At 46.9% G+C, this 143,658-nt stretch overlaps 2 protein-coding genes, 1 long non-coding RNA gene and 1 other non-coding gene across 50 annotated transcripts; 1 reads left to right on the top strand and 3 right to left on the bottom strand.

Moving 5' to 3' along the window:
* Positions 1-4,862: 4,862 nt before the first annotated feature.
* Positions 4,863-17,173, bottom strand: YWHAH (tyrosine 3-monooxygenase/tryptophan 5-monooxygenase activation protein eta). The gene is made up of 2 exons (XM_001928076.5): positions 16,913-17,173; positions 4,863-6,315 (listed from the first exon to the last, which is right to left on the bottom strand). Exons 1-2 carry the CDS (start codon positions 16,997-16,999, stop codon positions 5,662-5,664), a joined length of 741 nt encoding a protein of 246 aa, XP_001928111.1. The 5' UTR covers positions 17,000-17,173; the 3' UTR covers positions 4,863-5,661.
* Positions 17,174-18,909: 1,736 nt separating this feature from the next.
* LOC146396652 (uncharacterized) lies at positions 18,910-25,453 on the top strand. Its single transcript, XR_014825977.1, has 2 exons — positions 18,910-25,263; positions 25,296-25,453. It is a non-coding gene; the product is annotated as an uncharacterized LOC146396652 (long non-coding RNA).
* A 12,424-nt stretch (positions 25,454-37,877) lies between these two features.
* DEPDC5 (DEP domain containing 5, GATOR1 subcomplex subunit) lies at positions 37,878-140,328 on the bottom strand. 47 transcript variants are annotated; one of them, XM_084993720.1, is made up of 43 exons: positions 140,287-140,328; positions 139,265-139,431; positions 134,341-134,428; positions 133,473-133,519; positions 131,029-131,114; positions 129,276-129,359; positions 127,707-127,756; positions 120,326-120,395; positions 117,840-117,918; positions 114,764-114,825; positions 110,180-110,249; positions 109,725-109,797; positions 106,986-107,089; positions 106,632-106,706; positions 104,783-104,917; positions 103,329-103,390; positions 103,113-103,186; positions 101,754-101,823; positions 99,655-99,691; positions 99,012-99,132; positions 95,154-95,374; positions 90,915-91,118; positions 88,704-88,839; positions 87,631-87,728; positions 78,114-78,179; positions 74,890-75,073; positions 74,580-74,740; positions 71,176-71,293; positions 70,432-70,599; positions 69,044-69,263; positions 68,564-68,697; positions 61,106-61,214; positions 57,956-58,021; positions 53,642-53,796; positions 50,703-50,780; positions 50,093-50,225; positions 49,690-49,798; positions 47,980-48,204; positions 45,603-45,772; positions 44,146-44,317; positions 40,992-41,052; positions 38,689-38,771; positions 37,878-38,579 (listed from the first exon to the last, which is right to left on the bottom strand). In XM_084993720.1, the coding sequence occupies exons 3-43, from the start codon at positions 134,412-134,414 to the stop codon at positions 38,287-38,289; spliced, it is 4,737 nt and encodes a 1,578-aa protein (XP_084849846.1). In that variant the 5' UTR covers positions 134,415-134,428; positions 139,265-139,431; positions 140,287-140,328; the 3' UTR covers positions 37,878-38,286. The 47 variants fall into 47 exon arrangements, with proteins under 47 accessions (XP_084849846.1, XP_084849847.1, XP_005670928.1 ...); XM_084993721.1 differs by having other exon boundaries at positions 74,890-75,046; XM_005670871.3 differs by having other exon boundaries at positions 139,308-139,431.
* On the bottom strand, positions 113,868-113,974 carry LOC146396651 (U6 spliceosomal RNA). Its single transcript, XR_014828512.1, has one exon. It is a non-coding gene; the product is annotated as a U6 spliceosomal RNA (small nuclear RNA).
* Positions 140,329-143,658: the final 3,330 nt, after the last annotated feature.

Genomic DNA, 143,658 nt, shown 5'->3' with positions numbered 1-143,658 from the left:
TCAGGGACCAAGAGCGCCGGGAACTCCAGATCTCAGGGACCAAGAGCCCTGCCTCAAGAAACCACACTGCTTTTATTGTGAGATCAAGTGAGGAGTGGCTATGGGTGGATCATACAGGGTTTACTATTATATAAGTTCTTTTACTATTTAAAAAGCCACTTAGGTGGTAAAGGGTTAAGCTCTTACTCTGACCTCTAGGCACATAACAGTTCTTAAGCTTAAGTCACTTATGCCTTTAGGTCTTTGCTCTTAAGCTTAAGTCATTTACCAGCACTGTGACTGTTTTTCCAAGAAGGAAGATGGGATAAAGTAAAGAAGGACAAGATGGAGTTTTCAAGGAAACATGTCTTGCAACAGGGAAGAGATTTCAATCAGTGATGCTTGGAGTTTCTGTTATGGTTCAGTGGCTTAAGAAGCCGACTAGTATCCATAAGGATGAGGGTTCAATCCCTGGCCACGTTTAGTGGGTTAAGGATCTGGCATTGCCATGGCTGTGGTGTAGGCCGGCAGCTGCAGCTCCCATTCGACCCCCAACCTGGGAACTTCTGTATGTCGTAGGTAGGGCCTAAAAACAAAACAAAACAAGAAATCAGTTGGTGATGCTTTGGTCCACCTCTTAAGTCATCCTGTAGGTGTTGCCCTACAGACACCTCCCCTTCTGGTGGTAAAAGGAGCTCCAAGCATTGTTGGGGAAAAGCATCAAGGTCCATGTCACTGGATATGCCTGAGGGTGGGGTGGGGCAGCAAATAAAAAAGACTGAGGTGACTGAAGAGGCAAATGTAAAAAGAGGTAACAGAGAAGTGGGCTGGAGGAAGGAAGAAGTCCCATTGAGGGAGACCTGGACTGTCAGGCTTTCAGCCTCTGCCTGAAGGTGACATGTTCATGACAAGAACAAGGGCCTTGGAGTCCCACACTCTCTGCTACTTCCAGCTGTGTGACCACGTGAAAGTAACTTTTCCTCTCAGAGCCTCTCTATTGGGGCTCAGCCTAGATCACAGGAATGTTAGCTTTGAATTAAAATGCATGTAAAGCCCACTTTGCAGGTGACCGCTGAGTCACCCTCAAAAGGCAATTGGCAAATGTCATTTTCCCTCTCCTTCCTGGTACAGCCTCTGCCATTCAGAACAGCATAGGAGCTGGACTTTGGGAAAATGAACTTGCCAGTGGATTCCTGTGTCTTTAGTTCACTCACCCTTTTGCTTTGCTTGGTGCCATAGGGGCCCATGGTCCAGTGAAGGTGGAAGAGAGAGGTGCTGGATAACTTGGAATGATAACGTAAAGACTGACCCACAACCATCGGGTGGGAGGCTTCAATCAGATCAGAGGTTTCATAAATAGACGCCTTCAATAGACCTTGAAGAAATGATGTGATTTGGGTAGGATCAGAGATTGGAAAGGACAGAGACCAGAGAAGCAGAGGGGCTAGCTATTTTTATAACTTTTCTAGAACTCCTTTTCTCCATGGTGTGATGGGAAAAACCTTGAGGTAGGACTGGCCCAGTTTTATCTCCATGTTATCTCTTACCAGCTATGTATCTCATACCACATGATACCTCATTTTCTCATCTGTTAAAAATATTTTCAGGGAGTTCCCGTCGTGGCTCAGTGGAAAGGAATCTGACTAGGAACCATGAGGTTGCGGGTTTGATCCCTGGCCTCACTCAGTGGGTTAAGGATCTGGCGTTGCTGTGAGCTGTGGTGTAGTTTACAGACATGGCTCCGATCTGGTGTTGCTGTGACTATGGAGTAGGCCAGCGGCTACAGCTTGTTCAACCCCTAGTCTGGAAACTTCCGTGTGCTGCAGGTGCGTCCCTAAAAAGACATAAAAAAAAAAAAAAAAAAAATTCATTCCTACTTTCCAGGGTCACTGAAAAGACTCAGAGACCATGCACCTAAGAGTGCCCAGAACACAAAAGGTGTTATTTTCACAGTTATTTTCATCAGCCTAACTGCAAGGTTTTGTAATGAAATATGTTAAGTCCACTCAGCAGTGATTCAGTGCTCATGCCTGCCCCACAGTTGGAGGGGCTTCTCGGCCTCTGAATGGCAGGCCCTGACAGCAGAACGCAGCCTGTTCTATAGAACCCAGAGGCATCCTGGGCTCCCCAATCCCAGGAGAGTACAGATGGCCAAGTATTTACCCGACAAAAGCTCCATTATCAAGCATCATACCCTGTCCTCCAACTCAAACAAATGGACCTTTGAGTAGGGTTTGAGGAGTTATTGAAAATCTGAGCATCAGCATCAATACATCTAAATATCCCTTTCCAAGTATAATTCATTCAACTCTAAGTGAAAATATTAAAAGCACTGAAAGCATCCCCAGAATGGGATGTGTCACATCCATTTTCCAGTCTTAATCCTAGGACCGTGGCCCAGTGAAAAGAACCATTTAGGGGATATGGATGCTCGCCTAGGTTGTCACTAACTTCACAGTGTGATGCTGAGAAAGGAATTTCATTTCTCTGTTCTTGTTTCCCTTGCAGTAACACTGAGATGACCCCATCTCATTTCAGAAATTGATCTTAATACATTTTAAAACATCAACATATATAGAACTGGAAGGAAAGCTTTGAGATACATGGTTGAGAAGTCTTCAGCTTTACAGGTGTAATTTCAGGTCCTCTCAGAGAACCCCGTGTATCACTTACGGGGCTAAGTGGAATTATGTGTCCATGCTTCTCCACACCCACCCGGGACCCAGGGATGCCTCACAAAGGCTACTTTATTGTATTTCAAATCCTATTAAAAAATGAGGAAGCTGGGAATTCCTGTTATGGCACAGCAGAAACAAATCCACCTAGTATCCATGAGGATGTGGGTTCTATCCTTGGCCTTGCTCAGCAGGTCGGGGATCCGGCACTGCTTTGAGTTGTGGTATATATCACAGATAAGGCTCAGATCCTGAATTGATCTAGCTGCGGTATAGGCCCGAAGATCTAGCTCCAATTCAACCCATAGCCTGGGAACTTCCATATGCCTCGGGTATGGCCCTAAAAAGCAAAACAAAAAAAATGAGGGACCTTAGCCTCAAAGGTTGTCAGCCACCTGGAACCCCCCAGGGGGCAGTTAGGATTGAATTAAGAGTTCGTGGAGTTCCCGTCGTGGCGCAGTGGTTAACGAATCCGACTAGGAACCATGAGGTTGCGGGTTCGGTCCCTGCACTTGCTCAGTGGGTTAAGGATCTGGCGTTGCCGTGAGCTGTGGTGTAGGTTGCAGACGCGGCTCGGATCTCGCGTTGCTGTGGTTCTGGCGTAGGCCGGTGGCTACAGCTCCGATTGGACCCCTAGCCTGGGAACCTCCATATGCCGCAGGAGCGGCCCAAGAAATAGCAAAAAAACAAAAAAACAAAAAAAAAAAAAAAACAAACAAACAAAAAAAAGAGTTCGTGGGCAGAGGCCATCCTCTGTGGCCCCAGTGATTCCAGTCTACCACTTCTGCACCTTGATTTCCTCATCTGGAAAGTGGGGACAGAACCTTTCACACAAGACAGTTGTGAAGTGAAAATGTGAGTGCTTTTTCTAAAGCCCTTCCTGTGAAGGACATTCCAAATATAGGAAGTTCCAAATATAAGAAGTTTTAATGTCTACATATATTTATCAAAGCTGAGAGCTTTAGCCACATAAAGCTTGTAGCTTGAAAATACCTGACCTACTAATTGAAGCAAAGCTCAGTAAAGATCTTTGTTAGCAATCAGGTCAACTTGAAATAGGCTTCCTGAGGACTACTAGCATGTGGGTCATAGCTCTACTTCAGGATGAAAAAATAGGTTAAATGACCATGCTTGTCCACAATGTAGGTTCAAGGACAGAGACCAGGTCATGGCCATTTTCACTGGTCCTGTTAAGCTTCAGTCAAGAATATGGTGCTTAGGGAGTTCCCATTGTGGCTCAGCAGTAAGAAATCCGACTAGTATCCATTAGGACGCTCGTTCAATCCCTGACTTCGATCAGTAGGTTGAGGATTTGGCATTGCTGTGAGCTGTGGTGTAGGTCGCAGACGCGGCTCGGATCTGGTGTTGCTATGGTTCTTGCATAGGCCAGCAGCTACAGCTCCAAATGGACCCCTAGCCTGGGAACCTTCATATGTCATGGGTGCGGCCCTAAAAAGACAAAAAAAAAAAAAAAAAGAAAAGACAAAGAATATGGTGTTTAGTACCTTTGTGTAATTGAACCAAATGTTGAAAACACATTCAACCCCCACACTATGCTAGAGGTGACAGAAATTGTGAGAGGCTGGAGTCCACGCCACCCAGCAACAGAAGAGTCCAGCTGGTATCTCAAGAGCAGCCTGGGGTAGAGGTATACAGGGAGAGTGCTCAAGAGGCCAGGCCTTTCTTTCTTAAACTTAGAGGGAGGTCTGTTGTCCCATTTTAAAAAATACTCGAAGCTTTCTTGATAATGATTACTAAAATTTATTTCAGGATCCAAGTTGTGTCCCTAATAAGCATTTAATTCCATCTAGGGAAGAAAGGACATTACTGAGGACATGTACCTACTCTTGAGTGCTAAATAGGAATCAATGTTCCAGTAGGATGGATGGGGCTACACCTCTCAAGTCATACAGGGATCCACCTTCTAGAAGTGCTGTACCTTGGAAGGCAGCATTTGGGTCTGCTTGGCTCACCTATAAACACCAGCAACAGAAAGATGGGATCAGAGAGGTTATGTTGGCTGAGTTCACAGAACACTATTTAAAATTAATGGCTCTTACATGTATACTGGAAAATGCGTGATAGAATTGGGGGCATGAACACTATTCTCAAAACGCTTCAGAGTTTAAGATATCAAAGCAGGATTCAAAGTGGTTAGCCAGGCATAGCTCCTTGAGAGCGGGGAAAAAGGAAGAGCACACACAGAGGTAATATCCCCAAAGCAGCATTTATTTACCCACTGAATTCCAAAACATTTAATTTAGAAGTCTGGCATTTCATAATTACCCATCTTGATTGACATGGGCTGACACACATGGTGCTGTCAGGATACACAAGGACAACAGCCAAAGAGTTACAAAAAATAAATCCATGATTCTTAAACAATCGCAACCAAAAAAAAAAAAAGGTACAGGTATCAAAACTTTAGATGCATTGCATTGAAAAGAAGGTTGTGCACGTCATAATTTAAAGAGGCAAAACAAGGCGCTACTGAAACCTCACATTAAACAGTTTATTACCAAGCGGATGGAAAGGAGCAAGTGGTCTCTTCATCTCAGCTTCCCCTAAGTTTTCCATTAGCTGAAGAAAGAGGTGGGAGGGGCGAATTCATTTTTGCATGCACAGATGTACTGCTTAACAAAACACTATCAGCTTGTTTTAAATGGACCATTTAAATACCAACTGTGGCCTGTTAAAGGCTGAGTCTCCTTTCTAGTTTCTAACTTCCCCACTGCTTTTACCTGCAATTCACCTAGACTGCAGGCATGGTGAAATGCCTCCTTCAGAACGCACCTGTCTGCTCAATTCGAAAAGGGAGCTCCCGTGGTCTCAAAGCAATCATCAGTCCAGCAATGCCCATAAATTTATCTGGAACTGCTTCCCAGGGGCGGAGAGCAGATCTGAGTAGCTGTGCTGTCATACACATAGGTTTAGCACTGGATACTGAGTGACTGTGGCGAGGAAGGACCGGTGGTGATGGGGCGGGGGCGGGGCAGGTCAGGGAGCCTCAGTTGCCTTCTCCGGCTTCTTCGTCCTGCTGGTCGCTGGTCCAGAGGGTGAGGTTATCTCGCAGCAGCTGCATGATGAGCGTGGAGTCCTTATAGGAATCCTCATTTAGTGTGTCCAGCTCGGCTATGGCGTCGTCAAAGGCCTGTTTGGCTAAGAGACAGGCCTGCTCCGGTGCGTTCTGGATCTCATAGTAGAACACGGAGAAGTTGAGGGCCAGGCCCAGCCGGATGGGGTGTGTCGGCTGCATGTGCTCTTTGCTAATTTCAAAGGCTTCCTTGTAGGCAGCCTCTGAAGCTTCAACCACGCTGTTTTTCTTCTCCCCAGAAGCCACCTCGGCCAGGTAGCGGTAGTAATCGCCCTTCATCTTCAGGTAGAAGACCTTGCTCTCGTACTGGAAATCATTGCAGTTCTTGATGAGGAACTTGTCTAGCAAAGCCAGCACATCATTGCACACCGTCTCCAGCTCCTTCTCTATCTTCTCCCGGTAAGCCTTAACCTTCTCCAACTTCTTCTCGTTCCCGTCGGCCATGGTTTTCTGCTCAATGCTGCTGATGACCCTCCAGGAAGACCGCCGGGCACCGACCACATTCTTGTAGGCCACAGAGAGGAGGTTTCGGTCCTCATTGGAGAGAGGTTCATTGAGCTCTGTCACCTGCAACATCCGGAAAAGAAACACACTGAGACCCAAGTCCAGAAGCCCTGGAGAGAAATCTTCCCTTCAACCGAATCAACAACCCTCATCAAAAACAGGATTATGGACAAGCCACTTGAGAAAACTACACAAGAATTCTATCTGAAAGGAAGACTGCAGTCTAACAGTAGAGGTAAGTATCAATTCAAAATGTTGAGTGATAAGGATTAATTCAGGCCTTCTGAGGTGCTGCAAGGTGGTGACACAAAACAGTTAGAGGAAAGCCCAAGGTTCAGCCATTCTGCATAAGACAGTCTCACACTCAAATCATACAATTCCTTTGTCAAATGTTCAAAGATGATTACAGATTAGAAGTCTGTTCTAGACTCTACCTCCAGTTTTATATTCTAGAAAAAAACAGTCACACCTCTATCAAATACTTAATAGATGAGAGCTTCCAAGATGAGTCAAACACCACACAGATTTAGTGACCAGAGTTTGGCTACAATGGATCTCCACTGGTATACCCAGCCCTCCCCAACCCAAAATGTATGCATCAATGACAGAACATCATCCCCAACCTCTGCTGAAAGAACAGCTATTCAGGAGCAAGCTTTACTCTGACCTACTTGACAGGAAACTGTGACTGCCCTTCAAGGATGGAACCACCAATTATTTTGAGTGGAAATGCTAAATTTCACGAGTTCTCCATGATGCCAACTGCAAGCAGGCCAGCTCTATGGTAAGCAGAAGGAGCATTGAACTTTGTTGTATTATTGAACTGTGCCACCAAAAAGTTATGTTGAAGTCCTCACCCCTGGTACCCATGAGCGTGACCTTATTTGGAAACAGGGTCTTTGCAAATATAATCAAGATGAAATCATACTACATTAGGGTGGTTCCTAAATCCAATGACTAGTGTCCTTACAAGGAAAGACAGATTTGGAGAAGAAGCCACTCCCATGCAATGATGAAGGCAAACTTTGGAATGATGTGTCTACAACAGCCAGCAAACTACAAGGATCCAGGAGCCACAAGTGAGGCAAGGCAGGAAAGGATTTTCCCTCAAGCCTTCAGAGGAGCACAGCCCTGCCAACTCCTGGACCTCAGATTCAAGCCTTCCAAACTGTTAGCGATAAGACACACTTCTCTCATTTGAAGCCATTCAGTCTGTGGTGGGTTTTTTTTTTTGTTTTGTTTTTTTGGTCTTTTTAGGTCCTCACCCACGGTACATGGAGGTTCCCAGGCTAGGGGTCCAGTCGGAGCTATAGCTGCCGGCCTACGCCAGAGCCACAGCAATGCAGGATCCGAGCCTCGTCTGCGACCTACACCACAGCTTATGGCAACGCTGGATCCTTAACCCACTGAGCGAGGCCAGGGATCGAACCCGCAACCTCTTGGTTCCTAGTTGGATTCGTTTCCGCTGTGCCACGACAGGAACTCCTTGGTGGCTTTTATTGGCAGTCCCAGGAAGCTAATACAGAAAAACCTCAGTCTGGGCCCCAGCAAAGACGCTAACTTGCTAAAATGGCCGGCATCTTCTACAGAGTGGGCAGATTCGTTAGGTATATGACCTACTAAGAAAGATCTTTCATTTAAAAAAAGAAAAAGAAAGAAGAGCACTTTAAAAAAACATTTAAAAAGATGGTAGATTTGAAAAATTAGTTCAAGAACATAAGCAACAAATGTAATCATTACTATGTGTAAAATTAGAAAATGTGTGCCAAGTTCTTAAAAAGTAAAACAAACAATTGTCAATCACCACTCCCCTCAACGAATCCCTGACAAAATAAAAATACCAGCTCCCTCTTCTAATTTCCTTCTCTGTCCCCAGTATGCTTACTCTTCTGCTGCAAATCCTGAGCCAGGGATAGTCCCTCCCCCTTCGCCCAGTCCATTAACCCAACCCCACTTCTTTCTTCACTGTGTCTTTGACTACAGCAGCCCCTGACATTTCACAGGAGGGCTGCCTGCAGGCCGGGTTCCTCATTCCCCAACATATAGATGGGAATGGTCTCCATACAGCTCTCTCACCTGTCCAGTCTGGGGCAGTCCTTCTCTCTGCTAATCCACAATCCAGATTCCCTTCAAGACCTCTAACCACACTAGCTTTCTCCTCTAGGGAGTGCCTTTAGACACTCACATACTCACATGTGTTTACTAAAAATATAAAGAGACTTTGTAGATTTTTTTTGATAATTTGGCCTTTTAAGGAAGCACCTCTTATTAATCAAAATTCTATCTCAAATCCTGTGACAAACCTCAGAATGCTTGAATTCTTTAGAATGACACTTTTCTAGGGCAATATTCAATAAAACATGAAGCAAAAACAGAATTGGGAAAGCTCCCTAGATCTTCCAGTAAAATGCAAATGATACCCAGAAGGAGCCACTATATATTTCATCCTGTGGCCAATAAAGCTGTTTTGGTTGGACTACTGCAAGGACACACCAAGGTATGTCCCCAGAGTAGATCATTAAAATTAAGTGAATACCCGAAATATTTATGTATCACACAGAATGTACAAGGGACAGTATCATTACTAAAAAAAAAAAAATCTCAAGACAGCTGGAGTTTATTTAATGTTTTTTTTGGGGGGGGTGTTTAGGGCTGCCCCTGGAGCATATGGAAGCTCCCAGACTAGAGGTCAAATGAGGGCTACAGCTGATGGCCTATACCACAGGCATAGTAACACGGGATCCAAGCCATGTCTGTGACCTACACCACAGCTAGAGGCAACACTAGATCCTTCACTCACTGAGCGAGGCCAGGGGTCGAACTGGCATCCTTATGGATACTAGTCAGATTTGTTTCCATTGCTCCACAACAGGAACTCCTGACATCTGGAGTTCAGCCTGAAGATTGCTGTATGACCTTCAAAGAACACAACTTCTCTAGGCATCAGAAGTAAAACAAGGGGGACCAGCACAAACAGTCTCAAAGGACTTCAGCTCTAAAATTCTAGGATTCCACTTTGTTCAGCAACAATAAAAGATATGGGAAGGCATGGGGTCAGTACTATTAACATAAATGAAATATGAGGATAGCTGAGGGTTTCAGAAATTCATGTACCCCTTCTCCATCAGTAATCAACTGCCCAAAAAGGCTGGGCGATATTTATGATGACACCTTCATAAGAAAAATCATCTACTAGGAGCACTGGTGTTTACGTAACCACCATCTGGTTGCCTGCCAGCGGGAATGAATCACTATCGGCATCAGCTGAGCGTGACTAATGGCTAAGCAAGCATTGTTCTTAGATCCCCAGCCAGCGCCTAACTAGGAAATAACTGGATACATTTAAATAGAGTATCTTTTAATAATTCTGGGTCACAACTCAGTTAACAAAGGGAAACTTACGGGATAAAGACAGTTTTATTACTAGATCAGATAATTAAAGAAAACTGGGAGTCTTCCCCAGATTGGAAAATTATAGACTGAAGTGAGGTCAGACAGCTATTAAAACCAGATTTACCGCCAGTCTTGACCGGTGATACTTATCGCAAATGCCCTTCGTTAATGTTAGTTAGCACAAGTCCCCCATGCTTCAAATTCCAAAATCCTGGAGCCAAGAGTTGTAAAGAGAAGTCTGGTCAGCCACTAAGAGAAGCAGACACTGGAGTTCCTGTACTGGCCCAGTTAACGAATCCGACTAGGAACCATGAGGTTGCAGGTTGGATCCCTGGCCTCACTCAGTGGGTTAAGGATCCGGCGTTGCCATGAGCTGTGGTGTAGGTCGCAGACAAGGTTCAGATCTGGCATTGCTGTGGCTCTGGCGTAGGCTGGCAGCTGTAGCTCCGATTAGACCCCTAGCCTGGGAACCTCCACATGCTGAGTGTGCAGCCCTAGAAAAAGGCAAAAAGACCCCCCCACCCACCCCCAACCCCCAAAAAAGAGAGAGCTGCAGACACTGAGAAGGCGTCAGTGTAATGGAAAGGAGGGCAGCCCTACTGGTCCCGGGCATCCTGATACTAAATCTGTGGAACATCACCTGCAGCTTCTATATGATTTAGTGCATCTCAACAGTCACAAGTTTCCAAACGGTTTCTATTAGGAACATAAGGACTAGACATGGAATATTCCAAATGGAGGAGACCTCGGCAAAGGTTCTCAATCTTTCTCCTCCAGTGTCTCAACATTCTCGTTTCCACCACAGGAGCTGTGCATGGTGCAGCCACTCCAGACACTGTCTTCACATGGCTGCACCAGCTCTGAGGGGCTCCCCCACCTCCACCCACACTCCTCTGCGTTCTTGTTCTCCTGCCCACCCCATGTAATCCTACTCACAAGCTTCCTGAAAACCTTCAACTGGAGGACCCTTCCCATGAAGAAAGGCTCTCCCCTTCATTTCTTTTGAGGACTGGACCCCCTGCCAGCCATTCTACTGCTGCATGTCCTCACCATGCAGCCTCTGACACAAAAACTCCCTTCACCCAGCTTCTCTGCTCTGGACCACACAGCATTCCTGGCCCTCACTAATAACCTGGTCAGCTACTAATGCATTTTTCTTCCTATGACACCATTTGCCTAACTCAAAAATCCGTAAGGGCCTCCTCCCACTAACTCACAAGGCAATAAACTATGTGTTTGTGAGTATAAATAGACCTGTTGCCAAAAATAGCACAGGGACTATTTGGGAAAACTTAAGTTTTCAATCTGGGAAACATCCAACCTCAAAAGTAATACTGAGCAAACAAAAAAACCCACCCTTGAGCTGCCAGATCCACTGCCAAAGCTGGGGTTGTAGCTGCTCCCTAACAACTCACCTATCCTTCACAGCTAAACACAGCAACCATCCCAAACTTTAGTTATCCACATGCTACCAATGAGCTTGGTATGAAACCTTGTAACAGAAGAAAAACAATCCTCAAGAACAATCAGGTAGGAGTTCCCGACGTGGCTCAGTGGTTAACAAATCTGACTAGGAACCAGGAGGTCTCGGGTTGGATCCCTGGCCTCCCCCAGTGGGTTAAGGATCCAGCATTGCCGTGAGCTGTGGTGTAGGTCGCAGACGCGGCTTGGATCTGGCGTTGCTGTGGCTCTGGCATAGGCTGGCAGCTACAGCTCCAATTAGACCCCTAGCCTGGGAACCTCCATATGCTGCGGGTGTGGCCCTAGAAAAGACAAAAAAAAAAAAAAAAAAGTTTAATATCAGTCAAAATCGCTAATCTTATATTGTTAACAAACAACCTTTGTCCTGCTCCTGACATAACTGAACATTTTCACAGGCACTGACTGGCACACATTAAATACAATCCCACCTGAATGACCTTACTGCAGCTACTGTCCCTCAAGGCACCAGGCCTGAAGGCTTCAGAAACTATGCCAGGCTCCAATCACAGGGAAGTGCCAACATCCACCACTAAAGAGCGGAAGGCCACTGCAGAGATGAGGAGCAGGAGGGACAGAAAACAGGCACCTCAACCTGGACACTAGGGGAACTCTTACCAACAACCTAGACACTGAAACTTGGGGGCCTCCAGGCTTTACAAAATACACTACAGGCAACGTGGAGAAACAGTCTCTTAAAGGCCACAAGTATATACAGTCCTGCACTTAATTCATAGTAGGAACTCAAATTCAATTAATACTTTGCTTCTTAAACTAAAAAAACTCAACTCCTGGTCTTCAAGAGAACAAGCACAGTCCAGATGCATGAGTTCACCTTTCCTGCTCCCCAGTTTTGCTAAGAGCCATAAGTGGGTAGATTCTGTTTTTAATCAAACTTGGCAAAAACGACTTTCATCTAATAGAGGGAATTATTTGTTCAGTAAGCCCACTTATGTTAATGGCTTGGAACTTAGTCACCAATGATGACACTGGCTAATAAACCAGAAAGTATATGAGAAATAAATATAATGCCTTAGCCTCAGGGGGCATTTATCACAGTGGTTAAAGTCAGAGCTCTAAATTTGAGTTCAAATCTTCACTTTACAACTCGACCTCCAGAAGATTAATCTCTTCAAATCTCATTTGTAAAATGGAGTTAATAACAGGATCCATCCAGAGTGGTTCTCAAGATTAAATGAGAATGTAAACATGGAATAAAAGGTACATTTGCTCAGAGTTCCCGTCATGGTGCAGTGGTTAACGAATCTGACTAGGAACCATGAGGTTGCAGGTTCGATCCCTGGCCTTGCTCAGTGGGTTAAGGATCTGGCATTGCCGTGAGCTGTGGTGTAGGTCGCAGACGCAGCTCGGATCCCGCGTTGCTGTGGCTGTGGTGTAGGCCGGTGGCTACATCTCTGATTAGACCCCTAGCCTGGGAACCTCCATATGCCATGGGAGCGGCCCTAGAAAACGCAAGACAAAAAAAAAAAAAAAGGTACATTTGCTGAGTGCCTAAGAGGTAAAATGATAAACTTCATAAACTTGATGAACTTTGTAACATGGAAAACATATGTATTCCCCTCCCAAACCATATTTCTGGAAAAGTATGACACTGCAGTCTACTATTAATATTAAATTCCAAACAAAAATAAGAACATACATTTTTGGTTTCTTTAAAGGAGTAGTGGGGTCCTTGACTGTGGGATCTTTTCTGGGGACAACTGAGGAACCCCAAATCCAGATGGGGACCACAACTCCCACTTCCATGCAACAAGGCTATGCAAACTGTTCACCAATGGAAGTGCCTTTTTTTTTTTTTTTTCGGTCTTTTTGCTATTTCTTGGGCCGCTCCCACGGCATATGGAGGTTCCCAGGCTAGGGGTTGAATCAGAGCTGTAGCCACCGGCCTGCACCAGAGCCACAGCAACGCGGGATCCGAGCCACGTCTGCAACCTACACCACAGCTCACGGCAACGCCGGATCCTTAACCCACTGAGCAAGGCCAGGGACCGAACCCGCAACCTCATGGTTCCTAGACGGATTCGTTAACCACTGCGCCACGATGGGAACTCCGGAAGTGCTTTTTAATTGAGAATATTGCAAGGATAATGCAGAGCCTCGAACATAAATTTCAAACAGTAGTACCAATGTGGCTTTCAGATGTCACACTAACCACAATTCAGGTACACCTCAAAAATCAACCTTAGTTTCAGTATCTGCAACATGGGGTAGGTCACACCCTGGGCCACTAAGCCATGCTCTCTTCTTACAAACCACCTGCTTATTTCTCCACTTCCCCTAATCTCACAGCTGTTGGAGTAACAGCCTCTTCCCCTCTGACCCATCTCCTTAAGCTGCAGCTTTGTTTCCTGCATTTAAGATTTCTACAGATATTCTTCAAGTCCTTCAGACATTATTTTTCCCTTTGTCAACTTTGTAATCAACTATGTATCAATGGTAAAATACACCATGACATCCCAAATAATTTTCAGTTTATAACTTCATGATTACCACTCATGTTTTAGTTTGGGGTTTCTCTTGGCCTTGCCCATGACATGTATAAGTTCCTGGGCCAAGGACTGAACACACGCACATCAGTGACTCACACCACAGCAGTGACAATGCTCGATCCTGAGCTACCAGGGAGCTCGACCACGTCTTAATATAAAAGATGACTAAGAAATGAGACATGACTGAATTATGTCTATCCATGAATATTCACTAGAAATCTGGTTATTTACCTCTTTCCTTAAGTCACTTAGTGTTATGAACATTTTAATCCCACTTTATACATTTATCTCATAGTTCTCATGATACTCTACCCATTTTACAGAGGTTATGAAGTGTATAAGGTCATTCCACACCTGGTCTAGAAAGGAATTGGGTTCTAGAATGTTTCACAATGTTTCTTTCCACTAGTCCACTCTATGTAAGCTGCTCAATATGAAATAAGAACCTGAAGACACACCTTTACTTCACTTCAAAAACATTTTTGCCCCTTCGAAGTATAGAGTGAGGCAGGGAATTGCAGCTCTCAAGGATGTGAGGCAACCCACTGTTTCCAACCTGCATGGTTTTTTTAAACCTTACCGACATGGTCCTCCAGGTGACGCTGACAGCATAAGGAACATGAGCCAGTACAGGCAGGCAATGTTATTAGGTAACATTTAAATTATAAAGGAAACAGAAAACAAGTTAGAAGGATGAAGACTGAAAACTCACTTGACAGTAACACCAACATTACTAGTTTTACATGTCAGAGGATCAGAAGAGATGTGAGCTTCAAGGTCACAGAGTGGTGGCAGCAGAACATCCCCTCACCCAGGTGTGGCAGAGCAAGCAGTCTACTTACCTGTCCTGAGAAACCCACATAAACCCAAAGAGTTACCCAGAATTCTCTTTCCAAAAGCTATACTTTAGGCCTATGATATTAATGAAATGGGGACTGAGTCTTCTCCATAACATTAAGAATTTAACATACAAAAAAACAACAGGTAGAAATGTGAGAAACTGTTTTCCACTGACCCCTGTCAAGTCCTTTCCAATAAATGTAGTCCATTAGGATGAAAAAAATTTCCTTAATAGGAGAAACAGGCAAAGTGACCCCCCAAATTCTTATTATTTAATAGGAGGTACCTTGAGGAAATGGTTTATCGAAATTCTGAGATAACAGAGTTTGGATTGAATATTTAATGGCTTATCCAACCCATCAATCATTTCAGATGCAGATATTACATATTCCCAATACACAAAAGGGACCATCTGTTTGCAAAATCCTACCTTAACATCTCAGAGAAAAATCTGTGGACACAAGTAGGTAGCTGCAGGAAAGCGTTTTTTTCAAGATTGCTTATAAAGACCAGAAAATCAATTATTTTCTCTCCACAAACTGTTTCATTCTGGTTAGATCTCTGCATTCTTCCTTTCCCATTTCAAGTTGCCTATAGCTCCAGAACTACCTTCCAGTCATCTTCCCTTAACCTGCATCAACGTTGATTCCAGCCCCATTCCTGCTTTATTCCCCAAAAGCCTCCTAACACTGTGGCCTTCAAGTCCCACTCCAGGATAAGTAAGGGCCTCACTAAAATGTCCAAAGAGCGGCCTCAACCAGTATAATCCCAGTGGCACTCAGTTACTGGGGAAAAGTCATACTTAAGTGTGACTTGCTGGGTGGACAAAAGTGGCTTTATTCTGAAGATTAAGCTTAGAACCCCTTCCAAGGAAATGCACTCACACAGTAAGTCCAGATTCTGTAAAATTTGCTATATTACTGTATCTTACACTTGTTTTTCTTATAAGACCCCCAGAATTACATAGACATCAGGTCCTAAACCTAAATCATCCCTGTTCTGGATGAAAAGCTCCCACCTAGCCCATGACACCAAGCAAGGGCTCAAACTGGGATCACCAATGAATCAACAAATGCGAGGTGGCGGCAGCAGTGGTGGTTTCCAAACATCTGGTTCAATGTGTGACAAGGACAACATGGAAGAGATAACTCTTCAAGTACACTTCTTACCTGGATAAGCCCAAATATTGACCTCAACAACATACTTCACATATTACTATTGAAAGCTTTAAAAGGAGCTTTTTATATGACTCTGACATTTTAGGAAGCCTCTGTATTTGTGGGTTTTTTCCTCTAAGAAATCCCCTCCCAAGGCTCGAAAAAGGGCAAATGAGCTGTAGAATCCAGGGCAGTCTAAAAAAAAAAAAAAAGAATCCAGGGCAGTAATTGCTGAACTTAAACCTACTAACACTTGCCACTTGAGGGCTGGTTCAAGTGCAGCTGAGCTCCACCCCCAGGGTTTCTGAGTCTTTAGGTCTAGGGTGGGGCCCCAGGAGATCCTTTCAGGTCTCAGGAGGTGGAACACTGGGTGAACATGGCAGGTTGGTGGCCGCAGCTGTGGCTATACCCGTGTGACCTTGACGCAGAGGGAAGTAATGTTCATTTGGAGAAAACGTGAAATAATGCGCGGAGACGAGGTTAGCGAGGAGTTCGCCACAACCCTAAGTCTCAGGCACGCAGGTGGTATCTAATCCAGGGCATTTGCCAGGGTGTGGTCGGCAAAGGCTCCTTCCCCGGAAATCGAGCTGCAGACAGGTCTCTGAGGGTCTCGGCAAGGCAAAGGTACACGGGCTCGGCCCGCCCAGGAGTCACGACCCGTTTTAGTCTCCAAGCAGATGGGTGCCGCATCCAACCTGGAAGGAGCCACACGCCCGCCACCCTCCCGCCGGCTTGCGGGGGGGAGGGGGGGGGTCTCCGCACACAATGCGGACCCCGGGCGTGGGAGGATGGAACCAGAACGATTCCAGCGAGCGGAGCAAAAACGGATCGGAATTACACCGACTGCAGGTAGTGGCAGCGGAAACCATGAGAGACAGGGCGCCACTCACTAGGTGATTCTTTATTACAAGTTGGGGTGTGGAGAAAAGAGGGGGTGCCCCAGCCCGACAGAAATATCCAGAAGGAGAAATGTGACTCCCTCACCTTCCCACGGGCACCCTCCCTCACCTGTGGTCCGAGCTGGGATATGGCGACCCCCGACCACCAGATGGCCCGCCCGCGGGGTCACCGCCGCACCCCCTCCCTAGAAACCCCACCAGGGCCCGGCCGCAGGAAATGGCGGGGCGCGCGGCGGGCGCGGGAAGCGCGGTGTGCGGGCGGGTGGCCGCGCCCAGCGGGGCGGCGGGGTCGCCCCAGGCCTGGAGGGAGCAGCCGCCTGGTTGCCCACCCTTCCCCTGCGTCGGGCCCCCGGCCGGCCGCCCGGGCGTCCGGCGCGCTCACCGCCTTCATGGCGGAGGCCATGTCGTCGTAGCGCTCCGCCTGCTCGGCCAGCCGCGCCCGCTGCAGCAGCTGTTCGCGGTCCCCCATGTCGCTATGGCTCGGCCTCGCCTCGCGCCCAGCTCCACTCGCTTGCTAGCCCGCGCGTCCGCTCCCGGTCGCCGCGGAGGCCGCCGCCGCGCACGCGCACTGGCTCGCCGGCCCGCCTAGGCTACAAGCAGCAGGCAGCACCGATCGACCTCTCGCTGGCTCGCCTCGCGCGCTGTGGCTCGCACCGCGGACGCCGCCGAGAGAGGACAGGCGGTCACGCGGGGGGATGGGCGGATGGGAGGACGCCTGCGCAGTGGGAGGGGCAGGGCCGGGCGGCGCGGAGCGGCGCAAGTGGGAGGGGGGAAGGGCGGGCCGGCCCTAACGGTCTATTTCAAGGTGACGTCAGCTACTATAAATAGCTGCGACCACCGCCCCGCCCCAAAGCCGCGCAGGCGCCGTGCGAGTGCTGCATTTTACCACCGCAGAGGTGGAGGTGAAGAGGGGACCGCTGGGGTGGGGACTGCAGAGATCGGGGAAGGGGCCGGGAGATGGCTGCTCCGCTGGCAGCGCACTGTCACGGCCCCACCCGGAAAGGTGCTTCTGAACCCATGTTAGAGCACTAGATTGAGAAGGGACTCCAAAGCAAATAAAACTAGCGCTTGGGGAAGCCAGGAGGCCGCATGCCCGACGGGCGGTCTGGACCCGCCCCCGCCCAGTCTAACCGTTCGGCTTCGCAGGGCCACACCCAGCACTTGGGTCTGCGCTGGCAGATTAGAGTCGGTCCCGCCTAACGTCCCCCCCACCCCCACCCCACAACACATTCATTCACTGCGCCTCCACCCTAGGGAGTGGCCTTGTGCAGACTGTGCCTTTACGCGGGAGGAGGGACTGACCGGCCCGGCTGAGGCGGATAACCTTCGTGACACACCTGCTAGGAGCTGGCCCAGTGCTAGGCCTTTCCAGGCACGATCGTATCTGATGCTCACAACTCAGGCCAGTGGGTACAGCTGGCCTCTTTTTTCAAAGCCAGACCAGTGTGAGTTGCTCAAGGTTACTGTTGGCCTGTAAAGTGGCAAAGAGGAGAGTGGACCCGCTGGTCACTGAGCCAGTCCTGGCGTTCCACGCTGAGGAACCCTGGTGCCAGGCCCAGGGCTGGGCCTCGGACAAGAGAGGAAAATCCCAATAACTAAAGCATGACCAGACCTAGTATACCATGCGAAGGGCAGTGCAGGAGAAGGGGCCTGAGGTTCTCTGAGAATTTTATTGAGCACCTACTGCATGCTCAACACTGGGGGAAAGAGTAGGTGCAGAATGAGTAGGACACTCAGTTCTCTCTGTGGCTCAATGAGGTCATCTTGGGAGGGCTGGAATGCAGGTTTAATCCCCAGCCTGGTACAGTGGCTTAAGGATCTAGCACTGGATCCCTGGCCCAGGAATTCCGTATGCCCAGGGGAGGACAAAAAAGAAAAAAAAGAAAAGAAAAAAAAAGAGTTAAGACGCAGCCCCTGTCTCGGAGAAGCAGATGTCTGAATACCCCAAAGGAGGTAAGCTGGTCCAGATAATGTCAGGGAAAAGGTGGGAGAGAGTGGGGTCTGCAAAGACAAAGCCTTGGCAGTGAAGATAAAAACAAAATGGTGAGAAAGGTCGGGCAGTGGGACATGAGGTGAGGTAAAAAACAAGACTGTGGAGTGTTTTCAATGCCAGGCTGAAGATCTGAAGCATCCCTAGGTAGTTGGGAACCACCAGAGGCATGGAAGCCACATTTCAGGCCAGGAGTCTTACTTTGGAGAGTCAGATGCATTAGAAAGGAGAGAGAGGAGGAGTTCCCGTCCTGGCACAGTGGTTAACGAATCCGACTAGGAACCATGAGGTTGCAGGTTCGGTCCCTGCCCTTGCTCAGTGGGTTAATGATCCGGCGATGCCGCGAGCTGTGGTGTAGGATCCCGAGTTGCTGTGGCTGTGGTTTAGGCTGGCAGCTACAGCTCCGATTAGACCCCTAGCCTGGGAACCTCCATATGCCTCGGAAGCGGTCCAAGAAATGGCAAAAAGATGAAAAACAAAACAAAACAAAAAAACAAAGGAGAGAGGAACTGGAGAGTGGGCCTTTTCTGAACCTCTGTTTTACAATCTGGGAAAATTGGACTTGAAAGACTGTTTAAGGCACTGTAGAAGAGAAGAAATCCTGGAATGTCAGAGCTGGCAGGACCCTTAGACTCACCACTGTCCAACCCCTTATCCCAAGTAAGGGGAAGCTGAGGTCTGGGGAGGAGGAGAGGCTGGCTGCAGTTTGCATGGCCAGTGAGCAGAGCTGGGTCTCCCATACCAGGTCTCCTGCCTCCGGGGCCACTATCTCTCTGCTGCTACAGTGAGGACTCAGGACCCATGACACAGCATTTGTGTGTCTGGGAAGAAGTCCCCACCTCAGGCTTTGAAGAGTTACCTTTGTTAACTACACATGGATGGAATTGAGGTTAGCAAACCAGGCTGATTTTTCCCTTAGTGAATATCTTTAAGGGGTGTGAGAGATAGTAACATTATCCACTGTGGGCTCCATGAGGATGGGTTCTGTGAGATGTGGGCAGCCGGCCAGCACTGGGGGCACCTCCACAGTTTCTTCCAGCCCTGAGAGGAGTTAGAGCCCTTCTAGCTTCTGATCATGTTGGACAGAGATTGATTTCAGAGCAGTAAAAATCAGGTAGACTAGAGCATTCTAAATAACTGATTTGGACATTCATGAATGTCAAATGGGAGACACTTCGGTTCTCCCATAAAGCTTTTCTTTCCTTTTCACCAACTACACTGTCCCTACTTCCTCACCTCCCACCCACCCCTCAGCCCAATGTACTCTGGCTGTACCCCACTCCTCCAACCTACGGAACCCTCACTGTGGCCACCAATCCAATGTCACTGCACAGTCCTCACCTTCCCGGCCCTCTTGGCTGCACTGGGCACAACTGCTCTCCCTTCCTTGACAGGCTCTTAGCTCCCATGACCCTGCACTAGCCTGACTTCTCTCTGCTGCCCTGGCTGCTCCTCTTTTGTCTCCTGTGTGAGTTGGTCTTCTCAGCCTACCCTGAAACATGGGGGTTCCTCAGAACTCTGCCCCACCCCTCTGCCCTATCCTGGGCAACCTCATCCACACCTGCTCTTGAAGGGAACCCAACCACATTGCCAGCACCGGGCCAGGTACCTTACAGAGACTGGCATATTTCTTCCCCCCAGATACCTCTGTAAATTAGGTAGGGCTTCCACTCCCATCTTACAGATGAGACTGGCCTTGAAGATGCACCGTGACTTGTATCAAGATCACTCAACTAGTAATCAGCAGAGCCAGGATTCAAGCTCAAATCTGTCAGATTCCTGGGCTTGGTGGCCCCACACTGTCTTGAGGTGTGAACTAAGAAGGGATCAAAGTGTGACTCTCCTTTTGGGGTCATTCAGATTGTAAAAAACCACACATAATCTTCCCACTTGTAGCCTACACACCAGCAGCCATATCCTTCACCATTGAGAGATAGCTGCAAACTCCCCAAAGCCTCACAAATAAAGACTAGGACGACCGCCTGGGACAGGTCACCTTGTCCCAGGGCTCTAAGTCCCACCAAGCAATGCAGCTTTTGAACAGTTTCCAAAAGGACCTTTGAACCAGGGAAAGAGCTGATGATTATGTCAAACACACATTGCCTGGAGCTTGAGCAGGGTTGCAGCACCTTTACCTGGTACATGGTCTCACTCGGGGAACAGAGCAGCACTCTCTGCCCACCCCACCCCCAGCTACCCAAGAACACATGTGTGGTGGCTTGAAGAGAAGGATCTGGACTTGGGTTCAAATCCAAGTTCTACCCACTACCAGCTGAGTACCCTTGGGAAGCCACTTATAAATGGGGCTGACCACCCTGTTTCTTAGGGTCAGGGATCCACAAAAGCACATTCATACCATGTCTGTCCCCACCTCACAGCTGGATAAGCGTCCTTGCTGCACCCCACCTTGGGCCAGTGGTGACGATTGGTCCTCACATGGGACTGGATTTCCAAAGCATCACTGGAACACTCCACCAGAATAGGTGACCCAGAAAAGGCACGTCCTGCTTTTTTCCTCAGGTGTATGGGGACACTCTGTGCTCCCTGCAAAATCTGGACACCAAAGGACATGTGACAGAAGCCCTGGTATTGTTCTGGAGAGACGGTGTTCATTCACACTGTCGGCATGGTTACCAGCTGGAGCGGGAGAGGCCGCCTACCCACAGATTCATGTCACCCAGAAAGGATTTTCATTTTTTTTAATTTTCTAAACGCAAGCCTCCCACTGCCCTGATAACCTGGCTGATCCCTAGCCAATGACAATACCACCACCTCTGGGAGCAGCAGCAGCAGCTCTTGCTGTTAATCTCTGGCTCTCTGCCTGGTTTGGGGGTAAACACTTTACCTCCATCTATCATCTCCCCAGATCCTCACAACTCTGGGAAGGAGGCTGCTATCGCCATCATATGGATGAAGATAAGGAGACCTAGAACGGTCTGGTGCTTGCTCAGTGTTCAAGGCGGCCACCCACAGTCTCCCCACTCATGCCCACTCAGGTTGCTCTGGCCCCTGTGTCCTTGGCGGCACCAGCTCCCATCCCCTTTGCCTGAGATCAGCCTGAGCACACAGGTTTCAGACTTATCCAGGGCCTCCTGCCACTCTTTGAAAGCCCACTTTGGGAGCAGATCGGCTTCCACGGCAGCTTTTGGCATTAAAATTTTGAAAATGTCCTGGCAGCCACAATCTGTGAGCTGGCAGGGCTCAGAGCCCCATGCTCAGTGCCCGATCTCCTCCCCCTAACCACCCCCCACCCCAAGCTTGTTCAGAGGAGCTCAGTTCTGGGGGGAGAAGGCGAACCGAAGCTGTCACCTATGGAATCACTGTTAAAATGAGGGTGAAAAAGGCTCTTGCTTCAGTTCTGCAGATGGTCAAGGAGCTTGGGTTTCTTAGCCAAAATTTTCTCATTCCTTTGGCTGGAACCATCTGGATGATGCCTCAAGTTTCTGTGTGGTTCTCACTAGGTGGGCCCAGGTGGGAGGGGCTGTGGTGTTCCAGGGAGGTCGGGGTCTTAGAGTGCAACGATGATTTCCCCTCTTTAGGTCTTGGATTTCCTGACTGGGAAACAGGAGGCTGCACTGGTACATGGCAGAGTCTTGCCTTTTTTCCAGCTCTGCAGGTCTAGGGTGTCCCACTGGAAGTTCAGCAGATGACAGGGCAGAGGCCCGGTGTCTGGACCACATCCATACATGGATTGGAAGAGGGAAGGAGGACCCACTCCACAGCAGGCTACAGGCAACAGGTAGCCAGTGCGCTCCCACTTGGTCAAGGCAAGATCAGTATTATTGTTCTGTTTTTACAGAAGCTGAGGTCCAGGGAGGTTAAGTGTCTTGCCCGACTGCAGCAGAGAGAGCAGGGGGTGGGAACTGGGGTCCAGACCCACTCCACCATCACCATCTTCCCATGCCTGCCCCTGATCTTTGGAGCTCCTGAAGACATTCTTTTGGTTGTTGAGCTGTGCATGTAACTGTCATCAGTTGCTGCTTAAACCATAACCTTGGAAGTCGGGGAAAGGGTCACTGAGTTTCCACCAAGGTTCCCTGCCCAGCAACTATGCTAAAAAAAACAGCTTTTCCTCCCCAGTATGTTTGTAGGAGGCAAGCAGGTTGCTCCAGCCTTCTGTCTTCTTCCAGACAACAGTGGCAGCCTGGCCCCAATGCAGGAGACAAAGGGATCTGGTGTCACCAAAGCCCGAGGTGAAGGCTGACTCCAGGGGCTGGTCTCTGCAGACACAGCATTGAGCTGCTGCTGGGGTCATGGGAAGGACCTTTCCCCCTTGAAAGATACAAGCTCCTCCGCTTGGCCCTTCATGACCTGTCCTGACCTACCTTTCCAAGCTCTCTACCCACTCCCTGGGCATCCTAGGGCCACCAGGTTCCCAGACCCTGCCCACAGATTTCGACCACCTTTCCTGTTCTCCCACCTCTTACTCTGTCTTGAATACCCTCTCCCCTTCTGCCTACTCCCACTGTTACTCCATTATCTGCCACTCTCACTGTGACTCCAGCAGCAGCCAGGGTAGTATTTCCTGGCCAGCTACTCAGCATCAAGCCCTGTGCTGTGCAACCGAATCTAATCCGTGATCTCGTTTAATCCTCTTGATAGCCGTGAGGTGGGGATTCATCTTGCACCTATTTATTTTTATTTTTTTTTCACTTTTTTTTTTTTTCCCCACTGTACAGCAAGGGGGTCAGGTCATCCTTAGATGTATACATTGCAGTTACAGTTTTTTCCCCCACCCTTTCTTCTGTTGCGACATGAGTATCTAGACATAGTTCTCAATGCTATTCAGCAGGATCTCCTTATAAATCTATTCTAGGTTGTGTCTGATAAGCCCAAGCTCCCGATCCCTCCCACTCCCTCCCCCTCCCATCAGGCAACCACAAGTCTCTTCTCCAAGTCCATGATTTTCTTTTCTGAGGAGATGTTCATTTGTGCTGGATATTAGATTCCAGTTATAAGTGATATCATATGGTATTTGTCTTTGTCTTTCTGGCTCATTTCACTCAGGATGAGATTCTCCAGTTCCATCCATGTTGCTGCAAATGGCATTATGTCATCCTTTTTATGGCTGAGTAGTATTCCATTGTGTATATATACCACATCTTCCGAATCCAATCATCTCTCGATGGACATTTGGATTGTTTCCATGTCCTGGCTATTGTGAATAGGGCTGCAATGAACATGCGGGTGCACGTGTCTCTTTTAAGTAGAGCTTTGTCCGGATAGATGCCCAAGAGTGGGATTGCGGGGTCATATGAAAGTTCTATGTATAGATTTCTAAGGTATCTCCAAACTGTTCTCCATAGTGGCTGTACCAGTTTACATTCCCACCAGCAGTGCAGGAGGGTTCCCTTTTCTCCACAGCCCCTCCAGCACTTGTTATTTGTGGATTTATTAATGATGGCCATTCTGACTGGTGTGAGGTGGTATCTCATGGTAGTTTTGATTTGCATTTCTCTTATAATCAGCGATGTTGAGCATTTTTTCATGTGTTTGTTGGCCATCTGTATATCTTCCTTGGAGAAATGTCTATTCAGGTCTTTTGCCCATTTTTCCATTGATTGATTGGTTTTTTTGCTGTCTTGCACCTATTTAAACAGATGTGCTGGGAAGCACCCAAGGTCATGGAGCTAATAGGGGCAGAGTGAGGAAGGGAACCCAGGCCTTTATGAGTATAAAGTTCACACTCTTTGTCACTTATATCACCTGCTGCCCACTTCCTAAGGAGTTGGCATTTCCCTTGTAAAACATAAATGCTGGAGGACAGGGCCTGCATTTCATTCATCATCTGGGGCCAAAGGCTGCCCCTCTTCTTGAATGCTGCATCAGATCTGCTCACACCTTGTCGCTGTTTTGGAAATTCCACCCTGTTTGTGAGTGGCCAAGGTCTTTCAGGAGGGGAATGCTTTCAGCTGACTGACAGCCTAGTGGAAGATAAGACAGGGAAGGGAGCTGGGAGAGGGAGGCAAGATTGTAGGGGCTATGAGGCAGCTGATAGGAGCAAGGCTCCTGGTTGAATTTGGCCACCTTGCAGTTACTTGAAGGATAAGATCTGGAGTTGCCAGCCCAGGCCTCAAATCCCAGCTCTTCCATAGTAGCTGGGGAACCCTGGGCAAGTCATTGCCTGTCCCAGTGTCCTTGGTGTAAAGTGGGTTTGTTGCTCACGCTGGACCCCTGGGGCTGATGCCGGGAGGAACAAGGTTGTGGATGAGGGTGAGAGTGGGTGCTGTGAGACAGGCACTTGTGACAAGGCAGTTACTTCCTTTATTTGGGACAGTTGGCGGTCCAGCCCAACCTGAAAGGCCCTCCCTGCAAAATCATTGGACCCCGAAGGCATGCAGGCAGCAGGGAACTCACAGAATCACAGACTCATAGTAAGGATCTTGGAGACAACTCAGGTTGACTTGTTTACTCTGAGAGACAACACAAGGCAGTGGGCTGGCCAGGCTTGGCTCCAGATCCAGCCCCCATTTGCTATGTGGCCTTGTGTGTGTCCCTTTGCCCCTCATCTTTAATATGGAATTTAACATAATTCCTCTAGGTGTTCCTTGGTGGTCTAGTGATTAGGATTTGGCATTTTCGCTGCTGCGATTGGGTTCAATCCCTGGTCTGAGAACTCAGATCCCACATCAAGCTGCTGCACGCTGCACCCAAATAAATAAATTATTTAAATTAAATTTAAAAATAGGGAGTTCCCTTTGGCTCAGCAGAACCAAATCTGACTAGTATCCATGAGGATTCAGGTGTGATCCCTGGCCTCACTGAGTGAGGCCAGGGATCCGGCACTGCCATGAGCTGTGCTGTAGGCCACAGACATGGCTTAGATCCCATGTTGCTATGGCTATGGTGTAAGCCGGCAGCCATAGCTCTGATTTGACCCCTAGCATAGGAACTTCCATATGCCACTGGTACGGCCCTAAAAAACAAAATAAATTAATTAATTAAAGTAAAAAATAACAATTCCTCTGCCATAGCACTGTTGGGAGGATCAGAGACTCGGGCAATGACAGCTGGTATTAGTATCAACTATGAGGAACTGAGGCTCAGTGAGGGAAGGAAATTCACTCAGAGTCACACAGCAGATTAGCAGGAGGACACAGTCTATACCCAGGCTCCTCAAAGCCAAGGCCTGGGGCAGTGCCTGGACAGTGGCAGCCTTACCTCAAAGAAGGCCGGGATGGGTCTTAGAAATGCAACCAGGGAATTCACACTGGAATCGCTGGTGAGGTTCTATGCCTCTCTGAGCCGAGACCACTTCTTGGATCACTATGGCTAGAGAATGTCAAAAAGCCAGCATCAAAGCCTGAGGTCGTGTGTCCAGCCTGGCATGTGATGTCAGCCCTCTAAGCCTCAGTTTCTCTGCTTACAGAATCAGGGTAAGGAATACTGGCAGGGTGAGGAATTCTGTGAAGATACAGAGCTATTTTCCTGACAGTTCCCCCTGTGCTCTCACCCTGCATCAAGTCCTGTACCATCACTCACCCACTTGCCGATAAATGGCCAGGAAGGTGGAGAGCCAGGGTCTGAGCTCTCACACTTCCTCTTCCCAAACCTAGCTCGGCCTCCTTCTTCAGATTCAGCACAAGCCTGGCTTTCTCTGGAAGGATCCCTCAGCTGTAGGCTGGGGCCAGCGCCTGCTCCGGCCCATGGTGCCAGGTCTGCCCTTCTGTGTTGAGACTATTTCTCCCTCTCCTCTCACAGGGAGACCCATGATGTGGGGACCTTGTCATGCTCATGGCTGTATCCCCAGTGCCTAGAACTGTGCTTGGCATACAGCATATGCTCAATAGATGCTTGCTGAATGACAGAAACCATCATGCAGCATCAGGATGCTCCCAGGTTTCCTCAGGGGCTGGGGGGATGGGAGGAAAGCTCCTGGACTGCTGCCATGCCTTACATTAGCAGCATCTTCCCAGTCGCCAGCCAGCCCCCTGGGACGCCACTTGAGCCAGCTGAATTCCGGGCACTGCCTCACCTTGGAAAGGCAGCCACGGCCCTCATCCAACAGCCCAGTAATTGACATTGCAATGGTGCCAGGAGCTGCCCTGTTAATATTTAATGTGGCCTTCACTGCAGCAGACCTGTGGCTAGAAGAGCCGAGGGGCCGAGATGGTTTCCATGGGGTCATGCGGAGGGCATGGATGGGAAAGGGCTTCCCAAGCCAGAAAGGCCGGTCCGATGAGCATTACCCCCACCCATTTTAGTCCCTGGCTTAACTCAGAAAGATCCAGGGCAGCATGTGCCTGCCATGGGACAAGGATACTGCTGACGGAGCCCCAGCGATAAATACATGGGGGATTAGGGGCTTCCGGGGATGTTTCCTGGAGAGAGTGGGTGGGAAGAGCCCTGGCGCCAGCCAGACCTGGACTCCACCCCAAGTTTGCATTGTGAGGCTCTGTGACCTGGGCAGCAGCTGCATCTCTGAGCCTCAGTTCTCTGATCCATGCAACGGGCAGATTGATACCCTCCCCAAGAGGCTCTTGTGAGAATTAACTGGGGCAAGTCATGTAGAGGACCCAGCTCAGCACACAGTAGGGCCTCAGAAGATGCTTCTCCCAAATCAGGTGTGGGACCTGGGGTAGAGACAGGAGATGCAGGGGTGCCTTCACCCATTCATCAACTGGTGTGATGTCGAAGTGGGGTGGCTGGCACAAGCTCCTGCCTTCGGCATTATCCAAAAATCAGTGCCCTTGGGAGGGCAGGAGGGCAGGCCAGGTGGCTGGGCTCTGTTTTAGGGGCAGGAGCTTCAGGGAGCCTGAGCTGAGCAGGAAAGAAGTCTTCCCAAACGTGCATGTTCAGTGGGCTCAAATTCAGAGCAAGGAGGTCACTGGGTTTTCTCTCTTCCGAGTCTATTGCCAAGTACCAGACACCCAGCCTCATCCCCCTGAAGGGTCGAAAAGCTGATGAACTAGGCAGTGGGAGACAGCGCTGGGGGCATGGGATCACTCTTTAGGGGCTGAGGATTTCTAAGTCCCTAACACAGAGCAGATCCTCTGAGCCGGTTTTTTCCAGCACCAAAAAATAGGTCCAGACACTACTGAGGGAAAAATGCACACCCAAGAGTAAAAGGATATGCTCTCCAACACCTCTTCCTGCTACCAATCTGCATCCTGAGGTGGGGGATTGGTGGGGGCGGGCACAGAGAGCCCACCATCACACTGTTTAACCCAGGCTGCTTTCAAGTCAGGTGGCCTCCTGTTGCAGTTGCGGACACACTGCTATGTGACCTTGGCATGTGGCCTGACCTTCTCCAGTGCCAGTCTCTGCATCTGGAAATGGTGGACAGTGCAAAAGAACCAAGGCTGTGATGAGGAGTCAGGGATCAGGCAGGCCCTTAGCACAACTGCAGGCCCAGGGTAACATTAAACTGATTGTAGCTAAATTTACCTCGTCACGTAGTGGGGTGGACAACAAGGTTTGCAGTGAAACAAAGACCCTTCCTGGGGATGGGAGTCACATTTTGGAGGTGCCTGGCAGGGACTGGGGTTATAATGTGAAACCCTTGGTCCACATTGGAGACATTGGAATGCCCGATTCTACTCAGCACTGTTCTCTAAATCGATAAGAGGACCCCTCGGAGCAGCCCTTGAACCCTCCTGGGGGCCCCCTGGTATGGATCAGGCAGTGGTTTGAGGTAGAGTCTTGACAAGGATTCAGGAGACCTGGGTAGGGAACCTAGCTCTGGCATAAATATGCTGTGTGACATGGAACAAATCACTTGTCCTCTCTGGGCTCTGGTGTCCTCATCTAAAAAATGGGTCATTCCTTCCTGACTACCAATCTCACAGAGTTGTTAGGAGGATCAGGGAGGAGACTGTTGGGCAAAGCATTAGCTGTTTGATGAAATAAAGGGGAATTGCTGTTAAAACTGAAAGGACTGTGGGAAATCTCTGTATTCTGTTCTGTGCCTTTGCTATGAACCTAAAGTGCTCTAAAAAAATATCTATTAAAAAAAAAATAAAAGACCACTAGGTTTCCCATCAAGAACCCTCTAAAGCCTTTAAATCAGTCAATATAATGGGAGTTCGTGTTCTAGCTTGTAACTTGCTTGAATTTGGGCAAATGAGTTAACCACTGGCACTGCCAGAGATTTGGTTTTCCTTCCGCAGAGACTGTACCCCTGGGGCAAGAGAAAGGCTGGGAAGATGTTGAAAGATACAGGATAGATGAAATGAGGAAGAAAAGCCCAGTAGCTCCCCAAAACCCTGGGCAACCAAGGAGGAGGGTACCCCACCTGACTGCAAGCTGAGGTGGGGGCCACCTGTTCCAATTTGCATCCCCTGTGAGAAGCCTACTGGATCTCAGCCCCACCCCAGGTACATGGTGACTCAAGTTGTTCTGCAGAGATTGGTCCCTCTGCCCCTGTTGCCATGGTGCTGCAGCACAGCCTGACCAATCAGGAGGGAGACACATATCTGAGCCTCTGTTGCTAAAGCCAGAGCAGGACGCCCAGCCAATGGGAAGGGCGGCAGCGTGGAGCCACCATGGAAACCTCAGCCCCGAAGTTCCAACCAGGTTTTTGTCTCCATGTCTTGTTTGCAGGGGTAGGCTGGGTTTTCTGCATTCCCTTTTTTTTTTTTTTTTTTTTTTTTTTTTTGCAAAGAGCATCTTGCAGCTCCTGGAGGACATCCAGGAGTCACAGCAGGGGTGCATGACAAGGGACATCTTCAAGGAGTCAGAAAGGACCCCAGCTTCAGATGTCTCCATCCTTCCTCCCCTAGATCCTCAGCATCACCTGTGTCTATGACCTTAGCCCATCCCCACAGCCTAGCCCCATCTGTCCAAAGAAATGATGGTACACTGCAGAAAAAACCCCACCCCCAAAGTAAGAAGTGGAATGTGGGGCTCACCCCCAAATGGCGCCCTTCTGCCCTGGATCTTTGTGTGCTGCACAAACTGCTTTTCCTCTTCTCCTATGTGCAGGGCAGGGCAGGAGGAGCGAGATAAGGACCAGACACTCGTGCAGCCCCTCTGTAAAATTAGAGGGGCAAGTGGGATCAGTAATTCCTTTCAGAGTTCCCATTCTAGACTTGATGCTCTTTTAGCCTTCAGACTTTGGGTAAAATGGATCTTCAAGGAATAACTTTCCAAAGGCAAGCAGACACAACACCAGTGAATAATGGCAGTGGACACAATAAGACTCAGGTGCTTTGTGCCCTTAAAATGCCCAACCAGCAGGGCTATCACTTTTACAGCTGAGGCCCATAGGAATGAAACTGCCCCCTCAAGGTCACACAGCTACCTGGCTGCAGAGCCAAGACTGGAAGTCTAGCTCCCAGGCCAAGCTCTTCAGCCTGCAGCATGCAACCTCTTCACCCCTGGGCAGACATTCAAGGAGCTGTGCACACCCACACTCCCAACAACCTTATTTTGCAAACATGGACATAATAACAACAGCAAGGGAAAGTGTGTCTCATCCCTTCCCCACCATCTCCTGGCTTTCACTCTGTTGCCTGGCAACAGTTCTATCCAGAAAACCTAGGTGTCATCCTAGGCGACTCCCTCACCCTCATCTCTCCCACCAAACCCATTGCCCAATCATGTCCTTTTATCTCAGTGGCCCTGGAGTCACCCATTCCTCCCCTCTCCCACCCCATCCCAATCCAAGGTTCTATCACAGATTTCCTGGACAATTACACCGGCTTTTCACAGGTCTCCTGCTTTTACACCTACACATCCCATCACCTGCTTCCGTTTTCTATAACCACAGCCAGACAGTCTTCAAAAAATACAAAAATCTAGAGTTCCCGTCGTGGTGCAGTGGTTAACGAATCCGACTAGGAACCATGAGGTTTCGGGTTCAATCCCTGCCCTTGCTCAGTGGGTTAACGATTCGGCATTGCCCTGAGCTGTGGTGTAGGTCGCAGACACAGCTCAGATCCCATGTTGCTGTGGCTCCGGCGTAGGCTGGTGGCTACAGTTCCAATTCGACCCCTAGCCTCGGAACCTCCATATGCCGCAGGAGCGGCCCTAGAAAAGGCAAAAAGACAAAAAAAAAAAAAAAAAATCTGATCACATCATCTGATCAGCTTAGAACCTCTAAGGGTAAAAATGGAAAATCTTTAACATGCCCAAGAGGCCCTGCATCACTGGGCTGACACCGCCCCCACACTTCATCTTGCCCTGGCCTGTTCTCTGGCCTCTCTGCCTGGAACATCCCCATCCTCAACACATTTTCAGTTCTTTTTTTTTTTTTTTTTTTTTTTTAAGGGCCACTCCTGCAGTATATGGAGGTTCCCAGGCTAGGAGTTGAATCAGAGATGTAACCACTGGCCTACACCACAGCCACAGAGATGCCAGATCCAAGCCATGTCTGAGACCTACATCACTACTCACAGCAATGCCAGCTCCTTAACCCACTGAGTGAGGCCAGGGATTGAACCCACATCCTCATGGATCCCAGTTGGTTTTGTTAACCACTGAGCCATGATGGGAACTCCCCAATTTTTCTTTTTGCCTCTTTCTGGCTCAGCCTGGGGTGGGGGGTGACTGGCTCAGGGCTGGAGCCTGTGAGGACAACCGCCCCAACCAATTAAAGGAAACACCATCAGCCAGGAAAACCAGAAGGGAGCACTGGGCCATCAGGACCCGAGTCACCCTGTTTCAAGAGGGAAGGAAGAGCTGAATGTCTGGCAGTGAGGCAGCTGGACTCAGGAAGCCAGACAGACTTCCCCACCACGTTGTGGCTTCACGTCCAGTTTCTATCTCGGCTGCACCATGTAAGGGCTCTCCCAACTCCTGTCAGTCTGTGGGCACTGCATGAAAGAAGGCAGCACACGAGCTGGGGCTGCCAAGGCCATGTGGCAAGCAAGTGAAACCTACTGGAAGGCAGGAGGGCTGTTTGGGCTCTATGGCCCAGTGAGAAAGGCCAGTTGGTTCTGCAAAGACAGCAGATTTTCTCCTGGGGCAGTTGTGTGCTTGCTCCACAGGGCTACCCTCCAACCCGAAGGCCTTCACCCCACTCCTTCACTTAATATTTATTGAACACCTACTACATGAAAACACTGTGAGCACAAAGGTGAACAAGGAGTGACTTGGTCTCTGTTCTCGTGGAGCTTAGGGTCTTGTGGGACAGGCACGGATCTATTGATCCAGGGAAGGACCGAGAGCACCCTCACGGCTCTGATAGGGGCTGCAGTGTGGGCTTGAGGTAAGGCGTGGCAAGAGGCTGATGGCCTTGACCATGCTGAGGTCACTGGCAAAGGAGTATGCATCAAGCAGGGGAAGGAAGAGGGCAGGTAATTCCAGGCAGAGGGCCTGGCATGGGACGACTGTTAACCTCACAAAGAGCTGACTTGAGGCTGGTGTGACTCCAGGGGGTTGGGCAAGGGGGAAAGATGTGCAAGGAGAGGTTGGAGTCATGGGTAGGGCTCCCAGGCTACTTCTAGGGGTTTGGTCTTTTCCCAAGTAAAATAGGAAGCCACAAGGGTACTGAGCAGGCAGAGTGGCACACATGTCATTACTTGAAGGCAGAGAGGAAACAACAGTTGTCTTCTCTGGGAGCCAACTGGTGATTACAGTGGTGACAATAGCCATAGAAGATGCACTGCTTTAAGCCTCTTCCTGCATTAATTTAACCTATGGGGGGGCACTGTTATTATCCCCACTTTACAGCTGACAAAACCGAGGCACAGAGAGACTCAGTAACTTGTTCAAGGTCACACAGCTTGTAGGTGGTAGAGCAGACAGGTAAGTGAGCAGCCTCTGGGCACTTATAGAAATTACTTTTGGAGTTCCCCTCATGGCTCAGCAATTAATGAACCCGACTAGGAACCATGAAGTTATGGGTTTGATCCCTGGCCTTGCTCAGTGGGTTAAGGATCCGGCGTTGCTGTGGTGTAGGTCGCAGATATGGCTCAGATCCTGCATTGCTGTGGCTCTGGCGTAGGCTGGCGGCTAGGGCTCTGATTAGACCCCTAGGCTGGGAAGCTCCATATGCCGCAGGTGAGGCCCTAAAAAGACCAGAAAAAAAAAATTACTGTCAAAGAAATCATAAGACACAGGAGTGCTGTCCTACAGGAGAGTCCAGGGCAGCAACCAGGATGATCCTGATTTATAACAGGCCCTTTTAGTTGGCTCTGCGAACAAGCACCCATTGACCCCCCCCACTGCATGCCAAGCACACTGTTGTAAATATTGAGGGTGTAGCAGAGGCAAAAAGCAGTCCTCAAACTTACGTTCCAGTGAGGAGGAAAGACAATGCTCAAGTGGGCAGATGGTTTCGGGTGATGATATGGGCTCTGAGGGGGAGATGACAGGGGTGTGTGACTGGCAGTGGTGGGCAGAGGGGTGGGCTTCTCTAGACAGGGTAGTCAGGGAGGGTGACAACTGTCACCAGCAATGCAGAAGCAACAGAGCCATGATCCTGGGAGGATTCCAAGGAGAGGAGAGTCGTGCAAAGGCCATGCGGCTGGGGCAGCCAAAAGGCAACCACAGAACAGAAAGAGGACACACTGCATTGTTCTGAGTGAGGAAGAGGAGGTGAAAACAGAGGCTTCCAGAAGCCCATTCCCCACAGGACCTTGTGGGTCATGGCAAGGAGCTGGGATTTCATCCCAAATTGATAGGTAGTCACCAGAGTGTTCTCAAACAGGGGAATGATGCAACCTGTTCTGTGTTTGAAAGGCAGCATATTGGTTGCTATAAGAAGAAATTCTTCAAGGCGAAGGAGGATGCAGGAGAACCAGTTCAGTCACTGCTACATCAGATAAAGATGGACATGGGGTAAAGGGTCGGATTACAACATATTGTTAATGGATTAGATGTGGGGTTGAGAGAAGGAAATACAGGACGACTCCCAGGCTTTCCGCCTGAAAAACTGGGGAGATGATGGTACAGTGACTAAACTGGGGAAGACCATGGGAGGGGATCAGGTTTGGGTGGGAGCCAAGAGGGTGCAGCCAAATCAAGAGCTGTGTTTTGCCACATCCAGGTCTCTAGGGAGCAGCCAAGAAGGTGGCTGGACAGACAGGTCGGAGTTCAGAGGTCTCAGGAGCAGACTCACAGCTTTGTAGATGGTAATCAGAATTACAGGACTGGGTCACCCAGGGATGAGATGCAGACAGGAGGTCCAGAGGCTCCAATGTGCTGAGACTGGACAGAGGCCCAAAGGCCAGCACAGGAGGTCACGGAGGACACTCAAGGAAAGCCCACATGGCTTGGCTCTGCACTGACAGACCCAGTAATCCCAGGCAAGCTGCTCTCCACCTCCAGACCTCGGCTTCCTCCCTGTAAACCAGAAAGGTGGCCCCACCCGTGGCTGAGGTGGCTCCAGCTTATGACAATCCCATGGCCCCTTGCCAGATGCAGAAACCAGAGAGAGTTCAGGTTTGCCCACGTTGTTTCCAGACCTCCTACAATCAGCTCGGACTGGATGAAATACGAAAATATAGCAAAAGACAGCCCAAAGGGCCGCCTCCAAGGGAGAGAGGGCAGGGCAAGGTCACAGTGGCCTGGAGTGGAATCCAGTCAGCTAGGCAACCCCACCCCCAGTTACTCTTCTATAAAAGTGGCTGTGATACCCAGGATGAAGGGTCATTGCCAGAACAAAGCCAGTTAGCAAGCAGAGCACCCTGCCTGGCTCCAGGTGTGCATGGTGTCAGGGCCGGCCCCATTCTCCTTGAGGGAGATTCCTTCTGTGAATCAGAAGAGGGATTCCAGAGAGCCTCTGCCCTTACAGAATAATGCATTCCTGCTGCCGATCAACCCCGGGGCTGGCGGCTTTGAGTCATTCTTGCCCTCACCTGTAGGCATGGTGCTGCCATCTTGGGAATCAGGAGTCTGCAAAGACTAGCTAGCCATCTGCCAAGCCTGGGGTGCCGCAGGGGCTGGAGGCAGGGGAGGAGACATCAGCTTCTAGCGCTGGCCATGGCTGTGGACTGGAGCCTCTTCCCAGCTTGGCAATGGGCAGTGATATAACAGCAGGGAAATGCATCAGCAGAAAGCAAATTGGAGCTTGGGCCAATGTGTCTAGCCCCATGACAGCTCCCATCTCCGTGTCTTCTAGAAGCAGCCTGCCTTGGAAGGGGGTGTGGTGGGGGGAAGGCAGGAACCACAGCAGCAGCCACTGGAGAGAGAGCCAGGCTGGAGCCTGCATTCCCTGGATTCCTGGCCTGGCTCGGTCACAATTAGACTAATGGCTTCACTTAAGAGGCACCTGCACCATGCCAGAGCTTTACATAAGGGCTCTTCAACAACTCTGCAAGCAGGCAAGTATGTTCTTACTGAAAAGATGAGGAGGAATTCCCTGGTGGCTCAGTGGGTTAAGGATCTGGCCAAAAAAGAGATGAGGAAACTGAGGAAGAAAAAAGAGAAAGGCTTACCTGAGGTCCACCAGCCTTTGACTCGCCTCTTGAGGATGCATCAAATAGGCGGAACTCTTGAGTAGCCTGCAAGGCCCTACGTGATCCAGTCTTGGCTTCCTTCTGTAGTGGCACTGCCCCCCTTTCTCCTTCTCAGGGTCTTCCAGCCCAGGAGCGCCCTGTCCCCATATCTTCCCTTTGCATGCCCTGCCATCCATCAGGTCTCCATGAAAATGCCCTGGAGTCTGAGCCACAGACTTGGCAAGGGACCTGTCAAACCTCCCGCAGTAGCCTCTCCATGGTCTTTGGAGCCCTTTTCAAAATTATTCCTTTTTTTCTTCTTACAGCCGCACCTGTAGCATATGGAAGCTTCTGAACTAGGGGTTGAATCAGAGCTGCAGCTACAGGTCTACGCCACAGCCATGGCAATGCTGGATCCCAGCTGCATCTCCAACCTGTACCACAGCTTAAGGTAACACCAGATCCTTACCCCACTGACCAAGGCCAGGGATCGAACCCATATACTCACAGGTCCTTAACCTGCTGAGCCAAAATGGGAACTCTTTCTATCTCACAACATAACAATAGTTATTTGTGTGGCATTCTGTTCATGCCCGTCTCCCTCCTGTATCCACACAATGCCTGGGACATGGATGGTTCTTAACATATTAGTAGATGGGAGAGTGGAGATTGTGTGAACAGTGAATGAACAGATAACCACAAATGACCTTCCCTCGTGCAGACTCTGCCTAAATCACAAATCTCAGTGTCTTCCAATCACAGGAATGTGATGTTTGTGGTGGGGGAGGTGGGCCCCAGCTGTGTGGATCACCAGAGCAGCCCAGCTTCTTTTTGTTATTCCCCCAGTGTCAGCCCCCAGTGGTGGCAGCCAGGCTCCTGGCTCCAGCAAGAGATGGTAGCAAGCGGGGGGTTGGACTTGCCTCTGGTCTTGCAAGGGGAAGTGTGCCCCATCTCACTTCTGCTTTGAGGCAAAACACATCCTGTGTGTCAGACCACCTCAGAGTGATCCTATTGTCTGAGTGCCAGCCACCAATGGTGGCCGGTGTGGTAGACACGGCCCTGTCCCTGTGCAGAGTCTAGCCCCAAGCCCTGGTCTCCCTGCTTCCCAGACATGACTGCCCCAACCTGAAAGCTGCTCTTGGTGGGCTGCTTTCTCCCACATCCCATTTCTCTTCCTCCTGTTTTTTTTCTCTTTCAGCTGCACCTGTGGTACCCATACCCATGGAAGTTCCCAGACCAGGGATTGAATTTGACCAGGAGCTACAACCTACATCATAGCTATAGCAACACTGGGGCCTAACCCACTGAGTTGGGCCAGGGATGGCACTGGCATCTTCCACAGAGACAAGCTAAATCATTAACCTACTGTACCACAGCAGGAATTCCCACCCTTCTTTCTCTAAGAGCCATGAGGTGGAGAATCCCTGAGTCCAACCCTTCCTCTGCTATCGATGTGCTCAGTAACCCCCAAGGAAGTCCCTCTGCTTCCCTGAGAAGCAGGGGAACCACCACCCAGCAGCCTCTCCCGGGGCTGTCCTCCAGCTCCAGAACTAGGACAATGGATACACACTTGCTTGGGGGTTCAATATTACCTTTCCTCTGCTTGCTTGCCCTCCCTTCCCAAGCTTTGATCAGCTGGTGGTGTACCAGGATCTTGGTGGACCTTCAGGCACATTCAAATCAGAACATTTGGATGGCCTCAACACCTCTTTCTCCAGTCTTCCCCAGCAACCTTTGCAAAATTAAGCGCCCTCCTCTATTGCTGTAGTGCTTTACAAGTCTGTTTCCCTCCACAAAGAGAGCAGGGATGCCTCCGTTCAACTTGGCATAAATGTTGGCTGAATGAATGAGTTCAACCCCCATCCTAAGTGAGCACCCGTGTGGGATGGGCCATCAAAGCAGAGGATACACAATAAACAAGAGGCACTCTCTGTCCTCAAGGAGCTTAGAGACAGGCTGGAGAGGCAAGCCACATGCTCAAAGAAGAGAAACACAAGGGCCACACTGCAGCACATGGGCACTAGATATGACCAGAATTCTGATCCTGGGGCTGTCCATAACCTTCCGTGTCTCTCAGGTACCTAGGTCTTGGAACAGAGTGCTGCCATTGAAAAAGGATTCAGAGCCTTCCCTCCTTGAAGGACTATGTGCTGATTCACTGAGAAACAGATGAATCTTGCTACAGCCAGAGAACTAGGTGGAGGTCAAATCTAAAGGCTGGTGGAATTCCCTTCATGGCTTAGCAGTTAATGAACCCAACTAGGATCCATGAGGATGCGGGTTCCATTCCTGGCCTCACTCAGCGGGTTAATGATCCGGCATTGCCAAGAGTTGTGGTGTAGGTCACAGACCCGAGGAACTTCCATACGCCATGGATGTGGCCCTAAAAAGCAAAAAAAAAAAAAAAAAAAAAAAAAAAGGCTATTGGAACTGAGTTCTCAGTACCTGCTTTGCCCCCACAGCCCGCACATTCCAGGCCCACTTGGGGCCAGTGTGAAGGCCAGGAGATGCCCTGGAGCACTTGCATGCGGGCTGAAGTCAGGCTCTGCGGAAGGGGAGGAGCCCGGGGGGAAAGACCCTGCCCCTTCCCACCCAAGCCTTAGGCCATGCCCACATCTGCACCCTAGGAGGACTGCACCACAGCTGAAAGGGACGGAAGGGCCCCCCAGGACAGAGCAGAGTGCAATGCCTCACTGTCCCCGCTCCATCCAGAGGGGAGGGGGGACAGCACAGCACAGGCGGCTGCACTCTGGGGCCCCACAGACCTGATTCCAGCCACTGTCCACTGTGTGGCCTTGGCCTCCACCGCCTAGGGCTCCTACCCTATATCTGGTATCACGGCTGTTGATAAGATTACAAAATGAAAAGGCGTGTAAAGTATGCTACGCTGTCCAGAATACAGGAAAACACCCAAGAAATGGGGCAACCATCATTATTTCACACATCTGAAATGTTCTGGGTAATAGAGGAGGCCTTGTCTTCTATTCAGCCTTCTTTGCCTGCCCAGCAGAGGACAAGACTACTAGCAACCAGGCTGGGGACAGAGAAGCGGCACGTGGCACTTTATTCCTGCTTCTGATCTGTACAGGTATATACAGTCTGTGTGAGCCTATGGTACATTATTTCACAAAATTATCATACATCCTGTACGTGCTTCTTGTCGGGGAGAAGTGGCAGATTCCACTCTGAAGAGCCCACAGACGGATGAACAGTCGGTGGAGGAAGGGATGCTCCTAGGAGCCACCCCGTCTCGAGGACACTCATGGGGGCTCCCCGCCCCCTTCCCCAGTACCGTCGCCCTCCCGGCGTGCTGGTGGCTCTCTCCAGTCATGGGTGGGCAATGGCAGGGGACGAGCTGCAGCAACGCAGCAAAGGCACCCTCACTGCCCAGAGCTTGACTGACCCCACTGAGGGGCAGCAGCAAGCCTGTTCCCGACCTCAACGTCATGGAGCACTGGCATGCATCTTCTCCAGGCAGCTTGTCCAGAAGGCCACCAGCCGGTTGTCACGGTTGATGCAGAAGTCCGTGAAGTCCTTCAGCAGCCGGTCAGCAAACCGGTCATCGCCGGTGGCGCTGGAGCGCCATGTCTTGGTCAGCATAGTGTTGTAGGCCCAGTTGTAGCCCACCCGCTCCTCACAGAACAGGCTCTGGCTGGTGGAGCTGGTGGAGTTGCGGCGCCGCCGTGGCTGCCCCGAGAACTTGCGCTTGGAGTAGGGCAGCTGCAGGAAAACCGTCCCTGCGGGGAGAGGGGGTTTGTAGTGTCCAAGGAGGGAGGGGGAAGGGAAGGCGCCCGCCTGCACACCTCTGGCCCTTGCTCACGCAGAGCATGGAGCAGAGCGCCTTACCTGTAACGTGGATGTACTGAGGTTTGTTCTCAGCAGGGAAGTTAAAAGCAGAGGCAGAATATTTATCTTGGACAAAACCAAACCTAAGGGAAGGACAGGGAGACACGCTGATTAGAGCCTCAGGGAAATTATGGCTGTCATGACACTGATGGCAGGGGAGAAGGGGCCAGCCTAGGGTGGTCTCCTTCCCATGGGCCCTTCAGGCTGCTCCTTCACAGCCTCACTGCTTCCCATCTGCCACCCCTCATTGGCTCACTCTCTCCCCTCTGCCTGGCCCCTTTCCCCCCTCACCCTCCCTGATCTCCCTCATCAGGGCTTCATCTCCACCCAACATCCCTTCCCAATGTATCAACTCCCCTGCACTGTGCCCACCCCTACACCAGAGACTGCCAGCCCCTCCAGGGATCTCGATTCTGCTGAGCCAGCCCTCTCCCCGCAGCCCCTCTGTTCTCCCACACTAGCTGCCCAGTAGGTTCTCAGGAAAGGAACTGTAATGAAGTATCTTCACTGAAACCCTTTCTTTAAGGTGAGGAACACTATCTGGGACTCTGCTTGGCTGTGTCCTAGAAATAGGCAGGAAGGGCCACTCTTCATCCACAGTGTGTCCTGTTTCTGGCTCTTCTATTTCTGCAATGTGTGTTCCCTTCAGCGCTACCTGCTAAGGGCTGTAAAAGACATGCTGACAGATGGGGCTCCTGCACTGAGTCTGAGGGGTTGATGTGATGAGGCAGGACTACAGCAGGTCAAATCCTGTCTCCTGCCCTGCACTGAGCTCTGGGCAGGCACTGTTCTGCATCCTCTATGGAAGCTGCTGCCTTTCCACTAGCACTTGATAATTATTTACTGAAGAACACATGAAGTAACACACAGAAAATTAAAGGGATCTGCTGATGTATACTGAAGCTTGTCACTGATGGCTGGTTCTCTGACAGCAGGAGTGGCTCAAGAGTTTGTCTTTCTTCCTCTCTACTCTCCAATCAAGGCTATTTATTTGTTTGGCATGGCTGGGCCTGACCCCTAATAGGCTCATGAGCTGGCTGGGGTTTTCCTAGTGATAACTGCCGTCTCCTGAGGGCTTATTAAGGCCAGGACATCAGGGGACCCTCTCAAGAGCCCTGTGAGGGGTGAGAACTCACAGGAAAAGCAGTGCCAGGACTTGCCCATGGTGCCTCAACCAGATGCCAGTGGAGGAGGCAGAGGTGAACCAGGCCTGTCTGCTCCCCACATCAAAGCCCTCAGCCACCAACGTCTGCATGCTACTGTCCCAAATCGTACCCCCTCCTCCTGAAGGGAGAAAGTCAGATGCCCTGGCATTCATTTCACAGCCTTTACTAAGTATCGAAGAAGAGAACAGAGAAGAAAAGGGCAGAGTAATGTCTAAAGTGAGCCTGGGCCCACTTGGGTTGGGGAGGCTGAAGAGCCTGGACTTCTTACTGTGGTTGTGGTAGTGTGTGTACAGCGAAGCCTGGAGAGGGGGTGGAACGTCTGAAGGCACCTGAACAATATGATAAGATACTGAACCTGGAACAGAGGCTTTGTTTTTGCCATAATTAACATGAAGCAGCAACTGGACACTGAGTTAGCAATGTTCTAACTCGATGCTCTGGAGGATAGACAGCTAAGCCTAGGAAAGTCTTTCTCTGCTACACATATTAGACATCAATAAATATCTACCAAACTTGGAGTTCCTGGCATGGTGCAGCGGAAACGAATCTAACTAGGAACCATGAGGTTTCGGGTTTGATCCCTGGCCTCGCTCAGTGGGTTAAGGATCCGGCATTGCCTTGAGCTGTGGTATAGGTCACAGACGCGGCTCGGATCCCGAGTTGCTGTGGCTGTGGTGTAGGCTGGCAGCAGTAGCTCCAATTCGATCCCTAGCCTGGGAACCTCCATATGCCATGGGTTCGGCCCTAAAAAGCATATGTATATATATACCAAACTTATCTACTGCTTTTTAACCATTCATTATTTCTTTGACATGTGCCAAGGGGCTCTTAACAAATTTTACAGTTTTTCATCTCATGGCAGTCTTGGCTCAGGGTCTTGTTGGAGACTAAGGAGAGAGATCTCTGCATCCAACTAGAAGAATAGGGGCTGAAAAATTTCAGCTACAGGAACTGAAGAGGCAGTGCTCATCTTTGAAACCAAGGCAGAGGGGTCTGTCGGAGATAAGCAGCAAATCTCTTGGTGGTGGACTGGGTCCATCTCTCCAGAAAGCACATGGACTGGGTTTCGCTATGGTAACTACCACTTAAAACAAACACGGATGCCTCTCCATGCTTCCCTCTTGCTAAGGGACAAACCTGTGTGCAATGGCTTCCTGGAAAAGGTGCATTCGATCCCAGTATGTTTCTGGTTCAAAGTCTGAAAAGAAAAAAAGGAATAAATGCCGAGTTGTGATTCCAAGGTTAGTTCTCCCTGGGTATGGCCTTCAGTATCTTTCACTACAATTCTCTCCCCCTGAGCCTGAGCTTGGCTTTTCCATACCACCTGCTTTCAGAAGCACCAGCCTCTACTCCAAGGAGGGACATCCTAGAGAGAGTGACAGTCCCCAAGCTCCAGCAGGGTCTAGAAAAGGGAATATTATGGGCCCTCAGCCACCAGTATGAGCTACCAGTATTCAACATGAGACTTGTTCTAATAACCACCTATGCGAAAAGCAGAAAGGAGCAGGATGTTAACACGCAACCAAAGGATAAGCTGTAAATGCACACCATTCACTTCTAAGGGAAAAAAAATTAACAGTCTTTCATTTTAGAGGTTGGGGAAATGAAGAAAATAAACATAAAGATGAATTTTTGGATAAGTGATCAGCTGGGGAAGGGTGGGGAGCAGGGCAGACAAGTGCCCGCCTCCACCACCAGCTTACTGCTCCAGCCTGGCTCCTGCAGGCTGGTGTGAAGACAGGAGCAGAGCAAGGAGGTGGTGGTATGGGGCAGTTGTCACACAGCAGAGACAATGGGCAAGGGCTGCTCTGGGGATTGAGGTGCTGAGGGTTGGAGCAGCAACCACACAAGACCTTGTCCCAGGGACCAGGGGTGCCTGCAGGGGCTTTACTGCTTTCTGTATTTGGAATTTTATATATAGGATTGATTTGAAGGCTCTGGGTAACCAAAGAGCACAAGAAGCAAAAAAAAAAAAAGACTTTGGCTTTAATAAGAAAAAACAGACACAGCAAACTCTTGTCAGGTTTTTTGTTTTTGTTTTTTTTTTTGTCTTTCTGCCATTTCTTGGGCTGCCCCTGTGGCATATGGAGGTTCCCAGGCTAGGGGTCGAATCGGAGCTATAGCCACAGGCCTACACCACAGCTACAGCAACGAGGAATCTAAGCTGCCTCTGTAAACTACACCACAGCTCACAGCAATGCCGGATCCTTAACCCACTAAGCAAGGCCAGGGATCAAACCCTCAACCTCATGGTTCCTAGTCGGATTCATTAACCACTGAGCCACAACAGGAACTCCCTCTTGTCAGATCTTTAAGATTTTGCATTCCCTATTATCAGAAAGGGAGATAACAAGAAGAGAAGTGGCACAAAAGTAAGAAAATCGATTTTTAGATTCAGGTCCTTATTCCTTTAAATCAGGACTCCTTTCTCTCAGCTGTAACCATGGCAACCAACAGAGGATGCTGGTCTTGAAGAGTGGGTTATAACTGGCAGGGAAAACCATCAGCTCACATGAAAATGTCCTCTAGTGTCAGCCCTGCAAGCACCCTGTGCAAAAGTGGAAAACCCCAGAAAAGGGTCTTTCTTTGGATGGTATCGGTTGTAGGGGGGAGACCTCTCCATCCCCTCAACATATTAGAAACAGCAATAAGAGGTGGTGCCTGTGAAGTTCCCAGTGTGGCTCAATGGTAACAAACCTGACTAGTATCATGAGGGTATGGCTTAAATCCCTGGCATCTCTCAGTGGGCTAAGGATCCAGTGTTGCAGTGAGCTGCAGTGTAGGTCGCAGACGTGGCTTGGATCTGGCATTGCTGTGGCTGTGGTGTAAGCTGGCAGCTGCAGTTCCAATGTGACCCCTAGCCTGGGAACCGCCATATGCTGCAGGTGCGGCCCTAAAAAGACACACACAAACACACACAAAGAGAGGCAGTGCCTGGCTTAAAGATGTGAGGTATGAACAAACGAAATCATCTGGCATTGCAGGACTGCAAAAAACGGTCCCCTCTTGGACACACCTCAAGAGGAAAGGAAAATATGTGTGAGTGTGGGGAGTGCTTTGTAAACCCTAAGGATCAGGGGATCTACAGCCTCCAGGGCTGTGAAGCTTACCTGGAACCCCCCCAACTATAACTTAAAGCCTTGTGTCTATACAAAGATGTTTTCCAAGATGTAAAAAACATACACTTGGGCCTTTAAAACAAAAGCTGTTTGCACCTAGGGGGCCAGTTCTCTGTCACCAAGCACAGCAGACTCACAAGAACCTGGGAAGAGGGCCTCTCCTTTGCGTCAGTTTTTTCTTCCACATTGATCATTTCCATACCTGAAAAGCCAAAGTGCTCTGACACACCAGCAGCAACTCTAGGTTTTCGTTATAAAAGGATCATCTGTGAGCTCATGGGAAGCTTTGTAGGAACCAATTACATGCTCATTGCAATGAGCACTTGGAATGAGCTTGTGCTGTGTGATGGTGGCTTGTCCCCAGACCTGTCCCTCCACCTGCTCTTGGAGTCCAGTGGAAGATGGTTGGGGCAGGGGTGGTAGTGGGTGTCTGTGGGCTCCGTTCAAGGGTAGGGCTCTGAATGAGTCCTCCTACTCTGCCATCTTTGAGAGATGGGCCTCCTAGTGCTGACACCTGCACCCTGTCTCCTGTTTTGCTTTCAATGTCCCCATTTCAGCCTTTTTTCATGGAACAGCAGATCCAAGCCTCCTGTGAGGTTCAGATTCCCGCAGCCCCAACCAGTCAAGCTGGAGCAGAGAGAATTTTGGAAATTCTCCCCACTTGGGAGGGGTGGGGAGCAGGGCAGACGAGTGCCTGCCTCCACCACCAGCTTACTGCTCCAGCCTGGCTCCTGCAGGCTGGTGTGAAGACAGGAGCAGAGCAAGGAGGTGGTGGTATGAGGCAGTTGTCACACAGCAGAGGCAATGGGCAAGGGCTGCTCTGGGATAGAGGTGCTAAGGTCTGGAGAATCCCAGTCAGCTCCCCATTTACAGCACAGTGCCCCCTCCCGCCCACCACCCCTTCCAGGTCTCAGGAGGGTCTTCCTGAGCTGGAACGGCAGCTTTGGCCGCCCTCGTTTTAGGAATAAGGCATCTGAGGTTCAGAGACACCGAATGACTTGATCACGGTTGCCCAGCCACTAAGGGAAGAACCAGGATTAAAACTCCAGCCCCTCGTCCAAAGGTTCCACCTTTTCCTTAGCCTCCAGGCACTTAGAGGAGGCAACCTCGGGGGAGGGGTCTGCTTGCAGAGACAGGCCCTCTGGGGGGGGGGGAGTGGGGGCGTGTCTTACTGTCAAACAGGTGCTCACTGCCCTCCTTGAGCAGACAGCTGATGTTGAGCGGGATGAAGAGCTGGGCCCGGAGTGGGTCGCCATACAGATAACTGGGCAGTGCAAAGGGACCCTCCAGCACCGGCACCAACAGAAAGCCACAGGAGGTGGCCTTGCGGTGCCAACCTTGGACCTGGCGGAAAACACAGAGACACATAGTGTCACCTCCAAATTCCCTCTGACAAGAGAAAGTACTTTCAAGGAGGGTGCTGCCTGGGGGCAGCCTGCACATTGACTAACATGTTCACTTATCAATGTCCACTGGTTGCAGACCCGTCCCAGGAGGAAGAAGCACAGTATAACCTCCTGACAAATACCTGAAGGACCATGAGGTGAGCACACAGCTCCTCTTCAGGCCCAAGCTTCTGCAACCTTGGGGGTTCTTTTGGAGGAAAGACCAGGGAGAACTATTTTCTGCCTCTTCTTGGTCAATGGATGTTGGGGGAAGGTCCTGAGATATTGGTTAAGTCCTTCTAATTTTGTCCTTTATCAAAAATTTACTAAGTCCAAAATATCAAATAGGAAAACTGTCCACTCAGGCTGGCCAAGAGGGACATGACACAGGCAGCAAGACAACCATTGTAGACTCTGGCCAAAAGTGACAAGCGCTGACCTGGCAGAAGGAGAGCTGTTCTCTGCAAACTCCTAAATGCTGTCTGTCCAATGAACGACCAGGAACAAAAGTTACTGGGGCATCAAGACCAACCTCCCCAGCAGGCACTTTCTTGGGGAACAGTGGCAATTTTCTAAGTCTTAAGATACTTTTTTTTTTTTTGGCTTTGCCCACAGCATGTGGAAGTTCCTGAGCCAGGGATCGAACCTATGCCACAGCAGCGACCCAAGCCACTGGAGTGACAATGCTGGATCCTTAACCCTCTGCTTCACAAGGGAACTCTGCTAACTGTAGGATCTTAATTACATAAAAATGGATCTTTAGTTGTGCAGATAGACAAATGGGAGCTGGAAGGACATGTCAAACTGTAAAATGCTTGTGATTATGGATGACTTCGATTTTTGCTTCTTGTGATTTTCATTTTCCTATGACTTATTTCCTATTAACTACATGTTAACTTTTAAGAAACAAATGTTATTTTAATAACCTGAAAAGATGACGCAAAACAAAAACAACAAGGCTTACTTATTTATACTGATACAGAAGATATGTAGGTAATACTAATACAACAAGAATAAATAGTATGTATTCTGAGCTACTATGTCTGTTTAAAAAAAAAAAAAAAATAGGACCTCTATACACCCAGACTCTCTGCAAGGACCAGCAAGGTGTCAGGGCAGCTGGAAGGTAAGAGGAGTCTGAATTAAAACAACTTTTAAAGTGACATAATTATGATTCTCTACCGAGCACCTGCTCGTCTGCCTTTCAGGTGAGCCAAGGCCCACCACATGCAAGGGGGTCTTACCATCTCAAAGAGCACTGCGGCAGTTACTGCCATCCAGTGTAGCTTGATCTCGAAGGCCGCATTCAGCGAGAAGTTACCGTGGTAATAACAGCTGCACCACTCCAGTCGGTCCGTGCGGTTGTTCACATCCACATCTAGGGTCACGGTCCTCTGCTCCGGGACAGTGGCAGCTATGTCAGCATGTGGGAGGGCCCCAAGAGATGGAAGGGAAGGAGCAGGATAAGGGGGAAAAGTAAACAATTGAGCATCTAGACATGAAACTGCTGGACCACCTAACAGAACATCAGACTTGAGAGGCTCCTTGAGGAACATGGACATTTCTGGGCCAGGGATTGAACCTGAGCCACAGCAGTGATGATGCCTCCTCCTTAACCCAGTGAGCCATCAGGGAACTCCAAGTATCAGGGTTTGGACCGAGTGCCCTACAGTCCCCAGAGCCTGAGGTCTGGTGGGCTGTCAAGAGAAGGCTGAGAAGCACAAGGCACGTGAGCTGCCCAAGGGACTCAGGGCTGCTTTTTCCAGGGTCTCGGATGCCCCTGAGCGCCAAGCTCAGTGACACCAGATGACAGGGGAGGGGAAGTGGGAGCTAGTAAGGGCCAAGCCAGACAGGACCAGGCATTTCAAAACACCTTTCTGCAGCTAACTTCCAACTGAGAACTAGAAATGTCTAAAAAGGAACACAACGAAATGAATGAACAAAAAAAAGGAGCAGGTCATAAAGGATACAAATCCCTTCTTCCCTATAAATCATATTCATTTTTTTCTGAGAAAAAGACTCAACACAACTGATCTTCCTCACATAAAAAAATGACACTGTTAAAGTCTATATTCTAACCAGAAAAAAAAAAAAAAAGTGCTGCGAAGAAGGATCGCGGATCATAACACAAAGGTGAGGAGATGTTACTGGAGAGAAGCAGCTGTGATCATGCTGTGTCGGGTATAAAAGGAACAAGAAACCCACTTCCCGTGGGAGGGCTGGTGAGAAAGGAAGCTGATGGAGTAAAACTCTACTATGACCATCATGGGAGCCTATGAAAAGTTAACATGAGGATGTTTTCCCAGCAAATACTCGCATATGAAAGATGCTGCCCAGCTACAGGATTACTGCCCCCCTGGTGCCCGCAGCCCCAGGTTATAAACTCCCTGCTGCAGACATTCATCTTCTCTTCATCCCACCCTTCTGATTTTTTGGACATGTTTTTCCATAGAGTGTTCCTTTTTAACCACAATTTTTTTTTTTTTTTTTTTTTTTTTTTTTTTTTTTTTTTTAAGGCCACACACAGCATATGGAAGTTCCCAGGGTAGGGGTCAATTTGGAGCTATAGCTGCTGGCCTACACCACAGCCACAGCAATTCGGGATCTGAGCCACATCTGTGACCTACACTACAGCTCAGACCAATGCCGGATCTTTAACCCACTGAGTGAGGCCAAGGATTGAACTTGCATCCTCATGGATACTAGTCAGATTCATTTCCACTGGGCCACAACAGGAACTCCTAACCACAATTTTTTGAAGAAACTAAGAACCAAAGCTAAACTGAATGACTGGAATCTCATCCTGAGCTTCAGACCATGTTTTAGAAAACTGTTTTGCCAAACAGATCTGTTAGATTTTGGCTTTTTTTTTTTTTTTTTTTTTTTTAAGGTAGGGAGGGTAATTATTAAGTTATTTAGAAAACTTCCTTTTCTTTGCTTTCTTTTTAGGGCTACACCTGGGGCATATGGAAGTTCCCAGGCTAGGGACAGAATCAGAGCTGTAGCCACCAGCCTACGCCATAGCTACAGCAACTAGGAATCTGAACCATATCTGTGACCCACATCCAGCTCATGGCAACGCCGGATCCTTAACCCACTGAGTGAAGTCAGGGATCAAATCTGCATCTCAGGAATACTCGTCAGGTTCTTAACCTGCTGAGCCACAATGGCAACTCCTGAAAAAACTTCCTTTTCTTGAAAGTGAAAGGGCTTATTCTGATGAAAGGGCTTATTCTGATATGGATCTTGCAGGGCCTGCAAAACCTCACAGCAGGGTTTCTTAGCCATGGCGCTATAAGTATTTTGGACCAGAACTTCTTTGCTGTGGGGGACTGACTGTCTTGTGTGCTGCAGCAAGCTCAGCACCAGCCCACACAGCCTCTCCTATCCACAGGTTTATTGTCCTGCCCTGATTCGAGAGAACCGTTGAGCCCTGTTTGTTGGCTGGGACAATACTGAGCCAGGCCCACTGGGCCAATAGAAGCCAGCACAGGAGCCCACAGTACTGATAGCTGTGGTGGCTGTAACCCTGGCCCCTGAGGCATTGCTCCCCTGTCTGGCAGCCACTCAGCTTCAGCCACCTGCTAGCGCATCCCAGGCCCCATCTGCTCGGGCACCTACCTAAAAGTGCAGCTGCCTGGCTGCGCCCCCCAAAGCTGCGGCTGAAGGAGCTGTGTCTGCTAGCGTAGGAGGCCGGCCGGCTGGGCAGCCAGGGCAGCAGGAAGGCAGGGATCTCGGAGTGCAAGAGCTCCTCAGCCACAAAGGCCACCTCGAACCACTTGCGCTGGAAGCTGGCGAAGTCATCCATGGCTGTCGTGTGCCAGGTGGTAGGCTGCTGCATGGCCACTGGAAGGGCAGGGGGGGAAGGAGGAGCCCTCAGCATAAGCACTCATGTTCTCCCCAATTTGTGCACAACAGCGATGACTCTGAAAACATGGTGCTGAGAAGCTCGTCATGAAAGGCTGTGGGGTGCATGAGGTCACTGGGTGAAATGTCCAGAACAGGCCAATCTTCTTTTCCTGCTTTTATAGGGCTACATGTTGGCATATGGAAGGTCCCAGGCTAGGGGTTGAATTGGAGCTACAGAGTTGGTGACCGTACACCACAGCTCTTGGCAACACTGGATCCCTAACACACTGAGGGAGGCCAGGGATCAAACCCGTGTCCTTGTGGATACTAGTCAGGTTCATAACTGCTGAGCCACAACGGGAGCTCTCCAATCTTTTTTTTTTTTTTTTTTTTTTGGTTGCACCTGTGGTATGTGGAAGTTCCTGGGGACTGAACCCTTGCCACAGCAGTGACTATTCCAGGTCCTTAAACGCTAAACCACCAGGGAACTCCAGACCAGGCCAATCTTTGGAGACAGAAAGCAGACTGGTGGTGGCCAGGGGCTGGGTGAGGAGACGTTTAGGAGGGACTGCTAATGAGTAGGGGGCTTCCTTTCAGGGCAATGGAAATGGCCTGGAACTGAATAGACGTGGTGGCTGTACAACGCTGTCAATATTAAATGCCACTGAATTATTCCCTTTAAAATGGTTAGTTTTATGTCATGTGAACTTTATTTTTTGGCCTTTTTGCCTTTTCTAGGGCCGCTTCCCGTGGCACATGGAGGTTCCTAGGCCAGGGGTCCAATTGGAGCTATACCTGCCAGCCTATGCCAGAGCCACAGCAACTCAGGATCTGAGCTACGTCTGCGACCTACATCACAGCTCATGGAAACGCCAGATCCCCAACCCACTCAGCAAGGCCAGGGATCGAACCCGCAACCGCATGGTTCCTAGTCAGATTCGTCAACCACTGTGCCATGGCAGGAACTCCTTTTTTTTTTTTTTTTTTTTTTTTTTGGCTTTTCAGGGCTAAACTTGCGGCACATGGAGGTTCCCAGGCTAGGGGTAGAATCAGAGTTGCAGCTGCCATCCTATACCACAACTACAGCAACACCATATCCAAGCCATGTCTGTGACCTACTCTGCAGCTCACGACAACTACAGATCCTTAACCCACTGAGCAAGGTCAGGGATTGAACCCGCATCCTCATAGACACTATGTTGTATTTTTAACCCGCCAGGCCACAACGGGAACTCCCTCGCCATTTCCCTTGGCCTCTTTTAGGTTTATCTTCCATCCACGCTGTGCTCACTAAGAATGTACTGTGGCTTTAGGAAACCCTTGTCACTCTGGTGATGCCCCAAACAAGGACAAACGCTCAAGAAGAAGGACAGATCGTCAACTTAGGGGACAGAGTCACACAAGGAGCCCAAGAAGCACCATCATCTGAAAGGGCATGTCGCCAGGAAACACCTGCCCCCATGGGCAACAGCGTTCACTCACCTCGCTCAGGCTCTCTGTCCATCACTATCTTGTAGAAATAGAAGCCATAGATGAAGGTCCTCCAGACTTCACCAGAGGCATGTGTGATGAGCTGCTCTTCCAGCATTTTCTGGAAGGAGAGACAATGAAACTGAAATTCCTGCAGAGTGACACCTTAGGGGTACAAACCTCAGACCTCACTTTCCAGCCCCTTTAGCCATGACAACTGCAAGGTGTTAACTGCTGTGCCTGGTGTAAATTATATTATAAAATGCAAACACCTGATATAGATTCTGCCCAACGTTGAAGTCAAGGTAGAGTTGTGTCTTTCAAACCAAGACCTGCTCTATGATTGGTCAGTTCCAGACAAGCTTTACACTCACTGAAAACAGATCCTCACCCTGAGCTGCCAATCCTGTCTCACCTGCATGATGTCGACGGCCATGGCCTGTGTCTGCACCCCCTCCACGTTGTTCACCAGCCAGTGCACCACCTCTGCACTGATGAAGCAGCACGGTGACAGGCCCTTCTGCTCAGGCAGCAGCTGAACTCCTGTCCTGAGTTCCAAGTTCAAGCAGAAGAAGATGAAAAAGAAGGGACCCCCCACTAAGGCAATTAATATTTGAAGTGAGGATCCCCACAGCACAATTTTCCCACAATACTCCTAGACACAGAGAAACTTCTGACAGGACTAAAGAAGGTGTTACAGGGGAAAGGGGAAAAGGGGGAGGAAAAAGGACCTGAACTTCAGAGAATCCCTATGCTTGCCAGGTATTCTCTGAGTTCCACTGGGTGATTGATGTAATTATTTCACTTAGTCCTCACACCGATCCCATGACCTGACCACTATAATCCCATTTGACAAACAAGGTAATGGAGGCTCAGAGAAGTCAAGTAACTCGCCCAAGGTCTCACAGCTGCTGGGCAAAGGTCAGGTGTAAATCCACCAAACCAGGCTGCCTGAGCACCACCCTGGCTCAGGCCACAGGCTTCTCTGCCCCACAGTGAACTCACTTGTGTGGCAAGCCACTTACGTGGGGTGCTTCATGGCCTCTAGGATCTCCACCAGGGTGGAGGATGATGTCAAGGAGCTCGCCACCAGCTGCTGAGAGCTGTAACACAGCAAAGAAAGAGGGTCAGTGAGGCTCTTGGGAGCTTCATTGACTTGTCACTAAGCTGAAAACCAGGACCATACAGACATGGAAGGTGTTTAAGCAAATTCTGGACAGCTACATCCTGGGACCTCTCATGAGGGTTTCCTGCTTCCAAAGTGTGTATGTTTAAAAAAAAAAAGAAGGGAATTCCCGTTATGGCTCAGCAGATTATGAACTCAACTAGTATTCATGAGGATACAGGTTCGATCCCTGGCCTCGATCAGTGGGTTAAAGATCCGGCGCTGCTGTAAGCTGTAATGTAGGTCACAGACATGGCTTGTATCCTGTGTTGCTAAGGCTGTGGTGTAGGCTGGCAGCTGCAGCTCTGATTGGACCCCAGCCTGGGAACCTCCATATGCTGCAGATGTGGCTCTAAAAAGCAATAAATAAATAAATAGGATTCAAAGTGGTTCTGTGCCCAAACTTGCTTCCTTTAATGAGCATCTCTCCTTTCAGCAATCTGTGTCAGGCCCAACCACATCTAAGAAATCTCCCTGGAAGAATGCTCTGGGCTGTTTACATGTTGCATCATTTAATCTCACCAGAGAGTAGCAAGTTGCATGGTCAGAACCCTGGTATCTGCACCACCAGCCTCAGGTTTTTCTTGACTTCAGCTTCCCTGTCTAAAAACCCAGGATGCTACCAGTCCCACCTCCCAGGGCTGCTATGAGGTCAGCGTGTGTAAAATATTGAGCAGGGAAGTAACACCCACAAAGTCTGAAACAGTAAACGATGCTACACATGGAACAGGCAGATGTAGGAGCTGGTGAAGGTCAAAAGCTGGGAAGTGTCAAAAGCTGGGAAGTGTCAGCATCAGGGTCCACATCTGAATCCTGGTCTGCCTGCTCCAGAGCCCAGATTTTTCTGTCACCTGCTGTCCGAGTTCTTCCTCAATGGTGCATCAGTCCCTTAAACATGCTTAATACTTAGCAACTAAGCCCAGACCACTGGGCATGGGACATACACGGACACCTGTTACGCCAAATTTGTGGCTTCTCAGGAACCTCCTTAAAACTCTCCATCCTTCAGTCCCAGCCTCTTCTTCCTACTTGGAAGGTCCAGGACCCACTGGAGCATTTAAGGATCTCGGTGTTAAAAAAGGCTTTAGGAGTTCCCATCGTGGCTCAGTGGTTAATGAATCCAACTAGGAACCATGAGGTTGAGGGTTCGATCCCTGGCCTTGATCAGTGGGTTAAGAAGCCAGCGTTGCCATGAGCTGTGGTGTAGGTTGCAGACGCGGCTCAGATCCCGCATTGCTGTGGCTCTGGTGTAGGCGGGCGGCTACAGCTCTGATTCGACCCCTAGACTGGGAACCTCCATATGCCAAGGGAGCGGCCCAAGAAATGGCAAAAAGACAAAAAAACAAAAAACAAAAAACCTTTAAAGACCCTGGAAATGAACTTCCTTCTAATGTCTGGATCCCTCAACAAGGCCACTTCATTGTGTGACCATCTGCAATGGCAGGGAGCTGGGTGCCCTGTGGCAGGACCATCTGCTGGTGAGCTCTTTATCATGAGATGAGGTGTATTCTCTGTAATCAAGTCACTGGTCCTGATTCATGTCATTTTTGGCCTTCTCATCTCCAGCCTAAACATTCCTAGTTCCTCTTTTCTTCCAAAAGCAGAAGAGAACCTGACACTCTACCCGTGTAAGCAATGAGGAAGCAGAGAAGCACCCTGGGCAGCCCCTGCAATCTCCTCCATGTCCAGAGCCTGAGTCCACCAGGCTTGGCAGGGAGGTGGGCCTGGAGAGACAGCAGAGGCCAGACAAGCCCAGGCCTGCTGCCACCTCTGAATGGACCACTTCTACCAGCCAGAGTGGAAGAGATGCAAGTAAAACCAGCACAGGGTGTGTGACATGCAAAGGAAACTGAGTGGCTGCCGACAGGGCTGACCAGGTAAGCCACCGCAGACAAACTTCTGCGCTCAGGTGAAGGATCCAAAAGTCATGTTTTTGTTTTTGGTGTCTTCTTATTTGTTTGTTTGTCTTTTTTCCTTTTCTAGGGCCATTTCCTGCGGCATATGGAGGTTCCTAGGTTAGGGTCGAATGGGAGCTGTTGCTGCTGTGCTCCACCACAGACACAGCCACAGCCACAGACACGGCAGATCAGAGCCGCGTCTGCAACCTACACCACAGCTCACGGCAACGCCAGATCCTTAACCCACTGAGCAAGGCTAAGGATTGAACCCACAACCTCATGGTTCCTAGTCGGATTCGTTAACCACTGTGCCAAAACAGGAACTCCCAAAGTCACATTGCTTAGACCAATGGACCAAGGGCTGCTCGGTCAGTGCAGTGAGGGACGAGAATAGACTGGGCAGAATTGTGATAAAGCGAATGCAGCTGGGAAGGAAATAAGAGGGAGGTTTCACTGGCATTAAAAGCTTTCCTCTAGCAAATAAGGTCCAAGCAGCTTCTTTTTCCCCTAGATACTCAGGAATAAGAAAAGAGCCACTTTTGAGCACAAGTATCGACCCATTCACTATTTGTTCATTTCCTCTGATGTTTATGTTGACACAGGCAAAATGACCACGTGGGGCAGGAGGGGTTTGGTCTGGGCCCCCTTCCCGAAGCCTCCTGCCTACTCCTGACACTCTTCTGTGTCTGCGAGAACTCTTAGCTCTCCTGTAAAGGAGGCAGGGCACTGATCATTAGCTCTGTCCAGAGGTGCTGGTAAGAACTGCCTGCTCTTGGGTCCCCGGTATAACTCACCGCTGAGTCAGAACTTAGACCTGGGATTCGGACCCCCAGCTTCTGCAGCCTTTGAGGTCAGACCATCCACCGCCCCAGAGTGCAAGCTCTGGCCTTCTGCATCTCACCTGCTGTCACTGGAGTTTGCAGAGGGGAAGCCCTGTTCCCCTGAGCTCTGGGAGTTCCCAAAGGTCTGGCTGTTGCCTCTGTCAATGGACTGGCCTGCGCTCACCCCCAGGCTGGTGCCATCCAACACTGGGGCGGCCGTCTGGTCCAGAGACACCTGGAGGAGATTTAAAAAAAATCCATAAGGCTAGTCGCATGCACAGTCCTTCCTATTCCTCTCATTCCCAGTCCCCAGTGATCCCTGGTGGACGAGCTAAAGGAGTCCAGGGCCCCGCTCTGCCCCCGTCTGGCATGCACCCCCTTCCATTAGAGCAGGAGGAATTCCCATGGCCCAAATCAAGGCTGGCAGAAGGCCATCATGCACAGTGAACCCCCCAGGATCAGTATATGACTCAAACCACAGGATTTACACTTGAGAAAACCCCCGATAGAAGTGGTGAGCTCAGTGTCATTCCTCGTGGCTAGAGGAGGGAGAGAGAGACAAGAGGCTCCCCCCGCCTCCCTGGTCCTCCTCGCCCATGTCTGTCATGGCTTCAGTCTTTCAATTTGCCCAGGTTTACATCTCAGGTGCTTCTGAAGCTCCCTTCCCCAGCTTCACCCCTGAAGAAAGGCCTTATCCTGTGCATCTCCTCCACTGACTCCCATGACCTCCCACCTGCTCCACCACCTGGCTCCAGCCCCTCTCCTGACACCCCACCTGTGAACATCTTCATCTTCCTAAAGGACAGTTCCAATTCCATCACTCCCTTACTCTGAAATCTTTCAGTCTCCTCACAGGCTACGGAACTGCCCCACGAGTTTAAACCTGTCTGTGCCTGCCATCCTAGGAAGCCCTTCCCCACCAGCATAGGCTGCAAACCTTGCATTTCAAATGCTGCTCCCTTCATGAACCATCCCCTGACTCACTCCCCCCCATTCCCCACCCCCAGTCCTTAAACGGAAACTAGCTCTCTCTGCTTCTCTGAGCCTCACCTGGTGGCTGCCAGGTTTTGCTTCATGTAATGGTTTTCTACCTGTCTCATGCTCGTTAAATAGCCTAGAGGCCAGGACTACGATCTGCCCAGCTGGAGTGGCTGCACCTCACAGGGAACTCTGGAGAGGACAGCAAGCTTTCCAGAGCACTTCTGGAAAAGGGCATGTCAACCACGGCACTACTGCCATTAAGGGTAGTGAGTAAGTCTTTGGTGCAGAGGGTGGGAGGGTCCTGTAGTGTAGTGGGTACAGAGCAGCATCCCCAGCTCACCAGATGCCAGTAACAACCCCTGAGCATCTCCTGCTACTCAGGTGTAACAAATACACATGTCTCCAGGTGTTACCGAGTGTCTCCTAGGAGACAGAAATCACCCCTTGGTTCTGAAAGAACCAATTTGCTCTCCTACATCAGGCTACATCAGAATTGCCAAAAAAAAAAAAGAAAGAAGAAAGGAAAAAAAGAGCATATAATCTTTGCCAGCACCATAAATACATGGAGAAATGCAGAGAGAGGCAGCTTGTAATTGCCAACCACCATCTGCCCTCCACCAGCAAGCCTTAGGAATGGTGCTACACTATAAAATTAAATTACAGCAGCTAACTGAGGCACAAAAGCTCCCGGGTGCTGCCTTCTAGGCCTTTCTAGTGGGGTTACCTCTCATCTACTGCCCTGAGAACCAGCCTAAACCAGGACGTGGTTAAGAGTTATCCTCAAAATCAGAAACTGGCAAACATTTTCCGTCAAGGACCAGTTAGTAATTATTTTAGGCTTTGTGGGCTACATGGTCTATTGAAACTGCTCAACACTTTGTGGAAAAGCACAAAAACAGCCACAGGTGATGTAAATGAGCGGTTTGGCTCTGTTCTGATAAAACTTTATTGACAAAAGCAGATGCTGGGCCAGATTTGCCCCATAGTTTCCTGACCTCTGCTCCATTTCACACACATCCATTTTCAAGACGCTGCACAGAAAGGCATTCTGCTCAGATTGTAATAACGGGAAAAGTTATGCTTCCCCCCAAACAAGTGGTTTGTCTTTATCTCACGAACACTCTGAATCCTAGAACAGATGTTTTCCCACTTTGGCTACCAGGAAGTGCAGGGCCGAATTTCACAGGAAATTCTAAGTACTTTATGAGACCTCATATGATGTTCTCTCTTTTCTTTTCCTGAATTTCCCCATCTAGTCAGGGACCTGGAAACAGGGGCTGTCTAGTCATTCATGTCTCTGAAGAGAGAAAACAGAACAAAATGCAGAAAATCCACTCTTGGTCACATCGCCTCTGACTCCTGAGAAGACTCTCCGTGATCCCTAAACATGCTGAAAACTGCTGCCTCAAGTAACTGGGACAGAGTAAAACAACTGTCATAGATACCACTTACATGTGGAATCGAAAAAAATGATACAGGAGTTCCCATTGTGGCTCAGCAGTAACAAACTCGACTAGTATCCATGAAGATGCGGATTCAATCCCTGGGTTAAGGATCCCACGTTGCTGTGGCTGTAGCTGTGGCTGTGGCATAGGCCAGCAACTGTCGCTCCAATGTGACCCCCAGACTGGGAACTTCCATGTGCCTCCCATGCAGCCCTAAAAGGAAAAAATAAAAAATTAAATTAAATTTAAAAATGACACCAAGGAGGGAGGTGGTGGAGGGACGAAAGGATTGGGAGTTTGGGATGGCTTATGCCCACTATGGTGTATGGAATTGATGGCCAACAGGGACCTGCTGTATAGCACAGGGAAATTTACTCAATATTCTGTGATAACCTAGTTGCGAACGGATGTGTATATATGTATAACTGAATCACTTCACTGGACAACAGAAATTAACACTGTAAATCAACTATACTTCAATAAAATTAAAACGCACACAAAGAAAGAAACCTGCAGCTCTAACAGCTACGGCCTGTAAGCATATCCTGCAGAACCTGGGGTCTTTGGGAGTGTGTCTGGGGACACCAGGGGTGCAGGTGCCTGGGGCTGTGAGCCTCCTTTGGCCCCACACTTTGGCCTGAAAGATTCAAAGTTGACTGGATTATAGGTTAGGGTTAGGTATAAATTAGCAATGGGGAAAAAAGGGTTCCACTGTGTAAACAGGTTTTTTACAACTGTTTCCCTTATGGCCTCTCTGAGGCCGCATTTGCTGTGCACATCCTGGGTGCCAGGCTGGGTGCTGAGAACTGATGGCTGCAGCCCTCTCAGAGCCCAGTCTCATGAGGAAGACAGGCATTCATTCGTCCCAGTCACACGGACCCCAAAGAGGGCCGTAGAGATGCTGGCTGGGGGCACTGGTGCTGAAAAAGTCCACAGTGGCAGTGGCGGGTGGGGGGGTAGCTAGATGAGTCTATGCTAAGCATGTGACAGGAAGCCTGAGGCCTACAGTCTGGAGAAAGCCCTGTCCCCGGAGAGCAAGAGTGAGGAGGAGGGCCCAGGGCTACAGTCACACTGGACCTTTCCATCATGAGGACTTTGGCCTTTATTCTAAAGGAAAGAAAGCCATGTGTTGCGACCCCAATAAAGGGCAGGAGCCCAGGTTCTCTTCACAGAGATCTGTCAGAACAGCAATGACCAATGCTAATTATGGGGGAGGGGGCAGGGGGCAGGAATCAAGCCCAATGGTCCTAATTTAAATCCCAGCTCAACCTCACACTGTGTGAAGCAGAACTTCTCCATCCCTTGGTTTTTCCATCTGTGGAACTTCAGTAAAACCTCTGCTTAACTCATAGGCTATGCTGTGATGAAGTGAAATAAAACTGTGGGTGTGATGTGTATGTAGTAACTGAAAAGTTTTAAGGCTTGGAAGGCCCTTGAGATCCGGTCCAAACCCTTTATGCAACACAGGAGTTAAGGGCAGCCCAGAGGTGCCGTGGGTGGCACACACTCAGCCTGTGACAAAGCACACGCCTGTTAATAAATGTTTGCTCTGTTTCTTACCACTTCCTGCCGCACTGTTATAAATTTATCTGGGAGGAATTTATATGGGAGGAAATAAAATAAGAGTTCAGCCCTTAAGCTAGCATATGCCATGCTGCTCATGTCACGTGAACAAAAACACCTAAGAGGGAAGGTGCTTCCATGTGGCCGAGAGTCAGTGGCAACCCTGTGTAAGAGACAGATGGGAACACGTCGGCCACATGTGCCATAGTTGGTTCTCTCACATTAACCTCTTCAATCCCCTTTGTCACCACAAACTCTGAGGAAAGAAATGCACCTCTGAGACCAAATTCGATTTCAACTGCCCCTCAAACTTGACTTCAGCCCAAGGCCCCATGTTCAGAGCTGAACTGAAGGCTGGATGGCAACTTCTGCTGACAGGCAGGCATGCGTGGGGGTTGGACTGACCTGTGGGTAGAAGGCAGATGACGCTGTGCGAGGGCTGCGGACAAACTCCATAAAGAAGGCCCCGTCCTGGATCAGAGCGGCAGGAAGCGACGAGGCGGCAAGTGCGAGGCGGCGGAGGGACGGGATGCGGCCCAGAGCAAACAGGGGAAGGAGCGGGTGAGAGGCAAAAACAAAAACAAGGCAGGAAGGAGAGAAACAAGGGCACATGAGGGGAATGGGAAAAAAAAGAAAGAGAGAGAAAGATCCACCCAGGAAGAAAATACCCAAATGCAAAGCATTAGCAGAAACCCACACCTTCCTGGGCAGAAAATCCCATCCTTGTGGGAGTCAGCACCTGGGTAAGAAGTTGTGTCCAAGCCCCTCAGGTCTCATCAGAGCCTGGCTGGGATGCCTGTGCACCCCTACCCCCCATAGCTCCGAACATCCTTCAGACCTATGCCAAGGGGAGAAGGCTGCAGGGCAGCTTGGTTGGGGGAGGGGTTGCACCAGGAAGGGTTCAATGGCAGCTTCCTGGCCTCCCGCCCAGCTGGGTGACCAGCAGGCCTCCTGGAGAGACGCACAGGGGCCTGTTACTAAACATGGCAGCCAGAAGGGAGAAGAGGATTCAAGGCAGGAAAAGTGCTTGCTTAATTTTCTGAGGACACCAGAAGCAGCAATACCTCCTCCGCCGGTTGTGTAACAAAATCACCAAGACTCTGAGACATACATAGTGTCAGACATGCATGCACTCACCAGGAGGGGTTCCTGAAGCTGCCTTGCCTTCCCCACTCTATTCTTGGGCAGTCCAAGTTTACTTGAAGTATAAATGACAGAGAGAACTTTCCCAAAGACCCCTTCTCCCTCTTTCTTAAGGTCAAGTGTTCCCTTGTCCCCTCAAACTCTTACTTTTTATGCTTATTCTCACTGAAATGCAGAAATGGCACTTATACAACTGAAGGTCCCTGCTCTCCTACAACTTTTCTTTAATTCTAAAAATAGAATCGGTGAAATATTTCCGTGTCCATTTAAGCAGTCCTGCTGCCATGTCCCATCAGTCATAAGGAGCTCAAGTAACGAGCCTTGGATATGTGTCTGTGAGATGCACATTCGGGACCCTTCCACACCCTAACACTGGGTGCTGCCCAGAGACAGAGTCGGGCCATCTCCTAACACCTTTGCTTCTTCTTGACCACTTGGGGACCCACATCGGGCAGACTGATGGCCAGCTACGTGGATGTGAGTGTCCAGCTGGAAGATGAGGAGAGTGTTCTAGACAGCAATCTCCTGTTTGGTCACTGGTGCAATTTAACCGTAATGCCTGTGGCCCCATAATTTCTGCATGTCTCAGGACTGTCCTTGGTGCTGTATCTAATCCTCAAAGATGACAGTGGATGGAGGTAACAGTTAGTAGACAGCACACCATACTTACATACTCTCACATTCTATCCCTTCTTTGCCAGAATGTACAGAGCAGCGGTGCTAACACTGCTGAGGAACGTACACATGAGTGAGGACAGGTGAGAGGTCCTCCTTCACCAAAAGGTCATTTTTATGTCCAGACTATCCTTGGCACTGAACCTAGAACTACTGCCTCATAGCTGCATTTGCTGAAACAATAGCCTGCAGCCAAATCCGGTCACCTAGTTATTCTAGCCTGTGAGCTGAGAACCATCAAAATCTGAAATGGTTATAGAAGAACCCGCACAATAGCCTTGATCTTGCCTCTTGGCCCACAAAGCCTAAAATATTTATTGAAGTTTGCCCACTCTGGTCTATGCCTTCTACAGGCTGCCTGCAGCCTCGCCTGACACTTTTCCTCAGATTTTAATCCTTCCCTCCTAGTGATCTAATTCTAGTAACATATCCTGAAGAAACAATCAGAGATGTGGCCAAATAATTATGCACAAGGATGTCTGCAGTATTATTTATAATTGGGATATGCTGCAGAATCATTATAAAAACTTATGGAATAATTATCAAAAATTGTTTTTAAAAATCAGAAACAATCTATTTTTTTAAACAAAAACTGCTATAAATGAAGGCCTATCCATATGATGAAATATATAGTTAATTTTTAAAATCATGCTTTGGACAATACTAAGTCAACCATAATTTTTTAAAAAGAGGGAAAAAATAAGAAAAAATTTTTAAAAAATCATGCTTTGGAGGAGTCCCCTGGTGGTGCAGCAGGTTAAGGATCTGGCATTATTGTTGCTGTGGCTCAGGTTGCTAAGGAACTTCTGCATGCTGCAAGTGCAGCATTTTGGAGAAATAATGACATGTTTAGGATATGAAAGCAAAATAAATAAATACGCAGGTAGATATACAAGGCATATGGAAGTTTCCAGGGTAGAGGTCGAATCAGAGCTGCAGCTGCCAACCTATGGCACAGGCACAGCAATGCCAGATCTGAGCTGCGTCTGCATCCTATACCACAGCTCAAAGCAACACCGGATCCTTAACCTACTGAGTGAGGCCAGGGATCGAACCTGAGTCCTCATGAATACTAGTCAGGTTCATTACCACTGAGCCACAATAGGACCTCCTTGACCACAATTCTGAAAAATAAAAAATATCCACTGAATCTCCCTCCTCTCCTAACGAGAGACCAGGTAAGAGAACATACAGCCAGCTCACCCTGCCACATCAGGACGTGAGCCTCAGACTCTGAATTTCCCAGAAAGGGATGACAGAGTCATGTTTAGTGGTTTTAAAGGCTACAAAAAGCCTGACCTGTGGAGTTTTTGGCCCCTCTACTGTACTGGCTACTCCGTAGGGAGGCCAAAGCCTGAGGTTTTGGTGTCTGTCTACTGGGATGCCCCTGTTGGACGACTTCGCAGGAGTTTAAGCAAATGAATGGGAATTTCACTCATGGAGGAGTGAGCTCCCCTGGAAGCTGCTTCAGTCATTTTCTACACCCCCCCATCCCCAGGAGAGCAGAAGATGGGGCTGAAGGAAGACCAGATGGCTAGTGTCACTGCTGAAACCGGATCTCAGGCCTCAACCAGTAGAGTCTGGTTTGACTGACCTACACCTGCTTCCGTCTAGCTGTCAGCTTCCTTCTGACTGTGAGCAGACGAGTTCCTCTACAAGAAGAGCAATGCGGCCAGGGGTTAATCAAATCCTCAGCACACTCAGTCCCGGACTGCATGTCCCCTCCACATCCCTTACCTTTCGTGGGCTGTCCACATAGGTGGGCGTCATGGCAACGCCACTGCTCTCGGCCGGCTGGGCAGAGCTCTTGCTCCCGTGCACTGCTGCCTGCTGTTCTCCTAGGCACCTGAATGGGGAAACACAGGTAGGTTGCTTGCACGTGGGCAAGGATCCACATTAGCCACGATGAGATGAAGATAACTCTGCTGCCGTCATCTTCCTTTTTGTTTCTCCTCAGGCCCAAATGACACCTTAATTTCATTCCCTGTCCTGAATGATCACTAGCTGCCATGGTAGATCAGAAAACAGCCCAATTTTAAAAGCATCTTGGCAGTACCTGGTACTTATGTAGTGCTTTGAAAAGGCAAATGACATGTTTTGAGCAACTCCATCCATGAACACCATTTCTTAAATTCTTTAGGAAAGGCTCTTCCTCAGTTTTTATTTAAATATATACAACAGAAGAACATTCTGAAAATTAGGGCTGCATTAACGTTCAGCATTAACATTAACAGGGAGAAATATGCTGCCTCTATACAATTCTGCAGGATTACATATTGATCTTGTAAATGCACACTTCCATCCCTTCTCATCCCTCAAAAAATGCAGACCCCACAGACATTATCTCGCAACACAAGACAACTACAATTTTCTTATGACACCTCCTCCCATCTTGGGTCTGATGAACGTAAAAGCCTACATTCACATTTATTTTCCTAATTTTTTTCTCTACTAAAAACTAACTATGCACCATTGTGACTTAAACGGTCCCCTAAATGAGGCTGTTTTACTACACCATTGAATTTTTCTTTGGTACGTTCCAGGACGCTCCCATTGTCACCTTACACGTTTTGTTATCATTATAATATGCACTTCTTGTGGGAGACACTGTTAGGCACTGCCCAGGTCAGCCTGCCCTGGCCCTGCTGCCATAGTAGCTGGGTGTGTTTTCGGCAGCTTAGCAGCCAGCCCCTCCAGGGACAGCCCCAGCTGCAGAGCCCTTGTCCACACCCCAGGCTGGCTGCAGTGAACCCTCACCACCTGGCCATGCTGGTCTGACCCCACTCATCTCTGAAGGCTGCTCTACCTCCAGAGCTCAAGGGAGGTGCCCAAGGCCATCACTGGGCTTTCCCAAATTCCAGCTTCTCCCTTCATCCCCTCCAGCTTCATCCCCTCCCTCCCACAGGGCTGAGTCCAAGACTAAACCCCAGGAAGCCAACCTGTGCCATTTCTCTGTCTTAAATTCTGACCCATCTGTTACTACTGACAGTGAAGTAATCTCACACCAGAGATTCAAAGTCAGTTTCCACAGTAACCTGTTACAGCCTCTCTCTCTCTCTCTCCCTCTCTCTCTCTCTCTTTTTTTTTTTTTTTTTTTTTTGTCTTTTTAGGGCCTCACTCCCAGCATATGGAGGTTCAAAGGCCAGGGGTCAAATCGGAGCTGTGGCTGCTGGCCTACGCCATAACTACAGCAATGTGGGATCTGAGTCATGTCTGCAACCTACACCACAGCTCGCAGCAATGCCAGATCCTTAACCCACTGAGTGATGCCCGGGATCTAATCTGTGTCCTCGTGTGGTTCGTTAACCACTGAGCCATGATGGGAACTCCAAAGTCTTTTTTTTGTGTTTTTTAGGGCTGCACCCACAGCTTATGAGAGTTCTCGGGCTAAGGGATGAATCAGAGTTATAGCTGCCGGCCTACACCATAGCCACCACAGCAACGTAGGGTCTGAGCCACGTCTGTGTGCTATATCACAGCTCACAGCAATGCCGGATCCTTAACCTAGTGAGCAAAGCCAGGGATCAAACCAGCATCCTCATGGATACTAGCTGGATTCGTTTCCATTGCACCACAAAGGGAACTCCTTTTTTTGGTTTTTATAATGGAAAACTTTCAAATATATACAAAAATAAAGAGGATAATTTATTCTACCTGGACCCCAGAATTATTTATTTTCAGAGCCAATCTTGTTTCATCTATACCTATCCATCCTGATAACTTGGAAGCAAACTCACACATGAAAATATTCCACTCTGGAGTTCCTGTTGTGGCACAGTAGAAACGAATTTGACTAGGAACCATGAGGTTGCGGGTTTGATCCCTGACCTTACTCAGTGGGTTAAGGATCTGGCATTGCCATGAGCTGTGGTGTAGGTCGCAGATGCGGCTCGGATCTGACGTTGCTGTGGCTGTGGCTGTGGCATAGGCCGGTGGCAACTGCTCCAATTAGACCCCACCCTGGAAACCTCCATGTGCTGCAGGTGTGGCCCTAAAAAGGGCAAAAGACCAAAAAAAAAAGAAAGAAAGAAGGAAAGAAAATATAAACACCCATAAACACTTCTTCTGTACATACTGTATCTCTAAAAGAATATAACTTTAAAAAGATCCCAATTCTGGAGTTCCCATTGTGGCGCAGTGGTTAACGAATCCAACTAGGAACCATGAGGTTTCAGGTTCGATCCCTGGCCTTGCTTAGTGGGTTAAGGATCCAGCGTTGCCGTGAGCTGTGGTGTAGGTCACAGATGTGGCTCGGATCCCATGTTGCTGTGGCTTTGGCATAGGCCAGCGGCTATAGCTCCGATTACACCCCTAGCCTGAGAACCTCCATATGCCTCGGGAGCAGCCCTAGAAAAGGCAAAAAGACCAAAAAAAAAAAAAAAAAAAAAAAAAAAAATCCCAATTCCACCAACACACTTAAAATTTTTTAAAATCTTCTAATATCAAATATTTTTCTAGTTGTCTCCAAAAAACCTTTTTTTACAGTTTGTTTAAAACAGAATTCCATTAATGTCCCTACACTGCAGTCAATTATGTCTCTCAAGTCTCTTTTCATCCAGAAGCTCCTTCATCCCTCTACATCCCTGCAGTTTACATGGAAGAAAGCAGCTCTTGTAAATTTATGGTCTGAATGTGCTAATCACATCCCTTTATGGTACATCAAGGTTCTCTGTGCCCTGTGCTTCCTGAGAACTTGAGATTGTGTCTAAAGGCCTGAGCACATTTAGGTTCAACATGGGGCAGGAATTCCTCCTTGGTGTGATGTGTGCCTCTCTCTGGAGACCCATGGTGTCTGGCCATGTGAGCTGCCACTGGTGGTCTCTGCTAGGTCCATCAGTGCGGCAGAGACCACGAGTGGTGACATCCCAGCCCTCCTTCTGGACCCGCCAGCTGGAATAGCAGAAAGAAACATTTCCCCACTTGGTTGATCACTGGACTGGCCTGAGCTGTAGTTTGTACAAGGAAAGCAGACTAAGAGCTTGACTCTGGGAGTTCTTGTTGTGGCGCAGTGGTTAACGAATCCAACTAGGAACCATGAGGTTGCGGGTTCGATCCCTGGCCTTGCTCAGTGGGTTAAGGATCCGGAGTTGCCATGAGCTGTGGTGTAGGTTGTAGACGTGGCTCGGATCCTGCGTTGCTGTGGCTTTGGTGTAGGCTGGTGGCTACAGCTCCGATTCGACCCCTAGTCTGGGAAACTCCATATGCCATGGGAGCGGCCCAAGAAATGGCAAAAAGACCAAAAAAAAAAAAAAAAAAAAAAAAAAAAAAGAGCTTGACTCTGCCTGGCCCACCTCCTCCTCTGCCCTGTCTCTAGGTGCCCTACCCAGGCATGTTCCTCTGGGCCTCATCCACATATACACACACACCGCAAGGGTCTTCTGTGCTTCCCAGGGCTGCAGCCCAGGGCCGTGACTAGGATGGCAGGGCCCCCTCAGATGTAAGGTCTGATGCACGGGACAGCCTCCAATACTGAGCTGCCGCCCCCGTGCTGACCCGTGCACTAGGAGCCAGGCATTCAGAGGTGGGCAGGACCCCTCCTTGCCCTTGGAGGCTCCTTGTTGCAAAGTTCAGGGGAGGAGCTGCCACAGAAGGCCCAGCCACACTGTGCATGCCCGCACATGAGGACGCACATGGGGCACACTGCCTCCTTTTCAGAGGTGGGGGCACACTCCCTCCTTCTCAGAGGCAGGGACAACTGCCATGTGGGGTCTCTCTCTACTCTGACTCCCAGACATCAGTTCATCCCCCTCTAACAGGAGCCGCCACCCACAGCCAGGACCCTGGGCTCTGCCCCCCACCTCCCGCCTGACTCCACACCCTCCAGGCAAACATTCCAGGGAAGTGGAGGAAACAGACAGGATGGTAAGAGGGAGGGGCTATAGGTGAGAGGCTCCTGAAACTCCTTTTCATGTTTCCATAACATGATTTTCCAGAATAAAATTGGATCTGCTTGGTGCAGCAAAAAATAAAGAAAAACATCAAGTAAAAAATGCTGTGTGAGCAAATGTTACATAAAGGTCTGGATCCCTCTGCTGGGGTCCCTGGCACTGAGAACACGTACCATGACACCTAGGGGCGGTCATCTGTAGGGAGAATAAACCTTGGGGCCCCAATTGTGCCTCCTGCTGCAAGGTCAGCTGAGCACCCCCACCAGGGGACACTACCACGCCAGGTTGTCCCTCCTCTTCCAGTCTGAGCAGAAAGAGGCTCCTGGGAGCATACTGAACGCTGACTCACTGGCAAATTAAAATAAGATCCCCCACCCCCAGCTTCGCACCCCTCCCAGCAGCATATGTTCCTTGTTCTTTTTTCCAGCAGGAAGATCGTGTGATTAGCTGCAGGGACAACCTGCCAGGCAGAGTTCTGGGGTCTTTCCTTGGTCAGCTGAAGATATTTCCTGAGGAGGCCCCAGCACCCTCAGGAATGAGCCCAACGTACCCCAGCTCTCCTCTTACCTGCCCCCAGTCACCCCGGCGATGCTGTTCCCTTCTCTCCCCAAATCCCTTCCTTTCCATCCTATCATCCCCTTCCAGCCTCTGCTGCCTCCCGCCTGGACCAGTGAGACCTCTGCCTCCTGGGCTTACCCACCAGGCCTTCCTACATAGACACATCTCTGAAAACACAAAACACCACCTCTGCCAAAGATGCTGAATGGATAGTTCATGATATTAAGGAACTGCCGTGGCTTTTTAGGTAAATTATGGTGTTATGGTTTAGTTTTCTTTTGAGAGTTCTTATCTTTCAGAGGCACATATTAAAATATTAGACGAAGGGAGGTGATGTCTGGGACTTGGTAGGAAATAAAAAGGAAGAGAAAAGCAAGTGGGATATAAATGAAACAAGATTGGCTGTGAGTTGATAATCATTGAAGCTGGGTGATGGGTAAACAGGGATTTATTACATGGATCTACTTTTTTTTATATACATTTGAAATTTTCCATTGAAGTGAAGAAATGTTCAGAGGGTCCCTCTTGCTATGAGAATGTGTAAGAACAGCCTGGAGTCTGACTTCCCATGCTGTCTTTGCAGCTGCATCTCCTACTGGGCTTCGAGTGCACTCGTTATCTTCTGAAAGCCTAAAGGATGTGGGCTCCTGCTGGGCACGGCACACATGCTCTCACCAGACAGACCCTGGTAAGTATGAAGGGGGACCAGGTCTGGCCAGAAGGATGGAGGAGGCAGGGAGGGCCCCCCAAAGCAGGTCCCACCTGCTGGTGGCAATGTTTTCTCCTGTTCCCCAAGCCCCACCTTCTCCTGTATAAATGCACCCAAATGCACCCCTTCCTAGAAGGACATGGTAAATCCTACCTCCTGTGATGCCTTCCCCACTCTCCAAAAGCCAGATATGGTCCCACCGGGGGCCCGAGAGCTGAAGGATCTACTGTTACAAAGGGACCACATACTTAAACCACCTAGAGAAGCTGGTCAGGTGGCATGACTAAGGGGTCAAGGCAAGTCCAAGACCAGAGGGTGGGCTAGTTCTCCAGTAAACCAGGGGGCACGAGCCTAACCTAAAGTGCTAGCCCACCATGGCGGGTGTGAACATAGACCCAGTGTTAACCAAGCCTCCACTATTTCAAGCAAAGGCTGGATTTCATATATTATCTATAATATAATTTTGTATTGCATTATCTATAATATATTGTTTTATATAATATCACCATGACTCATGTACTTTTTCATATAAGAATTCATTTTGTAAAAATCCAGACTTTTATATGAAATCATCAAACTAAAAATATTTGGCTCAAATAGTTTTAAAATATTTTGTGGTTTTTTTTTTTTTTTTTTTTGTCTTTTTGTCTTTTGTTGTTGTTGTTGTTGTTGCTATTTCTTGGGCCGCTCCCGCGGCACATGGAGGTTCCCAGGCTAGGGGTCCAATCGGAGCTGTAGCCACCGGCCTACGCCAGAGCCACAGCAACGCGGGATCTGAGCCGCGTCTGCAACCTACACCACAGCTCACCGCAACGCCGGATAGTTAACCCACTGAGCAAGGCCAGGGACCGAACCCGCAACCTCATGGTTCCTAGTCGGATTCGTTAACCACTGCGCCACGACAGGAACTCCCCAAATATTTTGTGTTTTGAGGGCAGTGAAACTACTCAGTAGTGGTGGCTACATATCATAAGTTTGTCTAAACTCACAGAATGTGCAAGACCAAGAGTGAACCCTGCTGTAAATAAACCATGCACTCTGGGTGATCATGATGTGTGAATACAGGTCCATCGATTGTCCCAAATGTACCACTTAGTGAGGGATGTGGATAATGGGTGGGGACAGGGTGTATATGGGAAATCTCTGTACCTACCACTCAGCTTTGCCTTGAACCTAAAATTCCTCAAAAAAGAATGTCTAATTAAAATAAATAAATATTATATATATATATAACTGAATCGCTGCGCTGTATTCCTAAAGCTAACACATTACAATTCAACTCTACTTCAATAAAAAAAAATTAAAAGAAAAACCAACCAACCAACAAAAAAACACTTTCTGGGCTTGATCAAATGTATCTGTATTTCAAATCAAGCCCCAGATTGCAAGTTTATCACTTTTGGCCTATTTCATGATATTTGACACTTACCAGGTATTAACCCAGTGCTTTTGTTTGTTCTTTGTTTTGTTTTGTTTTTTTCACCAAACTGAGTGTTTATTTAAACATTAGTGATGGTCTTTCCTCATGCATGGCCTCTTTCTACCTTCAGAAAGGTTTCTGGAACTTTAGAAAAATGGAAAAGTTTTTTTCCAATAATTGGCTGAATGGCTTTAAGGATCTCAACTGCTCTTCCATATTTCTGGATTTGTAATCAATTACATCATCTGCCCCAAGCCTTTTTTTTTTTTTTTTTAACGGCCACACCTGCAGCATATGGAAGTTCCCAGACTAGGGGTTGAATTGGAGCTGCAGCTGCTTCCAGCGTACACCACAGCCATAGCGACACAGGATCGGAACCATGTCTGTGAACTACACCACAGCTCATGGCAACACCGGATCCTTAATCCACTGAGCAAGGCCAGGGATCTAACCTGCATCCTCACAGAGACTACCTTGAACTCTTAACCCACTGAGCCACACAGGAACTCCAACCCAGCGTTCTTTCTCGTATGTGTCTTTTTATAAATTATGGGCCCCTCTCACATTTCACCCTCTCAGGGCCTGCAGGGTGGGCCAGGACTTTCCAGCCAGGTACTTACTTCTGAGTGGCCTCCATCTCCAGCAGGGCAGACAGAGCTGAGGTCCCCTTCTTCCCAACTGGGGGGCCGGTTGACTCGAGGGAGTGTGTGGGAATGGGCCCAGCCATCTGCAAGCCTTTCATGGAGGTCCCTTTCTAGAGCAAAGAGAAGGAGACGAGTCCATCAGATGCTGCTGCCCATCAACACAGTTGGGGAAGCCGGGACTTCAGTATTCAGTCAATGCCAGGAAACTGCCTTTCACTTGGACGAAGGTCTCAAATAGCTGCTGGACTCAGAACAAACTGCTCCCTTGAGGTGGTTTACACACCTCATCTCATTTTACTCTCATCACAGCTTGGGGAAATAAATCATGTTACAGCTTAAGACAGATACTGGACAGCTGTGGTGAAAGTAAACTGGCCCGTGAGTGGCCCCACTGCAGCAAGAGTGGCACTGACAGCTCAGACCCAGCACAGCCCCCAGGGGCCCACGGAGCCTCACCCGCATCACTCGGTCGGAGCGGTGCCGCCTTCGGATGCGGTTCAAGCCCTCCACAAAGCGGATAAAGCCATCCAGGAGCTGCCACTCCTCCTCGTCCGCCCGGGGCCTGTCCCCATAGATGTCACAGTGGGCCTCCCCCTCCGTGATGCGCTTGGTGGCAGTGACACAGGCTGGCAGCAGCAGGAAGCGGGTCCTCCAGAACTTCAGAGACTCAATTAAGCTACAGAGGCCAAAGTGGCAGAGGGTGGTGGTGAGGAAAAGCAGAGAATAAAAGCACTGCCAGTGGACACCCCACCTTAAGGCCACTGGAGACGGGTGGGGGAGTAAGTCTGCATCTCCTCAGAGACACGTGTTCCTCTGGTGCTGAATTTAACACAGGCTCAGAAGGAAGAACGTCAAGGCTGCTTTCACATTCTTTTTTTTGGCTGTGCCCATGGCATACAAAAGTTTCTAGGCTAGCGATCGAACCCGAGCCACAGCAGCAACCTGAGCCAGAGTAGCGACAACACTGGATCCCTAACCTGATGAGCCATCAGGGAATTCCTTGTTTTCACTTTCTATCCAGATGGTGGAATGCTTCTGTGCACCCAGGCTCAGGGGTGCTGTGTTCTTTCATCCTCACAATTATAAATCACATGTAAAAATTAAAAAACAAGCCATCACAGGACTTCCCTGGTTGCCTAGTGGTTAAGGATCTGGCATTGCCACTGCTGCCACTTGGGTTCAATCCCTGGCCTGGGAACTTCTGAATGCCATGGGCACAGCCAAAAAAACCCCATGACATCACAAGCAGTTAGGAAAATGTTACGAACACTGACGTGCCATCAAGGAGCACCTCTTCACTGAGTTTTCTGTTGTTGTTTTATGTGGCAAAATGTACACAATAAAGTACACCACTTTAGAGATCTGTACATTCACTCTGGTGTGCAACCACCACCACCCATCTCAACGCGGATATGCTTTTGCTCTCCACTTTTTTCTTTCTTTCTTTCTTCTTCTTCTTTTTTTTTTTTAATCTTTTGTCTTTCTAGAGCCACACCTGCAGCATATGGAGCTTCTCAGGCTAGGGGTCAAATTGGTGCTGCAGCCACCAGCCTACACCACAGCCACAGCAACTTGGGATCCAAGCCATGTCTGCAACCTACACCACAGCTCATGGCAACACCAGATCCTTAACCCACTGAACAAGTCCAGGGATTGAACCTGTGTCCTCATGGATACTAGGCAGGTTCATTATCCACTGAGACATGACGGGAACTCTGCTCTCCACTCTTTTCTAAAACAGTCATCATGCTGTGATCAGGAGAAAGGACAGAGGCGTTGAAGTACAGACCCACGCAAGACAGCAGCGAGGCAAGGAAAGGGAGGGCCAAAGCGGGCTCTCTGACCTGAAGTCCTCGGAACCTGCAGAGCAGATGTACTGATCTAGGTAATTCCACTTGTATTCCTCCAGCCGCTCGTGGGAGAACTCCACCCAGCAGGAGACGAACTCTGAGTCTGAGTGGGAGGGGCAGAGGCTATAGGTGTAGTGGGTCTGGGCAGATTCATAGGGGTACCTGGAAAACAAAGGGTGTGCCCTGCAGTCCAAACAAGACTTCCCCACTCATCTCTTCTGTACCTTTGCTCCCAATACATTCAGTACCATTCTTGGCATTCAAACCTCAAACACAGTAACCCATCCCAGAGGACTGGTAACAGAGATTTTTCAGTTTTTTGTTTGTTTGTTTGTTGGCCACGCCCAGGGCTTGTGGGAGTTCCCAGGCCAGGGATCAAACCTGCACCACAGCAGCAACCAGAGCCACAGTAGGGACAATGCTGGATCCTTAACCCACTGGCACAAGGGAATTCCAAATTCTCTTAAACTTTCTCACTTGGCTTGTTAAGACTCAGGCTAAACGAGATAAGCTGAGTCCAATCCCTTTTGGAAGTAGGTGAGCTCCAACCATAAAATAAAATCCTAGAAAGCAAAATGGTAACTCCAAAAGAAAAACCAATCATTCAGCCTGCACTGTTTGGATTATGGGTTATATACATAATTCAATATGTGGACAGTACATGTTACAAGCAGTATTATAAGTAGGTGGATGTAGTTCAGGACCAAAGCTGAAAATCTCAAATATCCCAGGACTCACTTGGGAAGGTATCGTGTCACTGTAATCATCTTGTCCTTCAGTGTGACTTTGTGGAAAGTTCTGCCCATACTCAGCCAGTACTGGTCTTCCTCCTCAGGGCGGTTTCGGGACACAAGGCCTAATAGGGAAAAAAATAATAATCATTTCCTCCATTTCCTCCATCTGTTTGAGGGTCATTCCTTTAACAGACAACTGCTTCTCTTCCATATGATCCAGAAAAGGAGAAACAGAAGAGGCAGTACTTTCTTTCAAGGGGCAGTTTCATGGAAAAGAAATATTCTTGGTTTAAAAAAAAAAAAGTTGGAGTTGCTATCATGGCTCAGTGGTAATGAACCTGACTAGTATCCATGAAAATGCAGGTTCGATCCCTGACCCCACTCAGTGGGTCATGGATTTGGTATTGCCGTGAGCTGTGGTGTAGGTTGCAGATGTATCTCAGATCGGGCATTACTGTGGCTGTGGTGTAGGCCGGCAGCTGCAGCTCTCATTAGACCCCTAGCCTGGGAACTACCATATGCCACAGAAGTGGCCCTGAAAAAAATAGTCCTGAAGTTGGCAGATTTTCCTGTTGCTGAGCTAGCCAGTGGTGGTGCTGACAACACCCAGGTGACACACTCAAGGCTGAAGAATCTGGTGCCTCATCCTCTGGAGGGAAAGTTCTGGAGCAGATGTTAATGCACTAAACTGGAACCCCACTCCCTGCAGGTACAAGCTGCCACCTGATAACTGAGGCCCTCAACTACAGGGCAGCCAACCCTGTTTTCAGGTCTCCGCCCCCATGACGCCTGCCCCACTATACCACTTTCCATCCTTAAAGAACCACTTATTTATTTGCTCTGATTTCCTTCTGTAAACATCTGCTCTTCTTCCATATGCTAACTGTGTGATCCTGCGCACGAGATCTCTCTGAGCCTTGCTTTTTATAACTAGAAAGAGGACCTGGGAGTTCCCGTCATGGAGCAGAGGAAATGAATCCGATTAGGACCCATAAAGTTGCAGGTTTGATCCCTGGCCTTGCTCAGTGGGTTAAGGATCCAGCATTGCCATGAGCTGTGGTGAGGGTCGCAGACGCGGCTCGGATCTGGCATTGCTGTGGCTGTGGCGTAGGCCGGCGGCAACAGCTCTGATTAGACCCCTAGCATTGGGGACCTCCATATGCCGCACGCATCCCTAAAAAGCCAAAAAAGAAAAAAAAAAAAAAAAAGAGGACCTGGCACCCTTCCTCATGTGACAACACCCTGCCAGGGGTCAGGAAGCCAGTGTCCTGGGTGCTTGCAGTCCAAGAGTGTCCAGCACAAGGGCACCGGTAGCCCATTCTACGTTAGGTGTACTGTAGTTTTTCCTGTTTTCACCCTGCAGGGCCCTCTTCACAATCTGTAACCAAATATGTGAGTTGTGGGTTATTGGTTGAATGCCTGTCTTCCCAGCACACTGTAAACTCTGAGGACAGGGCCAAGAACAGCGGTTCTGTTCACAGCTGGAACAGGGTCCCTCTTGGTGTTTAGGCAATCTGCCAGCAGTGAGCAGCAGAGGCTCACTAAGAATGGCTGCTTTCCAAGTAATTATAATAACAATGGTACCATTTCTATAACTGTAGAAATAAAAGGGATCAAACTTATCAAAGGAGAAAAATAGCTAGAAAGGGTGCGGTCAGGCAAGCAGCCCTAGACAACTAGCCATGAGCAGGCCTGGACGCTAGAGGAATTATGGACCACTAGGGAACATCAATAAGCTATTTTAGAGACAAGCAAGTAGGCTGCTTGGATGGTCTGGGATAACAAAATCATCCATGTGATCCTATGTGACCTGGGTTTCCTGATATCTCTGGCCACATCTCTGGCTAACTCCCAGAGCTCCCCCACACCAGTCTTCTTTGGGTGCCCACTGTCTCCTACCACAGGGCCTTGCACATACTAACCCTTCTGCCTGGCATGCTCTTCTTGTCTGCTTCTGCCTTCCACTCCTCTCTCGATAATACCTCCTGCATGTACTTCAGGTCTCAGCTAAACATTACCTCCTCAAGGAAGCATCTCCTGACTCTCCAGACCAGATCAGACCCCCTCACAGCCCTTTGATCTTCCCCTCACAGTCTTTATTGAAACATGGAATTGTATTTCATAGTTTGAATCATGTTATTTTTCCCCACAGAGCAAGAGCTTTGAAAATACTACAGAATGGGAGTTCCTAGGTGGCCCAGTGGTTAAGGATTTGGCATTGTCCTGGCTATGACTTGGGTTTAATCCCTGGCCTGGGAACTTCCGCCTGCCATGGGCAAATAAATAAATAAACAAATAAATTAAAAAATTTTTAAAAGGGTACTTCTTAGTTACAATTAAAAAAATTTTTTTAGTTAAAAAAATACCACTGAATGAATGAAGCCATATATTTATTGATCCATGTTACTGTGCTCCAGGTGCAGTGGTTTCCATGGTGAAGGATAAAGATAAGCTAAAATCACCCTGGCACTCAGAAAGGTTACTATTCAGTAGAGTCTAGACTATTTGAAGAGGGCATCGCATAATAAATATTACAAGGGGCTTCTAGAGAAAATCCAGAGAGAATCCAAAGCTTCATCGTGAACAGCAAGGCCTAGGCCAGATGACTACTAAGCTCCTGCTAATAGCTCCACGCTTCTCTGAACCTCTGGCCCAAGGAGCTTTAATGGAGCCAAAGATGTTCTGAGGTTTGAAGCTGGGTGGTTAGAGAGTGCGGTACTCATTAGCTACAAGGAAGAAATGGAGAGTAGCGGATGCTCGCTGATCCTTCCAGGAAGTGATCACTGCCATCGGGTTCCAGGCTTCCATCTGTCACTTGCTGCCTGACAAATTCCAGAAGAGCCCTCCAGAGCCTGGCTCCAACTCAAATGGCCCCACTGAGCCTCTGTCCCTTACTAGCCCCTGCCACTCACAGGCAACCCAATCCTGCTTCAAGTCCCTGACCTTCAGTGACTAACCAGAGAGAATGAATCCAGAATGGGGAAAAAAAAAAAAAGAACAAGTATAAACTTCAGGTTCAGGTGACATGGGGAGAACCGGCTGTGTCACACACTGTGCAAGAAACGAATACCAGCTTCTGGTCCTGGAATATTCACCCTGTACTTTGATGGCTCAGCCCCCCTCAACTGTCTGCAACCCTGAGATGCTGCCTGAGCCGCGGTGGAATACTCCTGAACTTGACCCTATCTTCCTCCTTAGAAGGAGAGTTGAAGATTAAAGACAGTTTTAAGATAAATCTGAACCCAGGGGAGACTTGACTTCTTGTGTCGAATAAAATTTAGAAAGACAAATTTTGTGTTAAGAAATAACCATGCCTGAATGTATATATTCTTCACTATCTTAGGAATCTGCTGGGACAAATTTCATAGAAAAGAAAAAAAAAATATGAATCCAAAGAGGAACACTCACCCCGGCTGTAGAGGGGACTGCTGCTGAGCGGGGGTGGGACGGCGGGGCTGGCTTTCTGTGCTTTGGGCTGCACGATGATCTGGTAGCCCTGCATGAGCCGCTGGCAGATGAACTCCTCGAACACCTGTTGGGCCGTCATCTGTACACCCTCCTCATCCCTCCTGAAAAGGCAGGTGACTGTTTGCAGGACATGCTTGGCCTGGGGCCGAATGACACTCGGAGTCCCCAGTCCCAGCCTCTCTGCTGTTCCATCTGACAGCTGTGCCACAGTGGTGCATGAAACTAACAATGCCTTTCCTCTGCCACCGACCTGTCAATGTCAGCCTCCGGAAGGAGGTCATAGCAGCCCTCCGTGTAGTCGTTCTGCAGGCCCTGGCGGTCCGGGAAGTAGTCAGTGGTGAGGGGTAGGCACGCAGGAGTGGTGAGAGACTTCCAGTCCACGCCAACTGTGCAACAGAAACCTGGCACTACAGGGGGAGCAGACAGGGTCAGAACTGCCTCGTGGGAATGGGAGAAGGTGCGTGCGGTCACCAGGCAGATATGGGACAGGAAGGGGGATGGGGGAGAAGAGAGGGAAGAGGAAAGGGGAGAAAAAGTTGGTGGTGACAGGTGGTAAAGTTGCCAGGTAAGGGAGGGAAGGAGAGAAAGGGGGCGGGGGAGGGAGAAAGAGAGAAACAGAGGCTGTTAGACAATGCAGTGCTTCCCCAATCCCATCATGCAAATGGGATTCACAGGCCACATTTTTCATTTTCTGCTGTTGATCAGGAGCTACAGCCGAGATGCCAGTGAGGTTACCGCAGGGCAAGCCAGCCAGAGTTACACACTGAAGCCAATTAACGTTCTGAGAGCGGAAGAGAGGCTCGAGCCAGGAGCCTCCCCCAAGGCCAGCAGAGGGGCTGGGTGAGGAAAGGAGGCGAGCTCAGCCCGGATTTGGGAGCTTTGGGAGCAAATAGCACACAGGAGCAGAATTCAGGAACACTTCCAAGATTGCAAAAACAAGTCACAGATTCAAAAGGGCAAGAGGAGAAGTCCAGAAAGGATGTCTGGGAAAGTTACAAGGCTGGAACTTCAGGAGACAGAGTTCAACAATCTAGACACAAAAGCAGTCAGGGCAGAGCAGCAAAACCACAGGATCTGTGCAAAATCAACTGCTCTGGGAGTTCTCATCATGGCTCAGTGGTAATGAACCCAACTAGTGTTCACGAGGATTTGGGTTCAATCCTTGGCCCTGCTCAGTGGGTTAAGGATCCAGTGTTGCCATGAGCTGTGGTGTAGGTCACAGACGCGGCTTGGATCTGGCATTGCTGTGGCTGCTGTGGTATAGGCTGGCGGCTGCATCTCCCATTTGACCCCTAGCCTGGGTACTTCCATGTGCCATGGGAGTGGCCCTAAAAAGACAAAAAAAAAAAAAAAAAAAAAAAATCGCCTGGTTTTGGGTGAAAGCAGGGTTTCTCCCCCTTGGGGCAGGATGGATTTGCTAAAGCAGATATTTTTTTGTTGTGGGGGCTGCCCTGAGCCTTGCAGGGTGTGAGCAGCATCCCTGGACCCCGATCACTAGATCCCAGTGGCATCTCCCATCGTGAAGATCCAAAAATGCCTGCAGACTTTTCTGCTATGTCTGGTGAGCAAAATACTCCCTGGTTGAGAACCACCAAGTTAAAAGTAATAGTCAGTTAACTTTTTCAGTCATTTAAGTGAAGATCAATCTAGAATTTCTTCATCTCACAGAACTAAAGGCTTAGGCCCATTTATTAGCAACCTCCCACTCCTACCTCCCGCAGGCCCCTGGCAGCCATCATTCCACACTCTGAGTCTATCAGTTTGATGATATCCAGATCTTGTTAACTCACTAATCCTTCAGGATCTCAAAACAGAGCCCCCAAGAGCCTAGCTACACCCCAACATCTCCATATGGCAGAAGAGGGATGACCCTGTTTGTGCTTCCTGGCTGCAACCAACAACAAAGCGGGCCCCAGACACAACCCCTTGCCCATCCTCCATGGGGTGGCCAGAAACAGAAGATGCTCTATCTTTGCCCACTTACATCGTTCTGGCCTTCATCGGCTTCCTGACCCTCTAGATTACAAAAACCTTTTAGACACGGTGACTGCGGGCACCACTGAGATACAGAGAATTCAAATGCCTGGTCCAAAACCCTGCATGAGAAAGGCTCCCAGTTGTTAGCTTGATGATGTTCCTGCCCTGGGTAAAGAGTATGTGGCCTCTTGTCTACCTCTCATATCTGCAGGAGTTCCCGTCATTGCGCAGTGGTTAACGAATCTGACTAGGAACCATGAGGTTGCAGGTTCGATCCCTGGCCTTGCTCAGTGGGTTAAGGATCTGGCGTTGCCGTGAGCTGTGGTGTAGGTCTCAGACACGGCTCGGATCCCATGTTGCTGTGGCTGTGGCGTAGGCTGGCGGCTACAGCTCTGATTCAACCCCTGGCCTGGGAACCTCCATATGCCACGGGAGCGGCCCTAGAAGAGGCAAAAAGACCAAAAAAAAAAAAAAAACCAAAAAACAAAAAACAAAACAAAACAAAAAAAAAGCAGATTGCAAAATCCAGTGCTGAGGTTGGAGAGAAGAAACAGGCTCTTCTATTCAGGGCTGGCAGCTTTCTAGAAAATGATCAATCTACCAACTATTCTTTGGAATATATAATAAAGATCTGAACCAAGAGAAAAAAATACACCCACTGCACCATGCACTACATTTGCATTATATGCTAAAAAACCAGAAATCACACAAATGGCCGCTAGTAAGAAATGACTATCCACACTACAATATAGTAATGTTTTTGATATTGCTGTGAAAAAATGACTAATATGTTGGACCCAGAGAAGCAGTGAAATGATTATTAAGTTCATTAAAAGTGTGGATATGGAGTTTCCTGGTGGCTCAGTGGGTTGAGGATCCAGCGTTGTCACTGCTGTGGCTCGGGTCACTGCTGTGGCATGAGTTTGATCTGTGGCCCAGGAACTTCCACAAGCCGTGATTATGGCAAAAAACAAAAGAAAAGAAAAAAAAGCGGGGACAAAAAGACTCAGTGATGTATATCTATCACGGTGGATCAAGCAGTAGATAAGCAGATGTTCAGCTACTTCAATATACGAGGATGATCAAAGCAAACGCAACCCAGGTAAACATTCCCAACTGCAGAGATGTAAACAGCTCCAGGTCTTACTACTCCTTTTTCACTTTTCCCCTGAACCATCACTGGGCATCTGAGGGCTAAGGCAGCCCTGGACTGGCATGAAGGCCTTTTGGGAATTCCATTACCCTTCCCATTTGGCCCAGAATCACATTCTACAACAGGACATCTGGCCTCCCCACCACTCACTTTCCATCTGAGAGGCTGCAGTCTTCCCTCGCCACATCGCCTTCCCATAGCCTGGGGATGTGTGATCTTCCAGACCATTCTCTTTCCACAGGGCTCCCTCCAGCTCCCCAGTGCCCTGCCTACCCACCCACACCTCCCTGCTACTTTCCCACCATCACCTCCCTGCCACCTCCCCGGCAGCCACTCCCTCTTACTTGGGTCTGGAGAGGTAGAAACACTGTCCTCTAGAGAATCCCTATTCTGGGTCCTAGGATTCATGCCTATGGAAAGATGAAAAGAATTTGTTTCAGTGAGGCTCATTCTGCAAAAAAAAAGTTCTGACCAGTTAATGGATTAAAAAAATAAGCCCCAAACTATAGCTAAAGATAAAAACCAAGTGCAAATTCTGTGCTGAGTATCTCCAACAGCACAAAAGAATCAATCAAAGAAAAATAAGCAATCTGTAATTTGGGAAAGAGCCAGAACTTTACTCTGAGGTTATCAATTCTTTGCTCATTGAGACCCTTAAGCGCACACATATTCAAATGCAAACAGCAACCTGCCACTCACAATCTGACAAGGGATGTATTTCAAAGTCATTGAAACTAATTGGAGCAAACTTTAGTGAATATAAGAATGACCTACTTATATTTAATCCACTCAGCAGTCATCCTCTAGAGTTTTTTTCCCCAAATCATGGCTTTCTGGAATAGGACATAGGACATCAAAACTCACTACTGCAAGAGAAAGACAATAATTTTACCTGAAACTGGGCTGAAAGGAAAAAAAGCGTCTTTGAAATGCAACTTACTGACTGAAAAGTAATAGAACTAATGTTAATACACAGGTCAATTATTTAAATGACCCTTCAGAGCAGAAAATTAGGGAAGGATTGGGAAGATCCTCACCAAACCACCAAGGGTGGCGACCTCCAGGAAGAAAGTGGGAGAATGTGTGGGAGGGAAAGGACATGTTGGGCTTTTTACTCTAAATACATTTGTGTCAGCTGAATCTTTTATAACAAGGACAAATATTTATAAATCGCTTGTGAAATCTTTGAAAAGACAAGCTACAACGTGGGAGAAAACATTTGCAAATCACATCTCTGGAAGAAGATGTGTATCCAGAACATAGAAAGAAGTCTCAAAACTCCAGAGCAGGACATCCTGATGAGAAAATGGCAAAAGATCCAGATGACACACACAGAAGCCCTATGAAAAGATGCTCAACGTCATTAGTCATCAGGGAAATGGCAAGTTAGAAGTTCCATGAGATACCTCGACACCTTTCCAAGCAGCTAGGAGGACTGGTCATGCCAAGCGCTGACAACAAAAACCCTTATCAACTGAGGCAAGAATGCAAAATGGTGCACTGCTCAGGAGAACAGGTTCACAGTTTCTTTAAAAGTGAAATGTATATTGACCCAGCAAGCCCACTCCTACGAATTTACCTAAGAGAAATGAAAATGGGTTTAGTCACAGTTGCCAAAACCTGGAAACAACCCAAATGTCTTCCATCTGGTGAAGGGATAAACTAGTACATCCATACGATGGAATATGATACAGCAATAGAAAGAATTAAAGGAGTTCCTGTCATAGCTCTGGTTAATGAACCCAACTAGTACCCATGAGGATGCAGGTTCGATTCCTGGCCTTGCTCAGTGGGTTAAAGATTCAGTGTTGCCGTGAGCTGTGGTGTAGGTTGCAGACGCGGCTCGGATCCCGTGTTGCTGTGGTTGTGCTGTAGGCCAGCGGCTACAGCTCCAATTCGACCCCTAGCCTGGGAACCTCCATATGCCATGGGTGTGGCCCTAAAAAGACAACAACAACAAAAAGAAAGTATTGAACATGAATACTGATGCAGGCAATAACTTGGACAAATCTTAAATTATGCTCAGTGTAAGAAGCCAGACTACATATCGTTACAATTCCACATGTGAGACTTGCCTGGAGAGGCAAAACTAAAGGGACAGAGAACACATTCATGGTTGCCGGGGGATTGGAGGGGGGAACTGGGTACAAAGAAGCAGCACATAGGAATCTGCCAGGTAAAGGAAATGTTCTGCATCTTGCTATCTTTGTTGGTGCTTATGACTTCATCTGTCAAAACTCATAAAACTGTACACTAAAAAGAGTAAATTTTATGGTAATAAATTCAAAAGTCAATAATTTTTTAAATCCAAAATGATGATGTAACTTGGCCAAAACAATTTTAGCACTTCTTTTTCAGAGCAGCCTTCAGCAGTTTCTTAAAAATTACTAGTCATAGAGTTCCCGTCATGGCTCAGTGGTTAACAAACCTGACTAGCATCCATGAGGACACAGGTTCAATCCCTGACCTCACTCAGCTCGGGTCCTGTGTTGCTGTGGCTGTGGTGTAGGCGGGCAGATGCAGCTCTGATTAGACTCCTAGCCTGGGAACCTCCATATGCCACAGGTGCAGCTCTAAAAAGACAAAAAAGAAAAAAGAAAAAAAAAATTACTAGTCATTATAAGATACAATTTATTAAGTCAGAAAAATAACAGTGTTTCATTTTATTCAGAGCCACACTATGAGGCAGATGTGTCTATGTCCCTGTCCACAGAAAAAGAAACTTGAGGCACAGAGAAGTTAAGTAACTAGCTGAAGATCACACAGTAAGAAGGTGAAGCCTGCATTTAGACTATTCCTGCTCATCTCTATGGATGCTCTATTTCCTGACTACCCAACTGGAGCACCAGTTTTCAGCTATTGAAAATGTCATCTGTTCCTTGTCAACAGCCAAAAGCCATTTGGAGCGAAATTTCCTGAAAAACTTAGCTTGGCTGACAACGTCCTTTTTCAAGCAAACACAAAGCATGACTATGAAGAAGGAATGAGGTGGATTTTCCTGTCTGGCCTGAGAACTGGTAATGAAGGTAATTACAAACTGGCATTCTCAGAGCATTCCGAGCAATAGGAGAATTATGAATACACCACCTCGCGGGTTTGGATTCTAAGTTTCATCATTACAGCACTGTTTTTTGTTTTAACCCAGTCCAGGGAGTTCCCGTCATGGCATCAGCGGAAATGAATCTGACTAGGAACCATGAGGTTGCAGGTTTGATCCCTGGCCTCACCCAGTGGGTTAAGAATCCAGCATTGCCATGAGCTATGGTGTAGGTCATAGATGTGGCTTGGATATGATGTTGCTGTGGCTGTGGCATAAGCCGGCAGCTGCAGCTCTGATTAGACCTGTAGCCTGGGAACCTCCATATGCCACGGGTGCAGCCCTAAAAAGCACCCACACAAAAAAACCAACCCAGACTTGGTTTGTAAGAACTGAAAATCTTGGGAGTTCCCTGGTAGCTCAGTGGGCTAAGGATCTGGCACTGGCACTGCTGTGACTCAAGTTCAATCCCTGGCCCAGGAACTTCTACATGCCATGAGTGCAGCCAAAAAAACCCCCAAACTGAAAATCTTACACTCATAAAGAAACAGTTCAACTAAGAATTGTGCCAGCAATAGGAGGAAGTGGGATGGTTTGGGAGCTTGGGGTTTACAGATACAAACTATTACCTTTGGAATGGATTAGCAATGAGATCCTGCTGTGTAGAACTGGGAACTATGTCTAGTCACTTATGATGGAGCATGATAATATGAGAAAATAGAATGTGTACGTGTATGTGTAACTGGGTCACCATGATGTACAGTAGAAAAAAAATTGTATTGGGAAAATAACTATTAAAAATAATAATAACAATAATAAAAAATAAAAAATGATTAGTAGGTAAAATAATAATAATAATAATAATTGTGTCAGCAATTATTTGGATTCAAAGGGGCAACCCAACCCATCAAAGGGTTCTCAGAGCAGTTTGGCTCTGAGGCCCAGACAGACCTGCCCACTTCTAAGTGATAAAACATGTTCAGCCTCTGGTGTCTCCCCTGCCAGCTCCCCAACCACATTTTACTCAAAAGAAATAGCAATGAATGGAGTTCCCGTCGTGGCGCAGTGGTTAACAATTCTGACTAGGAACCATGAGGTTGCAGGTTCGGTCCCTGGCCTTGCTCAGTGGGTTAACGATCCGGCGTTGCCGTGAGCTGTGGTGTAGGTTGTAGACGCGGCTCAGATCCCGCGTTGCTGTGGCTCTGGTGTAGGTCGGCGGCTACAGCTCTAATTGGACCCCTAGCTTGGGAACATCCATATGCCGCAGGAGTGGCCCTAGAAATAGCAAAAAGACAAAAAAATTAAAAATAAAATAAAATAACAGAATGTCATTAAAAAAAAAAGAAATAGCAATGAAAATAATTTGAAGAAATAAATATTTTAAGGGCTTCTCTGAAGTACTTTCACAACTTTCTTGCAGTTCAAGCCCCATGCACTGCCTCTCCCTCCAGCTCCGCCTTCAAGGCTCAGCTTCAGCCCCTCAGACTCACGGCTGGCCTGTGAAGAACTCAGCCACCTGGAAGGGCGGCCTCCTGCATGGGCAGCTCTGCTCCAACCCAATACCTGGGAATGAACCTCATATTCAAGGTTCAAAGCCAGAGATGCACCACTAGGGGAGACAATGCTCAGAAGGGCCAACTCAGCTCTTTGGACAGCTATTCAGAGTCAAGAAGTGTGAACATTTTGTCTAGTCACTAATGTTTGGCCAAAAAGGATAATTCATGTGGAGCCTTTAGGGTAGGTACCAGGGGACATCTACAGGCCTGTGTCTAGGGCAAGTCACTTCTTCTCTCCAGGCTACAGAGGTGGCACTGCCCCACGAGCACCCACCCTGGCTTGGAGGAGTGACCTTGAGCTCGGACCTATTTTGTACGATAGCTCTCAGGCCAACTCTGCCATATGAACCTAATACTCAAGACAAACACTGAGTTGCAGATTCTGAGTCCAGGCACTAAAGAGAAAGAAAACATGGAACCCACTGATTTTCTTTCTCTCTTTTTGGCTCTTTTAGGGCCGCATCTGAGGCATATGAAATCTCCCAGACTAGGGGTCAAATCGGAGCTATACCTGATGGCCTACACCACAGCTACAGCAATGTGGGATCCAAGCCATGTCTGCAACCTATACCACAGTTCACAGCAACGTTGGATCCTTAACCCAATAAGCCAGGCCAGGGACCAAACCCACATCCTCATGGATACTAGTCAGATTCATTACTGCTGAGCCACGACAGGAACTCCACCCACTGGTTTTCTTTATCAAAATTACCCAGTGCACCCTCCCCCATCAGAGGCATGACACCTAATAAGTCATAGACATGGGTGCCCAGGTAAAGAAACAGAAGGATAAATGCTACCTGCCTAGTCCTACCATTGGGCAGCCCGGGGCCAGGAGGGATGCACACAAAGACACCAGTCTGTGAATCTCTTCCCAACGCAGGAGCAAATCTGAGTCATGCCTGTACACCTGCAGATGGTGCAAACCGCCAAGCCCAGGAGATAGAGGTGGGGTCACAGATGAGTTCTCCTGTTTCTCTTCCACTTTTAATGACTGAAATGTGAACCGGTTGTTTGTTTAGATGCCCACTTTGCCCCAAAACAAGGACCCAATGTGACAACTGTGCCCTTAAGGAACCTGATCTACTTGTGAACCTTTAACAACTCTGTGAGGCAGGCGGCTAAGTGAAGATCTTTATGCGCATTTCATGATCTAACTTTTGTTTTCCAAGGGTTACTCTGAATTGCTGTCCTAAAATAAATTTTATGGAAGGGCAAAGTGAGAAGGCTGAGAGCTCAGTTCGCAGGCCACTGTGACAATCCAGGAGAAAGATGCCATCCCAAGGGCAGGGCCAGGATGAGGGGGAGGTGACGGGCTGTGGTCGGATTCTGGGTCAATCCTGAAGGTAGAGCTGATGGTAATGGGTCACAGCACATGGTAATAAGAATGAGAATGACTTCATCTATCTTCTTTCTGTAACCAGCTGACATAATTGATCATGAGAGCAAGGGCGAGAGCTCATTTCCACATGAGCCGGGGCTACAGACTACCTCCCTATGACCTCAGGCCCTCAGAAAACACACTCCTGGTCACAGAGAGACTGGGTGAGGCTAAGGATGACCCTGTTTAACTGCATCACCCTGACTAGAGAAAGAACCCAAGAAGCCAACCCCTCCCCTAAGAAGCCAGCACTGTAGGAATGCTTATGTAACTGAACGCTCACGTGCCAGTTAAACAGAATAACCTGGGGGCTGTTCAAAAGCTTCTCATAAAAACATGCTAAACACGGTGAGGAGAAGATGAAGTGAGAGGAGCTCTTTCATTCTGGGTAGAGACAGACATGGAAACAACCATGGGACTGGTATGTTCCAAGTGGGCAACTGGGCAACGCATATGGAGCTTGGGGGAAACACACGTGACACCCCCCTAGGAGGGCCTGGGGAAGAGCACGGCCACCAGGGAGGGCTGCAAGGAGGAGGTAGTGTTGGTGCTGATCCATGAAGACTGAGTGGCCGTTTGCCAGGCAGAACCAGGGGTGAAACTAAAGGAAAAAGCATATTCTATACAGAGGGATTCGTCTACACGGAGAAATAACCGGTCAAGGATCTTCTGAGAAGCCGTAACAATGCCTGAAATATAAACTATGTTCGTCCAGTAATCATAACGACAACAGGCCTTTTTTTTTTTTTTTTTTTTTGGTCTTTTTGCTATTTCTTGGTCTTGGGCCGCTCCCGCGGCATATGGAGATTCCCAGGATAGGGGTCCAATCGGAGCTGTAGCCACCGGCCTACACCAGAGCCACAGCAACGCGGGATCCGAGCTGCGTCTGCAACCTACACCACAGCTCATGGCAACGCCGGATCGTTAACCCACTGAGCAAGGGCAGGGATCGAACCCGCAACCTCATGGTTCCTAGTCGGATTCGTTAACCACTGTGCCACGACGGAAACTCCGACAACAGGTCTTGTCTGCTGAGTGCTCACCGTGCATACCAGACACTGTCCTTAGCATTTTAAGTGAATTATCATCACATTTAACAACCCTCCTCTTGGATGAAGAAACCAAGGTATGCAGTGATTAAGTGACTGGCCGAGGGCCTCATCTTCCTTAGAGGTGGAGTCAGGACTCACATCCTGAGATTCTGAAGCACTCTTCACATGCGCAGGGCTCTGTGGAAGTGGAGGCAGATGAAGACGCAAAGGCAGGCAGGGGCCAGGTGGGGACTAGCATTACAAACTGGAAAGAACCACTTACAGGCTCCATCTGTGGGCCAGGGTGGGTGATCAGGTTTGCATTTGGAAAAGTCTCATTGGTGATAGTGAAGAAGATGGAGCAGAGAGGACAGGAACAGAGCAGGAAGATGATGTGAAGGCTACTGTGATAATTCTGACCAGAAATGGCATGGATCTGAACCAAAGTGATGGCAGTGAGAATGGAGACAACGGTCCAGAGTCAGAGAGGAAGGGTGGTGGCATCAGGGGTGGGGACGATAGCAAGACCTGAGCTCAGCCGTCAGTGATGAAGGATGTCCAAGCAGACAGGCCCATCTGGTCAATGGATCTATGGCTCATGGGCCCAACACAGAGGAGGCCCAGCCAGCGGCCCAGGTGACAGTGTACCCTTTCCCAGTACGTGTGCACCAGGGAGCCTCTTGCTCAGAGGCCTCCATGATGATGTCATCTGAGGATTTTCCACAACCGTCTCTGAATAAGGATTCTCTGAAACGTCCCTTTTTTCCCCAAAGTAGATTTTAAAATTCCAAAACTCATCTTCTCTGGAATCATCTGGTCTACCTGAGCTAACTACCCCAGGCCCGGAACTACTCCACAACAACTCAGGACAGATCCTGGTGCTGGTACCATCTAAAGGCATAATTCCCCTGCCTCAGGTCACGAGGAAACTTGCTCAAAGTGTGGTCCTCTGAGCCCCCGAGCAGCCCTCCTTGGTACAACTATCCCAAACAGCCAGGAAGCTCAAACTCTGGATTCCTATGAAATGGCTCCTTCTTTTAGCAAAACAACAGAAACACTGCCTTTATAATATCCTGAAAGCACTTTAAAAGAGCCCAGCAGCTGAGTAACATTTTTAGCCTCCTGAGTGCAGGGACCCAAAATGTATTACTCATCCTCAAACTTTCATTCAATGTGTTTTCTCATTTAAAATGAATGACAGAGGAGTTCCCACCATGGTGCAGTGGAAACAAATCCGACTAGGAACCATGAGGTTGTGGGTTCATTCCCTGGTCTTGCTCAGTGGGTTAAGGATCTGGTGTTGCCATGAGCTGTGGTGTAGGGAGGTTGCAGACGAGGCTCAGATCTGGCTTGCTGTGGTTCTGGCATAGGCTGGTGGCTACAGCTCCAATTGGACTTCTAGTCTGGGAATCTCCATATGCCATGGGTGCAGCCCTAAAAAGGACAAAAGACAAAAAAAAAAAAAAAAAAAAAAAGGAAAAATTAAAAAAAATAAAATGAGTGACAGAAAGACAGAAGAGGAGTTCCCATCGTGGCTCAGTGGAAACAAATCTGACTAGCATCCATGAGGACACAGGTTCGATCCCTGGCCTTGCTCAGTGGGTCAAAGGATCCAGCATTGCTGTGAGCTGTGGTGTAGGTCACAGACATGGCTTGGATCTGGCGTGGCTGTGGCTGTGGCTGTGGCGGTAGTGCAGGCCAGTGGCTACAGCTCCTGATTTAACCCCTAGCCTGGAACCTCCATATGCCTCGGCTGCAGCCCTAAAAAGACAAAAAAAAAAAAAAAAAGAAAAGAAAGAAAGAAAGAAAAAAAGAAGAGAAATAAGGAAATAATTTTACTCTTTTAGGAATTCTCTCACTGCCAGTCCAGCTTCCAAGCCTCAACTATAGGCCTCTAGAAACATCAATGGATGAATCCACCCAGGGATGGAGGAAAATCTCATTAACCAATTTTACACAACTTCACTTTCACTACACCTTCTTTAAGCCATGTTTCAGAAGTGCAAGTTAGCTTATAGAAAACTAAGACATGAAATAGAAGCTCCATTTTCTTCTTTCAGTTCTAATGCTTTTTACACGCATGTCTGTCCTTCGAGGCTTTCTAAAATCTTCCCCCCATCCATCTAAACCCACATTCCCCTACCTCTGTAGAGGCCCTCTGAGCATTTCTGAGCCACGATGCGTGGCTACTGGCTTGAGAGATTAGTCTAATATCTCCGATTCTCCAGGCATTAAGTTGCCTCATATGTAAAATACACTTAACAACGCATTCCCTACTGGGATGATTGGATGAGATAACATATAAATGTATCCAAAAAGCATAAAACCCATATTAATAAAAGTTCCTACTTTCCCTCCACTTAGAATCCCTCTCCTTCTAACTCTCCATGTCAAGGGGCCAAATTCTACCCCTTCACATTGGAGGCCAAGTGCCCACTTCTGTAGACAGTCATGCCCCGTCTCTTTTCTGATGTCACGGCTGGCACCGCACTGTTCCCTCTGTGTCTCTCCTGATTGTTTCTATGGGCGTGGGCTTGCCCCCCACCACACATGGGACTTAAAGCTCTGGACCCTGGTGTTGCCCTCAACACCCATCTCCTAAGCAGCCCTCAATCATGATTCTCTGACAGACCAATGATAAATGTGCCTTGACCAATACGTTCTTGGCTAAAAACGAAATGTGCAGCCCATTTATAATTCCGTGTATTATAGAGCACTGCTTCTAAATAGGTCACCCAAAAAATGTGGCTGGAATGATCCCAAAATAGACGTGGCCCTGATTTTCTGGCCCCATGCTGTTTCTAGGGGTGAGCCTGCTCTGAACATCCCAGCTCTGTTCCCTCCTGGGTCAGTTACCTGAACCACTGTTGCTAAGCAGGCTGACGGAGAGCTCTTCTGTTCCACTGAAGTTCAAGAAGGACATGCCATCGCCAGGCTGGCGGGAAGCGCTGTGCCTGCAGAGAACAGAGCCCGGCACCTGGCTTAATGTGGATCATCACCTCTTTTATCTTGCTCACCTGTCTCCCAGGGGTTTTCAGCAAAAACAGGCCTGAATATTTGGACATGCAGGCTGGCAACATCTGGGATCCATATCACGGCTACCGGGCTGTGGGACTTGGGGTGTGTGCCGAGCTCTGGCCTCCTTTCCTGGCACCCCGGCTACCTCCCTCACACCCCACCGGACTGCCTGCCCTCTCTGCCCTAAAACACCCCCTGCCAGCACTGACAGAAGGAGTGTTGAATAGGTCCCAAGTTAATCTGGTAAAAAGAGTGATGCCCTACCTGGATCCCTCACTCATCCCACGGGATATAAGAGTGCTGAAAAAGGGGCAAATGATTGCTCTTTGCAAAGCATTTCCTAAAGCATCACAGGAACAGCAGGTTCAAGGGTAACCCAGGCTCATGCTTGTCAAGGCTTAAATGACTTTCTTCCTACACTGACTCTCTTTGGATGCCATGTGACACATTCAGAACTGGTTCAAAAAGACCTGTTCTATAAACTCAGGCCTTGGTTTCCATTGCTTTTAGCATTAACTTCTAAACCCAACAGGGGAATTTCTCAATGACAAAAATGACACAAGTCATAGACTGACTGCCCCAAAATATATAGCATGAGCCACCTGCCCCAGAACTCATTTGAGCCCTTGACTGAGGATTAGCGGGAACTCATGTTTGAGGTTTACAAAGCATGTTTTGGATTAAAGTGGAAGCTAAAGCACAGTTTAGGAAACAGCTCTGAAAAACATGAGGCTGTTTGCTTCACATTCAGCCCAGTGATGGGGGAAACACCAGCAAAAGAAGGGCCTGGATGCAGGCTGTCTCTTGGCATCTTATAAACGTGCGATTTCAGCAGCAGTCTGCTCTGCTCATCATCCTGGTGTCCGGGAGCTTCCTCCTGGCACCTCCCAGGGCCCTGTGCCCAGCCTCACCTCCCGGCGGCTTCGTGGTACGCTAACTCCAGCAGCTCTGCAGAGGAGTGGGTCGGGTCTCTCTGCCCGCTGCCCTGCAGCTCCGCCATATTCTGTCGGGTCTGGTGATGGATCTGGATGGCCTCTCCGGATGGTCCTACCCAGACAGAGATCCACTGAGCATCATTCCCCCGACAGCCAAGGCCCTGCACTTCCTCAACCTCCTCCTTCCCGCTACTGGGACACGGGTATAGGAGAGCCAGAGCGGCAACCCCGCCCACGGAGCTCCCAGAAGGGATGTTGCCTCTTCCAAGCAGGACTTATGCTCCTGTGAGCCCTCAGGGTTGTCATCCTGCTCAGCCTAAGCATATTTTGGGAGCCTCTGTGTCACACATATCACCTGAGATACGGTAAAGAAAGATCACAGTATAAGAGGCAGGGTGCACCTCCCAGGAGGGTTAACACAGCGAAACAAGAAGTAACACATGAGTGAGACACGGATAACTCTGTTAATACCCGAGACGGTAACAGTTCTGACTTCAACAGCAGAGGACGCACAAGTGCAAAATAGATGTGGAGTAGGAGATTAAGTCAGAATTTCATGGAAAAAAATGCCTCCTGGAGGATGAGACATTTCAGAACTGAGTGTTAAACCAGAGTAGCAGGTATTGAAGAAGGGGGTATCTGGGTGAAACCCCAAATGTGGAGGAGGCAAAATATGGGCAGGAGACCACCACTTTGCCCAGTAAAGAGAACCTCTGAGGATGGGGGTCGGGGGGCTTCTTAGAGGGCCAGGTGGGCAGAATATTTAGTAAATATATTTAGTTTTAGTAAAGTATGTGTGATGGGTGGGAGGAGGAAAAGCACAGAAGCGAGAAGAGCTGATGGCCACAGAAGAAACCCCCATAGTTGTCATAAGAGAACTCAAAGGGAACCAGTGGGAATGAATGATGACATGGGGAGATGGGGAGAAAGATGCCAGAAAGAAACAAGTCACCTGACTGATTAGGACACAGATGGGGAGGGTAGACCTCCAATTACAGCCAAAAGAACCAAATTCACTGCTCACCTATTAAACCTTTAACACCAAAAGCAAATATAAAAGAAAATATCTAGATACTTGCAGGCATTCAGGAGGATAGCTCCAGGATAAAACCCTGGCATTTAACATATCTGTTTCTCCGAAGCTCAGTAAGAGCCCATTAAGATGAAGTTTAATTTTAGTCACAGCTTTATAAAACCTCACTGTCATCTTCTTTAGGACAGAATGTAGATCAAAAAGGATGAGCCAGAAGAAATAATAAATTTGGAAAAATTTTTTTTTCTTTTTTAGTTTTGATGGGTTTTGAACTTTACGTAAATGAAATCATACAGAAAGTTCATACTCTTTTTAACTGGCCTTCTTTCACTGTTTGTCAATTTAAACATAGTTTGGGATGTGGTTGTAGTTTGTCTTTATGTCTGTAAAGCATCCTATTATAAAAAGGAAAACCCATTTATTTTACGTTTTTCCTCCCAATTTATTTAAACTAAACTAAAAGAAAAAAAAGCCCACAGTTCTCCATTTCTCAAAAAAAAATTTCTTTTTTTTCTTTTCAGGGCCACACCCATGCCACATGGAAGCTCCTGGACTAGGGGTAGAAGCAGAGCTACAGCTGCCGGCCTACACCACAGCCACAGCAATGGGGGATCTGAGCCAAGTCTTCAACCTACAGCTCATGGCAACACCAGATTCTTAACCCCCTGAGCAAGACCAAAGACCAAAACTGCATCCTCATGAATACTAGTTGGTTTCATAACCCACTGAGGCACAACTGGAACTCCCCCCCCAGATTTTCTTTTCAGCTGTCAGAGACCTTGAGAGAAAACAAAGTAACATAACTTGGTGTAACCAAGACAGTTAACATCAATATCCAGAGAGAAAGAGGGGAGGAAGGAGTGAGCAATGAGGCACCTTGGTCTCAAGAAAAGAAAGCAAGTGGCAAAGCACAATCCCATTCAAACAGAAAAAAGGAGCTGCTGGGTCTACACAGACAGCTAGACAAAGCCCACTCCCAAGCTGTCCTCAAGGAGCCTTGCAGGAGCCCCAGCAAAAAAGTGGGAGTGGTCACCCTACCTCCAGGGTGGGGATGGGGCTCCATGGGTGCAAACAAGATGAGATCTTTGAACATGGTCATGGGTGACCAGTGCTGGAGCTCCCAGGCTGGACTCTTTTCCAAGGACCCAACTTACCCACAGGAAAAGTGTGCATCCAGCGCCTCCTGTTGGACGTGAGCTTCATGGGCATCCGAGAGGGTGCAAAGGGGTTAATCAGTGCCCGCTGGGGCGTGTATCCCCCAGGTCGAACATGCAGCATGGACTCTGCACTGCCCACGTGGAACCTCCCTGGTGCGCTGGAGTCCCGCTGTGGTGGCTCCATCATGTTCTCCAGGACGTCTGCAGGGTATTGCCAAGGGAGGCACAGAGAGAAAGCACAGGGTCACAGTGAAAGCAGAGCTAGGCAGCATCAACCAAGGCTGATAAGGTTCTCAGAGAGCGTATGTGTTAGGGAATGAGGGAAATGAGCAAAATCACCAAATGATAAAGGAATGAAATACTGGGTTTACTTTTCAAGAACTTGGGAGAAGGGTTCTGGTTCCTAAATCTGATGGGGAGGCCCACAGATTGCCTGGAGACTCTGGACACGGAGCTGCATGCAATGGCTCAATGCTGGGGACTTGAGCTGTCTCCCTCTGGGATGGGGTAGGAGTATTCTGTACATTGGAGGAACAAGACAAATAGATAGATGATGGCCAGAAGGGCTGATCCTAGCAGGGACAACCAATGTGCTCACTAGACATGTTTGAGTTTCCTCTGAGGCACACAAGGAAACTGTAGTTTCCAGCCCCTCTTCACTGCGCCAAATAACTGAGTTCCAGCCAACAGAACACAAGAGGAAGGGACATGCTCCAACTGAAGTCCTGGCCCACAAATATCTCCATGCCTGATCTCCACTCTCTTCTTTCCTGCTGTAACAACTCTGGAAACAGTGTTGATGACCATGGCATCCCAGGCTGGAAGGACCCTGGGGCCCTGAGTGACTGAGTGGATCAGAACACCCTCCCATCGATGCAGTAGCCTGGAACATGATTAAGTAATCAAATGTTATTGTGTTAAAAATAAACAAATTATTGCGAGAAAAGACTGAACCAATGGATGCATCCTTGACCAGGCCAAGAAGATGGCATGATATTTAGACTCAGCCTGTCCCATCCAATGGCACACAGGTCCAAACTGCTGAAAGCCACAACCAACTCCCTTGGTGAGTGTCCCACATTCACAAAGCAATCACCCAGGTTAGAAAGTGGGTCCAGTAGATGAAAATTCCATGGCATCAAAGAATCTGTCTTGTGCACCATTATCTACTCAATGCCAACCAAAGAACCTGATATATTGTAATATTTAGCTCCTCAAGCCAGCATGCATGCAAGAGGAGAACATTCAAATCTCCATGAAAGCTGTATTTCTCATTGTAAATTAGCGAACTGATGTTCCAATGTACCAAATAAAGAATATAATCTAATTAGTTATCATGGAAATAAAAGGAGCAAACTCATTTAAAAAAAGATGAATACAGAGTTCCCACTGTGGCTCAGTGGAAATGAATCTGACTAGCATCCATGAGGACACAGGTTTGATCCCTGGCTTTCCTCAGTGGGTTAAGGATCCAGTATTGCCGTGAGCTGTGGTGTAGGTCATAGACATGGCTTGGATCCTGAGTTGCTGTGGCTGTGTTGTAGGTTGGCAGCTACAGCTCTGATTCAACCCCTAGCCTGGGAACCTTCACAAAGACAAAAAAACAAAAAACAAACAAAAAAAGATGAGTACATGCTTTGAAAAGGATAAGATATAGGACTAAAGGATGAAGTGGGTCAAAAATACAGGTAGAGGAAAAGGGAAATGTTTCCTATGTTAGGCTGGGTGGGCAGATGGTTACAATCTCTAAATGTAACAGAAAAACTTGAAACAAAAGGCATGTAGACGGTATTGCTGTATATTGTTCTAGTGGATTGCTTTTTGGCTTTTCCAATAAACTCCCACATAGCATTAAAGGATGCTGAAGTCAATTCTACTATTCAGATAATTTTTAGGAAAACTGTTTTCAAAACTACTTGCATTAAGAACAACTTTATTAGGAGTTCCCGTCGTAGCTCAGTGGTTAACGAATCCAACTAGGAACCATGAGGTTGCAAGTTCGGTCCCTGGTCTCACTCAGTGGGTTAAGGATCCAGTGTTGCCATGAGCTGTGGTGTAGGTTGCAGATGTGGCTTGGATCCTGCGTGGCTGTGGCTCTGGCGTAGGCTGGCAGCTACAGCTCCGATTAGACCCCAGCCTGGGAACCTCCACATGCCGAGGGAGTGGCCCAAGAAATGGCAAAAAGACCAAAAAAAAAGAGAACAACTTTATCGGAGTTCCATGGTGGGTCATCACAGTGTTGTCACTGCTGTGACATGACTTTGATCCCTGGCCCAGGAACTTCCACATGCCACAGGCTTGGCAAAACAAACAAACAAACAAAAAACACCAATGTTATCTTCTCAGAGATCTGGCTATTAGAATAAAGGTTTTTAAAGGACTAATGTTTAGCAGAATTTAACTCTTACTACAGACCCATCTAAGAATACGCTCAGCAAAATGGGAGTATAATTGCCAGGCAAACTTAGAATTTTCAGGTGGGAAAAAGCTAACCTAGAAATCTTCAAAAGCACTAAAAATTTTTTAATGTAGGTGAAATGAGTTTTATGCCATAGTCATGTAATTAAATACCTGCTCCTTTCTCTTTCAGAAAATCTCTTTTCAAAAATCAAAAGTTCACTGGCCCTTGGCATAGTATATGCAGTGCCTAATGGATAAAAGGGCCCTGCTTGGTCCCCGGGAGCTGCTGGCTTCCCTTTCCAATTGCTGGTCGTAGAAAACACTTTTTACCCTTTGGGACCCTTCCAGGGCAACAGGAGGCAGCTATGTGCACACAACAGTCCTAAATCAGTGATCAGAAGTCAGGAGGGCCATACTTCCTTTTTTTTTTGTCTTTTTTTGGGGTTTTTTTTTTGCCTTTTCTAGGGCCACTCCCACAGCACATGGAGGTTCCCAGGCTAGGAGTCAAAGCAGAGCTGTAGCTGCCAGCCTACGTCAGAGCCCCAGCAACTCAGGATCCGAGCCGCGTCTGCAACCTACACCACAGCTCACGGCAACGCCGGATCCTTAACCCACTGAGTGAGGCCAGGGACCGAACCTGCAACCTCATGGTTCCTAGTCGAATTCAGATTCGTTAACCACTGAGCCATGACGGGAACACCCATGCTTCCATTTATATGACAGTGGGAAGGCGTGGCTCTAAAGGGTAGCAGCAGGAAGCCAGTGGTGGGGGAATAGTTCTGTATCTTTTTTATTTTTTGGCCACACCCATGGAATGTGGAAGTCCAGGGCCAGGGATCAAACTGGCGCCATATAGCAGTGACAATGCCAGATCTTTAACCCACTGAGCCACCGGGGAACTCCAACAGTTCTATATCCTAATTGTGATGCTGGTCATTTAAGTCTACACATGTGATAAAGATAAAACTGCATAGAAACACACACACGCACACATGCATGCATGCACAAGAGCATGCAAAATCAAAGAGTTCTGGAAGTTCCTTCATGGCTCAGAACGTTAAGGATCTGATGTTGCTGCAGCTCTGGTTACAGTTGTGGTGCAGGTTTGATCCCTGGTCTGGGAGCTTCTACATGCCTCAGGGGAAGGTGAGGTGAGGCCAAAAAGGTGAGGTGTGGCCAAAAAGAGAAAAAAACAACAAACTGGTGAACACTGAACATGCTCTGTGGATTGTACTGAGGTCAGGTTCCCAGCTTTGATATTTTATTATAGTTATGCAAGATGTTACCATTGGGACACATGAGTGAGAGCTACACAGAACCTCCCAGGAGGTTATTACTATTATTGCAATTTCCCAGGAATCCATAATTATTTCAAAATAAAAAGTTCTCAAAAAAGGCAGGAAGGGCCTGTATGCTTAAGCTGCAGATGCTGCTGGAATGACAAGAGAAGAGCCAGGAAAAGCAGCACCTGTGCTCCACAGGGCACACAGGCTTCACAGGTAACTTGAAGTGGAATAAAGGATGGAGTTTTAAGTGTGGCTTGAATGAAAATACTAGGGAGATAAGCAAACGCTTTTGACTTTGGGCCTATGAAAATCTCCACCTTAACATGTGGAAAGGTGGACAATTACAGGCATAAGAGAAGAAGGGGTAGAGACAAAAAAAGTAACACACACACACACACACACACGCACACACACAGAGTGCACGGCACTGGCATGGAAATAATTAAGATGTGGGACTTAGAGCCCACACCTGGCCACAGCCCTCCATCCTCTACTGCAGGAAGGAAGCTGTCCCATCCCTGCCCAGCCCTGCCCAGCCCTGCCCTCTGACCTCGAGTGCTGGTGTAGCCCAAAGAGCTGCTGACTTCGTACTGGTGCAGGTGGGGGTGAGGGATCATCAGGATGTTGGCGCTCCTGCCCAAGGAGCTGTCGTCGGAAGCCTGGCTCCTCACCTCCTCAGTGGGCAGTGCACGGCCAGGCAGGGAAGGGCTAGATGAGACATCGCAGGAGCTAGCACTCTTTCGACTGTGGCTCTCCCGCTCACGCACAGACCTAGTGGGTGAGAGACTGATCACCACAAAGCGGGGGAGCCAAGGTCCCACCTAGAGTTAAAACTCCTGGACCAACACCAGCCTGAGCTACTGGGGAGACCAATACCCAAACTCCCAGCATGACCTCTGAGTGGAGATAAGGTAGAAGATCTCTGCCCCCAGCAGCTCAAGACGTCATGGAACAAGGTGGGGTGGGGGGTGGGAAGGGCTGTTGGTCCTCGAATGGCCAGAGTCCTGGGATCAGAGCTAAAAATGGGGTAACCAGACATGACAGGATGCGACCCAAGAGCTGCCTGACAAGTTTCCTGGCATAAAACTATTGAACCTAAATCTAACCAAGCCTCCAGAGATAATTGTCAGTTTACAGGAAATTCAGAGATGGCAGGACAAGTGAAATGTTATAAGGAAATAAACAGCCAAACGAAGAAAGCAAGACACTACAGTCACAGGAAAAAAACTTCACCATGAATGGCAACATGCATATCTTCTCTAGATCCCAGTTCAAACAAACTGCAAAAACTACACTGTTGAGACAGTTTGGAAATCTGGATAGGGACTGGCTATCTGAGGCTATTAAGGAATTAGTGTTAATTTTGTTACCAGTGACAAGGGTCCTGAGATCATGGGGTTTTTAAAAATTCTTATTTGTTAGAGACACATGCTAAAATATTTACAGCTTTAAAAAAAAAGGATACCTGAGATCTGTTTTAAAATACTCGAGAGAAATTTAACATGTGGGAGAAGTGACAAAACAAGACTGACAACATGCTGACAACTGTTCATTACACCAACCTCTCTATTTGAATGTTTCCTTAATAAAGATTTAAAGAAACAGTATGCCCTTATTAAAACATGAAATTCCCTAAGGGGAAAACCCCTGGAAGCAGTAGAAAGAAGGATCAGAAGGAGAAGCCTGATGGGGAGGCAAAAATTCAGAATGGAAGGGTCAACAACTGCAAAAGGGTGGCCCCTCTGGCATCACAGCTGTTCTCTTTCCACCTGGAGGGATTTGTTTTAAGTGAGAACTTGAACAGAGCCTGAAATCCATCGATCCCAAGGGCTTGACTACACATTTCATTATTTCAATGATAAATATCCTAGCCCCAGCATAAGCTCAGCCCAGGGCAGGGATGGAGCACTGGGTCTGTGCCTTCAAGGAGCACATGGCTTGAGTCTCTGAGATACAAGATCTTGCAGTCTTTGATCAGAAAAAAGAAAACCAAGGACCTTGGACAATGAAAGATTCCTAGATACTAAGAAGACAGGCACTGCCAAGCCCAAGGCAGCATCTCTGTGCAGGGGAGCTGCTGTGAACAGCGCTTACTCTGATCACTAAGCATTTTCAGGACTGCACATCAGGATGGGATGAAGGAAAAGGACAGAAGACGAGGATGTGGCCACTAACAGCCCATTTGTCACAACATGAAGAGACAGAGTAGCCTTCCAATTAGTGGTGCTGAGGTAAAGCACCTTTCCAAATCTAAACAATGTGGAAAATGAACTCATGGTACTTGGCCAACTAGAGGAAAAAAAATAGGCTGGAAAAAAAAAATAGGGAGTTTCTGTCATGGCACAGAGGAAACGAATCTGACTAGGAACCATGAGGTTGCAGGTTCGATCCCTGACCTCGCTCAGTGGGTTAAGGATCTGAAGTTGCCTTGAGCTGCGGTGTGGGTCACAGACTTGGCTCAGATCTGGCATTGCTGTGGCTGTGGTGTAGGCCAGCAGTTACAGCTCCTATTTGACCCCTAGCCTGGGAACCTCCATATGCCTCGGCTGCAGCCCCAAAAAAGAAAAAAAAAAAAAAAAAAAGACTAGAGCTCTGTTTCACACATTCACTTAAAAACAAAAACAAAAACTGGAGTTCCCATTGTGGCTAAGGGAAAACAATCTGACTAGTATCCATGAGGACACATGTTCAATCTCTGGCCTCGCTCAGTGGCTTAAGGATCTGGCATTACCATGAGCTGTGGTATAGGTCGCAGATGTGGCTTGGATCCAAGTTGCTGGGGCCTCGTGGTATAGGCCCTCATTTACAGCTCCAATTCAACCCCTAGCCTGGGAAAATCCATAAGCCATGAGTTTGGCCCTAAAAAGACGAAAGCAAAAAAAAACCAAAAATACTAGAGTTCCTGATGTGGTGCAATGGGATCAACAGTGTCTCTGTAGTACCAGGACGCAGCCCAGCACAGTGGGTTAAAGGATTGCCACAGCTGCAGTGTAGGTTTCAACTGAAGCTCAGATCTGATCCCTGGGTGGGGAACTCCAGATGCCATGGGGGGACCAAAAAAAATAAAATAAAAATAAATTTAGAAAAAAAATCTACCTAAGACCTATACAGACCTAAGCATAAAAACCAAGACTATGAAACATTAGAAGAAAATATAAAAAACATCTTCTAACCTTGAAGTAGGGAAGGCTTTCTTACACAAGACCCAGAAATGAATGTTGATAAATCTGACTACATCACAATGAAAAACTATTACGTGACTAAAATCCCATGGAGCAAATCTTAAAAACAGAAATTAAAGAAAGAAAAGTTTGGGATAGGAGTTCCCGTCATGGAGCAGTGGTTAACGAATCCGACTGGGAACCATGAGGTTGAGGGTTCAATCCCTGGCCTTGTTCAGTAGATTAACAATCCGGCATTGCCATGAGCTGTGGTGTAGGTTGCAGATGTGGCTCGGATACTGTGTTGCTGTGGCTCTGGCGTAGGCTGGAGGCTACAGCTCCGATTAGACCCCTAGCCTGGGAACCTCCATATGCCGCAGGAAGTGGCCTAAGAAATGGCAAAAAGAAAAAAAAAAAGAAAAGTTTGGGATAAACAATAGGGTCCTACTGTACAGTACAGGGAACTATATCCAATCTCCTGGAATAGACTGTGACAGAAAATAATATAAAAAAGAAAAAAAATATATATATATATCTGAGTCAGTTTTTTCTTTTTAATGTCTTTTTTTTTTTTTTTTAGGGCCACACCCACAGCGTACGGAGGTTCCCAGGCTAGGAGTCAAATCGCAGCTGCAGCTGCTGGCCTACACCACAGTCACAGCAAAACGGGTTCCGAGCCATGTCTGCGACCTACACCACAGCTTATGGCAAAGTCGAATTCCCAACCCACTGAGCCAGGTCAGGGATCAAACCCACATCCTCATGGATACCAGTCAGATTCATTTCTATTGCACCACAACGGGAACTCCATAACTGAGTCAGTTTGCCATATACTGAAATTAGCACAATATTGTAAATTAACTATAATTTAGTAATAATAATAAAAAGATGAGTCTCTTGGCCTCTGGGAAAATAAACCTAAGAAGCTCTAAGCCCTAGGGTTTCTATATATATTAGTGGCCACCCAGTGAAATGAAGATTCCAGAATTCACAAACTGCTTCTCCTTGGCTAGAATAAGCAGAATGCCCTCCTTATTTGGGGACCACACTTCACAGCAGAAGTAACTTAACAGATTAGCTTGGCCAGAGAACTGGAAAACAGCCTCCCTGGCAATCTACGTACTACGGCTTCCATCTGGCTAATTTTAAAACATTTTCAAGGTTGCTCTCACACAGATCCCTACCCGGGGCCCCAGGTTTCCCTAAGCAGTTTTTACATCTGGCCCAAAGTGTGTGTGGCAGAAAACCTGCAGGTGACGAGGCGCTGAGCCCGGGATGGGCCTGGGAGCCTGAAGACCTGCGCGTCGTAAGCGTCATAATCCACTTGAATGGGAAGGGTGTTCTCAGATTCTTTTGGAGTCCCCAGAGCTGAAACACGGAAATAATACAAATTGTCATCAAAACACATTTCTGAGGCCTCAGAAAGTTTTCATCAAAATCCGAGAGACCCTAGTCATCATTACCATCTCCCTCTGGAAAAGTTCAAAAAAAACCCATTCATCAGGTTGCTTGCTGAGATTAAACCATTTTCGTGTCAAAGTGATACAGAAACAACTATTTACTAGCACTTAAGCCAAGGTGATGGCAGCATTTCCTTCTGTGATCCCACTTTTAAAATATCATCTTAATGTGTATGTTGAATCCTTTTTAAAACTTTATATCCCATCCCTACAAGTGACCTATGGAAAAGAAAAACAAGGTTTTGTCATCACCCAGTTTGCAACTGACAGGACAAAAATATACATGGTCATCAAGGGACCTTCCGAAGGTCGCACAAGGGGAACTCTAGTCTCCCAACTCAGCTGTGAACTCTTCACAAAACTTCACAAAATCTTGTTGCCATCTGTCAACTGACTCTCTAAAAGTGATGCAAGGCAGAAAAATACTCACATGTATCGCGGCCATTTTTTGCTTTCTCAGAGGCAGGCTGTAAAATTAAAGAGATAATTTATCCCTCCCTCCTTTGCCAGGTAGAACTTAGCACCAGGCCCAGCACATGGGGGGCTCCTCCTCAGGGGTGGAAACCATGTCCCACCCCCCCTTATAATTGTCGAGAGGGCAAGAGCCAATGCCTGACACCCCCCGCAGCAGTGTTGGGCCTACTGGGTCCTTCGCTTCCCACCTCACCTCCTGTTCACTCTCACAACTCTATCCAGTGGGGACATGGACCCCACTTTACGGGGGAGGATGTTCAGTTCTAGAGATAATGAAGGGTTTGCTCAACATCACACCACTAGCAGGTACACAGCCAAAATCCAAGCCCAGCTCCTCAGACTCTTGGTCAATCTACTGGTGTGTCTGTCCTTCCAGAACCCAGTTCCACTGACCCAGCCCCTGCAGGGGTCCCCCTTCCCCCGTGGCAGTTCACCTGTCTACCAGCACCCACTAGAGTTAAGCACTCGGTGGAGGGCTCTTGAGCCACAGTGGGGCACAAGGGTAGAGAGAAAACTTTACTTTTTTTCATGACCCTTTAACCTTCCATAACAATACTTATTCTTTCTTTTTTAAAATGATCACATTGCAGAAAAGTCCCTCCATGTCCACTTTGCCTAGAATGGTTGTGGTGAGGATGTCAAACCTCAGAAGGTAGGAGAGGCCCTTTCTGAACAGAGGTCTCTCCCCCAGAACTTCACTACTTGACACAGCCTATTTTAGGGGCCCTCACACTCCTCCAAATATTTCCCCTATTATAATAGTAACCCTAAGCCCTCAGTGCCCCCATAGAGGGAAGAAGTGGCACTGATATTACTGATGTAACCGTCACTACAGGTCAACAGTTATAATTTATAGTTCAGTTCTGGTAGAAACAGGCTGCCGGGTGGGAGCATCCTAGTCTGGAGCCTACATACATAATGCCTGTTTTCCTCTTCATATCACATCGTGAACACTTCCAAATTCTTAAAACCGGCATTTTTTTTTCTGCCTTTTTTTTTTTTTTTAGGGCCACACCTGCAGCATATGGAAGTTTCCAGGCTAGGGGTCAAATCAGAGCTGTAGCAGAAGTTCCTCAGCCAGGTCAAATCCTTGCCACAGCAGCAACCCGAGCCACCACAGTGACAATACCGGATCTTTAACCTGCTGGGCCACCAGGGACTTCTCAACTTCTCACTATTTTCAATAGACCTAGAACAAGATCTATCTGCATACAATATTCTCAGTTATTTCCTTAGATCACGTGGCCACAATGGAATTTCCTGGTAAAATGACCTGAACGTTTGCATGGTTCTTAATATGCCTGGCTAAACGGCCTTCTATAAGTATTTTCTATCAACTAAGCACTCACACACCAATGTCACCACATTTTTCTAGCATTTGGTATAATTGTCACTATTGTTTTAAACCTATTTGGTAGGCAAAAAAAGAATCCTCACTCTTGTCTGAATTTGCATTCCTTTACTCCTAGGATGTGATCTTTTTTTTTTTTTAACCGTATTTCCCCTCTGCTATAATGTATACCCATGTCTTTGTCCCTACTGGCGTCGGGGTGGTCTCAATATGTGAACAAAATGTAATGAAAATAACTCTTTGTTGTATTTTTGCCAAAGACACTTCTTGCAATCTGGGGTTTGCCCTGTTGTTGATTTAATGTAGAAAACTGTAAAGTTCTAAGGCAAATTTCTATTTTTTTTTCCTTTTGTCCTTTTAGGGCTGCACCTGCGGCATGTGGAGGTTCCCAGGCTAGGAGTCTAATCAGAATGGTAGCTGCTGGCCTACACCACAGCCATAGCAACGCCAGATCCGAGCTGCATCTATGACCTACACCGCAGGTCACAGCAACACAGGATCCTTAACACACTGAGCAAGGCCAGGGATCAAACCTGCAACCTCATGGTTCCTAGTCAGATTCGTTTCCGCTGTGCCATGACAGGAAATCCACAAATTTCTTAAACACTATTCAACGACCACTGGAGACTACGAGGGAGCTCAGGGCCAAAAGAACCACCTTGGTGTGTTAGTCCCTGAAGGTTCTGCTGGTGAGTGAAACCTACCTTCTTTCCTGCCAGTTTTATTCGTGGGGTGAAACTATTACAAAAGAGTTGGCTTTTCGACGTGTAGAAACTGTGAAAGAAACACAGGGGTCATTCATCTAAACCCCTTTCATTCGTTTTTTTAAAAAAATTGGGGGATTGTTCATTTTACAATTTCTTCTTTTCTTTTTTTTTTTAAGGCCGCACCTGCGGCATATGGAAGTTCCCAGGCTCAAATCAGAGCTGCAGCTACTGGCCTACACCACAGCCACAGCAACACCAGATCTGAGCCACATCTGCAACCTATACCACAGCTCATGGCAACACTGAATCCTTAACCCACTGAGCAAGGCCAGGGATCAAACCCGAATCCGCATGGATACTAGTCGGGTTCTTAACCCGCTGATCCACAAAAACTTCTAAACCCCTTTCATTTTAAACCTCAAGACATGGTTGGACTCCCAGCTGTGGTCCAGCCCTCCCAGGAATGGCTTTGTCTCAGGCCTCAATGATCTTCCCAGTCCTAACTTTCTTTTGTAATTATGACAAAACATTAGTTATGTTTTTTTGTTTGTTTGTTTTTGTCTTTTTGCCATTTCTTGGGCCGCTCCTGCGGCATATGGAGGTTCCCAGGCTAGGGGTCAAATCGGAGCTGTAGCTGCCAGCCTACGCCAGAGCCACAGCAACGCGGGATCCGAGCCGCGTCTGCAACCTACACCACAGCTCACGGCAACGCCGGAACCTTGACCCACTGAGCAAGGGCAGGGATCGAACCCGCAACCTCATGGTTCCCAGTCGGATTCGTTAACCACTGCGCCACGACGGGAACTCCTAGTTATGTTTTTAATTATTGTTCTATTCCTTTTTTTCCCCATAAATAGTCTCATGTGCGCTAGTCCTGACTCCTAGAGATCAGAATCTCCTCCTTGAACCGAACTTGGCAGGAACACTGAGGCCTGGTCCCATGTGAAGAAGAGGCACGGGTACTTTTCTTTCTAAGGCCCAGTGTTGGTCTGCTATGGTCTGTGGTAGTTGGGGATAGTCATGGAAATAAGTACTTTAAAACTGCTTTTATGTTTTTTACCATAGACTGTTCCACCACTGCTTTGCATATAGAGAAGCTTTAAGCAAATGTTAGAACATTGGTTTCCACATCTTTTTTTTTTTTGCCATGCCTGAGGCACACAGACACTCCCAGGCTCGAGATCGAACTAGCACCATGGCAGTGATCACATCAGATCCCTAAGTGCTAGGCTACCAGGGAACTCCTCCTCCACATTTTCTTGATAACAGATTTTGTAGTAAGAAAATAGTTTGGAGGAGAAATGGTGGGAATTGGAATGGAATCCCTGACCACCTGCAAATCAGTATGTCACCCACCTGTGGTTTATCCAGTGAGGGATGTTATAGTCATCGCCCAGGTGGGAGTCGCGAGGAGCACTCCGATTGTGCAGCTGAAAGGGAACAAGCCAGGGCACAGGTCAGCTGGAAGCAGGCAGCACCGGAAACTGCTCCAGCTTCCCTGAGTCTAACTGTTCTCATGATCACCCTGGTGCTGGGACCTGGCCTTTAGTGAGCAGCGTGAAATTGAGTCACCTTGAACAACGGGACAGCATGTAGCGGTTGCTCCCCCATGCACACCAAGTCCACACCAATTCCTAAGAAAGGAAAGACAAAAAGAGTTGGGGGGTAGGGAAGAGCAGAGGTGGGTGTCCCAGTCTATCAGCGATGTGGGTCACGTGGATCAGGGTACAAGGCATAGGCCACACACCATCCCCATCAGCACTGCCCATACAGCTGAGAAATAAACAGATGCATTTTGTCCCCTTTTTACCAAGTCCCATCACACCTGCCACTAACAAGTGCTTGACATTTAGCCTGCCTTGCAGATTACAGTTTGTCAAAAAGACCAGTGGGCCTCTAAGACTACAGTTTCAAGGCCAGAAAGGAAAGGGAACCTTGTCATCTCAGTAACAAGGCCAAAAAAATCCCCTGTGCTAAACAGAGCTTCTTTATTAGCAATCTGGATTTATGTTCCCAACTTCATCTTGTTGTTGGAACACAAATCAAATTAGGGGAGGGGGTGCAAGTTGGGGATGCATGGTACCAACTGGAGGTGAGCCGATGGTCCTTCACAGGACGCTCTGATGGACACTGACCAAGATGATCCCCAGAAGTGTTCTCCAGTGTCAAATATAAATTCAGAATACCAGTTATGTCCTCCAGGCAGAAAAAGATACATTTACAGATTAAGACTGGCAATTAGGGTGGAATTCCCTGATGGTTCCATGGGTTAAGAATCTGGCCTTGTCACTATTGTGGCTAGGTTACTGCTGTGGCACAGATTTGATCCCTGGCCCAGGAACTTCCACATGCCAAGGGTGCAGCCAGAAATAAATAAATAAACAAAATAAACGATAAAAGCTAAACAGTAAGTGAAATACCAAAAAAAAAAAAAAAAAAAGGACTGGCAATTAGGAAGTTCCCGTTGGGTTCAGCAGAAACAACCTGACTAGTATCCATGAGGATGCAGGTTTGATCCCTGGCCTCACTCAGTGGGTCAGCGATACGGCATTGCTCTGAGCTGTGGTGTAGGTCACAGACACAGCTAGAATCCTGCCTTGCTATGGCTGTGGCTGTGGCCAGCAACTGCAGCTCTGCTTCGACCCCTAGCCTGGGAACCTCCATATGCTATGGGTATAGTCCTAAAAAGCAAAAAAGAAAGAAAAAAGAAAAAAAATCTGTCAATTAGGGGACTTCCCTGCTAGCTCAGTAAGTTGGGATCTGGTGTTGTCACTGCTATAGTACAGGTTCAATCCCTGGCTTGGGAACTTCCACATGCTGTAGGTAGAGCCAAAACAAAAACAAAACTGGCAATTAGGAAATAAATCTGCCTAAGTGTGCATGACCCAGCATGTCCTAAGCCAAATGACCATGGAACTCTTTGTCACCTGACATTACTCACTCTAGACTTCAGATCCTCAATGCTCAGAGCCCTAAGGGAGGTCAGGCTATAACACTGGGACCCAGAGCAGCGTTGGGGGCATTACCGTTATCTATCATCCGCTGCTTGGTCAGGATCATGAGCAGCCGGTCCACTTCAAACACACCCACCCCAGGCGTGATCACCACAGACATCTGCCCAGTTCGGTCGAAGTTGCGGTTGATGTAGTGCTTGTCAAACACTTGAAACAAAGCAGAAAGTCCTCTAGTGAGTCCATCTTTTCAGAAACTAAGCATCTCTGTGCCCTGGGACCATTTTGTCCATGTTTCTGTTAGACTGATTGCCACATCCCGGTCTGAATTCCTCTCTGTCCTTCCCCTTGTACATTGAGAAGTGCTTGAATGCAGGTCTATGTCCCTGTTGCCTTTGTTATTCCTCCTCTTCAATGCCTAATGCTTGCCTTGTGCAGACTTAAATGCCCAAATTTCATGGTGTTAATTTAAACCATCCATAAATGAGTCTGTATTAAAACTTAGAAGAATCAAGTGTTAATTTAAGACAATATTTAAGAGAGCAGAACAGAGGAGTTCCCATCATGGCTCAGTGGTTAACGAACCCAACTAGGAACTATGAGATTGAGGGTTTCATCCCTGGCCTTGCTAAGTGGGTTAAGGATCTGGCATTGCCGTGAGCTGTGGTGTAGGTCACAGACACGGCTTGGATCCTGCGTTGCTGTGGCTCTGGTGTAGGCCGGCAGCTGCAGCTCCAATTGGACCCCTAGCCTGGGAACCTCCATATGCCGTGGAAGCGGCCCTAGAAAAGGCAAAGAAAAAAAAAAAAGGGCAAAAAAAGATTTACTAAAAAAGACCCCATGCTCTAGAATGTCTAACACCTGGGTACAGACACAGGGAAGGTGATACACATAGTGAAGTGACCACACATCACCTCTTCTGTCAGTGGCCAGTGATGGGCAGACACCTAACCAGAGCTGGAACATGGAATCCTGAACAGAGAGCAGAGACAGGTTTGCTGGGAGCTGAACTTGGCTCTATGAATTCCTGCAGCTGTGGTCCCAGAACCACCTTTGTCCCCGTCTCCTTCAACAAGGTGTTCAAGCCTTTCCTGGTTGTCCCCTGAGTCCCCTGTATCCTTAAATTTCCTTTTTTGGGGGAGTTCCCACTGCGGTGCAGTGGGTTAGGATCTGACTGCAGTGGTTCAGGTTGCTGCAAAAGCATGGGTTCGCTCCCCAGCCCTGCACAGTGGGTTAAATTGTTGCCACAGATACAGCATAGGTCACAGCTGCAGCTCAGATTCAATCTTTGGCTCAGGAACTCCCATAATTTGTGGGGCAGTCATAAAAATAAAGTTTTTAAAAAATTCCTTTTTTGTTTGAGTTTAGTAGGTTCCTATTATCTGCAAACAAAGTATCTCACGTAACACATAAACACAGGAACATTCAGAAGGAAACACATCACACTGTTAATAATGGCCCCTCTTAGAAAGGGGACTGACAGTGGAAGGAAGGGGAGAGTTTCATATTTACTTGATACATACCTCTCTATTATTTGAATTCTAGGAAAATGAGTTTCTTAATTTAAAAAAAAAGTAGATTAAAAAAAGATTATCTAGAAGCAGTTGAGGGATGGAATGGAAAATAAATAAATACATAAATAAATAACCAGTTTTTAGGAAAACAAAGAGCCCAAGGAAGATTCCAACTCTTCACTCTTGGACCCCCATGAACAGAAGAGAATGGCAAGATGATTCCCAACAGAAGACCCAAGAGCTACTTGGTGGCCATTAAAACCATCCAATCAGAAGTTCTTGCTTCAGTTAATTGGGGGAGTATGTGGGAAGCGTAATCACTTAGGTCTGGGTCTTCGGACACTAGTGAGAGAAGTTTATAGTCCTGTGGTAAGCGAGGCACTCACTCACTGTGGCTGGTCCTTACTCACCATTGAACGACAGGTTGATGGCCTCCAGGTAGTTTCCTTGTGCTGAGGTAGAATTGTCTCCTTGAGGAAAGCCCTCTGAAGCAAAAGACACAGAGAAGGAAAAACATCTCATTAAAGGCAGACTCTTACCAAACAAGTAGAAGGTGCCTGACTCTGTAGGGTCCCCCCAGCCCTACAGAAAAGAAATTATTGAACTTATTGCACAGGAACAACTGCACCCAACCTGAAATAGAGACCCAGCCAGAAGCAGAAACCATAAACAACACTGGGAGGGGAAGCACGAACCTCCTCCTCCCCCAGCCTCCATCCCACCCCTCCTGGCCCTGCCCTCCTTCCAGCACATAAATGCAGTACCTGCCTGTTCCAGTCGCACCAGCACGGGATACTGGATGAAGAGTTTTTTAATGGTCACGAGAAGTGAGGTCCACTCTTCTCTCCTCTCATTCTGCACAACCACTCTGAAAAGAGCATGATCATAAAACAGGTATCAAGCAGATATGACAGGCGAACATCAGGTCCCTTAAGGGTTTCAAGGAAAGGAGAAGACGAGGTGCCCAGAGCTGGGGTCATTTATCATATAACAATATGGAAGTCAAATATCGGAGTTTCCTGGGACACAGTGGGTTAAGGATCTGGCCTTGTCTTTGCAGTGGCTTGGGCTGCTGCTGAGGTGCAGGTTCAATCCCTGGCCTGGGAACTTCCACATGCTGCAGGAACAGCAAAAAAAAAAAAAAGATGCAATGAGAGGAGCTCTTTTGCGGCACAGCAGGTTAAGTATTCAGCGTTGCCACTGAAGTGGCTTGGGTCACTGCTATGGCAAGGGTTTACTCATGGCACAGAAACTTTTGGATGCCATGTACATGGCCAACAAAAAAATTAAAAATGAAGGAAATCTGGCTCCAGAGTGTATTCTTAACCAGTGTTTCTCTACCTTTCCACAAAATTACCAAAAGATCAATAATAAACAGTATTTAAAAAAAGATTCAATGAGATAGCTCTTCTTCCAATCCAAATGAAGAATGAAAAAAGGAGTACTAGTCACTGTTGGTGAGGACAGAGAAATAACACTGCTGCTATGAAAATAGGATTTTCTACTTCACTGTTCTCAGAGGGCAATTTGACTATTACAAATGAAAAGCCTTAACAAAAATAGAATGTCCTTTGACCTTATAGTAACTACGTTTCCGGGAAATCGCCCTAAGGGCTAACTAGGGATATGCTTAAAGACTGAGTTGTAAGATGTCCACTGGTAGAACTATTGACTAGAAACTATTCATTAGAAAGCTAAAAATCACCTGTGTTCAGAAATCATTGGAATTTCTATACGGCAATAAAAATGATGTCATGGAAGCAGAGTATCAGGCACAGAATGGCATTTGTGATAAAGTGGAAAATAACAGTTTAAAACAAGTGGGTACGGGAGTTCCTGTTGTGGCGCAACAGAATCCGACTAGGAACCACGAGGTTGCGGGTACAATCCCTGGCCTTGCTCAGTGGGTTAAGGATCCAGCGTTGCCATGAGCTGTGATATAGGTCGCAGACATGACTCAGATCCTACATTGCTGTGGCTGTGGTGTAGGCTGGTGGCTACAGCTCTGATTCGACCCCTAGCTTGGGAATCTTCGGTGGCACTGCTGGGACAAGAAGTTGGTCTGCATCCCGTGGACACAGTGTGAAGTATAGCATATCAGTGACAACGTAAAAAATTCTACCTAAATCTGGTCAAGTCTTTAGAGAGGGCTTCTCAGCCTCCTCACTACCAGCATTTGGGGCCAAAATGACTCTTGCTGGGGGCAGAAGAGTTGCCCTGAGCCTTACAGGATGTTCTGCAGCATTTCTGGCCTCTACCCACTGGATAGCAGCTATGTGACCACTCCCTTCCCTCCAGATTGACAATAAAAACACTTTGCCAAATGTCAGGGGGCTGGGGAGTGAACAGGAAGTTGTTCTGGTTATAACCTCTGGTTTGCAGACAATAAACAAACACCACCACAGGATTCAATCAGACAAATCCAGAAGGGGTCTTCTACAGCGTCCCTATTCAAAAATGGTGTGCAAAGTGAGCAAAATGTGCAAACAGAGGAGCTAGTTAGACATTCAGAGTCTCAGGCCCACCCCTGACCTCTGGAACTGATGACAATCAGCACTTTAACGCAACCCCAGGGTGTGAGTTGTAAGCACACTAAAGTCTGAGAAGCCCAGCTCCACAGGACTACTGCCCTGGATTCTTCTATGAGCCAACGATTTGGGGACAAAAAGGAAGGGGAAGTTGTTTTAGACTTAAGAAGCAGACCAAACAGGAGGTTGTTTTGGAGACAATTAAGGAAATCTGACTCTGTACTAGATACTAGATAATATTACACAATTATCGTTAATTTTGTTAAATGTGATTGTGCTTATATGTTGTGGTTATGCTGTCATATATGAAAATGCCCTTATTCTTTAGAAAAAAAATTTGTGGGTTTTTTTGGCCCTGCCTGCCACATGTGGAAACTCCCAGGCCAGGGATCTAACTCACACCACAGCTGCAACCCAAGCCACAGCAGTGATAATGCCAGGTCCTCACCCACTGAGCCACCAGGGAACTCCAGCTAAGAACAAAATGTTTTAATATCTATAATTTGCTTTAGAATAAAATTTAGATAAAACAGATGAAGCAAATACGGCATGAGAATAACTGTTAAATCCAGGTATTGGGTATATGGGTCCCTTATTTTGTTCACTCTTCTTTCCTGCGAGTGAAATTTTTCACAAAAAAAAAGTTTGGAAAGTATAAATGCAATATGATATCCCAGATTGGAGCCTGGAACAAAAAAGGTGCTTAAATGGAAAAACTGATTAAATCTAAGAAAAGTCTGATATTTAGTTCACAGCAATGTACCAATGCTAATCTTATAGTTTTCACAAACATACCTTGGATAGGAAATATTAACAGAGGAAACTGCGTGAAGGGTATAGGGAACTCTCTGTACTATCTTGGCAACTTCTCTGTAAATCTAAAGTTATTCCAAAGTGACAAGGTTAATTTTTTTTTAAGTTAGGAAAGAAAAAACCAAGGGGGAAAAAAAGGCAAAGTGAAGCACCCAAACATACTTATAGAAATCTTCATAGAATCGCCCCTTGTGATCCTGCCTAATTGAGGCTCGGTTTATTTCGGGAAATTCATCTGAAATAGAGAAAACAACATATGTAGGTCAGGTTGAAAAGATAAATTCAGCTTTTCTGCTCCCACTTCTGGGTTGAAGATTTGTATCTCTCTCTCTCTCTCTCTCTCTCTCTCTCTCTCTCTCTCTCTCTCACACACACACACACACACACACACACTCAAAAGATAAATTATATAACTATTAAGTTGCTTTTAAGATGAATCACAACCCACAGACTTCTTGCAAACGCTAATGGACTGTGTCATCTTCCATTTTCTTTATCCTCATAACAGAAAAGACAGGAAAGATGGAGCAGTGCCAAGTGAAAGAAAATGATAAGGAATGTATTGGGATGGGTGTGTGGAAAGCTTAACAAAAAATAACTGTAGGAGAAAGACTTACCAATAGATTTTGCATCATAGTAAGTCCTAGAAAATAGGACCACTGTCACTTCATGACTACAGTTTTTCTCCTAGGCATGAGTAGAGAAAAAGAGGGCTCAGGTTTATTCCAGTTACTTCACTACCAAGCAATCTGCATGAACATAATCTTCTCAATTCTAGAAGGCTCAGGACAGTACATGGTACTGAATAATATCATGTAATTGTAGGCTGTGTAATGCATTGGACAGTGCTGCCAGAGTCAGAAGACCTGGACTGACTCTTTGCTCTGACACGTACCACTACATGACCTTGGGCAAGTTACCTAAAGTCGCGTGGATGTTTTAAAAGCTACAAATCGGCAATAAGTTGGGGGTGCTATCTCCCAGCTTTTGCTTTGTTTTGTTCTGTTTTTTTGGCCTCACAAGTTCCCAGGCCAGGGATCGAATCTGAGCCACAGCAGTGACAACGCCAGATCCTTAGCCTGCTGAACCACCGGGGAACTCCTCCCAGCTCTTGATTTGGCGTGAAATAGATCATTGCATTGCCAGAGGATCATGGTATTTGTACCTGCTTCACACTGTTTTTTAATTTCTTCAGAATTGTATTTAGGAAGAATAGAATGCATGGTGATGGATGCAAGAACCACAGACACTCACACATACTTCCTGGTCCATAGGATGAGGACTGGGTGTTGCTCAAGATGCAGAGGTTGAAACCAAGGCAACAAATTATCTCTGGACCAGGATGGAGATGAGTGAGAAAAAACATTTCCATGCAGTCTAGAGTTCAATGTTTTAGAAGTAGAGTGTAAAAAGATGGTATAAAGTCTGGCTTGTACCAGTGAGCCAGCAAGCTTAGGTTCAGTTCCTCCTGGGTCTTTGAAGATAACAGCTTATAATGACCAACCCCGTCTCCAACCAGACTTCAGCAATCACCATATAAGGAGTACTATGTAATGCACATTACATGCCTCCCTATATTTTTCCACGGGTATGTCTAAAGCGGATAGACAGTCCTAAATATGAGCCACAGTACCAACAGCAGAACTTTGCTAGCCACCAACTAATTGACTGGATGTCTAGCCCTCCAAACTTGGATCCAAACTGATATGATTATTACAGGAAAAATGCCTGGCAGTGGGATGGTGTGGGCATGTAAGCCTCTCAACTCATGTGTGACATATTACAGTGTGGACACAGCTGGAGATGACAGAAACATAGACAAGACAATCGAGGGGTTACGATCTCAAGCTAGCACTGAATAAATGGAGGGAAGTGGACTAGAATCCTGTTCTGCTTTTGCAGGCTATCCATCATGAGCAAGTTATCTAAGCTCTTTCAGCTGTACTCTTCCTACCTGTGTAAAATCAACAAGAGAAGATTAAGTGAGATAATGTGGGTAAATTACCACAGTACCTGGTATGTCAAGATACTCAACAAATGTTCACTGGATTACTGCTCATACCCCCACATCACTGTGTTTTGGGCTCAGAAATGAATTCATAAAGTTGCCAGCTCCATCCTGCCATACACAGCATTAGCTTTAGGCCACTCAATAGGATGGATGGAGGATTAAATAGCTTCCATCAAACTTCATTAATACACTGATACACAGCAGTTACAGAAAGTGATTTTAATTCATTGCCAAGCTCTTGCTTAAAGTTCTTGTTCAAAAAATTAAAAAAAAAATTAAAAAACCCTAAGAGCAAAGGCCTATAAACTAATGTGGGCCTAGGCCAAATCCCACTCCTACATCTATTCATATCTATTCTCACAGAATTTGGGGTTAGGGGACATCTAAAGGGCAATGGAGCTGACTTGACCTGGCAGGTTTCATAGATCCAATATGGAAAGAGCCATCATGTGGTCCAAAGTGGCCATTATTCAGCCCACCCCAAGGCCTGACCCCCCAGTCCCTACTGTTTGCACTCTCCTTCTGACCCCACATTCAGGCAGACACAAAGGTCCAAGCACCCTAAGCCACATGAGTGCAGAAACTACCAGCTGATCTGCCTAATTCCCATCTGTCCCTTCACCAACCTGCTCCTAGCCACTGGGCTATTCTTCAATCTCTCCCCAGCTCTGATCACACTGATCCTCTACTCAAGAATCTTTCTTCTTCTTCTTCTTCTTTTTAGGGCCACACAGGCAGCATATGGATGCTCCTAGACTAGGGGTCAAATTGGAGCTGCAGCTGCCAGCCTATGTCACAGCCACAGAAATGCCGGATCCAAGCCAAGGCTTCGACTTACACTGCAGCTCATGGCAAAACTGGATCCTTAACCCACTGAGTGGGGCCAGAGATCGAACCCATGTCTTCAGGGATACTAGTCAAGTTTGTTACTGCTGAGCCACAATAGGAACGCCTACTTGAGACTCTTCAATAGGTCCCACTTTCTATCAAATCAAGTCCAGGCTGACCTGACCCAATCCTTCTAATCCAATCACAAATTCCCTGTGGAGTCAAGTCAGGCCTCACCTGCTCTCATGCCCATCCTCATCCTTTTGCTCATATGCTTCTCTTTACCTGAAACATCCTCCCAGTCTTCCTTTCCAACCACCTAAAATTTCTTCAGCCTCTCAAGTCCAAATTCAAAGCAAAAAACTCCAGCCCCTCACACATATAATAGGTTTGCTATCACTTCCAATATGCAGATCCAGGCTCCCCGGCAGGCCTACAGGTTCTGAAGGCCAGCATCATACTTCTGTTTCTCTTCCCTTCAGAGCAGAAAGATCTTGCTCCCCTGCTGCTGGGGAAGGAGAATGGGACTTAGATTCCATTGAGACCTACAGCCTGCTAAAACCTTACAAAGAGCAGGTACTTTCAAAGTCCTTGTGAGGTGGGAAAAATTACCAACTCCATATTACAGACAAAGAAATAGAGGCTCAGAGAGACTGAATACCTTCCCAAGATATAAAACCTAATTGAGGAATTCCCGTCATGGCTCCGTAGATAACGAACCCAACTAGTATCTATGAGGACTCAGGTTTGATCCCTGGCCTTGCTCAGTGGGTTAAGGATCCGGCACTGCCGTGAGCTGTGGTGTTAGTCACAGACGTGGCTTGGATCCAGAATTGCTGTGGCTGTGGTGTAGGCCGGCAGCTACAGCTCTGATTTGACCCCCAGCCTGGGAACCTCCATATGCAGTAGGTAAGGCCCTAAAAATAAAGACAAAAGACCAAAAAAAAAAGCTAACTGAGAAAAACCATACTTTTAAACTATTTTTAAACTTGATTTGGTTCAATCCAAACTCTATGCTCTTTTTTTTTTTTTTTTTCGCTTTTAGGGCCGCACCCACGGCCTATGGAGGTTCCCAGGTTAGGAGTCTAATCGGAGCTACAGCTGCTGGCCTACTCCACAGCCACAGCAACGCGGGATCCGAGTCGTGTCTGCAACCTACACCACAGCTCACGGCAACCCTGGATCCCTAACCCACTGAGCAAGGCCAGAGACCGAACCCGAAACCTCATGGTTCCTAGTTGGACTGCTTCCACTGCACCACGATGGGAACTCCTATGCTCTTTTCTTTTTGATCAGGATGATATTTCCATGTGAAATCAGAGTATGGTAGTTGATTCATTTTGTTGTTTTTTGAAATTGTGGTAAAATACATACATATTGATATATAAATACATAATATTACCATTATAAATTCATGTATTAGCTCCAGCATTTTTTTTTAAGGTTTTTTTGTTTGTTTTTTTTTTTTAAATATGGAATGCTTCACGAATTTGCGTGTCATCCTTGCACAGGGGCCATGCTAATCTTCTCTGTATCGTTCCAATTTTAGTATATGTGCTGCCGAAGCGAGCACATCCAGCATTTTTTTTAATGGATTTGGGGGGTGTTTATACATATAGGACTTCATTGGTGAATAAAGATAGTTTTACTTCTTCTCTTCAAATATGATGCCTTCTACTTCCCTCCTTCCCTTCCTCCCTTCCTTCTTTCCGTTTTTCTTTTTTGCCTAATTGCTCTGTCTAGAACTTTCAGTACAAAGTTGAATACCAGTGGTGAAAGCAAACATCCTTTATCTTCTTCATGATCTTAAGGGGGAAAGTTTCAGTCTTTCACCACGGAGTATGATGTTAGCTGTGGGTTTTTCATAAGCGCACTTTATCATGTTGAAGTGATTAAAAGTAATTTAAATCTAAAAAAAATAAAAATAAAAGTAATTTAAATCTAAAGTCTTAACAGGGAGTTCCCGTCATGGCGGGGTGGTTAACAAATCCAACTAGGAACCATGAGGTTGCAGGTTTGATCTCTGGCCTTGCTCAGTGAGTGGGTTAAGGATCCAGAGTTGCCATGATCTGTGGTGCAGGTTGCAGACGCGGCTCCGATCCTGCGTTGCTGTGGCTCTGGCGTAGGCTGGCAGCTACAGCTCCAATTGGACCCCTAGCCTGGGAACCTCCATATGCCGCAGGAGCGGCCCAAGAAATGGCAAAAAGAAACAAACAAAAAAATAAATAAATAAAGTCTTAACAATTTAAACTTTAGTTAAGGTACCTCAATTAAATGTAGCTTAACAGAAACAGTACGTTTTTAAAATCTGAATTGAATAGTGTTTTATGCAATGTGATTTGGTGCATGAGAGGAAACGTACCTTCCACTTGGTAAAGAGATCAGCAAGGAAACCATTCACAGCTTTCTCAAAATACAGATCCCCTAAAAAGAAACAATAAGGAGGAGATGAGAATTATCTCTATTCTTGCTCACAATGTCTTTTCTCCGTAGCAGGAATAGGACTAGTCAAAGAGAAGGTGGGTTCTACTACATCCTAAGAGTGGCTTCAGTCTAGACTTTTTATGGAGCCAAACTTAATATTTACCTCACTCAGTAAGAGGTCATGGCTTCACGGTAAAATATCAGGTTTAAAAAGCTTTTTTTGGAGTTCCTGTCATGGTGCAGCAGTTAGCAAATCTGACTAGGAACCATGAGGTGGTAGATTTGATCCCTGGCCTTGCTCAGTGGGTTAAAGATCAAGCACTGCTGTGAGTCGCAGATGCGACTCAGATCCACGTTGATGTTGCTGTGGCTGTGGCCTAGGCCAGCGGCTACAGCTCTGATTAGACCCCTAGCCTGGGAAGGTAGAAAAGACCAAAAAAAAAAAAAAAAAAAAAAAAAAAACTTTTTGTCTCTTTAGGGCCTCACCCATGGCATATGGAGGTTCCCAGGCTAGGGGTGTAATTGGAGCTGCAGCCACCAGCCTACACCACAGCCACAGCAACTTGGGATCCGAGCCGCATCTGTGAACTACACCACAGCTCACAGCAATGCCAGATCCTTAACCCACTGAGCAAGTCCAGGGATCGAACCCACAACCTCATGGTTCCTAGTTGGATTCGCTAACCACTGAGCTACAACAGGAACTCCTGAAAAAGCTTTGATGATTGAAAAATAACAGTTTATCTTCACAATAAGAGAACCATTTAATTTTCAAATATAATAATTCTGATAGTGGGAGTTCCCGTCGTGGCGCAGTGGTTAACGAATCCCACTAGGAACCATGAGGTTGCAGGTTCGATCCCCGCCCTTGCTCAGTGGGTTAACAATCCGGCGTTGCCTGTGAGCTGTGGTGCAGGTTGCAGACACGGCTCAGATCCCATGTTGCTGTGGCTCTGGCCTGGGCCAGTGGCTACAGCTCCGACTGGACCCCTAGCCTGGGAACCTCCATATGCCGCGGGAGCGGCCCAAGAAATAGCAAAAAAAAAAAAAAAAAAAAAAGACATAAAAAAATTAATTCTGATAGTGATGCTTAAAGTTTGTTAGAAGATGATGTGGTTGACCCCGGGCAGTCACTAAATTACCATTTGCAGTTTCTGCTGTTCTTGAGCATCTGTAAGGACCTACATCAAAAATCAATTTGTGGGAGTTCCTGTCGTGGCGCAGTGGTTAACGAATCCCACTAGGAACCATGAGGTTGCAGGTTCGATCCCCGCCCTTGCTCAGTGGGTTAACAATCCGGCGTTGCCTGTGAGCTGTGGTGCAGGTTGCAGACACGGCTCAGATCCCATGTTGCTGTGGCTCTGGCCTGGGCCAGTGGCTACAGCTCCGACTGGACCCCTAGCCTGGGAACCTCCATATGCCGCGGGAGCGGCCCAAGAAATAGCAAAAAAAAAAAAAAAAAAAAAAAAAAGACATAAAAAAATTAATTCTGATAGTGATGCTTAAAGTTTGTTAGAAGATGATGTGGTTGACCCCGGGCAGTCACTAAATTACCATTTGCAGTTTCTGCTGTTCTTGAGCATCTGTAAGGACCTACATCAAAAATCAATTTGTGGGAGTTCCTGTCGTGGCGCAGTGGTTAACGAATCCCACTAGGAACCATGAGGTTGCAGGTTCGATCCCCGCCCTTGCTCAGTGGGTTAACAATCCGGCGTTGCCTGTGAGCTGTGGTGCAGGTTGCAGACACGGCTCAGATCCCATGTTGCTGTGGCTCTGGCCTGGGCCAGTGGCTACAGCTCCGACTGGACCCCTAGCCTGGGAACCTCCATATGCCGCGGGAGCGGCCCAAGAAATAGCAAAAAAAAAAAAAAAAAAAAAAAAAAAAGACATAAAAAAATTAATTCTGATAGTGATGCTTAAAGTTTGTTAGAAGATGATGTGGTTGACCCCGGGCAGTCACTAAATTACCATTTGCAGTTTCTGCTGTTCTTGAGCATCTGTAAGGACCTACATCAAAAATCAATTTGTGGGAGTTCCTGTCGTGGCGCAGTGGTTAACGAATCCGACTAGGAACCATGAGGTTGCGGGTTCGGTCCCTGCCCTTGCTCAGTGGGTTAAGGATCTGGGTTGCCGTGAGCTGTGGTGTAGGTTGCAGACGCGGCTCGGATCCCGCGTTGCTGTGGCTCTGGCGTAGGCCAGTGGCTACAGCTCTGATTCAACCCCTAGCCTGGGAACCTCCATATGCCGTGGGAGCGGCCCAAGAAATAGCAACAACAACAACAACAAAAAGACAAAAGACAAAAGACAAAAAAAAAAAAAAAAAAAAAAATCAATTTGTGGGGTTCCCGTTGTAGTTCAGTGGTAACGAACCCAACTAGTATCCATGAGGACTCAGGTTTGATCCCTGGCCCTCTTATTGGACCAAGGATCCGGCATTGCCGTGACCTGTGGTATAGGTCGCAGACAGGCTCAGATCCAACACTGATTCAACCCCTAGCCTGGGAACTTCCATATGCTGCAAGTTCAGCCCAAAAAAGCAAAAGAAAAAAGAAAAGAAAAAAATTAACGTGTAATTTTGCTAAACAGAAATGAGGCTGGTCTGTTGGACACAGTAGCCACACCTCAAAGCAGCTTTACCATACTCCGCTCATTGCGTAGTAATTTCTAATAAAATGAGACAAACTTGGTGATTTCTGTGAGTGACAGGACAAGAGATGCAAGATACCAAAGAAGGTGTCGGTTCCCAGCCATTGAGTCACTCACTCTACCACTTTTGATCCTACACATAAAGAATATTTGAAGACCTGAGAATTCGGATTTTTCATTAATAATTTACTACATTTCCTGGAATTCACTATACATATGATATATACTTATTTTAGCATCTGAGGATTTGTAAAGATCCCAGGACACATCTTTAGAGAATATTAAGAGATTACTGTAAATGACACCAACTTGGGGGAAACCAGAACTTCTCCCCATTAGCAGTTACAACCAGCCCTTAGGAACAGTACCATAAATATCAAAATCCCACATTTCACAGCTCATCTGAATAAATATGTAAACCATAGCCGATGTAGAACGGAACACCACCTGAAATAAACAAAAACATAATTGCATTAAAAAGAAATGATGTATTAGGAGTTTCTGCTGTGGCATAGCAGGTTAAGGAGCCTGTGTTGTCTCTGAGGTGGTGTGGGTTTGATCTCTGGCCTGGCACAGTGGGTTAAGGATTTGGCATTGCCATAGATGTGGCTCGGATTTGATCCCTAGCCCAGGAACTTCCATATACCATGGATGCAGCCAAAAAAAAAACAAAACAAAACCCCAAAAAACCCCCCACAAACCTGCAATGATGTATAGAGTCTCAGTTCTATGAAATGAAATATTAAAGAGTTACTGCTTCACAATGCTGTAAATATACTTAACACTACCGAACTATACACTTAAAAATAGTTACCAAGGGAGTTTGCATCATGGCTCAGTGGATTATGAACCAGACTAGTATTCATGAGGATATGGGTTCAATCCCTGTCCTCACTCAGTGGGTTAAGGATCCAGCATTGGTGTGAGCTGTAGTGTAGCTCGCAGCTGTGGCCTGGATCTGGCATTGCTGTAGCTGTGGCATAGACCAGTGGCTGTAGCTCTGATTCAACCCCGAGCCTGGGAACTTCCATTTGCCATGGGTGTAACCCTAAAAAGAAAAAAGGAAAAATGAATGGTTACTGTGGTAAATTTTAGTTTTTTTACAAAAAAAGGGGGGTGGTGGAATTCCCATTGTTGAGCAATGGGACCAGCAGTGTCTCTGCAGCACTGGGACACAGGTTAGATCCCCAGCCCGAACCAGACAATGGAAATAGTTATAAAGATGATCTAGAAAACCAGGCAATCAAACTAGTTATAAAGATGATCTCAAGTTCAAAGGGCCTTGGGATATGGAGTGCTAGGAGCCATGCTGAAGAACGTAGGGATAGAAAGGCAAAAGATATGGTCCTTGCCCTTGGAGATTCCAGTCTGTGCCAAGGCAGGCGGGCAACATATCCACCACAGTGTAATGAATGCTGACATAGGTACACATCTGGGGTGCCGTGGGGGCATGTCAAGTCCGGTGCATCCAGGAAGCAGGGAAAGCTGAGAATACTGCTGAGGGAAGGAAGAATGGCTTGAGAAAGGGGTAGGACAAGAAGCAATCACTGCAGGCAGGAGAGAGCAATATGTGCCAAGACAAAGAGGCAAGAGAGCAGAGTGCAGCGTGCTGGAGGAACGGGGAGGAGTTCCTTCAGGGACAGATTAGCTCTGGACTCAACTGCTTCCCCTGGTTTCTCCACTCAGATGTCCAATATCTCACAGACTGAGTTGTTGTTGTTGTTTTTTTAATTGAAGTATAGTTGATTTACAATGTTATGTTAGTCTCTGCCCTACAGCAAAGTGATTCGGTGATACATATGTATATATATTTTTTTGGCTCATGCCTGCAGCATGTGGAAGTTCCCAGGCCAGGGATCAAATCTTTGCCACAGCAGCAACCTGAGCCACTGCAGGGACAACACTAGATCCTTAACCCACTTCACCACAAGAGAACTCCTATACATTCTTTTTTATATTCTTTTCCATGATGGTTTATCACAGGATGTTGAATACAGTTCCCTGTGCTATACAGTAAGATCTTGTTGTTTATCCACTCTATATATAATAGTTTGCATCTGCTAACCTCAAACTTCCAATACATCCCTCCCCCACCACCACCCCCACCAACTAAGCTTTTTAAGTTCCCCCAAATATCTCCCCCGGTCTTCCCCATATCATAAATGGTGCCACCATCTCTCTGCCCAGCTGCTCAATTATTCCTTCCTCACTCCTCACATCTAACCCATCCACAAGACCTGTGGACGCGGCCCCAGACTCTTTAATAAATCTGCCCATATCTCTCCACTGCTGCAGCTCCCAGCCTCGTCCGTTCCACCACCTTCTAACTTCCTAGCTCCTTTCTCTGTTCTCTACACCAGAGCCAGAGGGGCAGGAGCAGGTACTCTGGATGCCTATACAATATCCTTCCTTCCTAAATAATCGGAAGCTGATTCTTATTCTGGGAGGCAAGGGACCTGCCCAAAGTTTAGACCTCCCAGCATGCAAAGCAGGTCTTTCTTCATGTTCACCAACATACTCTTCTACTGAGTTTAACTTTTGCTACATATTAGTGGGCACAGAAGCCTGCAAGCTAGCCATCCCATCTCTACATTTGATACTACAGATAAGAAAATGAAGATCAACACCAAACTGGAGAGATCCAACAGTAAAATACTAGAATTTCAGGACTATATTACACTAGAATTTCCATGACTATATTATAATATTATCTAGTTGGGTAGATAGTAGCTTGACCAGGAGCTTGACCATGAGATCAAGTTTTTGCTTACTTCTGTTTTGGTTTCAATTTTTATGTCTTACATACATAATAGCATGGGGAAACAAAACCAAAAAAGCATTTTGCCAGTCTTACCCTGGTATCTTCGCTGATATAACCACACATGACCTTCTCATTCTTGACCCACAGCTCACCAGCTTGTGCCCTAAAAGGAAATACATAGGCATCATTATGAGTCCTACATAAAACAAGAAGAAACACAAGGGACTTACGGGTGGCTTGCTCTTCTCTATTATTTGACCCAAATGACCTGGCCGGTTACAGATTTCCAGAGCACTGCAAATAGATTACATAACATGAAGAATTCTCAGAGCACTCTGAATTTTTACAACAGGGGCTCTTAATCTGAGGTCAACAGATAACCCGTGGGTCTAAGGAAGGGCTTCAGGGAACCCATGAATCCTCCAAAATGATGCAAATTTTTCTGAGCATAGAATTATACCTTTTGTCAAATCTCTAAAGGGCCCATGTTACAAAAACGGGTAAGCAGCACTGACGAACAATTTTGTTAATCCCAGCTCTCTTTTGGAGGGGTGGAGGAAGCATGCAGAAGTTCCCAGGCCAAGGATCTAACCCACACCACAGCTATAACCAGAGCCACAGCAGTGATGATGCCAGATCCTTAACCTGCTGAGCCACAAGGGAACTCCCTAATCTCAGCTTTGAGACAATAAGTTTCAACAGAAACAATGTCCATCTCAATAGCAGCTCAGAAGCAAGCAGTCAGGAGACTTGAAGGGACAGGGTCCCTATTCAATGTAGGTCATCCTATTGAAAAATTTTTATGTCAACTTGGTGTTGCATTGTGGGAGCTTGATTTTTTTCCTCTGCAACTTTTTAAGGGCATGAAATGGATAATAGAGTTCAAAGAGCATGGCCTTCAGAGCTTCCAGCCTTCAGGGAAACTAGTCCAGGCATGAATCTGTTCTGAGCATCAGTTACTAGCTGAATGGCCATTGGGAAATAACTCTGCGAGGCTCCTTCTCTAGAAAAATGAGATCATCATGGAAATAGAGAACAGACTTGTGGTTACCAAAGGGGGAGGGGAAGGGAGTGGAATAGACTGGGAGTTTGGGGGTTAGCAGATGCAAACTATTGCATTTGGAGTGGATAAGCAATGAGGTCCTGCTGTATAGCACAGGGAACTATATCCGATCATTTATGATGAAACATGATGGAAGATAATATGAGAAAGAAATATATATACATATATGCATGTGTGTATAACTGTGTCACTTTGCCATACAGCAGAAATTGACAGAACACTGTAAATCAACCATAATAAAAAAATTTAACAATAAAAAGGAGATCATGATACCTACTTTATGCAGCTGTTTTGGAAATTAAACCAGATAATGTGGAGCAATCTGCAGTTACAGCTCCAATTAGACCCCTAGCCTGGGAACTTCCATATGCCGAGGGAAGCAGCCCTAGAAAAAGGCAAAATAAATAAATTAATTAATTAATTTAATTTAATTTTTTAAAAAAAACCTGTTTATCATAAGCCACAGCTCAGGCTACCTGGGAAATAGTGGACAACCAGTCAGCCTCCCTGGAGCTGCCTCCCACCTATAAAATGAAGAAGAGTGGACAAGCCTGTGTTCTTCAAATATACTTCTCAGGCCCCCAGCTCTGCTGTCACCCAGAGGGGTCCTTCCTGGTATTCCTTTGCCCAGGTATGTCTATGAGTGGACAATTACAGCAAGCCTGACCTCGGAAGGGACTTCACTTTCTTTAAAAAAAAAAAAAAAAAAAAATTGGGGGGAGTTCCCATCGTGGCTCAGTGGTTAACGAATCCGACTAGGAACCACGAGGTTGTGGGTTCGATCCCTGGCCTTGCTCAGTGGGTTGGGGATCCGGCACTGCCGTGAGCTGTGGTGTAGGTTGCAGACGTGGCTTGGATCCCGCGTTGCTGTGGCTCTGGCGTAGGCCGGTGGCTACAGCTCTGATTCAACCCCTAGCCTGGGAACCTCCATATGCCGCGGGAGCAGCCCAAGAAAATGGCAAAAAGACCAAAAAAAAAAAAATTGGGGGGAGTTTCATTCGTAGCTCAGTGGTAATGAATCCAACTAGTATCCATGAGGATGTGGGTTTGATCGCTGGCCTCGCTCAGTGGGTTAAGGATCCGGCATTGCCATGAGCTGTGGTGTAGGTCACAGACAGAGCTCAGATCCTTCATTGCCATGGCTGTGGAGTAGGCTGGCAGCTGTAGCTCAGATTCGACCACTAACCTGGGAACCTCCACATGCTGTGGGTGTGGCCGTTAAAAAAAAATTTTTTTTGGCCACACCCATGGCATGTGGACATTACCCAGCCAGGTCTGAACCCACTCCACAGCAGCCACCTAAGCCACATCAGTGACATTGCTAAACCCTTAACCCGACAAGCCACCAGGGAATTCCAAACTTCTTTCCTTTAACATTATAAGGAAGGATTCAGTGTTCCCATGACCTATGAGCACTGTTAGCAAGAAGTACTCTGCATACAAGCTACTGAAAGCTAAATTAACCAGACCTCTAAAACGAGCTCATTATTAGTGTACTAAGTTTCCAACTTATACTAGAATGTACAAAGTGGTATTACAGGAGTCCCTTTCATGGCTCAGAGGAAGTGAATCTGACCGGTATCCATGAGGACTTGGGTTCGATCTCTGGCCTCACTCAGTGGGTTAAGGATCCAGCGTTGCCATGAACTGCAGTGTACGTCGCAGATGTGGCTCAGATCTGGTGTTGGTATGGCTGTGGTGAAGGCTGGCAGCTATAGCTCTGATTCGATCCCTAGTCTGGGAACTTTCACATGCTATGGGTGCAGCCCCTAAAAGACAAGAAAAAAAAAAAGTGGTGTTACAAAATTGGGGCTTAGATTTCTAAGCCTCCACTCTCTGTAGAGGTGAATTCATAATCTTTCTGAGACTCGGGTTTTGTTTTTTGTCTTTTGAGGACTGAACCCTCAGCATCTGGTGTTTCCCAGGCTAGGGGTCAAATCAGAGCTGTAGCCACTGGCCTACACCACCAGTCACAGCAACACTGGATCCGAGCCAAATCTGTAACCTACACCACAGGGGAGCCTCAGTTTTGTATTGTTTTGTTTTGTTTTTAAATCAGTAAATATGGTTAATAAGAATCCTGCCCCATCCATCTGCTAGGGCTCTACGTCAAAATGTTAACAGTGGTTACTTATGAGTACGAATACTACGTTTTTCCCTCTGCTTCTTTATTCTATTTTTCAAGTTGTCTAAAATGAGCAAACATTGTAAGTAAAAATACTTAGCACATGCTGGACACATAGTGGTGCTTGATAGTATTAATCCTGTAATCAGACAGATGTGTTAAGAGACTGGCCACCATAGAAGGAGAGCTCAAGTCAAAGATCCCAGAAGATCCCCTACAATGGGGCAGATCCAGAAAGAAAGCATCCAAATTGGATGTTCCAGTGGGCTTTAAGTGTGACTCTCAGACACATCTGTCTGCTCCTGGAAAGCTGAGAAGTCAGGGCCAGAAACTAATTGATATTGTTCCTTCTGGAGAGTGAGTCAGAAAAAAAAAAAAAAAATTAAGTTTAAAAAAAAGAGGGGGGAGTTCCTGTTGTAGTACAGTGGAAACGAATCCAACTAGTATCCATGAGCTCAGATCCTGCGTTGCTGTGGCTGTGTGTAGGCTGGCAGCTGCTGCTCAGATGGACCCCTAGCCCAGGAATTTCCATATGCCACAGGTTTGGCCCTAAAAGCAAAAAAAAGCAAGGAAGTTCCCCTGTGGGACAGTGGGTTAAGGATCTTGTGTTGCTGCAGCTGTGGCACAGGTCACACCTGCAGCAGAGGTTTGATCTCTGGCTTGGGAATTTCCAAATTCCACAGGTGTGACCAAAGAAACAAAACAAACAAACAAAAAACCAAAACACAGAAAACAAAACCAAAACAAAATAAAAGGTAGCTAGTCAGCAGTCCCAAAAACTATACCTGCAAAAATGGGATCTCTTCACAATGAGATCAAATAGACTAGACTTCAAAGTCAATTTTTTTAATATTTATTTTTTAACTGAAATACAGTTGCTATATAGTATTATATGTTACAGATATGTAATACAGTGATTCACAATTTTCAAAGGTTGTACTTCATTTATAATTATTATAAAATATTGGCCAAATCCCCCATGTTGTACAATATATCCTTGCAGCATATTTAATTAATTAATTTATATATTTTTCTTTTTTTGGCCACCCCACAGCATATGGAGTTCCCAGGCCAGGGATCAGATACTAGCCGCAGCTATGACCTACACTATATCTGAGGCAATGCTGGATCCTTAACCCACTGTGCCAAGCCCTGTGGGTACTGAACCTCCATCTTAGCACTGCAGAGATGCCACTGATGACATTGTACCAGAGCAGGAACTACTAGTTTTTTTTTTGTTTTTTTTTTTTTTGTCTTTTTGCTATTTCTTGGGCCGCTCCTGCGGCATATGGAGGTTCCCAGGCTAGGGGTCTAATCAGAGCTGTAGCCTAAACCACAGCAACGCCAGATCTAAGCCACATCTTCGAATGATACCACAGCTCACAGCAACCCCGGATCCTTAACCCACTGAGCTAGGTCAGGGATCGAACCCAAAACCTCATGGTTACTAGTTGGATTTGTTTCCGCTGCTCCACAATGGGAACTCCAGGTTTTTGGGGTTTTTTTATTTTAAAGAATACATTGTGAATTTACTAAGCAAATATAAAAATGTTTATCTTCAAGGAAAAATGATGTTTCAAAGGCAGGGTTTCAAGGTAATGAAACTGTCTATGTTCTTAACTGTTGACTAAATTACCAGATTAAAAGGATAAATTACAGAGAAATTATTATTATTATTTTGTCTTTTTTTTTTTTTGTCTTTTTAGGGCCGTACCCTTAGCGTACATAGGTTCCCAGGCTAGGGGTTGAATTGGACCTGTAGCCGCTGGCCTACTCCATAGCCACAGGAAGGCCAGATCTGAGCTGCTCTGAGACCTACACAATAGCTCACAGCAATGCCAGATCCTTAACCCACTGAGTGAGGCCAGGAATCTAACCTGAGTCCTCATGGATGCTAATCAGATTGTTTCCACTGAGACACAATGGGTACTCCAAGAAATTCTTTAATAATTTATTATGACTTTATTTTCTTTTCTCATATGAGGCCCAGAGCACCTTTTTCTTTTCTTTTTTTTTTTTTTTCAAATTTGTCTGCCTCAGTAGTTAGGAAAATAAAGTGACTTTTGATTCAATGTAAATAAGTCAATTTGGAAAAAAAATAGTAGAAGGATTTTGTGGTTACATTTAACCATGAATGAGCAAAATATTAGGACAGATCTTGAAAAGTCTAAAACTGACATTACTTCAGGGTATACAAAGGCATTTACAAGGAGCAACAAGGAATTTAAGAATGAAAGGAATCTGAGGTTTCTAAACCAGGGCTCAGGAAACTGTAGCCTGCAGGCCAAATCCAGCCCACCTCCTGCTTTTGTATGGTCAGAAGCTAAGAATGGATTTTACATTTTTAATTGCTGAAAGAAACAAACACACAAAAATGAATTTGCAACAGAGATCTGAGATCCACGTTGCCCAAAGTCTAAAATGTTTAATCACCGGTCTCTTATAGAGAAAGATTCTAAACCTACCGTCTCATTTTTGAAGATCAATAAACTCAAGAGACTCCTGGAGCTGCCTGGAGGTGTCAACCTGCTAACCACTGGTGCTGGAAGAATGGAATACAGGGTTCCTGGCTCCTGGCCCTCCACCTGGGAGAGACCAGCTTGTACGGGATTGCAAAAACAGGCTGCGTGTCTTGTTCTGCTTCAGACTGAGCCACTTCTTGGACTGTGCTTTATTTGCTAAAATTTTGCAAAGAATTTTGACCCTATAACAACTTTTAAAACAGCCTCTTTTGGAAAGAAAAAAAAAAAAATCCTTTAACCTTTCTTTTGGGATTAGTAGTTCAGACTAATCAAAGAGACTTCATTGCCAGTAAAAAGTCTTTACAAAAATGTTAAGGCCAGGAATTCCCTTCATGGCTCATTGTTAACGAACCTGACTAGGATCCATGAGGATTCGGGTTCAATCCCTGGCCTTTCTGGGTGGGTTAAGGATCTGCTGTGCTGCAAGCTGTGGTGTAGGTCACAGACGTGGCTCGGATCCCACGTTGCTGTGGCTCTGGCATAGGCCGGCGGCTACAGCTCCGATTAGACCCCTAGCCTGGGATCCTCCATATGCCGCAGGATCGGCCCTAGAAAAGACAAAAAATAAAAAAAGTGGGTTAACCAGTAGAGTTCCCATTGTGGCACAGCGAAAACGAATCTGACTAGGAACTGTGAGGTTGCAGGTTCGATTCCTGGCCTCACTCAGTGGGTTAAGGATCTGGTGTTGCCATGAGCTGTGGTGTAGGTCGCAGACGAGGCTCAGATATGATGTTGCTGTGGCTGTGGCGTAGGCCAGCGGCTACAGCTCTGATTAGACCCCTAGCCTGGGAACCTCCATATGCTGTGGGTACGGCCCTAAAAAGCAAAAAAAAAAAAAAAAAAAAAAACCCCAAAAAGAAAAAAAGTGAGTCAACCAGATGTAAATATGGTTGTGTAAATACAGCAAATTTCAAGATAGACAATGGTTTCCTCTAGGAAAAAGGACTTACATTTCATTATACTTTTTTGGGTACTGTTTGAAGTCTTTACTATGTGGACATTTTGCATTTTGAATTTATTTTTATTTTTATTTTTTTTTTGTCTTTTTGCCTTTTCTAGGGCCGTTCCCGCGGCATATGGAGGTTCCCAGGCTAGGGGTCTAATCGGAGCTGTAGCTGCTGGCCTATGCCAGAGCCACAGCAACGCAGGATCCGAGCCGCGTCTGTGACCTACACCACAGCTCACAGCAATGCTGGATCCTTAACCCACTGAGCAAGGCCAGGGATCAAACCTACAACCTCGTGGTTCCCAGTCAGATTCGTTAACCACTGTGCCACGACAGAACTCCTTGCTTTTTTAATTTAAAGTAGGTTTCAAAAAGTCCCCTTATCTCTTGTCTTTACAAACTGAAACACAGAAATCATAAATAAATCAAGAGCAGTGTGAAATTGCTACAAAGGCAGCAAATCAGGAACTACAGTGCTGGCCATTTTATGTCTCCAAACTTAATCTGTACAAGAAGGTTTGATTAAATATGTTCATTTAAGGCTTTTTCCAGTTCTGAAATTGGGAATCTATACCTCCTCTGTTACAGAATACCAGGTGGCTTCAGCAATATCCACTCACCTTAAAACTTCTCCAGTGCATTAATGGGAGGGGGGTGTTGGTTTGTTTTAGCTACAGCAATCTACTATATTAAGCTACTGTGTATTGTATTACATGGACATCCACATGCCTCAAATGCTGTACAGCTGTGTCCCAGTTACCGCCATAGATCCTACTCCCACTTACAAGCTGATAAATCAAGAGTGACATAACATCTACCTGATGCCAGCAAATTCCACCTTCTGAGTGATGTAGGCACATGTGCTAACCTAAGGAAAAAGAGAGAGAGATTCAACACACCAAGGCTATAAAATGTCACAAAGAAGGTCTCCTGGCTTCCTAATTTCTTCTAACAACCCCAAGTTCAATTAACATGGAGTAATAGATTCATCCCACAAGAAAACCTGCTGGGGCAGGTATAGCAGTAGGTTCTTAAGGGTTTGGCAAGTACAGACAATAGTAAAGGCCAGGTGGATAAGAAGCAGCCAGCTCCACTAATAAACTCTTCCTCACATAACATCTGCATATATATCTACATTTACATGTGAAACATTTATTTCTCATTTTAGGAAATGGAACCCTCTCCTACCAAATAAAAAATGAGCAAAGATTTTTTTTCCCAGAAAATATACACTGTATGGAAATTCTACCTATAATTTTTTGTTTCATAATATTCAAAAAGTCCAAAAAGACAGTTATCAGCACCAGCTCACAGTTCTGAAAAATGGATGGTGTTGAGTAGAAAATATTAATTAAAAGTAAATAAGGGAGTTCCTGCTGTGGCGCAGCAGAAAGGAATCCGACTAGGAACCAGGAGGTTGTAGGTTCGATCCCTAGCCTCGCTCAGTGGGTTAAGGATCCGGCATTGCCATGAGCTGTGGTGTAGGTCACAGACGCAGCTCGGATCTGGCGTTGCTGTGGCTGTGGTGTACACCAGCAGCTACAGCTCCGATTCAACCTCTAGCCTTGGAACCTCCATATGCTGCGGTGCAGCCCTAAAAAGGACAAAAAGGCCACCAAAAAAAAAAAAAAAAAAAAAAGTAAATAAGCAAGGAAAATTGAAGGAGGGTGAGGCAAAAAGCAATAAGATCTGGGTTCAAGCCCAGGGTCAAAGCGCTTACTAGCCTTCCTGTCTTGGGCAGTCACTTAACTCCTCAATCTCAGTTTTCACATCTATAAATTAGGAGTAATAAATGCCTGTCCACAGGAGAAGTGAGGAGCAAATAAGAGCAAGTGAAAAACCAAAAACCAAAGTCCCATTCAAATGTAAAACAATACAGGAGTTCCTGTGTGGCTCAGGGGTTAACGAATCCGACTAGGAACGATGGGGTTGCAGGTTCGATCCCTGGCCTTGCTCAGTGGGTTGGGGATCTGGCATTGCTGTGAGCTGTGGTGTAGGTTGCAGATGCAGCTTGGATCCCGAGTTGCTGTGGCTGTGGTGTAGGCTGGTGGCTGCAGCTCCGATTCGACCCCTAGCCTGGGAACCTCCATATTGTGCAGGAGCAGCCCTAGAAAAGGCAAAAAGACAAGAAAAAAAAAATGTAAAACAATACTGAAAATTACTATGCAGGTCAAAAATACAGAGTTAAAATCTGTGACAACAAATAAAAAAAACACAAGAAAAAACATACACACACACCACGTGTTTACAATAATTGACTGTGATGCTGGAATCAGAAATGATTTTATATACTCTTCTCCCTCCTTGAGCTGTTAAAACTTCCTAGTGACGTGGATTACTCACATAATAGAAAACGTTAACACACATTATTTAAAGTCATGTCTTACCAAGCTTTTCTTTAGTCGCCACATATCCCCACGGCCAATATATTGATCCTTAAAGGTTAATTCCACCAGGTCAAGGGTCACATCCTAAAAGGGATAATCACATATATGTCTTTGCATTACTCTGCCACACTTTATAGTCCTAAGATTACATCCACTCACCATGCAGAAATCTTTTGACAGAAAAACAACTACTGGAGGGAGTTCCCGTTGTGGCTCAGTGGTTAACGAATCTGACTAACAACCATAAGGTTGTGGGTTCGATCCCTGGGCCTTGCTCAGTGGGTTAAGGACCCTGCGTTGCTGTGGCTCTGGCGTAGGCTCATATTCGACCCCTGGCCTGGGAACCTCTATATGCTGCAGAAGTGGCCCAAGAAATGGAAAAAGACAAAAAAACAAAACAAAACAAAAAACTACTGGAAAAGCTACGACAAACAGAATTCTATCCTGCCAAAGACTTTGGTACAGATAAATCTACAACAGATCCTATAGCCACTGTATCAAGGTTAAAAGTGCAAAGAGTATAAGATTCTGTGTTTCAGCCTTTTTTTTTTTTTGTCTTTTTGCTATTTCTTTGGGCCGCTCCCGTGGCATATGGAGGTTCCCAGGCTAGGGGTCTAATCGGAGCTGTAGCCACTGGCCTACGCCAGAGCCACAGCAACTCGGGATCCGAGCCGTGTCTGCAACCTACACCACAGCTCACAGCAACGCCGGATCGTTAACCCATTGAGCAAGGGCAGGGACTGAACCCGCAATCTCATGGTTCCTAGTCGGATTCATTAACCACTGTGCCACGACGGGAACTCCTGTGTTTCAGTCTTGATCCTGGCACACAAACATGGCATTGAGCTGTGGGCTTTATTTCCCTAGATAATGTCAATAACATCTTTTGGACAATGATTTTTACCTCCTCATTTCACAGCGTAATTTCTCAAAGAAAAATGAGAATACACAAAGAAATTTTATATACATATATATATACGTATATATATATATGCATATATATATAGCCTACGCCAGATTCGAGCCGCGTCTGCGACCTACACCACAGCTCAGGGCAATTCTAGATCCTTAACCTACTGAGTGAGGCCAGAGATTGAAGCCTCATCCTCATGGATGCTAGTCAGGTTCATTAATCACTGAGCCATGACAGGAACCCCCACAAAGAAATTTTAGTATTTTAATACAAATTTTACATTAGTTTCACTAACACACATATACATACAGAATCTTTTTAGAAATATAAGCTTTTTAAAGAGGAGGAGGGATTTAAATGCGGCCTATATTCTACCTATAATCTAAATGACCTAAAAAAGACAAAAAAAAAAAAAAAAAAGTAGTTCCAGTCGTGGCACAGCGGAAACAAATCTGACCAGGAACCATGAGATTGTGGGTTCAACCCCTGGCCTCACTGAGTGGGTTAAGGATCCGGCATTGCCGTGAACTGTGGTGTAGGTCACAGATGCAGCTCGGATCCCGTGTTGCTGTGGCCCTGGCGTAGGCCAGCAGCTGTAGCTCTGATTCAACCCCTAGCTTGGGAACCTCCATATGCCGAGGGTGCGGCCCTAAAAAGACAAAAAAAAAAAAAAAAAGACCTATATATGACTACATGACTACATATTTAATAGTCTGGCAGTATACTTAGGTTTACTAAGTATACTTGTATACTTAGTATACTTGATTTCCTTAGAGACCTAATCATGAGGAAAGGTTAATCATTCCCCCCAAAATATTCAAATCAAGAACAAAAACGCACCTTAGGGTCTACGACATTCACATACACATCTTGATAAGGTCTTAGACGGAACACTTGAGTCACAGTCTGGTCCACACTGATAGTTTCTGAAACAGAAGAAATCAGATAACATATTCTGAAAAAACAGATAACTATATTTTATCTAATCTATAAATACTCAGACATTCAACAAACACAATTGATCCTTTACCAAGGGCAAGACAAGTTTTCTGTCCTCTAGGAGTTTAAAACTTAGAAAGTTCTCTGCTTTTCAGATGAAATAAGACCTGAACTCAAGTAATTATAAAATGAGAGCGAAACAGACAGAATTACAAAGAGAGAGACACACACACAAAGAGACAGGCAAAAAAGAATTTAAGAAGCAACATAAGAAAGAAGGATTATGAAAATTCAGAAAAAGATCCTTTCTCTTTTGGAATGAAAAGTAGCAGCAGTATTTATGGAAGAGATAAACTTATTTATGTATTTATTTTTGCTGTTTAGGGTCATGCCCTTGGCATATGGAGATTTTAGTCTAGGGGTCAAATTGGAGCTGTAGCTGCCAGCCTACACATCAGTCACAGCAAGACAGGATCTGAGCCACATCTTCAACCTACACCACAGCTCACGGCACCACAGCTCACGGCAATGCCGGATCCTTAAACCACTGAGCAAGACTAGGGATTGAACCTGCGTCCTCATGGATGCCAGTCAGATTCATTAACCGCTGAGCCACAATGGGAACTCCACGAAAGAGATAAATTTTTCAGAGCCCTTAAGTCTGGTGAGTAAGAAATGTAACAGGTGGCAGAAGATGAGGAGAGTAAGAAGGACACTCAGGATCCAGGTTTTATAGAGTATTTTCCCATCAAGTTAAACCATAAAAAAGTGGTTGACACCAAAATCCTTTAGAGCAAATTAGAAGTTTTTTTTTTCCTTTCAAGTGCCATTTAAGGAATTACTTTATTTGCTATCAATTAACATTTTTGTTCCTTGATCAGCATGGTACGGTCACTAGAGGAAGAAAGGAAGGATTTGGATCCAGAAAGAGTAAGGAGAATCATTGCTCTGACTCCTTCACTGACTGACTTCAAGTGAGTCAGTTCATCCCCCTGACAGTTTCCTGTCCCTCAAGAGTTGGCGGGAAGATCAAAACAGATAGATAAACAGCTCCCAGTACAGCACCTTCCTTGCACAAGTGGCAGATCACCCACAATATATGTTTCCTCCCAGCTCTGATACCACAAGCACTTAACAAATATTTTGTGGGAAAAAAATGTATGGATAGATATAGTTAAGATATAGATAAAGTAAACCTTTATTAAGGAACTGGACACAGGGGAGTTCTCACTACAGCTCAGCCGCTAACGAAACTAGCTAGTATCCATGAGGATCCAGGTTCAATCCCTGGCCTCGCTCAGTGGGTTAAGGATCTGGCATTGTTGTGAGCTGTGGTGTAGGTCTCAGACAAGGCTTGAATCCCACGTTGCTGTGGCTGTGGTACAGGCTGGCAGCTGCAGCTCCGATTTGACCCCTAGTCTGGCAACTTCCCTATGCTGCAGGTGTGGCCCTAAAAAAGGAAAAAAAGGAACTGGACTCAAACAATTATTAAATCAATTCTCTTCATCCCCTTCAGGCAATCTGATTTGTAAGCTGAGGTTCCAAAGTATATTTTTATTGAATTGCTGAGGGCAAGAGCTCGGTAGGTGTTTGGGGTTTTAATTTTTTTAAATTAACATATAGTTGATTTGCAATCTTCTGTCAATTTCTGCTATACAGCAAAGTGACCCAGTCGTACATAAACATATATACATTCTTTTTCTCATATTATCTTCCATCATGATCTATCACAAGTGATTAGATACAGTTCCCCATGCTGTACAGTAGGACCTCATTGCTTATCTATTCTAAACGTAATAGTTTGCATCTACTAACTCCAGACTCCCTGACCACTATACTCTCTCTCAGCGACCACAAGCCTGTTCCCCATGTCTGTGAGTCTGTTTCTGTTCTCTAAGTGGGTTCATTTGTGCCACATTTTAGATTCCACATGTAAGTGATATCATATGGTATTTATCTTTCTCTTTCTGACTTCATTTAGTATGAGGATCTCTAGTTTCATCCATTGAAAAAAATATTATATTGAAGAAAGAATGCTTTGCTAACAATCTTTACAGAGTTAAGTGTAAAGCTTCACCTATTCAGACTTAACTATCCTCCTGACTCTAAATGCAGTTTTCAGTGACCTCAAGATCCTGGCAAATGAGATTCATTCGCAGGTTTTTTTTTCTCATTTTTTTTTCCCTTGGCAGTTTTGATATCTGACAATTTTCGTACACAGGAAGACACTTTGATAAGGAGAGAAGTAATGTGTCTGCATTCCCTGAGATTGTGAAGAGGGGTTTCTAACAGTTTCTGAAACATTAAAGCAGAAAAATCTTGGAGAAGAGAAATGGAATTCTTACCTTTCTGCAAATCCTCCTTAAGTGACTTGACCTGCAAAAGCAGAGGGCTGGAAACAACAAGAAAGAGATGGGATGTTGTAAGCAGTAACCAGCTTTCTTCACCATCCACAAAAGGCAAGCAGATCACTCTGAACATACTGTAAGTGGCAGCACAACGATGGGAGAAAATTCCCTTAGAAACCAACTCTGCACTTATATTCAAGGAAATAGATAAATGCTACATAATTGTTCATAGAGCTGTCATCTCAGCTTTAAAAAAAGAAAGAATGGGAGTTCCCGTTGTGGCTCAGCGGTTAGCAAACCCGACTAGTATCCATGAAGAAGTAAGTTCAATCTCTGGCCTTGATCACTGGATTAAGGATCTAGAATTGCTGTGAGCTGTGGTGTAGGTTGCAGACCTGGTTCAGAACCCACGTTGCTGTGGCTGTGGTAGAGGCCGACAGCTACAGCTCTGATTTGACCCCTAGCCTGGGAACCTCCATGTGCCATGGGTGCAGCACTAAAAAGCATAAAAAGCACTAAAAAGCATTAAAAAAAAAAAAGAAAAGAAAAAGACAGACTTATCAAATCCTCAAGAGTTAGGGGTCAAACTGGAGCTATAGCTGCCGGCCTACGCCATAGCCACAGCCACTTGGGATCCAAGCCTCATCTGTGACCTATACCACAGCTCATGGCAACACAGGGATCGAACCCACAGCCTCATGGATACTAGTCAGATCTGTTTCTGTTGCACCACATGGGAATTGCAGCAGGAGCTTTTTTACCCAAAGGCAAAGAGCTGCTGTCTTCCCCTTCAAACACCTTAGACAAAATATGTGGACTTTCCAGGCTGCCCAGTAAGGTCCCTTGACGCTGGTCAGACACTTACCTATACTCATCATTGGGATGAGCAATCTCCACAATGTCTCCAAGCTTGATGTGAGGAAACACTTTGGGGTTCATGACCAATTCATCATCTGAAAGACAATTCAGTGATCTCAGGCAGAAAACAACTCACTTCGGTGACAGCTTGCTGTGTATGTTCTTACATTGGGTCCTAACAATCCCATCAAGTTGGTAATATGACCCCAACTCAAAGATGAAGCTCGCTTGCTTGCTTGCTTGCTTTTGCTTTTTAGGGCTGCGCCCATAGCATATGAAGGTTTCCAGGCTAAGGGTCAAATAAGAGCTATAGCTATCAGCCTACACCACAGCCACAGCAAAGTGGGATCCAAGCCATGTCTGAGACCTATACCATAGCTCAAGGCAATGCTGGATCCCCAACCCACTGAGCAAGGCCTGGGATTGAACCTGCATCCTCATGGATACTAGTCAGATTTGTTTCCACTGCACCACAATGGGAATTCATGAAGCTCCATTTAAAAGTGGGAAAGGGAGTTCCCGTCGTGGCGCAGTGGTTAACGAATCCGACTAGGAACCATGAGGTTGCGGGTTCGATCCCTGCCCTTGCTCAGTGGGTTAACGATCTGGCGTTGCCGTGAGCTGTGGTGTAGGTTGCAGACGCGGCTCGGATCCCGCGTTGCTGTGGCACTGGCGTAGGCTGGTGGCTACAGCTCCGATTCAACCCCTAGCCTGGGAACCTCCATATGCCGCGGGAGCGGCCCAAGAAATAGCAACAGCAACAACAAAAAAGACAAAAGACAAAATAAATAAATAAATAAAAGTGGGAAAGTATTCAGGGACTTTTAGGTCCAGAGCTTTTTCTCCTAGCCCACCGCTCCCAGGGAAAAGGCAACCTTTACTCTCTGGGAACTACGCCTTTGGGATGATCCTTTAGTCCCTCAAATAGCACGTATCTGGCATATGCCAGGAACAAAACAGCCTGGGTCCTGGTGACACAGCATAGGGTTCAAAGAAGTTCTCAAAATACTCTTGTTTTTTTTTTCTTCTCAAACATTTTAATAGCAAATAAATAAAGGAAGGCACAGCACTTGGCAGATACAAAATGACTTTTTCTCTGTGTCTGTGCCATTAAAACAGATTTGGGTTCCCTATTGGGACAAAAGGAAAAACACACAAAAAAAGAAGGAGAATCCTTTTAAACACATACTCCCTTGCTTCAAACTTTTAACAATTTTTTTTCTTTTTTAACCCACTACATAAATTCTGTGATCAGGTCAGAAAAGCAACAAAGGTTCTTCTTGCCTTTTTTTTTTTTTTGTCTTTTTGTCTTTTAGGGCCGCACTAGCGACATATGGCATAAGGAGGTTCCCAGGCTAGGGGTCAAATCAGAGCTGTGGCCTCCGGCCTACGCCAGAACCACAGCAATGTGGGATCAGAGCCTCGTCTTCGACCTATACCACAGCTCACAGCAACACCAGATCCATAACCCCCTGAACGAGGCCAGGGATCGAACCTGCGTCCTCATGGATGCTAGTCAGGTTCGTTAACCACTGAGCCACGACAGGAGATCCACCTTTTTTTTTAAACCATTACAGTAAAATCCATAATTTTCTACATAGTACAATACAAATTCACACAAAAAAAGACATTTTCTTTTGCAAATGAAAACAGGAAAGAAAGGAAGGGCTCAAACAAGGTAAAGAAAAAGCATTTCTACAGCTGACTCATGACTTTGAGTTTGATTGAATCTCATTGTTGCTGCAGAATCAAAATACGGTCTTAATGTGATCCTCACAACAAACGTTTGGATCTAACAGAAGCAAGGAAACACCCAGTTAAAGCAACTTGCCAGAGGATAGAAAGCTAATGACAATACAGCCAGGACTGAGTTAGGATTCCTAAAGCCTACCACCTCTCACACACCATAAAAATCAAGTCAAACAAAACACCCTGGATTTTGGAGGGCGGCACCTGATCAGGTGAAAACATCAGTTCACATTAGGGTCCAATGAGACCCTTAATATATACGGAGAAACTTGGTTTCATGTTTTTCCACACCTGCCTCCCACTGTGGGAGGGGAGGAGGAGAACTCTTTTGAATATAACAAACTCAGAGTCATAGAGTGATTTTACTTGTTTGTTTGTTTTAGTTTTTAGGGAAAGACATAGCCTTTAATTATGCTAAAACCATGACAAATAAGTATAACCTGATTTCAAACATAATCAGACCCAACAAAAATTCAGCCCAGGAAAGCCAAGCACTGGGTTAATTCCACAGTTGGTTTTGTTTTGATTTTGTTTTTTTGGATTTTTTTGGATATTGTTTCCATTTACAGATGCATACCAAAGTCTCCATGAAGCCTTCCCCAAACCTCCAGAGTCTGAATTAACCCCCTGAATACAGATTCCATCATGCTTCATTTTATCATTTGCTTTTTGCATGTCTGTCTCAGCAAGCTAATCCCTTAGGAACAAGGGTACTTGTCATATCCATAATCTTTATGTTTGACACAGGTATGTATCTAATAAATATTTGTTGGATCTATTTTTTAAATTCATTCATTTTATTTATTTTTTGTTTAGGGTGACACCCACAGCATATGGAGGCTCCCAGGCTAGGGGTCCAGTAGGAGCTATAGCTGCTGGCCTATACTACAGCCACAGCAATGTGAGATCCGAGGCGCGTCTGTGACCTACACCAGAGTTCATGGCAAGGCCAGATCCTTAACCCACTGAGTGAGGCCAGGTATCGAATCTGCATCTTCATGGATACTAGCCGGGTTCATTTCCGCTGCGCCACAACAGGAACTCCTAAATTTGTTTATTTTTTCAGCATTTTATTTATTTTTATGGGTTTTTTTTTTTTGAAGTATAGTTGATTTACAGTATTGCGCTAGTTTCAGGTGTACAGCAGAGTAATTCAATATTTTTGCAGATTATATTCCAATATAGGCCATTACAAGATAATAGGTGTAATTCTCTGTGCTCCATAGTATATCCTTGTTGCTTATCTATTTTATATATAGTAGTTTGTATCTGCTAATTCCAGACCCCTAATTTTTCCCCCTTCCCTTACCTCTCCCCTTTGGTCATCATAGGTTTGTTTTCTATGTCTGTGAGTCTGTTTCTGTTTGGCATATACATTCATTTGCATTATTTTTTATATTATACATATAAGTAGATATCATACAGTATTTGTTTTTCTCTGACATTTCACTAAAGCATAATAATCTCTAGGTTCATCTGTGTTGCTGCAAATGACAATGTCTCATTGTTTTTTACAGCTGAGTAATACTGGTGGATGCATTTTTTCTTTATAGTCCTGCAGCAGATTTGTTATAGCACCCAGCAATCTTTGTCTTATACATATGAAAAAGCAGACTCGCATACATTGTACATACACTGTATATACTGTTTCTTTGTATCCTTTCCTCTGTCAAAAGTACTTTCTGCTATCTGTTCAGTTCTGCTCCACAAACATTTAGGCAGCCTCAACTGCATACAAAGTACGGTCTTAATAACAGACTGTGGTTTTAGCTGAAATTGGGTTTTAAATATAGCAATGCCTGGTGTTATCCTTGTCCGGGTAATTACAATGGCTACATTTATTGAGCAGCTCTAAGGAGCCTGGTACTCTCTGAATACTTTACATACACCATTTTACTCAATCCCAATAAGACCTTATGATATAGAAACTATCATTTTCCCTTTTGGGCAGTCCTTGCCTTTGGGAGGCTTAGACATGTATAACACAGGAGCAAATGCATACTAAAATACAATTTTAAAAACACTCACTGTGTTATTCCAGTTTCTAAAGTAAATAAGGTTATTAGGACAGAGGGAAACTTATTTACTCTCCCCCCAAAAAAATTCATATGAGTACTTTCCTATTCTGCAGATTCATAGACTCAAGGTGCTAAGGGAAACAAAGAAACTATTCTAATAAAGAGCTTGAATTTGTTGGTAAGGTAAACTAGGAGCTTGCCCAAGGTCACAGGGAAAATTAGAGGCAGAGCTGATACCTGGATTCTGGTTTAAAGCAGGATAACATGCTGTGTCCTGCCCAGTCTCAAAGTGCCTCAGAGTCAGGCAAAGGTTCATGCTTTGATCACACCTGTCTTATGTATATCCACTACTTCTCTCTCATCAAACATAAATTTTTCTTTATCTGCCAAACCAGTGGAGACCGAAATTTTATGAATTGTACAGTAAACAGTTAATAAAAAATACAAACAAATCAACCAGCACCTAATGTATAGCACAAGGAACTATATTCAATATCTTGTAATAGCCTATAACAGAAAAAAAATCTGAAAAATATTTATACATACATATATACTCATATATACACATATATGCTGAATGAATCACTTTTCAATGCACCTGAAACAAACACAACATTGTAAATCAACTATACATCAACTAAAATTAAAAAACAAAACAAAACAAAACAAAACACCCAAATAGGAATTCCCATTGTGGTACAGCAGAAACAAACCCAACTAGTATCCATGAGGATGCAGGTTCAATCCCTGACCTTGCTCAGTGTGTTGGGGATCCAGCGTTGCCATGAGCTGTGGTGAAGGTGGTAGACACAGCTTGGATCCCGCATCACTGTGGCTGTGGCATAGGCCAGCAGCTGTAGCTCCAGTTCAACCCCTAGCCTAGGAACTTCCATATACTGTGGGAGCATCCCTTAAAAAAAAAAAGCAAAAATATAAATAAATAAATATCCAAACAAATCAAGAGTAGTAAGCTGGCAATATTCACAATGTGCCTTAAAATGCAAATAAAAATGCTTGCAGAAGGAACCTGTGCTCTCCCTGGTCCTGCTACCCTCCTTGCTATGGTATTACACTTGCTGCTTCACTCTGTTAAATTGCCTGCCTAGCCCCAACTGTCACATGAGTCAGTGTGTAAATTTCAAGGCACCAGAGACACACTAGTACCTCAGCCAAATTACACAACCTCCAAAGACCAGTCAATACTGACCACTGCCCCCAAAGCCCTTCTTGTGGATGACGAGTTTGTAGACCTTTGTTGTTCTCATCTTGTACTGTTGTTTCCTTCAGCTGTTCCAAGCTTGGGGGAGCGAAATCATCTTGCCTCCCTGACACTGAAACACAAACAAAAAGGCTGGAATGTCAGATCTTTCCTTGCAAGGGTTCTTTGATTTTAGATCAGTGAAAATACTAGCCCTGATCATTTGAGCGGTGACACCAACTCCCTGGATGAAATCACTCCTCCAATTATCAGGAGGGATGGAGAACAAACAGACCAACGAATCTGAGAACGAAAGGGAATTCGGGCCAGGGTCCAGCCCAACCTCCACGAAGATACTTTATCACACACCAAAGGGAAAACTTGGAGTGAATGAGGCACTCACCGCCTTGCCTCTATCTAAACCAACAACGCCAAATATTAAGAAGATCTTAAGAGGTTAGGCACACTCATTCTGTAGACGAGGAGAGTGAGGGCCAGCGCAAGAGACTTGCTCAGGTTCCTGAGACTGAGAGGCGCTCCCACTGTTCACGTTTCGCCATTGATGTCCTGGGCAAGGAGAATGTAAATAGAAGGAAAGCACGGGTTCCTTCACCAAACCTCCAGCTGCACAAACTCATCGGTTCCTCTTCGCACCCCCCTCATTCCCTAGCTGATGCGACCGCGGCTCAGAGACTGACAAGACTTGCCTGAGGTCACACAGCGGTTTGGGGGTGGGGATGGGTCCAGGATTCGAACCTGGGCCACGGCCCCCTCCCTCCTGATCCTCAAACCAGGGCCCCGGCGGCCAGCTCCACTCACCCGCAGCTCCGGAGCCACTTCCCGCTGGAGGCCCGGACTCCGAGAGCCCGACCGTGGCCGGGGCCCCTGTGCGTCCTCCGGACGCCCCGCCTACGCCCTCAGTGCCGGTGCAGCTCCGGTGCCCTAGCTCCAGGAGCCGGTCGGCCCTCCCCAGCCACCAAGCGCTCACCTGAGAACCCGCGCTGCTCCGGTGGCTCCGCCCCTGGGTACCGCCCCCTTCCCGCCCACCCCCACCCCCCTACCCCCGGGCCGCTCTGGCCGGGCCTCCGCCTCGTCTCGGTGTCCGAGCCACTTCCCCATCCGGGGCTCGCGCCGGGGGCGGGGCTGCGCGTGTAGCTTCTTGGTCGGATTGCATGTCGTAGTTTCCCACTCGGGAGTCTGATGGCTCCCGACTGGGGAAGGGGAGTGCTTTTCCTCCCAGACGTTCCGAAGTAGATCCGAGTCCAAGAGATTCGCTTTCGACCTAGTGATTTGCGCAACAGGGCAAACTCGAATGAGTGTCCCAGGATCTGTAAACGAAGTTATGGACCTTCGCCTGGCCTCACAGGGCTACTGAGGCACAAAATAGTTTCTGGGAGAATTTTTGTAAAATGGAAAGGGCTGAGCACGTGCGACCTAGTGCGATAGCCCCTGCTGGGAAGTATCCACTTTGGGGAGGACTATTTCAAATCCTTCCAAACCCCAAGTGGCGTTCCGTGCCTGTCTGGTTCTTAATAATAGCTACCATAGCTTTCACAGACATACTTATGTAATTGTCACATCCTTTTTAGGTGGCAGAGACACTCTTATTCACAGACAGGGAACTGGCAGAGGACACGAAACAACTCTGAAGGGAGCAAGGACAGATCTTGACACTCCAGTCCAACTTGGCTCCGAAAGCTGAGCATTTAACCAGCATCCTCCCATCTCACTCCAGGGCTCATCCTAAACCGTTTTCAGTCTGAAGATCTTTCTCTTCTCAAGGAAAAAATCAGAGCTGTGTGGGCAGTGACTGAAGTTGGCCAAGGGCTCCTGGCAAGTTGCGAGCTCCAACTAACTGACCTACAGTTTTCAGAAATTCTCTGAATGTTGAAAGAAAAAAAAAGCATCGCATACCACAGAGAGACTGCTGAGTGGGTGAAGGGGGCCCCTGTAGCAAGACCCACCTGTGATTTTACTTTAGGATTCAGAAGTTAAATAACTCTTAAATAATTGTATTTTTTTAATAGTAAAGAAAACATGTAATCAGGTAGACTGCAACAGTTGCAAAAGTTTTCAGGGATAAAATGTTAAGTATAAAAGACATTTTTATGTTGCTAGTTCACCCAGATCCCCCAGGCTGTCTTCTCTGAGGCTGTTGGGCACTCCTTCCATCCCACACAGAGTTAATGGGACTCTGTCCCTGGCCCTTAGGGGAATCTGATTCCTTCTCCTGAAGGATGTTCATAGTTAACAAATATTTCAGTTTTGGCAAAAATTTGTCAAAACAAAACAAAACAAAAAACCTTAACAAGGTTTTCTTGGGGTTTTTTGGTCTTTTTAAGGCCGCACCCATGGCATATGGAGGTTCCTAGGCTAGGGGTTCAATCGGAGCTGTAGCCGCTGGCCTTTGCCAGAGCCACAGCAACTCAGGATCTGAGCTGCGTCCGTGACCTACACCACAGTTCACAGCAACGCCAGATCTTTAACCCACTGAGCAAGGCCAGGGATTGAACCTGTGTCCTCACAGATTCTAGTCGTGTTTGTTAACCACTGAACCATGACGGGAGTCCTGACAAGTACTGAGATTTTAAAAAATTGTCTAAAGCTGGTCAAAGTTAGTGATGGCTGGAAGGGATAGCTACCCAGACTAGGGATCCAGTGGCCTTTATTCTGCAATAACTTATGGGATTATTTGTTTTTAGCTGTGTGGCTTTGCACAAGATATTTCTTTTTTCCTTAAATTTCTCCCCTCTCAGGTCGGAATACAAAGTGGTTGTTCTTCATCCTCCCCAAGGTATTTGAGGGCCAAATGAGGTGAAGGACATGTTACATTAGATCTTTGAAATTAAAAACAAAAAATTAGAGCGCCATATAAATATAACCAAAAGCATGGATTTTATCAGGGAACTGGCTCTCCCCAACTTTTAAAGCATTGAATGATATAGATGGTGCTTCTTTGGGATCCCTTTGTGCTTAATACAGAGCTAGAAACAAGGCTGAGGCTATGGTGAGGTAGGTGAGGCTAATGAAGGCACTTGCCTTACTAAAGGCACAAAAAGTTAATGGGATGCCAGAAAACTCAGCAAGATAAACAATAATTTGATTAAAAAATAAGAATTAATACAAAAATCCACGTTTTTTAAAATAAAGACAAGATCAGTAATGGTGCTGTGCAGCCATATTAGAGCCTAAGGCAAAAGACAAACCAGTAATAATGGGTTTCTCTGATCCTCTTTTTTTTTTTTTTTGTCTTTTTCAGGGATGCACCCTCAACATATGGAGGTTCCCAGGCTAGGGGTTGAATGGGAGCTGGAGTCGTTGGCCTATGCCACAGCGGCACCAGATCTGAGCCATGTCTTCGACCTATACCACAGCTCATGGCAATGCCAGATGCTTAACCCGCTGAGTGAGGCCAGGGATGGAAGCTGTATCCTCATGGATACTAGTCAGAATTGTTTCTGCTGAGCAACGATGGGAACTCCATCAGGTCCTCTTTTGTAGGCATGTAGTTGCCTGAGAAAGAACTTGAGGACTTGGATACTGTAAACGTAGAAATATTTTAAAGTGAACTTCTAGTTAGTTCATCCTAACAGCATCTATAGTAGCCTATATTCTGGAAATATGGATTCAGCCTGTAAACAATACCGTTGGCACTTGGTTTTGTATGTCCCCAAGCCCTAACTAAAGCTTGGAAAGCCACTATGGCAGATAAAATGATACAAGTGTTGACTGGTTCAAAGACACTTTGACCAGAGAAGAGAGGATTGGAGTTCCCGTCATAGTGCAGTGGAAACGAATCCGACTAGGAACCATAAGGTTGAGGGTTCGATCCCTGGCCTTGCCTAATGGGTTAAGCATCTGGCGTTGCCATGAGCTGTAGTGTGGGCTGATGAAGCGGCTCGGATACTGCGTTGCTGAGGCTGTGGTATAGGCCAGGCAGCTGTAGTTCCGATTCGACCCCTAGCCTGGGAACCCCCATATGCCAAGGCTGTGGCCCTAAAACGCAAAAAAAAAGGGGGGGGGTAGAATTATTGCCTCTTGCAAACCTCTAGCTCTCTAATCAGACAGGTTAATAACTCCAAGAAGCAACTGATTTCTGCTTAACAAAAGGTTCTGTGTCTTGGGGCGAGTTAATTGTATGCTCTGGACGTTTTCAATTTCCTCTTGAATAAACAGTCTTTTCCTTCCTTCAAATATCTGTTGAGTGTCTGCTTGTGCAAGACACTGCATTAGGTGCTGAGCATAGGTTGATGAACAAAACTAAGGCGCGAGGGACAGATAATAGAGTCAATAAATAGATGAACTGGCAGCTTCAGCTTGTGTTAAAGCTATGAAGAAATCGAAACAAGACGCTCTAAAG

This window comes from Sus scrofa, chromosome 14 (genome assembly GCF_054392235.1).
Source record: "Sus scrofa isolate SSC_HxYL_T2T_F1_AM1 chromosome 14, Sscrofa_HxYL_maternal_Yorkshire_Landrace_v2.0, whole genome shotgun sequence".
NCBI lineage: Eukaryota > Metazoa > Chordata > Mammalia > Artiodactyla > Suidae > Sus > Sus scrofa.
The sequence above is the reverse complement of the archived record's forward strand: the minus strand, read 5'-3'. Positions and strand labels throughout refer to the sequence as shown.

Bases quoted from the DNA above. Each gene is read 5' to 3' on its own strand.
- YWHAH (XM_001928076.5), bottom strand. From the start codon at position 16,999: ATGGGGGACCGCGAACAGCTGCTGCAGCGGGCGCGGCTGGCCGAGCAG. The intron at 6,316-16,912 runs GTGAGCGCGCCG...CGGATGTTGCAG, and splicing joins TGGCCTCCGCCATGAAGGCG to GTGACAGAGCTCAATGAACC.
- DEPDC5 (XM_005670871.3), bottom strand. From the start codon at position 139,365: ATGAGAACAACAAAGGTCTACAAACTCGTCATCCACAAGAAGGGCTTT. The intron at 70,600-71,175 runs GTGAGTCCTGGG...TTTGTTTTCCAG, and splicing joins GTGACACGATACCTTCCCAA to GTACCCCTATGAATCTGCCC. The intron at 58,022-61,105 runs GTAAGGGATGTG...GCTCTGATCCAG, and splicing joins ATGTGGACAGCCCACGAAAG to GACGGGGCCTTCTTTATGGA.